This window comes from Microcebus murinus, chromosome 28 (genome assembly GCF_040939455.1).
Source record: "Microcebus murinus isolate Inina chromosome 28, M.murinus_Inina_mat1.0, whole genome shotgun sequence".
Lineage (NCBI taxonomy): Eukaryota > Metazoa > Chordata > Mammalia > Primates > Cheirogaleidae > Microcebus > Microcebus murinus.
Window position 1 is genome coordinate 935,805 of NC_134131.1, and position 136,376 is coordinate 1,072,180.

Genomic DNA, 136,376 nt, shown 5'->3' on the forward strand with positions numbered 1-136,376 from the left:
CTTAAATCCACTGCTGGGTAAAATTTTAACTATATATACACTAAAAGCAATGAGATGTTAGAGGAAGAGGCTGAGACAGGCAAAGATGTCCCTGGGGCTGTGGTCTTGGAGGGAGGAGTGGGAAGTTGGTGCGTTTGTAGGTTCCAAGGCAGAAGTTGAGGGTGTCCTCTTCTGACAGCTTCTGTCCCCTCAGGCTGGGGGAGGCAATAGGGTCAGAGGTCTAAGAAGCATGGGGATGGTTTGAAATAGCTGCTTTGGAGACGAAGAGATTGGGAAGACTAGAATGCTTTCTGGACAATACTGAGGACCCGGGTGAGATTGAGACCACGAACGAGTAGTGGGAGCAGTCAAAACAAGGTGGGCGGCTGTCACCACTCTCCCTCCCAGCAGCCAGTTTCTTTCTGAAAGCAGGTTACATGCAGCATCGAGAAACTATTAGTGCCCCCTTTTGTCCAAGATCAAAGCCCAGCTCCCCAGCCAGAAGTCGGGGCCTCAGCAGCGGGGCCCTTGCCAAACTTCACAGCCCGTTTTCCTCTGTTCCTCACTCACATGGTCTCGTTGGTTTGCCCGTGAATCTCCTGATCGTTCCCTAGACGCCGTGCGCTTTCCTGCCTGACGCTGTGCTGCTATTCAAGAGAAGTGGTTTAGATGTCTTTTCTCAAATTCCTCTGGTTACCAGCAAGGCAAGTGCCAGACGGTGTGGCTCTGCTCTCCCGAGACTCACGTAAGATTCTGATTGGGCCGGGCGCGGTGGCTCACGCCTGTAATCCCAGCACTCTGGGAGGCCGAGGCGGGTGGATCGCTTGAAGTCAGGAGTTCGAAACCAGCCTGAGCAAGAGCGAGACCCCGTCTCTACTATAAATAGAAAGAAATTAATTGGCCAACTAATATATATAGAAAAAATGAGCCGGGCATGGTGGCATATGCCTGTAGTCCCGGCTACTCGGGAGGCTGAGGCAGGAGGATCGCTTGAGCCCAGGAGTGTGAGGTTGCTGTGAGCCAGGCTGACGCCACGGCACTCACTCTAGCCTGGGCAACAGAGCGAGACTCTGTCTCCAAAAAAAAAAAACTGCCCTTGGAGTGCCGAGCCTTTTCCACGCTCCTCCTGCCCAGAGGAGAAGCGGAATGTTGTCCTTGTCAACATCCAGGCAGAACTCAGAGGCCAGCAGTGACAAGAAAGCATCCAGCCCCGGACTCCAGCCTCCTTCCCCTGAGGACCACCCGTAGTGTTCACCCCTCGGCGAGACGTTGCCAAGTATACCAACTTGCATTAAAACAGAAACACGCTTTGCTGCCACGCCATTCGTTCAGACACGCCTGCGTGGGGCAGGTGCTGTCGTAGCTGCTGGCCGGCCTCGCTTCTGACAGAAAGGAAGTAACCAGAGCGGCCCCACCCCACCCCTAACACGGCCACGGCTTAAAATGATTTCAGCCCAAAGACAATAAATAGAATTTTAATCTGATTCATAACGTTGGCTCTAACGTCTTGTATAAAATCAGAAACTCGGCCTGGGAACGGTGCACAGATTTCACTAGTTTCACACGCGTCCGTTTGTACCGTGTGTAGCTCTGTTGGTTTTGTCGCGTGTGCAGACGTGTGCAACCACGCCATGCTCACGACGCGGAACATTCCGTCACCACGAAGATCTTCCTCATGCTACCCCTTCACGGTCACCCCGCTCCCCCATTCCCAACCCCTGGCAACCACTAAGCTGTGCTCACTCTCTCTGATGTTGTCATTTCAAGAATGGTACGTGAATGGAGTCAGATGTAACCTTTGTGACTGGCTTTTTTTCACTCAGCATAATTTCCCTGCAATCCATCCAAGTTGTTTATCAATAGCTCGATTCTCTTTACTGCTGAGTATTCCATGGTCTGGGAATGCCACAATTTGTTTAACCATTCACCCATCAAAGGACATTTCTGTTGTTCCCATTTGGGGGCTATTACAAATAAAACAGCTATGAACATTCGTATATGTATTTTTTTTATTCTTTTTTTTTTTTTTTTTTTAGAGACAGAGTTTTGCTCTGTCACTCAGGCTGGAGTTCAGTGGGGTGATCCTCTGCTCACTGTAACCTCGAACCCCTGGGCTCAAGTCATCCTCCTGCCTCAGCCTCCCAAGTAGCTAGAACTACCGGCATGCACCACCACAACCAGATAATTTTTAAATTTTTTTGTAGAGACAGGTCTATGTTGTCCAGGCTGGTCTCAAACTCCTGGCCTCAGGTGATCCTCCCCCACCTTGGCCTCCGGGATTACAGGCATGAGCCACTACACCTGGCCTCCTTTTTCTCTTTTTCCCAAAGGTGCCACATCAGCAAATTGTGCACATCTTTTTGCGTGTAAATGTCTTTATTTTTCTGACATAAATGTCCAGGAGGGTATAAGTAATTGCTTAGTTTTAAAACAAACTGCCAAACTGTATTCCACAGTGGCTGTACCATTTTACATTCCCGCCAGCAATGAGAAATCCAGTTTCTCTACATTCTTGCCAGAATGTGATAGTCACTACTTTTTTTAGTTATTTTAATAGGTGTGTAATAATATCTCATTGTGGCTTAATTTGCATTTCCCTACTGGCTAAAGGTGTTAAACATCTTTTTGTAAGTACATGAAATATCCTCTTTGGTAAAATATATGTTCACCTTTTGGCTTTTGAGTTTTTATGTATCTGACATGAGTTCTTTTTTTTTCTTTTTGGGACAGAGTCTCACTTTGTTGTCCAGGCTAGAGTGAGTGCCATGGCGTCAGTCTAGCTCACAGCAACCTCAAACTCCTGGGCTCAAGCAATCCTCCTGCCTCAGCCTCCCAAGTAGCTGGGACTACAGGCATGCGCCACCATGCCCGGCTAATTTTTTGTATATATATTTTTAGTTGGTCAATTAATTTCTTTCTATTTATAGTAGAGACGGGGTCTCGCTCTTGCTCAGGCTGGTTTCGAACTCCTGACCTCGAGCAATCCTCCCGCCTCGGCCTCCCAGAGTGCTTAGGGTTACAGGCGTGAGCCATCGCGCCCGGCCACCTATTCTGATTGACATGACAAGTAGAGCTGCCTGTAAAGTAAAACAAGCTTTCCTCATCACACAGGGGCAAGACAGGCGTGTTGTCGATGCGCAGCACAGACCACCGTGCGGCTGTGAGCGCGAGGTGTCGTGGCCAGTGAGCGCCACACTCAAGTGGTTAACATTTTCTATGTTATACCTTTTTATGTTTTATGTTATACCAGTTTTATGTTTTACCTTTAGATCTGTGATCCATTTTGAGTTCATTTCTGTATAAATTGTAGGATTTAGTTTTTGAAAAGACTGCCCTTCACTGAATGTTCAAAAATCAGCTGGCTGGCTATGTGCGGTGGCTCACACCTCTAACCCTAGCACTTTGGGAGGTTGATGCAGGAGGATCGCTTAAGGCCAGAAATTCGAGACCAGCCTGAGCAAGGGCGAGACCTCATCTCTACAAAACCCAGGAAAGTTAGCCGGGCATGGTGGCACGCACCTGTAGTCCCAGCTACTTGGGAGGCAGAGGCAGGAGGAGCCCAGGAGTTTGTTTTTGGTTTTTTTTTGTTTGTTTGTTTTCTTTTTTGAGACAGAGTCTCACTCTGTTGCCCAGGCTAGAGTGAGTGCTGTGGCATCAGCCTAGCTCACAGCAACTTCCAACTCCTGGGCTCAAGCGATCCTCCTGCCTCAGCCTCTTGAGTACCTGGGACTACAGGCATTCGCCACCATGCCCGGCTAATTTTTTGTATATATATTTTTAGTTGGTCAATTAATTTCTTTCTATTTTTTAGTAGAGACGAGGTCTCGCTCAGGGTGGTTTTGAACTCCTGACCTCGAGCAATCCACCCGCCTCAGCCTCCCAGAGTGCTAGGATTACAGGCGTGAGCCACCGCGCCCGGCCGAGCCCAGGAGTTTGAAGTTGCACTGAGCTATGATGATGTGACTGCACTCTAGGGTGAGTGACAGAGTGAGACCCAGTCACAAAAAAAAAAAAAAAAAAAAAGTTAGCTATAATGCTTAGGTTTATTTGTGGGCTCTTTATTCTGTTCCATGGATCCATTTGTCCTTCCCTCTGCCAATATCCCACTGTCCCGACCAATGCAGCTATACAATAAATCTTAAAATATGGCACAGGGATTCTTCCCACTTTATTCTTGTTTTTCAAAATCGTTGTAGCACTCTAGTTCCTTTGCCTTTTCATATACCTTTTAGAATAAGCATGTCTGTACCTGAAAAAAAAAAAAAAACATCCTAGAATTTTGATAGGAATTGCATTAAATCTACAGATCAATTTGATAAGAAATGACATCTTTACTATGTTGAGAATCCCAATCCATGAACATGGTATGTTTCCATTTATTTAGGTCTGATTTCATCAGTGTTTTATAGTTTTCTTTTTTCTTTTTTTAGACAGAATCTCACTCTGTTGCCGGGGCTTGAGTGCCGTGGCGTCAGCCTAGCTCACAGCAACCTCAAACTCCTGGGCTCATGCAATCCTCCTGCCTCAGCCTCCCGAGTAGCTGGGACTACAGGCAGGAGCCACCATGCCCGGCTCATTTTTTCTATATATATTAGTTGTCCAATTAATTTCTTTCTATTTATAGTAGAGATGGGGTCTGGCTCTTGCTCAGGGTGGTTTCGAACTCCTGACCTCGAGCAATCTGCCCACCTCGGCCTCCCAGAGTGCTAGGATTACAGGCGTGAGCCACCGCACCCGGCTGGGATTTAATTTTTTAAGTACCCCAGAGTTTACATTTTACTTGTTCTTTCATGCTAATGAAAACAAAATACTGGAAAAATAGACAAAAATCCCCTCCCACACGGTGAAACCACGCGTCGAGTGTGGCTGGACATACGAGCTGCTACCAATGCCAACCGTGTCGAATCACACCTGACATCCGGGTGCAAAGTATAATGCTAGCTGTAAGGTTTTAGGTTCTAGGTAGTCCCTCTTTATCAAGTTAAGGACATTACCATCTATTCCTACTTTGCTGAGAGTTTTTATCATGGATGAATGTTGAATTTTTCTTTTTCTTTTTTTTTTTTGAGACAGAGTCTCACTCCGTTGCCCGGGCTACAGTGAGTGCCGTGGCATCAGCCTAGCTCACAGCAACCTCAATCTCCTGGGCTCCAGCGATCCTCCTGCCTCAGCCTCCCGAGTAGCTGGGACTACAGGCATGCGCCACCACGCCCGGCTCATTTTTTCTATTTATTTTTAGGTGGCCAATTAATTTATTTCTATTTTTATAGTAGAGACGGGGGTCTCGGTCTTGCTCAGGCTGGTTTCGAACTCCTGACCTTGAGTGATTCACCCGTCTCGGCCTCCCAAAGTGCTAGGATGACAGGCATGAGCCACTAGGCCCAGTCAAATGTTGAATTTTGACAAAAAAAAATTTGGGGCACTCCAGCCTGGGTTGACAGAGCAGACTCTATCTCGAAAAAAAACAAAAAAACAAGAAAACCACACAAAGTTGTGTGATGACAGAGGCCTTGTTTCCTCATGACAGGCCTAAGCTGCAAGAGAACTTACCTTAGAATTTAAATTACAGGAGACCCTGGGAGGCCGAAGTGGGCGGATTGCTCGAGGTCAGGAGTTCGAAACCAGCCTGAGCAAGAGTGAGACCCCGTCTCTACTATAAATAGAAAGAAATTAATTGGTCAACTAATATATATAGAAAAAATTAGGCGGGCATGGTGGCGCATGCCTGTAGTCCCAGCTACTCGGGAGGCTGAGGCAGGAGGATCTCTTGAGCCCAGGAGTTGGAGGTTGCTGTGAGTTAGGCTGACGCCACGGCACTCACTCTAGCCCGGGCAATGGAGTGAGACTCTGTCTCAAAAAAAAAAAAAATGGTTAGAGCTGGAATCCATACTACTAAGTGAAGTATCCCAAGAATGGAAAAACAAGCACCACATGTACTCACCAGCAAACTGGTATTAACTGAGCAGCACCTAAGTGGACACATAGGTACTACAGTAATAGGGTATTGGGCAGGGGGCGGGTATATACACACATAATGAGTGAGATGTGCACCATCTGGGGGATGGTCATGCTGGAAACTCAGACTTGGGGGGGAGGTGGGAAGGGCATTTATTGAAACCTTAAAATCTGTACCCCCATAATATGCCGAAATAAAATAAATAAATAAATTACAGGAGACCAGTAAGTGACTTTTCCTCAAACCAGTTAGATGAAATCCTGTGACTCGTTGACAGAATGCTGCCCACCTAATTCACGTGCACAGCAGATGGCCCAGAGTAGTCACCGAGCTGGCGTGGCCCCCCTGGCCCGCGTGAGGCCGGCTCCACGGCTCCCCCCGCGCTCCCCGCCCTCAGCTTCCCAGCAAAGAACACAGGCGGCCAGGGGCGGCTCGGGCGACACTTGGTATACGTCGTACATTTATTAGTGAATATCCCTCTGAAATCAGCAACAATATTAAAAAAAATAATGATTGCACTACTTGGTCAAGCAGAACTAGCAACTTTCATTTTAAAAAAAGTACAAATCTGTTAAAAATTTCAATCAGTATACACATATATATAATACAACATACTAGTTATGTTAAATGCTATAAACCAATGTGAATCCAATGGAATGGAAAAAAACCACACATTTAAGCTTTAAGAACCATTTTTTTTTCTCTATATATTAGCATTTTCTCAAATACATACATGGGAAAAATGAGGTAACTGTAAAATGTGCAAGGAACAGGGCCCCCCAAATTACATGTATTTATATATATATGTAATTATATATATATATATGTGTGTGTGTGTATATATATATATATAACCTTTCTAACACAGAATGCAGGCGCTGGGCCCAGCCAGGGCTGGGGGAAGATGCCCGCTGTCATGCCTAGGCCGGAAGGTGGTGAATAAAGAGTAAACGACGACAAGCCCCCACCACAGGAAATCATTGGTAACATGGCATCTACAGCAAGGTCGGCAAATCACAAACATCCTAAGTAATTGTTTTATAAACCTTTTTTTTTTTTTAAATGGTGTTTTCTCTTTTAACGTTGTATTCTCCCCCAACAGTTGCGTGCTGGGCTCACTGCTGCAGCCAGCACGCAGCCCGGGAGCCCGTGCCCGCCTGCCCAAGGGACCGCGAGGGGTTCAAGCCCTCTTGCTGGGGTCGGGGAGGGAGGGGGTCAGGGAGGGCGGTTCTCCGTGTAAAACACATGGGTTTTCAACACTGCTATAAATATAGAAACGTCACCTGGAGTTATATACAGTAAGACTTTGGGTTGTCCGCGGGGGCGGGACCAGCGGGGGCCGCGGCAGGCGGGGCGGGGAGGTGGGCCGGGCTGCGGGAGGAGAACGAGGGTGGTTGGAGCATCCCTGAGGCAGCAGGCGCGGGGCCTGCTAGGATGTGCCGCCCCACACGCGGTTCGTTCAGGGCAGCAAGCCCAGCTGGGGGTAGGAGAGGAAAAGAGCGGGGCCAGGGGAGGAGGGCGGGGAGCTCAGCCAGACCCCGCAGGGACCCCCTCCAGACCTCAGAGGGCAGGGACCAGACTGGAGGGGACCCCTGGACAGGGGCGTCCACGCCCTCCCTGGTCCTCATGCTCCTGGGACTTCCTTGGAGGAGACTCACCCAGGCAGGCGGGAGACGGGCCCTGGCCGGAGCGGGAGAAATGCCCTGAAAACGCGTGGTCCCGGTGGGCTCGAGGGAGGTGTGCAGTGCAGTGCATGGCAGTTATCAGCTGAGAACAGACCCCTCGACCCTGCCACGATGGCCAGCGCCCGGCGCGGCCCGGCCACGCACGGCATGCAGGCCAGGCGGCTGGTCTGCACCTCGCTCTGCCCCCCGGGCGCCCGGGCCTGGTTGGTCCCTACCCCTGACCCCATTAAACCAAAAGAAAAAAAAAATTGTCTTAAGTTTCCACATCCCCAAATCCTACACGCGATTTTAGGCCAAATGAATAAACAAAAACTGCTGCTCCTCACATTCATGCAAAACGACAGAGAGGGGAGAAAATCAAGCACGGGTCTGGCCCTCACTGGTGGAGGGGCGGCCACCAGGAACACGGAGGCTCGACTTTCCCTGGGCTCCCCCAGGATACGTGTGCCTCAGCTCGGGCTGGTCTCCATTGCCCAAGAGGCCGGCGTGGCGCCACCCTGCCTGGGGGAGGGTTCTCTAGAAGCCACGGCCCCTCACAGCAGCCTCGGCAGAGGGGCTGCCCGAGTCTGTCTGGTCAAGGCGGGAGGACTCGGCCCGGGGCTCAGGGAACGGCCTCACGACACTGTCCACGCACCTGGCAGTGCCACTCGAGCAGACGGCATGCCATGTCAGTGCAAGAGGCCAGGTGGCCCAGGATGGCGTCCCTCTGCCACGCTGGGGCAACGGACCCCTGGCTCACAGCGCCAGGAGGAAAGGGGAGAAGGACCTGAAGGCCAACAGGAGGGAGACCAAATTCGGGGGGCTCAGGCAGCTCCGTGGTGGGCAGACAGGCAGGCAGACCAGACCGGGCAAGGAGTCTTTGGAGCTTGGCAAATGCAGGGCTTATTGCAGGGGCTTCTCTCGGGGCTGACCCTGGCGCCAGCTCTGGAGATGCAGGTGGGAACGACGGGGCAGGCCGGGATCCCTCCCTCCCCGTCCTCCCTGCCCCCACCCCCGAGGGTCCAGAGCTTTGGGCAGGGTTCTCCTGGGCAGCCGTGGAGCCTCACTCGGCCTCTCTGGGCACCTCAGAGGCGTCGGCCCGGCAAATGGGACACGTCCGGTTAGCCTGGGGGGGCAGCGCACGTCAGGCTTCCCTCCCGCCTGTCCCCACCCCACTCCCGTCCCTCCAGCTGCCGGGTGGGACTCGGCCCCCGGGAGCCGACGACAGCAGGGATGAAGGAAACTCCGCCAGCCCGCGCACCCCCACCCGCCCGCCCGGGGAGAACCCGGAGGACACTGGGGAGCCGCCACAGGCCGGTTACCTTCAACCACTTGTCGACGCACTTGGCGTGGAACTCGTGGCTGCAGGGCAAGACTCGGAGCAGCTGCCGGGCCTCGAAGTCACTGAAGCAGATCACACACCTGGGGAGGGGACAGAGTGTCACCTGCACACGCGGAGACAGCGAGGAGGGAAGGTGCACGGCGGGGAGACCTCCCGGAAGGTGGGGGCGGGCGGCACTCACAGCGTCTGCTCCGACTGGCGGCTGTCGGGGTTGAAGCGGTACGAAGGGAGCTGCTCTATGTCTGCTTTGGTGAGGCCTCGGGGCTTGGCGTCTCCCAGCCGCTCGGCCAGGTTCAGGAGGGCCTGGGGAGGGCGGACCGGGCGGTCAGTGGCGCCCGGGGCCGCAGGTCTCCCACCCCACCCCCCGGCACGGAGCCCACGGGACCTCGTAGTTCTCCATCTCCACGTCGTCCACGTCCAGGTCCAGGCTGATGGTGGGCCCCATGGCCGTCGGCGACATTGGCAGCATCGAGCTGGGGAGGGAGGGAGAGAGAGGCGGCCGGGCCCGGGGTCAAGGTCAGCGGGGCCGGGGCACAGAGCTGCCTCCCTGGTTCTTCCACGCAAACAAAGCCCAGAGCTCTACACAGCTCACGCCGGGGACCCTGGTGGGTTTTTTTTTTTGAGACAGAGTCTCACTCTATTGCCCAGGCTAGGGTGAGTGCTGTGGCATCAGCCTAGCTCACAGCAACCTCAACCTCCTGGGTTCAAGCAATCCTCCTGCCTCAGCCTCCTGAGTAGCTGGGACTACAGGCATGCGCCTCCATGCCCGGCTGATTTTTTTTCTATATATATTAGTTGGCCAATTAATTTTTTTTTCTATTTATAGTAGAGACAGGGTCTCGCTCTTGCTCAGGCTGGTTTTGAGCAATTGCCTCGAGCACCTCCCTCGAGCCCACCGGGACCGCGCGTTTTCAGGGCATTTCTCCCGCTCTAGCCAGGGCCCGTGTCCCACCTGCCTGGGTGAGTCTCCTCCAAGGAAGTCCCAGGAGCATGAGGACCAGGGAGGGCGTGGACGCCCCTGTCCAGGGGTCCCCTCCAGGGTCTGGCTGAGCTCCCCGCCCTCCTCCCCTGGCCCCGCTCTTTTCCTCTCCTACCCCCAGCTGGGCTTGCTGCCCTGAACGAACCGCGTGTGGGGCGGCACATCCTAGCATTGCTCAGGTTGACACTGAGCAATCCGCCGCCTCGGCCTCCCAGAGAGCTAGGATGACAGGCGTGAGCCACCGCGCCCGGCCTGGGTTTTTATTTTAACAGTAGAAAAATCATAAAAATTTATCACAGGCACACGGGCAGGAGTCACACAAAACATAAACTCCGGGACCCTCGTGTTCGTTGCAGAACGCTGTAGAGGGGCAGGAGCCCGACTGGCGTGTGTGTACGCGCGCGTGTGCGTGAGTGTGTGCACACACGCCTGGCATGGCGGGGGTGCCACAAGGTTTGGGAGCTCAGAGGCCGTGTTTGGGACTTCCCCCTGGAGACAGGGAACAGGGCACCGCGCCGTGGTGCAGACGTGCCGGTACTTACAGGAAGTAGGGCAGGAAGCTGGGGTAGTAAGGCGGTGGGGGCGGCGGTGGGGGCGGCGGGGGCAGTGGCTGCTGCAGGCGGTATCTCTGGGTGCTCAGTCTCCGCGGCATCACGTGCGAATACGGCTGCATGAGGGGGCCGGGAGCAGGTCAGCCCGCCGGCCGCCTAGGCCACGGCCCTGCAGCCGGGTGGGCGCTGGGGCGGTACTCACCACACCGAAGGACAGCTCCTGGTGCAGCGGGTCGTGGGGCAGGTAGTGCAGGGGCACTGGCGGGGACAGGGCGGGGCCGGGGGCGGACGTGGAGTAGGTGAAGCCGCCCAGAGGGTGCTGGTCCGCCCGCAGGTCCACGTCATTGTCCAGCCGCTGCAGGGGCTGCAGGAGGCAGGGATGGGTGAGCCAGCCAGTGAGACCCGGACGGCCCCAGATGCCACCCCTCTCACGTGGGACCCACCCCCACACTCACCATGCGCGGGTGCTGGGTCTGCAGAGACACAAACTGCCCAAGAGGCGCCATGTGGGCGGGCTGGGGGGGCGGGGCCGGCGGCGGGGGGTGCAGGATGTAGTGGTCACTGGAGATGAGGTGGGGGAACGCCTGGTAGGGCACGGGGAGCTGCTGCATGGTGCACGCCTGGAGCAGCTGCCAAGAGAGAGACAAGGCGGGCGGGCGGTTGGGGGGACTAGAGAATGTTCTGGGCTCTGGGCTGGGCCTATGCTTGGGACGAGGCCGGCCGGGGGCCGTGGCATCCAGCAAAAGGCTCCACCGCACGACACACACCCACCAGCTCCAGGGCCTGCACAAGAAACCCTCTGGAAGCCCACTCCCTGCCCCAGGCCGCAGAGGCAGCCACTACGCTGGTAACCCCGAGCCTAAGCTCCGTGCCTGTGCCGAGAAGCCCGAAACACTCCACAGCCGTGTGTGGACGCACACGCATGATTTTCTGGGGGGAGTGTGGCCTGCAGGCCGGCAGTCCTGACAGCCAGCACGGGCACGCTCAGCTCGGCCCCGTCCAGGGTTGGCCTGCGCCCGGGGCTGGCACGGGGCAGAGCGGGAGGTGCCAACGCTCACTCACCGGGGGCGGGAGGCAGCAGAGGGGGTAGTGCTGCCCGCTGAACATCACGGAGCATGCTGGGAGCTGCTGGGCGCTGCAGCCAGGGATGTGCTGGCCTGTAGGCAAGGGGAAGCCTTGGGTCGTCACTGTGGTGACCGTGTAGGACAGAGGGACAGGCCCTTGGTGCACCTGTGGGTGGAGAGAGCCAGGGAAGTGTAGGCAGGAAGCCTGGCCATGCAAGCCGCTCTCGGGAGAGAAGCCCTCCCGGGGCCAGCTCCCTCCCCGGCCCTACCTAGGGACAGACCAGACTGCTCCTGCTGCAGGCCCCCAGGGCAGACAGAGGCCTCTGGGTATCCGAGAGGGGCTCAGCTCTGCCAGTCATCCAGTATGGCCACAGGGAAGGCCCTTCCCCTTCTCTGGGCCTCAGTTTACCTACCTATAAAATAGGGCTAACAAAGCCTCCCTAGGACATGGAACGAGCAAGGCGAAATGAGGCCTCTGCTTCGCAGACTGGCTTCCTGGGGAGTAGGGGCAATAGGGCTGGGGGGTGTTGTGCCTACCTGCTCGTGGAGATCGACCATGAACGGGCTCTGCTGGGCGGCTGGGTGCAGCATTCGGGGGCTCCCGCCGGCAGGAGCCACGGCTCGGTGCTGCTCTACGGGGAGGTGCGGCGCTCGCGGCAGTGGCTGCTGGGAGGGGAAGCGCTCATGCTGGGCAGGCAGGCTGGCCGGGGGGCCCTCGCGGCCGGGGCTGCGCCACAGAGAGGAGGCCCTGATAGGACTGAGGGGGGCCACTCATTCACAGAGCAAGGACGAAAGCTGGTCGCTACCCCCATTGAGGAGGGAGGCTCGCTCAGGGCCCTGTTTCTGCCTCCCAGCCCCTGTGCCCCAGCCAAGCTGGCAGCCCAGCAGCATCAGGACCGGGAGGCTCCTTCCTACCTGCCCCGCAGCTGGCCAGGAGCGCTGCCGGGTCCTGCAGAAAATCGCCGATGACCCACAGGGACACAGGGTGGCCACCTAGTCACCGCCAGAGCCCATGGTTGCATCAGGTGGGTTGAGGGGTAGCGGGCCTGGGCCGGGGCTCACAACCCTAGGAGGCAAGCAGACAAAGAAACTGAGGCACAGAGAAGGCCAGGTGCTTTTGGGGGGTTGGGGAGACAGAATGACATCCCTACGGTGCGATTCCAGGGACCAGTGATGCTCACCGTGCCCTGGGCTACATGTGCGCTCTGGCTCGGGCCTCCTCTGGGCACTGGGGTCCAGCGCTGACAGCCCAGGAACAGGCTCAGCCTGCCAGGAGCCTAGACCTCAGCGTCCTGCTCTGCGAAGTGGGACCAAGCCCCTCAGAGCCGCGGCAAGGCCAGAGCGGGCCAGCACGCTCCCAGACCGGCTGGCTCCGTGAAGCCCTCCCTGGGCAGGGCCGCCCGGGCACCTGTCTTGCCCCGGGCCTTGCGGGCAAGGGCCTTCCTCTGCCTTACGCCAGGGGCCCCAGCTTGGCCTCTCAGCAGCTGGGGGTTCCTGGGGAGACTCCAGCTTCCCCCCTTTCACCTGGCTGGCTCAGGAAGGATTCCAAACAGGCCTGAGACCCAGTCTTCCTCCCACTATTGCCAGGTAAGAGGGTCTAACCTGGTTCCCGCCCTCAAGGCTTCCAGTCCAAGGCAAGATCGTATTCTTTCTTTAACTTGTTCCGCAGGGCCTACTCTAGTGTGACTTCATCTGCTCTTCAGGGAAGGTGCTGTCACTCATTTTACACAGACAGCCGAGGCTCCGCAAAAGGTAGAGGCTTGCCCAAGGCCCCACAGCAAGTGTCAAAACCGCTGGGCCAACGGCAGCTTCTCTGTGTACCCTGCCGCCACCAGGGGGGGACCAGCCCAAGCTTCACAGGAGAAGATGAAGGAAGCGAGTCACTCTCAGGGAGACTGCAGTCTGGGGGCCCAATGCAGCCCCCAGAGTGGGAGGTGGGGCCTGCTGAGAAAAAAGGGGAAGCGAGAACCTGAGAGAGGAAGTTGAGGAGGAACGGGCTGGGGCAGGGTCACCCCCCTCAGGTTAGAGCTGAGGGGCCAGGCGGCGGAAGTTGGGGGTACCTGGCTGCACCCCAGGCCTCCATTCATGAACACCAGAGGTTGGGACGGGGGCTGGCAGGGAAAGCTCTGGAAGCTACCGGACCCTGAGAAGCTGAAGGGTACATCAAACAGAGCCAGCCCTTTGCTGTTCCTGCCACAGGGAGAGCCCCTCCGCCGAGGTCTCCACCTAACACAACTCCTCTGCATCTCCGGCACCCAGCTCTCCGTGCCACCTCCCTGCCGACACAGCCAGGAGCCAGTGTGACCCTCGGCTCAACGCCTCGTCCCTTCCTGCCAACGGCAGCAGCGACCGCTCCCCCTGTGCAGGGCTTGGGCCCTACCTCTCAAAAGGAGCCTGCGTGGGAGGATCCCCCCCCCAATTTTTAGGACGGCGCCAGGCCAAGACCACAGCGGTGTGAAGTGCAAGAGCTGGAATTCACAGTTCTCCCACGGAACTCCAGGGCCCAGTGACCAGCTTGTGTCTAGCACAGGGCAGCAGGCTGATGTGACAACTGCGGCCTGAAGAGAGCCGATCGTACAGGTCAAAGGCCACAGAGGCTGGCAGCTATGACATTACTTCCAATGATTAGAAAGATTACTGAAAAGACCCGGCCCCTTGTTGGAGGGGGAAAAAAACTGGAAAACCTGGTCCTGACGGGCTTTATTTCTGCTTGGCCCCCTCGCCCGGAGCAAGAGGTCTCTCTCCAGGTCTCCCCAGGTCCGATCTCTGCCCAAAGACCACAGGTGACTGAGTCTGTGCTCCCTGGCATGGGCCAAGCACACAGCCTACCCAAATCCTGCTGACGACCCAAGCCAGCAAGCAGGGCCAGGGAAGACTCGGAGGCAATCCCCAAATATCTGAAACAACGCACTCCTAGCTCATCCCAGACCTTCTGGGCCAGAAGCTTTGGAGGACCGGGGAACAAGGGCACTTAGGTTGTTATCAAATTCCCCAAAAGTGTCTGTAGCACAGCTAGGTTTGGGAACCTCTGCTCAGCTAACCTCAGAGATGCTGGGAATCCACAGTTCTGCTGCTGATGGACACTAACAGTGGTAACTAAGCTACTTCCCAGGTGCCAGCTTGCCAGTCTTCCTAGCAACCCTCCGAGGGAAGAACACGGAGGCACAGAGGTGAGGTCCAAGGCCAGTCAGCTGGAACTGAGTGCGCTGGGCCATGACCCAGGCAGTGTGACCATAAAGCACCCATGATTAATCACCAAGCCAGTGGCCTCCACTGCTCCTTTTGTGCCAGGTGGTCTCGCTGGTGGCGAGGCAGTGCCAAGGCTCGAAGGATTCCCACAGAGGCCCAGGCCATGAGAGTCTGCTCTGCGGCCAGCTCCCTACACCCATTCCTCCAGGAAGGGAAGACAGTAAGGAGCTGAGAAACCAAACCAACAGAAAGAAGGGCCTCTGGCCGTGGGTGACGGTGCCAACCCTCCCTCTCTCACATGGCACCCCTGACTTCTGCAGTCTTGGCTGAAGACCTTGCACTCATGGTTTCCCCTCTCTGATCTTCAACTTCCCCATCTGTAAAATGGGAACAGCCCAATAACTAGCGATTGATAAAGTCTGAACTCAGCTTGGGTGTAAATGCTCATTACCCCACTTCAAGCTCTGCAGGGGACAACAGGGAAATACAAGGAAATACGCTGCCTGCCGCAGGGGAATACCACAGTTGAGAAGGGAGTGGCTCTTGGTTCTTTAAGTTCTACCAGGAACAGAGGGAGCACAGAGGAAGCACACCCACTTCGCAGTTGAGAAAACTGAGGGCCAGACTAAGGAAGTAACTTGCTCTAGGCCACAAATTCAGAGAGGAACAGAATTGGACCCAGCTGGCCCTAGGCCCAGACTCCCCCAATCCCCAACTCATTGGCACTAGTAGAGTGAGGAAAGCACCTAATCCCAAATCTGTATTCAAAGCCATAAAGGAGGTAGGGACAGCATTTGCTTTCAGACACCCGTGATTAGCTCTGCTGTGTAAAGAGGCAATTGAGGCCCACAGTAGACGCTGGCAACTGGCTCAAGGTCAAGCAGCAAGGACAGCCAGGTGCCCACCCGGACCGCTCTGCCTCTCCATACCTCCTCTGTGCTGTGCTGTTGGCGAGGTGGGCGCAAAGGGGTCTTGAGAGTCCCCTCTGTAAGTCTAAGCTTGCCTGGAGGCAGGCACCGTGCTGTGCAGTCCCCCATCCCTAGCCAACTTCTTAAATCCAGTGCCCCAAGCAGCTGCCTGATCCTGGTCTAGGGAGCCCCTCGCAGGTCAGGTCCTTTGGGCTTGTGGTCTGTTTGCGGGAAGAAGCACTTCCCTTTTGGAGAAGAGCAAAGTCAAGCCTCTGGGAGCGTGAGTAGTTTCAGGCAGGAAAAGAAGTCCTTCTCCTCTGCCCCTCCCATCCCAAGAGAGTCAGGCCCAGCCACAAGCGGTCTCCAACGTGGGGTGCCTGCAGGCCACTGAGGACTAGACCATCACAGGGGGCGCGGGGAGTCCTCGGCCAGCCCAGACCCCCTGGGTGACCTTGGTCAAGGAAATCCCTTCACTTCTACGAGCCTCAGTTGCCACAGCTGTAAAATGGGGGTGGAAGTGTCCCCTTCCCAGAGCGCCCAAATAGGACCAGAAGAGACAAAAAAAGAAAGCATCACATTAGTGGGGGGGGGGAGGAAGCCACTGTCCCTGCCCAAAGCGGGCCGGGAGGAGCAGACTCGCGGTGGGGGCACAGGACGCTTCCTCAGGCCCCCTCCCCGGGGCGGGCTGGCGGGGCCGAGGCGCGCACGCCCTGGGCCGGAGCGGCCTCCCGAGCCCCTCCCGACCCCTTGTGCCGCGCGCGGAGGGCGCTGGGGCGGGCGGCCAGGCCGCGCGGCCGGGGCGCTGTGACTTTAAGAGCCGCGGGTCCCGGACCATGTGCTCGGCGTGAGACAAAAGCAACAACAAAGGAAGCGGCGGCCGCAGGGGGAGGGGCGGCCCTTCCTCGCCAACCGCAGCGCCCGGCGCCGCAGGGGGAGCCCGGCCCGGCCCGGGGCCTCGGGGAGGGGGCCCGGCCCCGGGGGCCTCGCCAGCCCCGGCCCAGGAGGCCGCCCGGGGTTAACCCCTGCGGGGCCGGCCAGGTCCCAGGCCCCCACCCCCGGGGAGGGGAAGCGGAGTTTCGGGGTGCGGGGATGGGGAGTGGGGGGACCCCCCGGCCCCGACTCACCTCCGGCCGCCCGGCCACGCGCGGACTCCTTTGTTCCCGCCCTAGGGCCGCCCAGCGGGGCAGGGGGCGGGGGGCGCCCGGACCCTTTAAGAGCCCCCGCCCTGCGGAACGACGCGCTCCCCTCCCCACCCCCCGGTCCGCGGGCAGCCCGGCTCCTTCCGGGGCCCTCTCTTTGTTGTCCGCCCGACGGCGCCCGCCTCTCGCGGGGCCCCCCGCGCGCTCAGCGTCTCTCCGCCCCGGGCCTCCGGCAGCGGGAGGCGGCCGTCGGGACGCGGCTGGGTTTGCGCGGCCGGCGGCGGCGGCGGGCCCTTTAAGAACTGTCCGCGGCGGCGGCGGAATGTAACAAACCCCACATTTGATTCACAACATTCGAATCGGCGGAGTCGCGCGCCGGGAGGGAGGGGGGGACCCGCGGGGGCGCGCCCGGAGGCTCCAGGAAACAGTAGCCGTCTGCAACCCCGCGGCGGCCCCGCCCCGCGCCGGGAGCTCCGCCCCGCGGAGGCTCCGACAGCCAATCACTCGCCTCTGCCAGGCACGTGACTAGCGGACCGCCATCTTGAGACAGGTTTTTTTTTTTTTTTTTAAAAACCTCCTCTTCCCTCCCACCTTCGCACTTAAAGCGACCGCAGCGGTAGTCAAGGCGAGGGGCGGGGCAACACGGCCCGACCTAAAGATGAGGAGACCCCGAGGTGGGCACGACCGACCGGCTGCAACTAGAACGTGCTAATGCAAACTTGCGAACTGCGCGCGCACGCTGGGGCTCAGTTTCCCTGCCGGGGAAATGGGTCTCGCCGGGAGAGCCGCAGCGCGGACTTACTGTGTCATAGTCCCCTCCGCGGGGACCGGGCGCCGCCTGGGACGCCGAAGTGCAATAGGGCCGACCTTCGACGGCGCGGGAGCGGCCTCTCAAGTCGGCCCAAGTGGTCAGGACGACCCCAACAGCCCCGGGCCGGCAACTTTCCCAGAGGTGACGTCACCCGCGGGGCTGCAGCGCCGCGATGACATCATGGCCTGGCCGCCCCACATCTCTTTGTTTATACTACCCGGCGTCTTTAAGAAGCTGGGACGGCCCGGGCTGCCCAACAGACCAATGGCGGGCGGCCCATGCAAATGAGCTGACGCCCGCCGGGCAGGAGGATTGGCCCGGCGCGCGCTGACGTCACAGAGGCGTTTAACCGCCCCGCCCCCTGCGTGGCCGGGGGAAAGGGGTGGGGCCCAGCCTGGAGTCTAAGGCCGAACTGCGGACGCGGGGCGCTCTCGGTGCCCCAGGCTGGGCCTGGGGGGGCTGGGCGTCCTCGCTGAGAGCTCCCTTCCCGGGAGAACTGAACCCAATGAGGCCTCTGTATGTCAGTTTTCTACTCCTCCCAGCAGCCTCGAGACGCAGGGATAACCACAGCCAGTCTATTTCACAGATGGGGAAACTGAGGCCCTCCGCGCACCCCAGGTCACACGGCTAGCAAGTGTGGCGGGGCAGGAACTTGAACCCAAGCCAAAGCCTTGTTCTCCTGCGCCTCGGTGCCTCCCTAGGCAGACATTATACAGAATGGAGTATTGCCCAGTGAACTGAGTATTATATAAGCAAAAAAAAAAAAAGAAAAAAATCAGTAATACCTTGAATATCCAAGAGCTAGGTATAGGCCTAATAAAGAATGGTGGGTGGATCCATGGAAGTGATAACTGGACTCCTGTGCAGCTACCACAGAGAGGCAGGTGGAGGTGACATGGGGCTACCCCCGAGACAGCCATAACAAAAACGTCACCAATGCATAACGTTAACATCTGTTAAACCTGTATGGTGGGCTACTAGGGCAGGGGTGAGGGGTTCATTTCCTATGCTTCTTTGACATATTTCATCATCCCAAATTTAAAAACTAAAATTGAAACCAAGATGCTGAGCAGGTGTAACAGTATGTATCAGGTTTTTGTTTGCTTGTTTTAATTGGGCATATACATTTGCATATAATATTTCTAGAAGGATATACAGGAAACTGATTAACAGTTTTCTTCAGGGAGCACTGGAAAGGAGAACTCAGTCAGAAGGATAGACTATGTACATTTTCTTTTTTTTCTTTTCTTTTTGAGACAGAGTCTTGTTCTGTCACCTGGGCTAGAGTGCAGTGGTGTCAGCCTAGCTCACAGCAACTTCAAATTCCAGGGCTCAAGTGATCCTCCTGCTTCAGCCTCCCAAGTAGCTGGGACTACAGACACGCACCACCACACCCAGCTAATTTTTTCCATTTTTAGTAGTGACGGGTCTCTCTCTTGCTCAGGCTGGTCTCAAACTCCTGAGCTCAAGGGATCCTCCTGCCTCAGCCTCCCAGAGTGCAGGGATTACAGGTGTGAGCCACTGCACCCAGCCCATTTGCTTTTTTAAAAGTCCTATGCGGTATATAACCTACTGAAAATTTTAAAGAAAACTATTATCAAAGAGTAGATTTTACATCTTTTAAGCCATAAAAACTTTTGTTCCCTTACAGTCAGAAATTCCCTTTCAGGAAAGGTATCCAGTGGAAATCACCCAGAAGGAAGTTTGGGGAAAAGACATGCTTATGGCAATGTTTAGACCCAAAACAACCAGTATCACTGTGGATGTGCAGCCAGCAACACAATGACTGAGGATGGTGCCCAATGGGCTGCCTGCAGATCTCTAAGCAACACAAGATCAGGTTCACGATGCAGTGCTACAGATGTTAGCTGGAATGCCAAACTCTATCCATCACAGTTAAAACTATGTATGTATGAGAAAAATTGTGAATACACAAAGGGATGCTTCTTCAATCGGTTCATCATCAAGTCTTCCTTCACCTCCTATGGCTTTCAACCTTTTATTTTCCCTGCCACGTAAAAGCAATTATAAAACCCCACATTTGAAGGTACCTACATGTGTAAGATTATCCCTGCCTCCTTTATAGGGTTAGAGCTTACGGTGGCTCCCTGCCAAATGCATGTAGGCCTGGCCTTGGGGGCTGCACTTAACAAGCTCTGCCTGCCCAAATCTTTAGGGCTCACCTCTCCCTATTCCCTCTCCCACAATCATGGTGGTGCTCCCCCTTGGTGTTCCCATCAGCCATCTTCCTACCTTTGCTCAGGCTGGACTCTCTGCCTGGATGCCCTGTGTCTTCCTTTCTACCAACCCATTCCTCTTTTCTGCTGTTTGAGGCTCTCCTCGCATCCCACCTCTTACAGGAAGCTGTTTGTGATGTCTCCAGCTTGTACTGAATTTCTCTGAACACAGAGCTATATGCACCCTGACCTTCACCTCATGCCATTTAACGTATACACAGCTCTGTCGCATTCACTGTATGTCTCACTCAATAAACCCCTCCTGGCTCAGGGGATTCAACGTTTGTGAGTGCACCGACGACCAGGCTTCACTGGCAGTTAGACGTCATGGGGGTAATCCAGCCTCACTTTATAGATGAGTGTCTGAGGCTCCAAGAAGAGAAGTGACTTGCCCAAGGCCACATGGTGAGAATACCTTTACCACTCCCACCCTTGGAAAGCAACCCTCTAGTCACAATCTAGTTATGTACCTTCAAGCCACCAAGCCTCTGAGTGTGCCATTCTCTCTGCCTAATATGTTCTCAACATCCCTGACTCACCTCTGGCAAAAATCCTGCTCAAATTTTGAGGCTAACTCAAAAACCACCCACTTTGAGCCTTCCCCCTTCCCTGACCTGTCAGCTTGCTCTGGCTTCCTCAGTGCGGTTATTGTCACACTGCACCGTGACAGCAGCAGGAAATCTCCGTGGGACTGCTACCCCTGCTCCCAGCTTCAGGGCCTGGAGTATCCTGGATGGCAGATACCCAAGGAAGGGCCCCTGGGTTTGCCCCTGATCCTACAGGGCTAGGGAGTCCCTGCCCTATCTTGTCTCAGGCATGACCCTCTTACTCATGTCCCCAGGCCTGGGCCTGGCCCCAGGAGGCCCCCAGTAAATCCCCACAGTCCCCTTGAGTTTCCCCCAGGCCAGAGGCCAATAACAACCTCTCCCCCTCACCCGAAAGGCCTCTGTGGGCACATGCACAAACACTCTGGAGCAAGCAAAAAGGGGGACACAATTTCCCCAGATTTTCCAATTTTTCAAGAGAAGCCAGAAGTCTGAATGTTTGTTTGAATCTCCTCTCAGGTCCGAGGTAAGTCTCCCACTTTGGCCGCCCCGGGTGGGGATACAGCCGGCATGCCTACTGCATGCATTCGCACCCCACAAAGGCACGTGCTGTTTACGTTCATCGTACAGACAGGAAAGCAGTTCCGAGTCAGAAGTGGCTCCCCTCGCCACGGAACCTGGAAGTGTGGCCCTGTGGGCTCCAGATGTCACAAGTGGGGTGGCCCACTGGCCCACCTCTACCCTGCCATCTGTTGTGATTGACGTTCTGTGCAGAAAGGGGGGTCCCTAGGGTCTCCTGTAGTCTGGGCAAGTCCCACCCCGATCATCCTCTCACGAGGACCTAAGAGCTAGATCCCAGTGCTGGCACGTTTTGTGGATGAGGTGAGGGGTGATGAAGTCCCCCAGTGTCACAGCCATCGAAGGGCAAACCCGGGGTCACGTTTGGTTCTAACCCCACATTGTTTGGTCTGTGCAGTGCAAAGGACGACACAGGCTCCCATAACGAAGTCAATAATCAGAAGCACAGAGGTCCCCAGGGCAAGAGGACACCGCAGAGGCTCAGGACTAGTAGGTGGCTCCAGATGACACAGAGTGGGTGACAACCAGAGAGGGATTCTAAGCACTTGATGCCACATTCCAGCTTCCTCCTCCAGGCCTCCTCTGCAGAGGGGAGGGACTTGGGCAGCTGAGGGGGAAGAGGAGGGTGTGGTCATCGTTTCCTGCTGGGGCCTGGCCGGCCAGGCTTCCCTCCTACCCAACAGCCTGGACACCCTGCTGCTCCCTCTCTCAGAATCAGAAAAGTACCCCACTCCTTTCTTCCAAAGCCCCTCGAGCCCTCCTCCAAAGAGGCAGGGTCCTGTAACCTCCCAGGATGGAGCTGGGGGAACACAGAGACCGAGGTGCGCCCCCCGCCGCCACAGCCCAGCCTGGTAGAGCCAGCTCAGGACTCAGACCTCCCAGACCCCAGCCCAGAGCCTCGCACACCTGGGTGGAGACAGCCCCCTGCCAAGTCCTGTCCACCCAAAGCAGGCTTCAACACACCTGAGCCCCCGAACCCCAGCTTAAGTGGCAGATGAGCGTGAGGACAGGCTGTCTGTAGGGGTGTCCTGGTCTGGGGCTCCGGCTCCAGCTCTGAGGCCGTGGGGAAGTTATTTGGCCTCTCTTCTCCTCGGTCTCCCTCTGTAAAATGAGGCCACCGACATGAACTAGTGACGGATGACATTCACTGAGCTCTTCGTGCGTGCCTCCTGCAGGCTACCCAGGGGCCAGGACTCCACTGACGGCTAAGCACAGAGCCTCCAAAGTCAGCCTGCTCTGCCCCTTGGCGGCTCCGCGACCTTGAGGAAGCCACTAACCTCTGCGAGGCTGTGTGTCCAGGTGTAACGCGGGGCTGAGAGCGCCCGCCCACCTCGGGGTCACCTGCGGGTCTCGCCGTGCGCGCCTCGCGGGCTGCCCCCGCTCCACTTCCGGGGTCTGGGTCTGCACCTGCACGCGCGAGCTTTGTGGGTGTGGCCTGGAGGAGGTCCCTCGCCGACCCCCGCCCCGCGCCCGCAGCTCTCCCCACGGGAACCCCGGGCGCGCAAAGCGAGCGCGGACCGCCAACGTAGAGTCCGAGGAAGAAGACGGGCGGCCGCGGGGGTGCGGTGCCCGGCACGCCCAGGGAGACGAGCCCCACCGGATTCCCATTTTCCTTCCATGTTAAGCATCCTCCCCTGCGCGCAAATTCCCGCGCGCGCTCCCCGCCCCCGCACCAGCTCCGCGCCAGGCCCGCGGCTCCCAGGCAGCGGAAGCTGCGTGACCTTGGGCAAGACACGGACCCTCCCTGGACCCCTCGGCGCTCCGACACGCAGAACGCAGTAACGACGCGCCGGGGTGCGGGGGCTGCTCCCTGGACCCGCAGCCGCTCCGGGGCAGGGCCGGGCCCGCTGGCTCCCCAGCGGCGGGCAGAGCGCGGCGGTGCAAGGTTTGGGACGGACGTGACGAGGCTAAAGAACCGCGGCGCAGCTCCGGCTCTCGGTCCCCGACGCCTGGGTCCCAGCTAAGCCGCGACCCGCCGAGGCTCGGGGCGCAGCGTGCGCGGGGCACGCTGGAACTTGTAGTTCCCGGGCGCACGCACTGGGGCGCTCGGACCCGCGACCGGCAGAGCAGCGGGACTCGGGCGAGCTCCGGCCCCCGACCCGGGACGGCGAGCTCCGGCCGTGCGGGCGCGGGAGTCCCGGCGCTCCTCCGCCGGCCGGGGACGGTCTGGGCGCTCGGCGCAGGGGCCGGGCCGGGCGTTACCTGGGGCCGCGGCGGGGCTCCACCCGCGCCCGGCGGCCGGCGCGGCGCTCCAGCTGCAGCCCGGGTCCGGTCCGCTGCGGCCCGCGCGCCGCCTGCCGCGGCCCCCCGGCCCTGCGGAGTGGAGCCGTCCGCGGACCTCCCCACCTGGCGCGCGGGCCTGCGCCGCTGCGCAGCTCCGGCCCCCACCGGCTCGGCGCGGTGGCACCGCCCGGACCGCACCAAGCTCCCGCGTGGGGGTGGCGGGCGGGACGGGGTGGGGCGTCTTTCGGCAACGCCCACCTGGCGCCGCGCCGCGCAGGGCGCGCAAGGGCGGAACGCGCGGGTCCCCGCGGCCCCGCCGCCCACTTACAGCGCCCGCGACCTTGGGTGAGCGGCTGCCTCAGTTTCCTCGTCTGTGAAATGAGCGAAGTAATACGACTCCGCGGTGGATGGAAGACCCTTTGGTTCCCGGAGAGTTTGTTCTCCTCCCCCAGCCTCGGACGGATGCGCCAAGAACCGGCTCTGGGCTCCGCAGCCCTTGGTTCCCCGCTTTGGGCCATTCTCCGAGCCTCAGTTTTCTCGTCTGCGAAATGGAAGCGATGATGCCTTCTTCAGGGGGAGGTTGGGCGACTCCAGCGAGAAGAAGCGAGGCGGCCGGCCGAGACTTGGGGGGGGGATCCCTGCGCACCCGGCGTGCCCTCGCTTGAGCCAGCCTGGACCGGAGCGGGTCCCAGCGGGGCGCCCCGCCGCCCCCAGCCCCGGGCGTCTGAGGCTGCGAGGGCTGCAACGTCAGCGCGCCCTGGGGTCCGCGCCTCCCGGAGGCCGCCCCACGAGGCCCCCTTCTCAGCCCGGGATTAGCTGCTCCGCGGAGGGCTCATGAGACAGTTGAACAGCTGCCTCGAGACCGCCTCGGCTTTGAAAGCCTCCGTGTGTTGGCAGGACAGCCACAGGGAAGGGGCGCGCTGCAGGGAACCTGGGCCCTGGAGGGGGCCTCGGGAGGGAATGAGGAGAATTGGGGTTCGTGGGTCCCCAAGTTCTTTCTAGGGCTGTGAGTCTGCGACATGGAATGGTGTTCCCAGGCCGGTCCTTTGTAAGACAACGACGAAGAGACTGCACCCTGCAAAGTGCAATGCGGAGGGGTGACTGGGAGGTCGTGGAGGGGTTGAATGCATAGTCACCAAAGATGCACCCTCAGCCCAGACTCTCGCCCTCACTCCCGGCGGCCTCTGGGCTGTACGCTAGGGTGGGGGGCTGTACGCTAGGGTGGGGGCTTGGGCGTCTCCCCGTTGCAGATGAAGAAGTGGTCACTCAGAGGGAAGGAGCGGCTTGCCCAATGTCATATAGCTAGTCTGGGGCCAGCTAGCACTTGATTTCGATTTCAGTTTCTTAGCACATAGTGGGTGCGTATAGCAAAGACAGGCAATGAGAAGTTCTTATGATCAAATTTTTTAAAAGCCCACACTTGGCGGGGTGCTGTGGCTCACACCTGTAATCCCAGCGCGTTTGGAGGCCAAGGCTGGAGGATCCCTTGAACCTAGGAGTTTGAGGCTACAGTTGAGCTAAGATTGCACCGCTGCACTCCAGCCTGGGCAACAGAACAAGACCCTGTCTCTAAAACAAACAAACAAACAAACAACAACACACACTTAAGACTGGCTATGAAGGAATGCTGACGTGTATCTATAAGTTGCTACCTCGTTTTTACTTGCCCTGTGCTGAGTGCATCATATCATTAATCCTTATAACAGACCTATGAATTGGAGTCTGCAGTATGCCCATTTTACAGATGAGGGCATTGAGGCTCAGGAGGATGAAGTGCCTTGCCCAAGTTCCCCAGCTGGTGAGTGGTGGGGAGGGGATTAGGTCATCCGAGTTCTATTACTGAGCTCTTAGCTGTACTTCCTGCCTAGCTCCCTGCCACTCCCTGAAGGTGACCTTGTACCTGGACCTGTTACTCAGACCTGTATTATCACAGCCCAGAGCACAGTGAGCCTCCCAGGCTGTCTTGTGGACAGGCACCCCTTGAGATGGGCAGGGGCCCACACCTGCCTCATGCAAATGCTGTCCAAAGTCTGGGTAGGCCAGGACACACCTTCGGGCACCTGGAGCAGTGACTTAGAGCTGTTGGCCTCAACCTCAAGAGCATGGAGGGAGGGCAGGGGCTTAGGTCTGGGGTACGCCACCTCTGGGACAGGGCAGAGAAACCAGGCTGAGTCCCTTGGTCTGAGGCAGACCGAGAGCCTGGAGCCTTGGGTGGGGTTCCTGACTCTCCTTCCGGTCCGGCCTCACCAGCAACGATTACTGGCTGCTTCCTTCAGAGCGTAATCCGGCAGCCACAGCAGGAGGGTCAGCGGCAGGAACGGTCGCCCAGATGATGTATTAGTATCCAGCTTCTGCCACTACTGACAGCCCGGTCTTCGGTGGTGCTCTGCCCTGCCCAGGTATCTGTTTCCCATCTGTAATAGAGGGGTAATCACCCCCAGACTCACTGGGAGGATTAAACGAGATGATATTAGTAATAGTAACACCAACACAGCAGGAACATAGCATTCACTGAGACCTTCCTCTGCGTTAGGCACCATGCTTAGGACTTTTTTTTAATAAATATTTTAATTCTTATTTTTCTTTTTCTTTCTTTTTTTTTTTTTTTTTTGAGACAGAGTCTCGCTTTCTTGCCTAGGCTAGAGTGAGTGCCGTGGCGTCAGCCTAGCTCACAGCAACCTCAAACTCCTGGGCTCAAGCGATCCTACTGCCTCAGCCTCCCAAGTAGCTGGGACTACAGGCATGCACCACCATGCCTGGCTGATTTTTATATTATATATATTAGTTGGCCAATTAATTTCTTTCTATTTTTTTATGGTAGAGATGGGGTCTCGCTCAGGCTGGTTTTGAACTCCTGACCTTGAGCAATCCGCCCACCTCGGCCTCCCAGAGTGCTAGGATTACAGGCGTGAGCCACCGCGCCCGGCCCCTATTTTTCTTTTTTATATATTTTTTTCACTTGGGGGAAAAATACTTCTAGACATACTTAGGACTTTATTTTTTTATTTCATTTATTTATTTTTGAGACAGAGTCTCACTTTGTTGCCCAGGCTAGAGTGAGTGCCGTGGAGTCATCCTGGCTCACAGCAACCTCAAACTCCTGGACTCAAGTGATCCTTTTGCCTCAGCCTACCGAGTAGCTGGGACTACAGGCATGTGCCACCATGCCCGGCTATTTTTTCTATATATATATTAGTTGGCCAATTAATTTCTTTTTTTTTTTTTTTTTTTTTTGAGACAGAGTCTCGCTTTGTTGCCCAGGCTAGAGTGAGTGCCGTGGCGTCAGCCTAGCTCACAGCAACCTCAAACTCCTGGGCTCAAGCGATCCTTCTGTCTCAGCCTCCCAAGTAGCTGGGACTACAGGCATGTGCCACCATGCCCGGCTAATTTTTTCTATATATATTAGTTGGCCAATTAGTTTCTTTCTATTTATAGTAGAGACGGGGGTCTCGCTCTTGCTCAGGCTGGTTTCGAACTCCTGACCTCGAGCAATCCGCCCGCCTCGGCCTCCCAGAGAGCTAGGATTACAGGCGTGAGCCACCGCGCCCGGCCAATTTCTTTCTATTTATAGTAGAGACGGGGTCTCGCTCTTGCTCAGGCTGGTTTTGAACTCCTGACCTTGAGCAATCCGCCCGCCTCGGCCTCCCAGAGTGCTGGGATGACAGGCGTGAGCCACCGCGCCCGGCACCATTGTTACTGGCTCAGCATTGTCACCCGCCCAAACCCAATCCAGCCGCTGGGCCCAGGGGATGCTGCCATCTGACCATCAGGCCTCGGCGTGTGCCCACCCCGGCGTGGGGGAGGCCGGGCGTGCAGGCCCCCGGAGGAAGAGGAGGGGTTGCTACTGGGAGAAGGGGCAGGGCTGCAGGGCAACTGGAGCATCAGGGGCCGCTGCCTGGGGACAGGACGGGGAGTGAGGGAGAGGAGTGTGGATGAAGGTGCCCCGCCCCCACCAGGGGCGAGGGGAGGACTGGGCGTTGCTCGCCTGCCCTGCCCGCGTCACAGGGCCCTTTGGCCAGGGCTGGCTCCCGGCTCAGCCACCCGCTCTCCGGGGCACGTGGGCACACCCGCTGCTCCTCTCTGAGCCCCGGGTCTTCCACTGCAGCGTGGGCGTGACGTCACCAGTGCCCGCCTCTCGGGGTGACGCCAGGCCTCAGTGAGAGCATGACGTCCGGCACGCTTGAGAGTGCTTGATGCTCGCCTTGGCCCACGTCCCACCCTGGCCCGGAGGTGCCCATGCCCGGTCCAGCAGGGCTGGGTGGCCCCTACTTGTGCCCCTAGAGGGGCCGCAGAGGCGCTCAATAAATGTTGGGTCCCACTCCTCCCGGGGGGGACGCTGAGGACATCCCAGGGTGACTCCCCGTGCGTCTCAGGATTTGCATCTCGTGGTCTCTCGGGGGGTCTGGGGCTCACGGGCCCCACGGCAGGTGGGCGAGGGAGGCGCTGGCACCCGGGCTGGAGTGCACCTGTCCCTGCCCAGTGGATGACAGGGCAGCGGCGAGCACCCCAAGGAGCCTGTGCCCAGGGCCCCTTCTGCGTCGGCGCTGGGTGGGTGGCCCTGAGGGTGAACAGGAGGGAGTCAGGGCTCAGTCCCTGCTGGGGGGCCACCATGGGGCAGCGTCTAAAGCCAGCCTGGGCTGGGGGAAGCCCCTGGCAGAGGGTGGACGCCCTCCATGGTCTGAGTGGAGGGACACAGGGCCACAGAGCTCCAGAGCGCGTGGTCCAAGCTTGGGCCGCACCTGCGCCTCCCGGGGGCTCGTCCTGGAGTCTCTGTGTTCGCTTGTCACACTCCTTTACCTGTCCCCTCTCCTGACCTGACCCACTCCACCTTGTCCCTGGGCTCCCTGTGCCTGAAGAAACTTGTAGTGGGGAGGGGACAGAGGGCTCGAACACAGCCCTCCACTGGTCCCCTTCCCTCCCGCCTCTGGCTGGCTGCAGAGAACCGCCTTGTTCCCGGGTCCTCGGGCTCAGCTTGCGCCAGGCCCTTCTCCTGCACCTGGTCCCTCCTCCCCGCCCAGCCCAGGTGTGGCAAGGCAAGTGCCTCAGGAGGAGCCGAGGAGCCAGCTCATCCCAGTCCCAGGGGGTGCGGCCTCGGCAGGTTAATGATTGCTCAGGGGAGGTGGCGATGGTACCAAAGTCTGCCTGCCGGTGCCTGCTGCGGGCCCCAGACGTCCCAGCTGCGTGCCGGTGTCCACCTGCTGCCTCCGCGGCCCCTTCTGGGGCACAGGTAGGGCTGCCCAGTGCAGCTGGGCCAGGCGTGGGTGTCTCCGGGCCAGGGGCATCACGCACCAGGAGTAGGGTGGGGTTTGGGGCCAAGGTGAGCTTTGGGGACTTTAAAGTCCCTCCTGCAGCTGGGTGGGCGCGCTGGGCAGATGGGTGACCACGCTGGGCTGGGGAGACCTGGGCTCGAGTCCAGCCACCATGCAGCCTCCACATCTTCCGCTACGTGGGGCCGGCGGCGCTGAGAGCTGCCCTGGGCTCCCGCCGCCTGCTGTCTCCAGCCCAGCTCCATGGCTTTGGGTGGGCTGTTAATTCTTCTGGGCCTCAGTTTCCTTATCTATAGAATGGGGGTGATAATAGTGCCAGAAGGAACCTGAAGAACCCCTGAGGCAGAGTTGGGCCCGGGGCCAAAGGTCAAGTGCAGTGCCACCTCCGCCAGCCCTAGGAAGTGTCAGGCAGGGACCACCCCAGCTGGCCCCTTCCTGGCCCTGAGACATCTCCTTCCCTGGGACACGGTAGAGACCCAGGTGAGAGCCAGGGCCAGGCCTCGCCACTGAGGCAGGCCTTGCTGGGTGGGGCCGCGGCACAAGGCCGGGCTCAGTGAGTGCTGAGACCCCCACCGACCCAAGAGGCCATGCCAGGCATGTGGGGAAACCGAGGCCCAGGCAGGGAGCAGGGCTTCCCGGAGCGGCGCTGCGAAGACAGGAAACGCTGGATGCCCAGCCCAGGGCCATCTGCCTCCATGTCTGTGTGCAGGACACGGCAGCCTGGGGGAGGGGCGCGGGGCGTGGCAGGGAGCTGGGACCCGTGGGTCCCCTGGCCTTGCTCCGGGACTGGGCTGGGCTGGCGTCTGCCCTGGGGGTGCAGGCAGGGCCGGTGCTCTCCGGCCGGTCCCAGGCCCAGGCTTGCCGGGGACCCCTGGATGTGGAGGCCGTCTGGGCCCCGCCCTCTGCTCCTTGTTCCTGGGCGTCCCTCTCTGAGCTTCTCTGCACCTTGCTTTCCTCCTAGCGATGTGACGAGGTGACGTGAGCGCTAATTCCTGCCTGGGGACAGGACGAGAGGAGATGAGGAAGCGGAAGTGAAAGCGGGCGGTAGTGGCCGAGGAGGTCGGCCCTGGGCAGGCCCTGTGTCCTCACTCCCAGTGGCTTCAAATTCTAGAAAGCCTTGGAGGCGTGGGCTGCTGCCCGCTGAGGGTGAGGAGCCAGCACTTCCTGGGCCAGGCAGGCAGGGCCAGGGAGGACTCCCAGGGGTCTGCACATGTCACTGGGCGAGGGTCCAAAGCCACCCAGTGCTCCTCCGTGTCCTTTCTGACCCTCACCAGGCACTTTTTTTTTTGAAACAGAGTCTCGCTTTGTTGTCCAGGCTAGAGTGAGTGCTGTGGCGTCGCTCACAGCAACCTCAAACTCCTGGGCTCAAGCGATTCTCCTGCCTCAGCCTCCCGAGTAGCTGGGACTACAGGCATGTGCCACCATGCCCGGCTAATTTTTTTCTATATATATTAGTTGGCCAATTAGTTTCTTTCTAGTTATAGTAGAGACAGTGGTCTTGCTCTTGCTCAGGCTGGCTTCGAACTCCTGACCTCGAGCAATCCACCTGCCTGGGCCTCCCAGAGTGCTAGGATCACAGGCCTGAGCCACCGCGCCCAGCTGCACGTTCTTCTTAAGTGACCCAAGCCTGAGGAGGGGGCCCTGGACTATAGAATTCGGCTTTGTGATGATCACACGAGTGTTTGTGGGCCTCTGTGACAAAGAGAAGGCAAGACTGCGTGAGCCCAGGGCCGCCTGGTGGTGCAGGAGGGAAGGAGGAGGGCTGTCTCGGGAAGAGCACTGCAGGGGGAGTGAGACGGGGCACCTCAGCCCTGCCTCCGACAGGCCTTGGGGTGCAGGGCGGGGGCCTTGGCCGCTCTGAGGCCCGGGGTTCTTGTCGGTCAGGGGCTGCTGAGCCATCCCGTCCTTCCAGGGGCTGGTGAGGCCCAGGTGCGGGGGAGGGACTTCGTGGGCGCCTTACGCAGAGGAGGAGGGGCCCCGTTGTCGCTCTGTGTAAGGGTCAGCAGGCTTCTCGAGGCCCCATGAGAATGGAGTGGGGGGCTTGGGAGAAACTCCACAAGGGTGGGTGTGGCCGGGTATAGGAAGGGGCTCTGCGGGGCCTCCAGGGCCCAGGGGACTGAAGGTCCTGGCTCAGGCGGTTCCCCCAACTCCACTTGCCCGTGGGGAAATCTGGCAGATCAAGGAGAAAAAGCCAGGCCAGGCACCGCGGCGGCGGCGGTGCACACCTGTAGTCCTTGCACTGGGGGAGGCCCAGGAGGGAGGATTGCCTGAGCCCAGGAGCTGAGGCTGCTGTGAGCCAAGCTGACGCCATGGCACTCTAGCCCAGGCGACAGAGCAAGACTCTGTCTCAAAAATAATAATAATAGGCCGGGCGCGGTGCCTCACGCCTGTAATCCAAGCACTCTGGGAGGCCGAGGCGGGCGGATTGCTCGAGGTCAGGAGTTCGAAACCAGCCTGAGCAAGAGCGAGACCCCGTCTCTACTATAAATAGAAAGAAATTAATTGGCCAACTAATATATATAGAAAAAATTAGCCGGGCATGGTGGCGCATGCCTGTAGTCCCAGCTACTCGGGAGGCTGAGACAGAAGGATCGCTTGAGCCCAGGAGTTGGAGGTTGCTGTGAGCTAGGCTGACGCCACGGCACTCACTAAGGCCTGGGCAACAAAGTGAGACTCTGTCTCAAAAAAAAAAAAAATAATAATAATAAAAATAAAATAAAATGAAGAAAAAACCAGAAGCCTAGAAAAGAGAGAGCGCACAGACTACGTGGCTGTGGATTCTGATCCCATTACGGACTGGGCCACACGCCCCTTTCCCCCTTTGGACCTTGCTTTGCTGATGACTAAATGGTGTGCAAAGTGCCGGCCACGCACCGGGCCCTGCCTGGCCAGCTCCCTGTCCCCTCGGGGAGTGGGCGGAGGAGCCCGAGGGCCGCTGTCTGGCGGCCGCGCTAATGGCGATGAGCATGCCCGGCGTGCCTGCCCGCTGCGCACCTGGTGACTCACTGCACGGTGACACCTGACTCACTTCCGAAGGATGGGGAGACGGGCGAGCAGAACTGGGGAGAGGGGTCAGGTCCCAGGTCACAGTCCCAAAGGGACGCCAGGGCTAGACGTGTCCAGCTCCCGGGAAAGCGTCCCTGGGGTTCCCTCACGCAGGGATGCCTGGCCCGCCTGCCGCTCCACCGCCATCGTCACAAACCGGCCCTTGTCACCGCCATGACCACCAGCACTGCTGCACCCACAGCCTCGTCCCCGGCCCCTGAGCACTGCGGCTGGGCTCCCAGGTGGTTCCCAGCACACCTGAGGGCTTGGAGCTCCTCTGCACGCGGCCTGGAGCCGGCCCTGCTGGTCACTGGGGAGGGATGCAGGCAGTTTCTATGGCGACCGCAGTGGAAGGAGCAGGCGCAAGGTGGAGATGGCCCCACAAGGCGCAGGGGGAAGGGCTTTGCTCTGGCCGAACACCTGCCGTGTGTGCCACCCGCGCCCCGTTGCCCACCCGCCTGCTCTTGGACTGTCCCTGCTAGCTGGGACCACCCTACGACGACAGTGCTCACGTGATCAAAGCAGCATAGATATTTCATTTAAAAATACACCAAGTAGTTCTACAAGGTCAATCGCAGAACCAGCCCCTCCCCCACCCTCCACATGCATAGCCCACTCTAGAAACACCTGCGGCCACCCCCTCCCACCACCGCCCCAGCCCCACCCTGTTTCTGTGTCACAGGCTTACACTGTCTCTTAGTTTTTCATTTGAGACATTTTCTGTTGGTTAATTTCTTTCTTACTCGTACACACTCATCGGGTATAAGCGAGATTTTGCTACTTTTTTTTTTTAAGAGACAGGATCTCACTCCATCACCCAGGCTGGAGTGCAGTGACGTCGTTAGAGCTCACTGCAGCCCCCTTTTTTTTTTTGAGACAGAGTCTCACTTTGTTGCCCAGGCTAGAGTGAGTGCCGTGGTGTCAGCCTAGCTCACAGCAACCTCAAACTCCTGGGCTCAAGCGATCCTCCTGCCTCAGCCTCCCGAGTAGCTGGGACTACAGGCATGCGCCACCATGCCCAGCTAATTTTTTCTATATATTTTTAGTTGGCCAAATAATTTCTTTATATTTTTAGTAGAGACGGGGGTCTCGCTCTTGCTCAGGCTGGTTTAGAACTCCTGACCTTGAGCGAGCAATCTGCCCGCCTCGGCCTCCCAGAGTGCTGGGATTACAGGCGTGAGCCACCGCGCCCGGCCTTTTTTTTTTTTTTTTTTTTTTAATTCTTCAGCTGAAACAACAGAAGGCGATTTATTGTGTGCTTGTCACAGCGGCCACAGCTGAGAACAGAGCTAGTCCAGAATGTCAGGGGCAGGGCAAAGGACCAGTGGGGACTGTTCTGGTGTGAGCAAGATGGGTCTCTCAGAGGCGGCCTTGGTGATCGGACGGCGATGACTTTCTAGATCCACTGAGAGGCAGGTTCTAGACAGCAGCATGCAGCCCGGCAACTTATCCCCGCGTCCCCAGATTCTGGCCTTCCATGTCTCTGCTCTTGTGGCCTTCACGTGCACACAAGCAAGCGGTGTACTTGGACCTCGGCCTCCTCTTTCTTTTTTTGTGCTTCATTCTGTGCATTCGCTTCTTCTTCCACTTGGCTCTCACGGCGCGGAGGTTTCTAGAAAGGCGGCGCTAAGGCTGAGAGCTCACTGCAGCCTTGAACTCCTAGGCTCAGGCGATCCTCCTGCCCACTCAGTCTCCTGAGTGGCTGGGACTACAGGCACGTGCCACCATGCCCCCGGCCGATTTTTAATTTTTTGTACAGATAAGATCTCGCTATGTTGGTCAGGCTGGTCTCAAGCTTCTAAGCCTCAAGCAACCCTCCTGCCTCGGCCTCCCAAAGCGCTGGGATGCAGGCTGAGCCGCTGCGCCGGGCCTGCACTGACGTGTTGCTCTGCGGTGAGGTCAGGGCCTCGGGGCGCCAGTCACTGGAGCAGCACACACTGCTGGACCACAGAACACAGCAACAGTGACATTCTGGGACTTCAGAAGAAGCCTGGCAGCTTACACCTGCTGGGCCTCCTGAGACACTTGCTCTTGGAGCCACCAAACCACCTCCCACCGTCCACCCCACTTCTGTTGATTTCTTAAAGGGAAGGACGAGGGTTTTATTCTCGTACACCCCAACACGCTTCTTCGCCTGTGCTTGCGGACTATGGGAAGCGGCCACGGCGGGGCCACGCGGTGTGTGCTGTCCGAGGGCCTTGTCCAGAGCAGCTCTGCCCCGCCCCGCTTGGCTCCATTCCGCTTGCTTCGTTTCCTACGTCATGTCACAAGTTCGTCTTTGCACTATAGTGGGAGGTGTAACTCTCCCCCCGAAATGTTCAAACCATCGGCCGCGCCTGCATTTTCACAGAGACGGCCCTCTGGAGCTCACTGACTCTTCTGCCCGTGGGGACACCTGTCGTCTCGGTGCCCCTTTCCCCTTCTGCGCCCGGCCCTCTGTTTCCTGATTTCCCTTCCGTCACCCTGGCTCACTCCGGCGACATAACGCGTCGTGTTCTGTGGCACCTTCCCGAGGAAAGAGGTGAAATGTTTGGCTTTGCACGGAAATAATTTGTCTTCAGCACCTTGGGGGCATGCTGCTCCGGTTATTTACTGCTGCTCAACAAGAGTGCCCCAAAACTTAGTGGCTTAAGCAACGATTTGCCATTATTATATTTCATGAGTTTGTAGGATGGGAATTTGAACAGGGCATGGCAGGAATTGCTCAGCTTTCTCCTGGGGGCCTTGACTGGGACCGAGAAATGCCGGGGGCCGGCACGGAGGGCTGGCCGGGCGTCTTGCTCTCTCTCTACGCAGGCGCCTCAGCATGGCTGGCTTGGGCTCCCTCACAGCATGGCGGCCTCGGGGTGGTGGGATTTCTTTCAAGGCATCTCCGAGTTCCAAGAGCAAGTGTCTCAGGAGGCCCAGCAGGTGTAAGCTGCCAGGCTTCTTCTGAAGTCCCAGAATGTCACTGTTGCTGTGTTCTGTGGTCCAGCAGCCACTGAGGCCAGCTCAGATTCAAGAAGAGAGAGAGAGGCCGGGCGCGGTGGCTCACGCTTGTAATCCTAGCACTCTGGGAGGCCGAGGCGGGCGGATTGCTCAAGGTCAGGAGTTCAAAACCAGCCTGAGCGAGACCCCGTCTCTACTATAAAAAAATAGAAAGAAATTAATTGGCCAACTAATATATATATATATATATATATAATTAGCCGGGCATGGTGGCTCGTGCCTGTAGTCCCAGCTACTCGGGAGGCTGAGGCAGTAGGATTGCTTAAGCCCAGGAGTTTGAGGTTGCTGTGAGCTAGGCTGACGCCACGGCACTCACTCTAGCCTAGGCAAGAAAGCGAGACTCTGTCTCAAAAAAAAAAAAAAAAAAAGAAGAAGAGAGAGAGTTAGATGTCACCTTCTCAGTGGAGGAATGTCAAAGAGTCTGCACCATCAACAGCGTGCCACGCACTGCTGCAGTAACTCCGGGGCTGTTGACAAAGCGTCCCACGCCTTCCGGTTCTGGTCCTTTGCATCTGGCTTGTTTTTCTCTCCAGAGGGTCTCAGGTCTTCTCTTTATCCCTAGTGTTCTGAGAACGCTTTGATGTGGTTTTTTTTTGCCCTACCTTTTCCTTTTTTTCATTTGTGCTGGAGACCCTTTCAGTCTGAGCTTTATGTTACTCATTTATAGGAAATCTATTGTTTGTACTTCTTTGATAGTTTCCTCTGTCTGTGGTCCTTTTCTGATTCTCTTTCTGGAGTCTCTGTTTTTAGAGATAAGATCGCACCCTGTCACCCATGTTGGAGTGCAGAGGGACTGTCTTAGCTCACCGCAGCCTCGAACGCCTGAGCTAGAGTGCTCCTCCCGCTTCAGCCTCCCGGGTAGCCGAGACTACAGGCACACAGCATGATGCCTGGCTAATTTTTAAAACTTTTTGTGGAGATGGGGTCTTTTTTTTTTGAGAGAGAGTCTCGCTTTGTTGCCCAGGCTAGAGTGAGTGCCGTGGCGTTAGTGTAGCTCACAGCAACCTCAAACTCCTGGGCTCAAGCAATCCTCCTGCCTCAGCCTCCCGAGTAGCTGGGACTACAGGCATGTGCCGCCATGTCCAGCTAATTTTTTGTGTATGTATTTTTTAGTTGGTCAAATTAGTTTCTTTCTATTTTTAGTAGAGACAGGGGTCTCACTCTCGCTCAGGCTGGTTTCAAACTCCTGACCTCGAGCGATCCACCCACCTCGGCCTCCCAGAGTGCTAGGATTACAGATGTGAGCCACCGCGCCCGGCCGAGATGGGGTCTTGCTATGTTGCCCAGGCTGGTTTTGAACTCCTGGGGTCAAGTGATCCTCCCACCATAGCCTCCCAGAGTGCTGGGATTACAGGTGTGAGCCACCGCGCCCAGCCACAATTATTAAATGTATCGGCAATGGAGATGATGGACCCTGCCCACCCGCAGAGTCTCTGGATGGTCCTGTGTGAATCCCAGTTCCCCTGCAAGCCCTGGAGTTTGAAGGGTGCCATGAGCTTGGACGCTGCGAACAGGCAGGTGTAGGGTAGTGGTTGAGGGATTGATTTATGGACTGCAAAGGCCTGTGCTCAAACATGGCCTTGTGGCCGGGCGCGGTGGCTCACGCCTGTCATCCTAGCACTCTGGGAGGCCGAGGTGGGTGGATTGCTCGAGGTCAGGAGTTTGAAACCAGCCTGAGCAAGAGCGAGACCCCGTCTCTACTATAAATAGAAAGAAATTAATTGGCCAACTAATATATATATAGAAAAAAAATTAGCCGGGCATGGTGGTGCATGCCTGTAGTCCCAGCTACTCGGGAGGCTGAGGCAGGAGGATCGCTTGAGCCCAGGAGTTGGAGGATGCTGTGAGCAAGGCTGATGCCAGGGCACTCACTCTAGCATGGGCAACAAAGCGAGACTCTGTCTCAAAAGCAAACAAACAAACAAAAAAACATGGCCTTGTCATTGATTCTCCATGTGGTCTCAGGCCGGCTCCTTCATCTCTCAGCCTCAGTTTCCCAACAGCCACCTCTTCCTCGTAGGAATTATGAGATTGCACATTTACTGCCTGGAGCAGAGCCTGGCACACAGTGGGTCCCGAATTCTGGGATCAAGTTCAGGTTCAGCTGTCTTGCCCAGCCCACCTAGTTTCCCCCTTGGTCGACCCCACCCTGGGGCATCTGGAAAAAGGACAGAGGGTGACAGAGGCCCTAGGAGAGACCTACTGAGTGGTGGTGGTAGGTGGGCTCGGGTCGGACCCAGGCAGTGGGGGTCTGCCAAAAGGATGGGGGCCCGGGTGCAGGCACCCTCTTCCCGAAACCTCTTCCCCTAGGTCCCTCCGGACGTGATGGCCCAGCCCTGGCTGTCCTGCCTTCTGCTTCCTGCCCTCGTGGTGTCTGGTGGGTGCTTCCCTTCCCCTCCACTCCAGCACAAAACTGGGGACCCTCAGCGGGACCCTCCAGAAGGGAGAGGCCACCCCTCATCGGCAAACACCCATTATCCCCCCGGCCCTGTGCGCGGCTGCCCTGGGGCGGGCTGGGTGGGCTCCCAGGGGAGCGGGCGGGAGTCCGGTTTTGCAGGGATGTCCAGATGTTCCCACACTCTGTGTCCCTGCAGTGGCAGCCAACGTGGCCCCCAAGTTCCTGCCCAACATGACGGTAGTGATCCTGCCTGAGGACCTCCCCCTGGGTGAGTGACAGGCCCTGTGCCCCACCGTGCCCAGCCCTCACCCTCAAGGGAGTCCGGGCGCAGGTGGCATGGAGGGGGCTTGCTCAGTTCCAGACGTTGGTTTCCTCCTTGTTGGCTTTTGGGGGGAAAGCAGCAGCGTCCCCGGGGTGAGATGTCACCCTCATGCAGCGCCGTGCGGTCATGGTCGCCGTCTCCCCTCGTTTTCAGTCTTTCTGATTTCCAAAGGGGGAGGCATCTGCGGGGACCCCTCTCTCTGCCCCGCCCCGCTCGCTGACCCCCTGCACACCCCCCTGCCCGTTTGGATGTGGTTGCTGGGACGGCAAAGTCTCTTAAGGGTTATATTAGTAAAGGTTTAGAGCCCAGGCTGAGGGAGGAGATAGTTTCACTCTGAGATGGCACAATGTCCCCTGGAGGACTGGCTGAGGTCAAATGAAATGTTATCTATGAATAGTCTTTGCAGAACAGAGAAGTATTGTATATATGTTAATGATATTTACATATATTTTCACAGCTGTTTCCTCCTAGATAAAAATAAACACATATAGGCCGGGCGCGGTGGCTCACACCTGTAATCCTAGCACTCTGGAAGGCTGAGGCAGGAGGATTGCTTGAGGTCAGGAGTTCGAGACCAGCCTGAGCAAGAGCGAGACCCCGTCTCTCTACTAAAAGTAGAAAAATGAGCTGGGCGCGGTGGCTCACGCCTGTAATCCTAGTACTCTGGGAGGCCGAGGCGGGCAGATTGCTCGAGGTCAGGAGTTCAAAACCAGCCTGAGCAGGAGTGAGACCCCGTCTCTACTAAAAATAGAAAGAAAATTAATTGGCCAACTAATATATATAGAGAAAAAACTAGCCGGGCATGGTGGTGCATGCCTGTAGTCCCAGCTGCTCAGGAGGCTGAGGCAGGAGGATCGCTTGAGTCCAGGAGTTTGAGGTTGCTGTGAGCTACGATGACACCACTCTACTCTATCAGAGGCGACAGAATGAGACTCTGTCTCAAAAAAAAAAAAAAACACAGGAAAATAAAAATAAGTAAACACGCTCACATCTCCAAACAAATGTCACAAATGCATGTAACCCAAATGCACTCACAACCTCCATCATCCTGGGCCACCGTTCAATAACTAAATGCAACTTCTTGAGTCCCCTTCCTGGTTTCAGAGACTCCTCCTGTGCGTGTGGTTTTGGGGTTTCCTTCTCCTGCCGCCCCTCTTACAGCTTCTCCCCCCTGCCAAGGCTGCTGCTTCTCCCCACTTCCTCTTGCTCCAAGCTTGCACTGGGCTGCGTCTTCTGTTGCACGTCACAGCGTGCACTGAAGGTTTGGGGATAGGAGAAGAGGTCACAGCACGCGGCAGGAACCCTCACCGCTGCTGCTCTTGCCCACCGGCCATGCCAGCCTCGAGGGTGCTGCCGAGGGCCAGGCCTGCCCACTCGGGCCCGAGGCTTCCCTGGCCCGTGCCCCGGGGCCCTGCACACTCCTCCCTCTCCAGCCTCCCTGGGACGTGGAAATCTAGCAATCGCGATGTGCACGCTGAGGTCTCGGCCGAACACCGGGCCAGTGGCCTTCCCGGGGGAGGGGCCATGCCAGGGAGGGATTGGGACCAAACCTTCCGAGCTAGAGCTGTTGTCAGTCTGCTCTTACCAAAGCTCAGAGCTGCGTCTGCAGGGAGGGCAACGCCCCCAAAGGAGACCAGGCCGCTGCTATCAAAAGGCCTCTAGGAGGCTGCTGAGTGACAGCGTCCTGACCTGGGGGGGGGGAGCCCTGAGGACTGGGGAGCTTCTAGATTTCAGGTCTAGCTGAGTGCAGAGAAGCCAGGCGCCTGGCCCAGGCCTCATGGGCAGCTCGGCCCTGAGAGAGGTGGCTGTGGACCCTGTTCTACCCCCAGATGCCGAGGCCTTCTGGTTGGTAGCCGAAGACCAGGACAATGACCCTCTCAGGTATGGGATTAGCGGCTCCAATGCCCACTTCTTCAATGTCACCGCAAACACTGGGCAAGTGAGGCTGGCCAGCCCTCTGGACTTCGAGGTAAAGGGAAGGGACGGGGAGCCGGCCTGGGAGTGGGGGAGGGGCCCCTGGCCTGTGCTCCCGGCCGGCAGGGTGTCACCTTGGGCCCCTTCTCTCCGCCCGCTGCAGACACTCAACACATTCAGCATCACCATCTCCGTGACAGATGGCTACAACCTAGTGAGTCCGAACGTGGGGGGCGGAGGGTGGCCCCCGCCTCGAGCAAGCAGAGAGCACCCCAGTTGACAGACAATGAATCCGATGTCTACTTATCTCAAAATTAGACTTGTCTATTTTGTGTCATACAGTATCACCAATACTTTAGTATTTATTACTAATTTATTTCAATTATATCAACATATTGTATCGCATTAAAGCTTTTCTGTTCATATCATATTATATATTATATATCATATATATAATATATATTATATATAATTACATTATATATTATATATAATGTATTATTTAAATTATAAACGCACAATTAAACATACTATTAATTTATAGTAATGTAAATGTTAATTAGAAAACCATTTCGAATACCTCCTCACCCTAGCACCTCCAAGGCGGTCACTTTCAACCCCTTCGGCTGAATGTGTTGCCATCTACCCTCTAATTCTTAAGTGACTTGCTTATGCCACCATGTCTTGTATCAGGGCGAGTTGAGGGTTTTGTCCCTAAAATATTCCCTAAGCTCCATCCATTTAAAAAAAAAATTGTTTTAGTCACTTGAGTATTCATGAATACATTCTCTTTGTAAACATTTTCAAAAATCACAGATGAAGCTAAAGTCGTTTTCGACAACCCTTCCCAGCCACTCCACTGCAGTGACCATGCGGCTGTCCTTTTGTAGCTTTCACTAAGCGTTCAGGGACATCTCTGCCTTCGTGGAAGAAAGGCCATAGCTGGTCCTCTTTGACGGACACTTAGGTTGCTCACACCTTTCTACCTTGGCGAATGAGCTAACATGCACATTCCCGTAATAAGACAGGCACTTTTTAGATTTTGAAAGATTAACGGATGGTGTGTGCGGCTGACTTTCAAAGGGCCCAGAAAACATGGGGGGAGAGAGAGAGAGAGGAACCAAAGGACGGGCTGATCTGGAGGAAGGCAACAGCAGTTCTCTGTGCTATCCTTTTCAACTTTTCTGGCATTTCGAGTCGCAGTTTCTGGGCTCACCTGGGCTTTCTCACCTGCAGGTGCCGAGGACAATGAACGTGATCGTGGAAGACAGAAATGACAACACACCCGTTTTCCAGAACACTGAGTTCTCCGCCAGCCTTGATGAGGTGACCTCTGCCTTAGCTCAGTGGGGGCGAGGGGCGTCCCAAAACGTTTCTCAGAGCGGGAAGGGCCAGAGGCAGCTGGTGGGACACCCAGCACCGGGAATAGACTTTCCTAGAAGGGGCAGCCGCAGGGACCAAATCCAGGGGCCTCACCTGCCCGGTAGTCACAGCAACATTCTGCACTCAGCTTGGACTGGAGTGCTTTCAGTTATGAAAGCAAAAAAACCCAAAAAGAGTAATTAATTTTCTCATGTATCTGGAAAATTGAGAGGCTCTTCTAACTTCGGGCACGGCTGGATCCAGGTACTCAGACCTGGTCGTCAGGAAGATGTCTCTCTCCACCCTTAGCTCTCTTTCTCCTGTTGCCCCCGCCCTGGGGCTGGGGAAAGTCCTCCCACGTGGGGGTCAGAGCGTCACCCGCAGCTTGGGGCTCGCTCTCGCCCCGCCAGCTTTGCAGCTTCAGCAGGAAGACTGTCTCTTTCTCAGGGGTTCCAGCCCAAACGCCAGGGCTGACTTTCACGGCTCATTTTGGGTCCCGTGCCCATCCATCCTTGGAACCAACTTCGGGGTATAAAGGACTCCGGCTTGGTCTGCGACTTGGGCCTTCCCCTCAGCAAGGGGGTCCCACCGGGACTAACGGGTGGGGAGGAGGCGGCCCCAGGGTCCTGGGACCTCATTCCCACAGGAACTTCGAGCTGGGGCCAGGTGTGTGTGAGGCCCGGACAGTGGGGACAGGCTCTGACCAAGCTCCTGCGTGCCAGGCACTGTCCTGGGTGCTGAGCTTACCTGGCTGCCACTCTGCTTAGTCACACCCAGCGAAGAGCTCAGCCAGGGACTGGTGAGAGTCATTTCAAGCAGTGCTGGGCCCCTGAAGGGCACGGAGCAGGGCGAGGTGCAGAAAGTGAAGGCAGAGTGCCTGCTCTAGGTTGAGTGGTCAGGACAAGTAGGCGACATCTGAAAAGAGACCTGAATGGCAGGAAGGAGCCGCTGTAGGAAGCCCCGGGCAGAGGGCATTCCAGGCAGGGCGAGGCCCTCAGGTGGGCATGAGGGTGGGCCAGCGTGGCCGGGGGCAGAGGGTGAGGAGAAGCCGGGCGAGGGCAGCGGCCCGACCTCGGAGGGCAACGGAAGCCATCTGCACCACGTTCTGGCCAGAACGGGGGAAGCTCAGAGGGCTTTAAGCACAAGAGTGATGCGATCTGATCCGTGATTTTAAAAGATGGCTTTGGCTGCTGTTAGGAAGTGCTGAGGCTGCGAATGGGACTCCAGGAGCAAGGGCCTCCCAGAGAAGCTTCCGGCTCTCCAGGGCTGGGTTTGAAATCCCCGGCTGGAGGTTGGGGGGAGCCAGAGGGGACACTCGAGCAGGGCAGTGGCGCAGTGAGACTGGGTTCCAGAATGATCTTCGTTCTGGTCCTGAGGGGCTCTGCAAATCAGAAGGTGCCCAGTGGTGGTTCGGCCACACCGGGCAGGGGAGACCCTGCCCTGCCCCACCCCCAGCTGCCTCCCACAGGCGCAGCCCAGGTGGGAAGGAAGGGGGACCTTCCCGGCGGTACAGGTGGGGCACTTGCGGCCGGGAGGGCGGTGACCGGCCAGCGAGAGAAGCGCTGGCCTTGAGCCCCGCTGACCAGTTCTCCTTGCAGACGCTGCCGGTGGGCAGCGTGGTGTTCTCCGTGCTGGCCGAGGACAAGGACTCTGGCTCTGCGGGCGCCGTGGTGTACTCCATAGAGAAGGTACGGGGAGCGCGCCCTGGCTGCCCCGCGCGGCCACCAGGCGGCAGCATGTCCACGGGCACCCGGGTCCCCAGGCCAACCCGGGGCCCAGCCGAAGCCCCTTGCCGGGTCGCCTGAGGAGGGGCGAGGGCAGTGAGCCCAGTCCCCGTGCAGACCCGCTGGCCGGGACAGCCCCACGTTGCAAGCGCGCAGGCGGGCCCGGCCCTCGGATGCCACAACCTGCCATGCTCCAGGCCCTGGCATAAAACGGCCCTGTCTTTGCAAATAGCCTGCGCATGCCGCGCGCGTTACTGCACCTCTAGACCCCTCATGGCGCGGATTCGGTGTAGACGGCTGTCTCGGCTGTCTCGCCTAACGGGACAGTCTGCACACGCTCAGCACACACGCGGCGTCGCAGGCTCGGACCCGGGCTGCATCTCCCTGGCTCCTCCTCCAGCCCCAGGGCGGGATGGAGGCTCAGGGAGGCTCATGACTGGGGAGGGTCCTGGGGCTGTGCTGTCCCGAGGAGTCTGGCCCGAGTGTGCCCTGCCGCAGGTCATCCCTGACACTGGGGACAGCAAGCATCTCTTCCGGATGCTGGCCAACGGCTCCATCGTGCTCAACGGCAGCCTCAACTACAACAGCAAGAGCGCCTTCTACCAGCTGCAGCTGCGGGCCTGCGTGAGTGGCACGAGGGGCGCGGGGGTCGCGGGGGGCGTGAGGGGCAAGGGGGGCCGGGGAGCGCGGGGGGGCTGCATGGGGCGCGAGGGGTGCATGGGGCGCGGGGGGGCGTGGAGGGCCGCGGGGGTTGCGAGTGGCACAGCGAGCACAGAGGGCTTCGGGAAGCCGGAGGGCGCGGGGGGCGAGAGGGGCGCGAGGGGCGCATGGGGCACCGGGGGCGCGGAGGGCCGCGGGGCCGCAGAGGACCACAGGGAGCCCGGGGACACGTGGGGCGCAGGGGCGTGTGGGGGGGTGCAGGGGGCGCGAGGGGTGGGGGGCTTGGGGGTCGCGGGTGTCACGGGGGGCGTGGGTGTGGAGGGGCGGGGAGGCGCAGGGGGGGGCTGGGGGCCGGCCCTGGCTCACGGAGGCGCCTCCCCCAGGACTCGGGCGGCGAGTACCAAGGCAGCATCGTCACCCAGTGCTCCGCGCCTGTCTTCCTGTCCATCTCCGTGGTCGACCAGCCTGACCTGGACCCCCAGTTTGTCAGGGAGTTTTACTCGGCCACCGTGTCCGAGGACGCGGCCAAGGTGCGCGGAGCCCCGAGGGCCTGGCGGGGCGATGGGCAGGGGGAGGGGTGGGCCAGCCCTGAGCAGCCTCCTTGCAGGGGACCTCAGTGCTGAAGGTGGAGGCTGTGGACGGCGACAAAGGCATCAACGACGCCATGACCTACAGCATCACCAGTGAGAATGGGTGTCCCCAGGCTGGGGCCGGGGCCGGGCGGGCGTGCGGCTGTGGCAGAGCCACTGGCTGCAGCTGCCCGGTCGCCCCCGCCCCAGACTCCACGAGGCCCGGCTGGTTCGGCGTGGGGGCGGACGGGGTCATCAGAGTCGAAGCCCCCCTGGACCGCGAGCAGCTGCTGGCCGAGGACGAGCAGGTGCAGCTGCAGGTCACGGTGAGCCGGGGCGCCGCCGCCCTCCCACGCCCGCTCTGCCCTTTGACCTCTGATCGCTGGCTCTCCGAGCACCGGTTCTCTGACCTCTGCCCTCTGGCGTCCGCTCTGCACCTCAGGCCAGCGAGGTGCACCTCGACATCCACGGGCAGGAGGCCAACGTGAGCACCTGGGTCACGCTGACGGTGGCGGACGTCAACGACCACAAACCCGAGTTTTACAACTGCAGCCTGCCCTGCGCCTTCACCGCCAGAGAGGCCTGCGACAGCTTCTCCGGCTACGTGGACGAGCACGCCTCGCCCCGCATCCCGGTGGACGGCCTCACCATGGCGGCCTATGACCCAGACAAGGCAGGCGGGGCGGCGGGCGGGGAGGGCGGATGGCGGGCGGTGCTGAGTGGAGGGGTGAGGGGCGGCCAGCGATGTGGGTGATCGCGGGTGTTGGGGTGCTGGGCAGGGGGGTACAGTGTGGTCTCAGTGTAAGGCTGGGGACACTCATTCATTCATTCATTCATTCATTCATTCATTCATTCATTTTGAGACAGAGTCTCGCTCTGTTGCCCAGGCTAGAGTGAGTGCCGTGGCGTCAGCCTAGCTCACAGCAACCTCAAACTCCTGAGCTCAAGCAATCCTCCTGCCTCAGCCTCCCGAGTAGCTGGGACTACAGGCATGCGCCACCATGCCCGGCTAATTTTTTTTCTATATATATTAGTTGGCCAATTAATTTCTTTCTATTTATAGTAGGGACGGGGGTCTCGCTCTTGCTCAGGCTGGTTTCGAACTCCTGACCTCCAGCGATCCACCCGCCTTGGCCTCCCAGAGTGCTAGGATTACAGGCGTGAGCTACCGGGCCCGGCTGGGGACACCCTTTTAAATGGAGGCCGGCGTTGGGGGTCGGCATGGGTGGCGTTGGAACGTGAATAGCTGTGGGTGGTGTCAGGTGGTGTCAGGTGGTGTCAGGTGGTGTTGGGTGTGCTGAAGCAGCGTGGAATTCACGTGGAGGATGGCGTAGGGGACATCAGGCTGGTGGGTGTGTCGGGCTGGTGGCAGCGTTTGCTGAGGGCTGGCACTGGCCTCTGGGGTGACGCGGTGTGGACAGTGGTGGGAGGGCGCCGTGGGGCGGGGAGCGTGTGCCCAGGCTGGGTCTCGCTGGCGCCAGGACGCCCTCTCCTGGCGGGCACACAGCTGCGGGACCAGGGACCAGCCCGTCCTCGGGACTCAGTCTTTGGGAGCCCTCCTGGGGCCTCCTTGGGGGGGCTTCCTGCGGGGCCAGAGCCGGGAGGAAGGCGGCGGCAGGCGGGCGCGCTGCGGGCGGCCTGTCACATGGCCCCACTCCACAGGGCAGCAACGGCACCTTCCTGCTGTCCCTGGGCGGCCCGGATGCAGAAGCCTTCAGCGTGTCCCCTGCAAGGGCGGCGGGCTCGGCCGACCTGCAGCTGCTGGTGAGGGTGTCGGCGCTGGTGGACTATGAGCGGCAGACGGAGATGGTGGTGCAGGTGAGGGCTGCTCTGGGCAGGTGAGGGCTGTTCTGGGCAGGTGAGGGCTGTTCTGGGCAGGTGAGGGCTGCTCTGGGCAGGTGAGGGCTGCCCTGGACGGGTGAGGGCTGCCCTGGGGAGGTGAGGGCTGTTCTGGGCAGGTGAGGGCTGTTCTGGGCGGGTGAGGGCTGCTCTGGGCAGGTGAGGGCTGCTCTGGGCAGGTGAGGGCTGCCCTGGACGGGTGAGGGCTGCCCCGGGCGGGTGAGGGCTGCCCCGGGCGGGTGAGGGCTGCCCCAGGCGGGTGAGGGCTGCCCCGGGGAGGCGAGGGCTGTTCTGGGCAGGTGAGGGCTGCCCCGGGCGGGTGAGGGCTGCTCCGGGCACCGGCGGGCCGAGGCCAGCCACTTGGGCCAGTGCCGAAGCCCCTTCCTCTGTCCTCAGGTGGTGGCCACAGACTCAGTCAGCCAGAACACCTCCATCGCCACAGTGACCATCCACCTTAGAGACGTCAACGACCACAGGCCCACATTCCCCCAGAGCTTGTATGTCCTCACGGTGCCGGAGCACAGTGCTGCTGGCTTTGTGGTCACCAGCAGCATCCATGTGAGTGGCGTGGACACCGCTGGGCCCGGCCGGGAGGGACACACGGAGGGTACGGACCTGGGGACGGTGGCCCCGCCCGGGTGTCTGTGGCATGCGTGGCAGCCCCGTCTGCAGGAGCCGCGTGGGCGGCGGTGAGCGCATCTCCTCCATGCCATCTCTCTGCCTCCCAGGCCACGGACCCAGACACGGGGGAGTGGGGCCGCATCACCTACAGCCTGCTCCCAGGGAACGGGTAAGGGCTCGGGGAGGGCCAGGGGCGGCCGGCGTGCGGGGCCGGGCCCACCGCCCCGCCTGATGGCCGGCTTAGGGGAGCTGGAGAGGACTCCGGGCGTTCGGTTTCATTTCAGTCTCAGAGAAACAGTGACCCATTTTCTTAGAATAAGTACGTTTAGGCCGGGCGCGGTGGCTCACGCCTGTCATCCTACCACTCTGGGAGGCCGAGGTGGGCGGATTGCTCGAGGTTGGGAGTTCGAAACCAACCTGAGCAAGAGCCCGTCTCTACTAAAAATAGTAAGAAATTAATTGACCAACTAAAAATATATATACAAAAAATTGGCCAGGCATGGTGGCACATGCCTGTAGTCCCAGCTACTCGGGAGGCCGAGGCAGGAGGATTGCTTGAGCCCAGGAGTTTGAGGTTGCTATGAGCTAGGCTGAGGCCACGGCACTCACTCTAGCCTGGGCAACAAAGCGAGACTCTGTCTCAGATAAATAAATAAATAAATAAATAAATAAATAAGTATGTTGCAAGCACCGCAGCAAGCACCTGTCCCCGTGTATCTGAGATTCGCATGTTAGTGGGCGCCTTGTGTTCTCGCTGGCTGACTCCGGACACCCTGAGCAGGGAAGACCTCTTTGAGGTGGACCCGGTCTCGGGCACGGTGACGGTGAGGAACGGCGAGCTGCTGGACCGGGAGGTGCAGGCCGTGTACTACCTGACGCTGCAGGCAACCGACGGCGGGAACCAGTCCGCCTCCACCACGCTGCAGGTGCACCTGCTGGACATCAACGACAACGCGCCGGTGGTCAGCGGCTCCTACAACGTCTTCGTCCAGGAGGAAGAAGGCAACGTGTCCGTCACCATCCAGGTGCGAGCCCTACCTGGACCTGGTGGGCAGGGCAGGGAGAGGGGACCAAGCCAGGCTCTGTGGTCCCGCTGGCCTTGGCCTTGTGGCTCTGGGAAAGTCACTCAGTGTCTCTGGGCTTCTGTTTCCTCTTCGGAAGATGAAAACGTTGTAGCCTCATTCACAGCTCACCGGGGAAGAAGGAGATGGCACGTAAAGGGGTCAGCACAGACTCTGGTTAATAGAAACAGGGTCTCACTTCGTCATCCAGACTGGAACTCCTGGGCTCCAGCGATCCTCCTGCCTCAGCTTCCAGATCAGCTGGGACTACAGGTGCACGCCACCACGCCTGGCTCATTTTTATTTTTTTGAGGCAGAGTCTCACTCTGTTGCCCAGGCTAGAGTGAGTGCCGTGGCATCAGCCTGGCTCACAGCAACCTCAATCTCCTGGGCTCAAGCGATCCTCCTGCCTCAGCCTCTCGAGTAGCTGGGACTACAGGCATGCGCCACCATGCCCAGCTAATTTTTTCTATATATATATTTTTTTAGTTGGTCAATTAATTTCTTTCTATTTATAGTAGAGACGGGGTCTCGCTCAGGCTGGTTTTGAACTCCTGACCTTGAGCAATCCGCCCGCCTTGGCCTCCCAGAGTGCTAGGATCACAAGCGTGAGCCACCACACCTGGCCCTGGCTCATTTTTAAATTGTTTGTAGAGACGGGGTCTCACTATGTTGTCCAGGCTGGTCTCAAACTCCTGGCCTTATGTGATTGTCTTGACTTGGCTGTTCTTTTTATTTACACCCTTGCCAGCCTCATTCCAAAAGTGACTGAGGTAGCTTACGTAAAAAGTACAATAAAAAGATGAGGGAGGCTAGGTGCGGTGGCTCATGCCCGTAATCCTAGCACTCTGGGAGACCAATGAAGGCAGATGACTCAAGGTCAGGAGTTCGAGACCAGCCCGAGCAAGAGCAAGAACCCCGTCTGTACTATAAATAGAAAGAAATTAATTGGCCAACTAAAAATTTATAGAAAAAAAAATGAGCCGGGCATGGTGGTGCATGCCTGTAGTCCCAGCTACTCGGGAGGCTGAGGCAGGAGGATCGCTTGAGCCCAGGAGTGTGAGGTTGCTGTGAGCTAGGCTGATGCCACGGCACTCACTCTAGCCTGGGCAACAGAGTGAGACTCTGTCTCAAAAATAAATAAATCATAAATAAGACGAGGGAAATAAGAAAAAGGAGAAAATAAAGACGACACTGCTGAAGGGCGCAGAGGTGGCGCTGGCACCGGGGCCGGGTGCATCTAGGAGTGGCCTCGAGCTCTGTGCCGAGCCGCGGCCACAGCGGAAGGGGCAGCGAGGCCAGTGGCCGGTCTGCAGAGAAACACGCTGGAGAAGCTCCTGTGCTGGCCCTGAGGAGTTCGGAAACTTTGGCCCGAGACATCGGAACGGGGTCTTGTGAGGAGCAGGAAGCCAGGTCCCCAGCGTGATGATCTGGTGGCCACAGCGTGCTCCCGTCTCCCTGGGGCCCTGCGGTTTCCAGAGCGTGTCCCCGTCCCTGCAGAGCAGGCGGCCAACGGTCCCCGCCGCGCAGGCAGAGACAGGCTCAGAAAGGTTGAGTGACCTTCCTGTGGCTGCACAGCCAGTAATTGGTGGTGCCGGGCTGCAGCCCAGACCTCCCTGGCCCGGGGCCTGGGCCCGTCCCTCCTGCCTGGTACCCGTGAGCAGCAGGGGGTGAGCAGACAGGACCAGCCTTTAGGAAACACCATCTCCGGCTGCTGGCACAGGATGCGTTTAACAAACAAGGTCCCAGGCCGGGCGTGGTGGCTCACGCCTGTCATCCCAGCACTCTGGGAGGCCGAGGCGGGCAGATTGCTCCAGGTCAGGAGTTCAAAGCCAGCCTGAGCCAGATCGAGACCCCGTCTCTACTATAAATAGAAAGAAATTAATTGGCCAACTAATATATATAGAAAAAATTAGCCGGGCATGGTGGCGCATGCCTGCCATCCCAGCTACTCGGGAGGCTGAGGCAGGAGGATCGCTTGAGCCCAGGAGTTTGAGGTTGCTGTGAGCTAGGCTGACGCCACGGCACTCACTCTAGCCCGGGCAACAGAGTGAGACTCTGTCTCAAAAATAAATAAATAAATAAATAAATAAATAAATAAATAAATAAATAAATAAATAACAAGATCCCGGCAGAACTGGAATGAAAGAGATGGACCGGGAGGGGCAAGGAGGAAGGGGAAAGCACTGGATCTGGGTCAGAGTAGCACAGGTGATGCCACTGGGTTCCAATCCACATTTGCTGAGGACCCACCATGGACCTGGTCCTTTGCTGGGACCTGGGTCCTCAGAGATGAATCCACCATAATTCCTGTCCCCAAGTGACTCTCAGTTAGCGGGAGGTGCCAGACAGGTACCTAGTAGTGTCACCTGTGCCATGTTGAAGGTAGCCCAGGGGAGGCACCTGTCTGGCCTGGAGCTGAGCAGAGAAGGTGGAGAGGGCATTCGAGTGAGGGAACGGCATGTGCAAAGGCCCAGTGGCATGGAAGAACTTGCAGTGTTATTCATGCTGGGTCACCCCAAAGGCAGACCAAGTGCCTGCTGAGGGCCCTTGCAGGACAGGAACATTCTCTCTCTCTCTCTCACACACACACTCACACAGAAATTGGGTGAGGAAGCAGCTATTTAAAAGATACAGTACCCCAGCCTGGGCAACATAGTGAGACCCCCCTCTCTATAAAAATTAGCCGGGGGTGGCAGCACACCTATAGTCTCAGCTATTAGGGAGGCTGAGGCAGGTGGGTCCCTTGAGCCCAGGAGTTCAGGGTTGCAGTGAGCTATGATCACGTCACTGTACTCCAGCCTGGGTGACACAGAGAGACCCTATCTCAAAAAAAAAAAAAAGGTAAAATAAAATTAAAATATAGCTCTGGGCCGGGCGAGGTAGCTCACGCCTATAATCCTAGCACTGTGGGAGGCCAAGGCAGGTGGATTGCTTGAGGTCAGGAGTTCGAAACCAGCCTGAGCAAGAGTGAGACCCCGTCTCTACTATAAATAGAAAGAAATTAATTGGCCAACTAATATATATAGAAAAAATTAGCTGGGCATGGTGGCGCATGCCTGTAGTCCCAGCTACTCGGGAGGCTGAGGCAGCAGGATCGCTTGAGCCCAGGAGTTTGAGGTTGCTGTGAGCTAGGCTGACGCCACGGCACTCACTCTAGCCTGGGCAACAAAGCCAGACTCTGTCTCAAAAAAAAAAAAAAAATGAAAAATGTAGCTCTGAAGTGGTCATCATGGGAAAATCAGAATCTTGTTGGCCTTCACGCTGACTGTATGTGTTAATATTTAAAAACAATTCTCGAATGTCTGCGATATATTTCTCCCATAATCCCCTTCCCACGAGAACGTCGGTGCCGCGGGGTAGGGAACCGTCTCGGTGGCAGCTCTGTCGCCAGTACCCAGAGCAGGCCGGGCTCGCTGCAGGAGCAGAGCAAACCCCTGCCAGATGGGAGGACAGCCTCCCTGCTCAAGGCCGCAGGAGCTGCCGATCTGAGCCTCCGAGACGGGAAACCGAGGCTGGAGACTGGCCCGCGTGCCGCTGGCTCCAGGCCCGGCCACTGCCCACGTGGGTCGGTGCGGGGTTAGGCCAAGGGGAAGTGGCCGAGGACGCCTGACGGCCAGCGGCAACCCCCCCACTGCGTGTGTGCGCACAGGCCCACGACAACGACGAGCCCGGCACCAACAACAGCCGCCTGCTCTTCAGCCTGCTGCCCGGGCCCTACAGCCGCAACTTCTCCCTGGACCCTGACACGGGGCTCCTCACAAACCTGGGGCCCCTGGACCGAGAGGCCATCGACCCCGCCCTGGGCGGCCGCCTCCTGCTGACCGTGCTTGTGTCTGACTGTGGCGTGCCTGTCCTCAGCACCGAAGTCAACGTCACCATCACGGTGGAGGTAGGGCCCGGCTCAGCCACGGGGTAGGGTGCCGGGGCAGGGCAGGGGGCTGAGCACCTGCCGGCCCTGGGCTGGCGGCTCCCGGGCAGATGGCCAGGCCCCCACCGGCTCGGGTCGTGCCTCTGCCCTACGCAGCGTGGAGGGTCGTAACTCAGCTGCCTGGGTTATGAGCCTGGCGCACCGGCTGCATGGTCCTGGGCAATCACTCCACTCCTCTGGGCCCTCAGGTTCCTCATCTGTAAAATGGGCATGGAGACAGCATAAAAATTGTGAGTTAATTGACAGAAAGAGCGCTTCAAAAGAGTGCCTGAACCAGAGGAAGTGTCAGTAAATATTAGCTCTAATTGTCAGTCACAAAGTCCTACCAGCACAATTCGAAGGCAAAGGTATGGGGTCAAAGTCAGCATTGCTAGTGGCTACTGCACACCTGGCCCTGCAAGGTGGAGACAGTTATTACCATTTTATTGGTCAAGAAACTGAGGCACAGGCCGGGCATGGTGGCTCACACCTGTAATCCTAGCAGCACTCTGGGAGGCCGAGGCGGGCAGATTGCTCGAGGTCAGGAGTTTGAAACCAGCCTGAGCAAGAGCGAGACCCCACCTCTACTATAAATAGAAAGAAATTAATTGGCCAACTAATATATATAGAAAAAATTAGCCGGGCATGGTGGCGCATGCCTGTAGTCCCAGCTACGTGGGAGGCTGAGGCAGGAGGATTGCTTGAGCCCAGGAGTTTGAGGTTGCTGTGAGCTAGGCTGACGCCACGGCACTCACTCTAGCCTGGGCAACAAAGCGAGACTCTGTCTCAAAAAAAACCACAGAAACTGAGGCACAGAGAGGTTCAGTACCTTGCCTAGGGTTGCAGAATGAATGGGGTTTTGAACCCGGTCAGTCTGGTTCTAGGGCAGCCAGCCGCCAGCCCACAGTCAGCTTCCTGTGGAAAAGTGTATCGATAAGCATCCGCACCGTGCCCACCATGTAGACCACACCCCTCGGCTTGTGCAGTGCACGGCCTGCACCACCACACACAGCAGCCTGCGTCCCACTGGGTAGTGACCCACCACTTTCCTGTAAGGATCAGAGAGTGAGACCTCAGGGAAGATGGAGAAAAGGAGGCGGAATTAGGACTTGTTGGCTGTCCCTAGGGCAGGGTGGGCTGCAAAGAAAGAGTCAAGCAGAACTGCATTTTCTTTCTTTTTTCTTTTTCTTTTTTTTTTGAGACAGAGTCTCGCTTTGTTGCCCAGGCTAGAGTGAGTGCCGTGGCGTCAGCCTCGCTCACAGCAACCTCAAAGTCCTGGGCTCAAGCGATCCTCCTGCCTCAGCCTCCCAAGTAGCTGGGATTACAGGCATGCGCCACCATGCCCGGCTCATTTTTTCTATATATATTAGTTGGCCAATTAATTTCTTTTTTAATTTATAGTAGAGACGAGGGTCTCACTCTTGCTCAGGCTGGTTTTGAACTCCTGACCTCGAGCAATCCGCCCGCCTCGGCCTCCCAGAGTGGTAGGATGACAGGTGTGAGCCACCGCGCCCGGCCAGAATTGCATTTTCTGAGTGAGCAGGTCCCTTCGCCCCTGTGAGCAGACCTCACGGCTGCCCTGCGAGTGGGGACTGCTGCCCCACTTTCCAGATGGGGACACTGAGGCCAGAGGGGGCAAGGCCACACAGGAGGCAGAGGAGGAGCGGGGTTTGACTCAGAGCCGCACTGTTAGCCACACCTGGGAGTTAGGATGCCGGCGCGTGCAGCTGGCAGGTGTGTGCGGGCCGGGCCGGCCGCCCCCTGGGAAGCTGCCACCAGAAAGGACACCTAGACAAGCAGGGGGGAGAGAGCACTGTCTCCCACGATGTCCTTTCCAGGGCAATTCAGAAGAACAGGTGCTTGTGATGTCCACACCTGAGTGGCCAGAGCGCCTGGTGTCCTGCAAGCGCAGGCCAGTGCTGGGGACAGTGGCAGGCAGAGCCGCCTCCAGGCCATGACAGCAGTTTCAAGGGCTCCAGCTGTGCCGGCCAGCGCTGGGGGGGGGCGGGGGAGGAAGGCGAAAGAGAAAACAGCTGGCGCCCACAAAGAGCAAGACCAGGCCCGGGCTGGCGCGGGGTCCCGGAGCCCGGCTCTGCTGGGCTTGGAGCTGGTGCTGCGGGGTCAGCGGGGTGCGGGAGGGATGGCCGGAAGGAGGGGACGAGGGCCAGCGCGGGCACGGGCCCTGTGTAGACACACGACGGTCTCAGTGCCAACACAGCAAACCCAAGTGGTGGGGAGTCAGGCGGGATGGACACGGGCCCCAAGCCGGAAAGCAGGGTCTAGAGTGTCCCGAGCTGTGTGGGAGGGCCGGGCCTCAGTGGGGCTTCCCAGCAGTGCGGGAGAAACTGCAGGGGTCCCTCCACCCGCCTCCAGGCCCCTGTGTGTGTGCACCCTACGTGGGCAAGTTCCGTCCTCGCAAAGCCCGTGTCCTCGTGGGGTAGGGGCGGCGTGGCCTGAGGGCACAGGGTGGAGTCCGAGCCGCTGGCAGAGGCGACGCTGGTCTCTCAGAGTGGCTCCCGGGACCGGGAACCTCAGGGCGGGAGGGACCCGGGCTCAGGCCTGCCTGTCCCGCAGGACATCAACGACAACCTGCCGGTCTTCAACCAGTCCAGCTACCTCTTCCAGGTGCCCGAGCAGCGCCCAGGTACGTCCTCCCCCGGCCGGCGGAAGGGCCAAGAGGTGAGGGCGGAGGAGAGCCCCCGCGCCGGCCGGGTCCCTCTGAGCTCCGCGCTCCGCAGGGGCGCTGGTGGGCGTGGTGGCGGCCCAGGTCCCTCTGAGCTCCCCGCTTCCGCAGGGGCGCTGGTGGGCGTGGTGGCGGCCCAGGTCCCTCTGAGCTCCCCGCTTCCGCAGGGGCGCTGGTGGGCGTGGTGGCGGCCAGGGTCCCTCTGAGCTCCCCGCTTCCGCAGGGGCGCTGGTGGGCGTGGTGGCGGCCAGGGTCCCTCTGAGCTCCCCGCTTCCGCAGGGGCGCTGGTGGGCGTGGTGGCGGCCAGGGTCCCGCTGAGCTCCCCGCTCCGCAGGGGCGCTGGTGGGCGTGGTGGCGGCCAGGGTCCCTCTGAGCTCCCCGCTTCCGCAGGGGCGCTGGTGGGCGTGGTGGCGGCCAGGGTCCCTCTGAGCTCCCCGCTTCCGCAGGGGCGCTGGTGGGCGTGGTGGCGGCCGGGTCCCTCTGAGCTCCACGCTCCGCAGGGGCGCTGGTGGGCGTGGTGGCGGCCAGGGTCCCTCTGAGCTCCCCGCTCCGCAGGGGCGCTGGTGGGCGTGGTGGCGGCCAGGGTCCCTCTGAGCTCCACGCTCCACTGGGGCGCTGGTGGGCGTGGTGGCGGCCAGGGTCCCTCTGAGCTCCGCGCTCAGCTGGGGCGCTGGTGGGCGTGGTGGCGGCCGGGTCCCTCTGAGCTCAGCGCTCCGCAGGGGCGCTGGTGGGCGTGGTGGCGGCCGGGTCCCTCTGAGCTCAGCGCTCTGCAGGGGCGCTGGTGGGCGTGGTGGCGGCCGAGTCCCTCTGAGCTCAGCGCTCCGCAGGGGTGCTGGTGGGCGTGGTGGCGGCCGGGTCTCTCTGAGCTCCGCGCTCCGCAGGGGCGCTGGTGGGCGTGGTGGCGGCCAAGTCCCTCTGAGCTCAGCGCTCCGCAGGGGTGCTGGTGGGCGTGGTGGCGGCTGGGTCTCTCTGAGCTCCCCGCTCCGCAGGGGCGCTGGTGGGCGTGGTGGCGGCCCAGGACGCAGACCAGACGGAGGCCAACAACCGAATCAGCTTCAGCCTGGCGGGCAGCGGCGCCAACAGCTTCGTGATCCGAGGCTCGGTGCTGGGGGCCGGGCGGGCCGAGGGCCGGATCCAGCTGCCCCCGGACCTGAGCCTGGACTACGAGACACAGCGGTCCTTCAGCCTGACGGTCAGCGCGGAGAACCCAGACCCTCAGGGCGGCGAGGCCACGGTAGAGGTCCTGGTGGCCGTGGAGGACGTGAACGACGAGCCCCCCACCCTGGACCCGGACTCGCTCCGGGGCGTCCTCTTGGCGGAGAACGGCTCGCGGCACGGCCAGGTGGCGACGGTGGTCGCCAGGGACGTGGACACCAAGGCCCGGCTGGAGATACAGCTCATGGACACCGTCTGCACCAAAGGCGGGGCGGACGTGGGCGGCCTGTGCCGCGGCTGGTTCTCCCTGGAGGCCAACGGCTCTGTGTACGTCAGCCGGAGCGAGGCCATCGACTACGAGGCCTGTGACCTGGTCACGCTGGTCGTGCGGGCCTGGGACCGCGCCACGGAGCCCGGCTTCCAGGCCTACAGCAGCAACGGTGAGGCCTGGCAAGGCGGGGCGTGGGGGCCGAGCACCACCGGGTCTGGGTCCCCGTCCCGGCACCAGCCCTTCCCAGCTGCAGCAGCGGCAAACCCCAGCCCCTCTCTGAGCCTCGGTCTCCCCATCCGTCCCGTAGAGTTGGGTAGTAACCAGGAAGATTAAACGGGCAAAGCGCTCTGGGCAATGGCTGGCGCATGGCAGCTCCTGCCGACGCCACAGCTCTTCGGGGCGGGGTGGAGGGGCCACCGTTCTCACGTGCTCACGCCCCACCCCTGCCACTGCCCGGCAGTGCCAGCACCAGCAGCTCGCACACGCCAGTCCTTCCCTCGGCCAGGAGCTGAGGTGCCCTGTGAGCACTTCCTCACTTTACTTGCACACACCCCCCGAGGCAGGTGGTCCCAGTCCAGTTTTATAGGTGGGGAAACTGAGGCAGAGAGTGGGTGTTTGAAGAACCAGCTTACGCAGCTAGAAAGTGCTGGGATGATGTCGTGCCAAAGGCGGGAGGCGCCTAGGCCGGGCCCACGCTTGCCGTGCGGCTTTGACAAGCCGCTTGTGCTGGCTGAGGTCTGGGGTCACACTCGCGCCCAAGGAAGGCCCAAGGAAGACCCGGCAGCGCCATGGGGTCAGGAGCGGGCAGGCGCCGGGCAGGGGCCGCGCGTGGGGGGCTGGGAGCATGCGGGCCGGCCCCTGCCCAGAGCCAGAGCCGGGATCTTCTTCCCCAGGAAGCCTCCTCATCACCATCGAGGACGTGAACGACAACGCACCCTATTTCCTGCCTGAGAATAAGACCTTCGGTGAGCAGCAGCCCCGGCCACACACACACCCTGCTCCACGGGGACTGCCCTCCAGCAGTCACCTCCTCAGGCCCCGGGGGTCCCTTAGAAAGGCAGGAAGGCCTCTGATCTTGCCTCTCCCAAGGTTTGCAACAGGAAGGGGCAGCTAAGGTTTCATTCCAGCTCTGTGCCACTTGAGGCCAGGCCCTCCCTCTCTGGGCCTCAGTTTTCCTATCTGTACAATGGGAGGTGGGTGGCTTGCTAACTACTGGCCCCCTGGCAACTGTAACGAGGGTCTCTTGGTGGACCGGCTGTGGGCAGGTTTGGGGGATGAGCCCTGAGCTGGGCTTATGGCCAGCTGTGGTCCATGGAGGCCCTTCCCTGACCCCACTGACACCCTTCCTGTCCACACGTGTAGTGATCATCCCAGAACTTGTGATGCCTGACCAGCAGGTGGCCTCTGTCCAGGTAAGCCTCTGGCTCTAGCCTTCTTTTGGTCAGATAAGCCATGGAGGACATAGGGCTAAGGCTTTCAGGCCTTTCAGCTGCTCCCCCAAATTTTTTTTTTTTTTTTTTTTTTTTTTTTTTGAGACAGAGTCTCACTTTTGTTGCCCAGGCTAGAGTGAGTGCCGTGGCGTCAGCCTAGCTCACGGCAACCTCAAACTCCTGGGCTCAAGCGATCCTTCTGCCTCAGCCTCCTGAGTAGCTGGGACTACAGGCACGAGCCACCATGCCCGGCTAATTTTTTGTATATATACTTTTAGTTGGTCAATTAATTTCTTTCTATTTTTAGTAGAGACGGGGTCTCACTCTTGCTCAGGCTGGTTTCGATCTCCCGACCTTGAGCAGTCCACCCACCTCGGCCTCCCAGAGTGCTAGGATTATAGGCGTGAGCCACCGCGCCCGGCCCCCCAAAATGTTTTAACACTAGAAAGAAAATGTTTGGGTTCCAACGTTTGAAAAAGAAAACCACAGAAAGGAAACAATCACCTACCTAATCAACATAATCAAACTTTACTAATTTTTCAATTTAGTCTTTATAAAAATTTCATGACCATAAAAACCACTTGCAGCTGGGCTAGAGTGCCGTGGCGTCAGCCTCACTCACAGCAACCTCAAACTCCTGGGCTCAAGCGATCCTCCTGCCTCAGCCTCCCGAGTAGCTGGGACTACAGGCATGCGCCACCATGCCCGGCTCATTTTTTCTATATATATTAGTTGGCCAATTAATTTATTTCTATTTTTAGTAGAGATGGGGGTCTCTTGCTCAGGGTGGTCTCCAATTACTGACCTTGAGCTATCCTACTGCCTCAGCCTCCCAGAGTGCTAGGATGACAGGCCTGAGCCACCGCGCCCGGCCGAATTCTTTAGTATTACAGAGAACTCACAGTCATTTGTAAATTAAACAAATTCTAGGCACAGTGGCTTATGCTTGTAATCCCAGCACTTTAGGAAGCCAGGAGTTCTAAACCAGCCTGGGCAATGTAGTGAGACCCCATCTCTGCTGGAAAACAAAACAAACAAACAAAAAATTAAACAAGGTCCTTAGAGTTAATTTCCAGAGCCAAATTATAAAAATGCTTTTGACTTTTTATGGTGTTGGGTGTGTATGTTTAGTAGGGGTTGTGGCTATACCATGCGGGGTGAGGCCTCCTACACAATCCCGGGGCCAGGCCTGGCCAGGCTTCTCTGGGCCTCAGTTTCCCTCTGTGACAAGAAGCTGGCAGATCCTGGCAGGTGGCATCTGGGCGCCACTCCCTATGCTGTTGAAAGGACATGTGTATAGGAGATGGACAGAACTGGCCTCCCCACTTGGAGCTGAGGATGCCGTTAGAACGTGGTCTCTCTCTGTCTCTCTGTCTCTCTGTCTCTGTCTCTCTGTCTCTGTCTCTCTGTCTCTGTTTCTGTCTGTCTCTGTCTCTGTCTGTCTCTGTCTCTCTCTGTCTCTGTCTCTCTGTCTCTCTGCCTCTGTCTCTCTCTGTCTCTCTGTCTCTGTCTCTCTGTCTCTCTCTGTCTCTGTCTCTCTGTCTCTGTCTGTCTCAGTTTCCTCCTATAAAACGGGGGTAGTATTTCTTCATCCCTAGGTTTTTTCAAGCCTTCAAACAGTTTCCCATTCTACAGCCAATTGCAGTCCAATGTCATGAGTGTAGCCACAGCTTTGAACAATGTTCTTTATTTATTTTTTTTATTTTTATTTTTTTTTGAGACAGAGTCTCACTTTGTTGCCCAGGCTAGAGTGAGTGCTCTGGCATCATCCTGGCTCACAGCAACCTCAATCTCCTGGGCTCAAGTGATCCTCCTGCCTCAGCCTCCCGAGTAGCTGGGACTACAGGCATGCGCCACCATGCCCAGCTAATATTTCTTATTTTGTATATATATTTTTAGTTGGTCCATTAATTTCTTTCTATTTTTAGTAGAGACGGGGTCTCGCTCTTGCTCAGGCTGGTTTCGAACTCCTGACCTGGAGCAATCCGCCCGCCTCGGCCTCCCAGAGTGCTAGGATTACAGGCGGGAGCCACCACGCCCGGCCAACAATGTTCTTTAGATAGACATCTCTTCGAAATGTAAACCCCAGCGCTGGCCTCACCCGAACAGTGATGCCGGGGCCCCCTGGCTCTGAGTGTCGGCCATGTTGTCCTCTAACGGGCACTAAGAGGGGTGAGACCGTTTGTGCCGCTGCAGCCCTGGTCTCACGGCCCACTGGGGGGACTGGTGCTCACGTTGCTAAACACGGGCATGAGGGTCCCGGGTGAGGCTCCTGGCGCACAGTGGGTGCCCAGGCGGTCTGAGCATCTCTGCGTGTGGGTGTGCATGGCAGTGGCAGTGGAGGTAGGGGGACAGGGCAGGAGCTCCGTGTGGGAGGGACCTGGGGTAGGGATCTGTCCGGCTGCGGGGAAGGAGCAGAGACTTGTGCAAACCTGCATCTGCAGAGCAGATCTGCAAGCACCCCCGTGTTTCCAGAGGCTTGGTTTATTTGGGGCACCCTGGGGCAGGCTGACAGAGACGGTGGGGACCAGCCTCCAAGGCCACTCTTTCCTCTGATCCCTGCTGGCGCACAGGGGTGACTGGCGTGGGCTGGTCCCCAGATGTTGTCCGCTCTTGCTCCCAGGCCAGAGACGCTGACTCGGGGGACAATGGGGCCATCCTGTTCTCCATCCTCCAAGTGGATTTCGTCTCTAAGGAGGGGACCACGGTCCCTTTCCAGGGCTTCTTCCGGATCTCCACCTCCTCGGAGGGCGACGTGTTCACGGGCAACCTCGAGTAACCGTGGGCAGCCCCTGGATGGAGGCGGGGGAGGGGACCAAAGGGGGGCTTTAAGGCAGTGAGTCTCCCATCCTGGGAGGCATACAAGTGGGTTCCAGAGGACTCCAGCTTGGATTCCAGGACTGAATTGTGCCCTCCCACCTTGCACAGGCTGGTGACCAGCCTTGATTCCACTCTCCAAGGCACCTACCAAGTGACGGTCCAGGCCCAAGATAGACCTTCTGTGGGTTCTCCCCAGGGAGCCAAGATCACCCTGAATGTGAGTGCCAGTCCGGCCCCAGCCCCTCGTGCCCACTGCCGGCTGCCAGGTCCCAAGTGCCTCATCTTCCCCACGCGCTCTCCCCCCAGCTCTTCACTGTGGACCAGAGCTACCGCGTGCGGCTGCAGTTCTCCACGCCAAGGGAGGAGGTGGGCTCCAACACGGTGGAGATTAAGCAGTAGGTCTGGGGAGCCCGGGAGCGGGCTGTGGGGAGAACGCGGCATGGGAGCCTGGATGGGGGGCCTCTCAACCCTGCCCCTGACCGACACTTGACCTTGTCCCTTTCTGCATGTTCCCAGAAGCCCATGCCCAGCCAAGGGCAGAGGGAGGCCTAAACAGGGCTGCCATGTACCACTGTGGAGACTGTGCACTGCACCACGGCACTCTGCTTGCTAAACCATAGCCCCAGCCCCAGAAGAAGGAATTTCCTTTTCTAGTTGTCACAGAGGTGCTACCTGCTTAGCCAATAGTGCTGTCCAGAGGAGGACCCCCTTCTTATTCACACGATTCCCAATGCCACTGGCAGAGCCCCGGCCACAGGCCTCTGTGACACTGCCCTTCTCTCTGCAGGGCCCTCGCCCAGGCCACCAGGACCACTGTCTACGTTGTGAATATTCAGGACATCAGCTCCGTGGCTCGGTGAGTGCCCACAGGCCGGGGTTGGGTGAGGAGGGGAAGCAGCAGGAGGGGCCTGCTGGGTGGTCCGGGCTGCTGACTCTGCAACCGTGCCCCCTTCCAGCACCCGAGCCCACTCCTACCTTGACGCCTACTTTGTCTTCTCCAACGGGTCGGCCCTGACGCTTAATGAGCTGAGCGTGTGAGTGGGGCTGCCCTGGGGGTGGGCCGCGTGGGAAGCCTGGGGCACGCCAGAGTCCTTGGGCCTGAGTGGGCTTCTGTGGCCAGGATGATCCGGAACGACCAGGATGCGCTGACGCAGCTGCTGCAGCTGGGGCTGGTGGTGCTGGTGAGCACGGGCAGGGCTGGGGGCCGGGCAGGGCCGGGGGCCGGGCAGGGCCGGGGGCTGGGCCCGCGGCCTCCCGCACACACACGCCTCCTCCCCCAGGGCTCCCAGGAGAGCCAGGAGTCCGACCTGCCCAATGTGCTCACCAGCGTCATCATAGCACTGGGGGTGGCTTTGGTGCTGGCCCTTGTGATCATGACCGTGGCCCTCATGTGTGTGCGGAAGAGGTACTGCCCCCGCTGCCCCGTGTCTGCAGCCCTCACCCTTTCCCATCACCCAAAACCTTGGGGCGGGCACGTTAGGAAGCTTGGGTTTAAGTATCATGTGTATGTGTATTCAATGCCCCGTGACCCGTTGTGAGATCTTGGGCAAGTCACCTCCCCTCCCCGAGCCTGTTTCCTCATCTGCAGAATGGGCATGACACTAGAGTCCTCAATGCACTCAGGGAAGCCACATGCATCTCACACACAGCGAGACACCTGGTACACGCGACGCATGTAATAGATGCTTTTTCCAACATGTGTAGCGTCAGCAGCCGTAGCTGGGCTTGGTTTCAAGCCTTGCCACTGGCCGTCTGTGCAGCCCTCTGCAGATCTCCTGCCTTCTCTGGCTCTTCTACCCTCTGTAAAAGGAAGCTTACTCTCTCACCTGCCAGCATCATGGTGAAGCCACACTCTTAGGGCCTCCACTGGGCACAGGGTGGGTGTGCAGTGAAAGCGTGACCCCCTACCCTGTTCCCCACAGCTACCACCGGAAGCTTCGGGCTACAAAGGCTGCCAAGGAAGCCAGGAAGACAGCAGCGGGGGTGGTGCCCTCAGGCCCTGCCATCCCAGGGACTAACATATATAACACTGAGCGGTGAGCAAGGGTCAAGGGGTGGATAAGAGACCTTATAGGGTGGCTGAGGGCCATGGCACTTGACCAGGCTTTCTCTCCAGGGCCAACCCCATGCTGGACCTCCCCACCAAAGACCTGGGCTTGGAGTACTTCTCCACTGGCAACTTGGATGACATCAGGTGAGTAGTGCCCTTCCCAGCCAGGTTAGCAGGTGGGGGTGGGGGCAGTGATGGTGGTGGTGGTGGTGGTGATGGTGACAGTGGAGATGGTGGTGGTGGTGATAATGGTAGTGGAGGTGGTGGTGATGTTGACAGTGGAGATGGTGGCGGTGGTGATGGTGGTGGTGGTGGTGGTGGTGGTGATGGTGGTGGTGGTGATGGTGATGGTGGTGGTGGTGGTGGTGGTGGCGATGGTGGTGGTGGTGATGGTGATGGTGGTGGTGGTGGTGGTGGTAGTGATGGTGGTGGTGATGGTGGTGGTGGTGATGGTGGTGGTGGTGATGGTGGTGGTGGTGATAATGGTAGTGGAGGTGGTGGTGATGTTGACAGTGGAGATGGTGGCGGTGGTGATGGTGGTGGTGGTGGTGGTGGTGGTGATGGTGGTGGTGATGGTGGTGGTGGTGGTGGTGATGGTGGTGGTGATGGTGGTGGTGGTGATGGTGGTGGTGATGGTGGTGGTGGTGGTGGTGATGGTGGTGGTGATGGTGGTGGTGGTGGTGGTGGTGGTGATGGTGGTGGTGATGGTGGTGGTGGTGGTGGTGATGGTGGTGGTGATGGTGGTGGTGGTGATAGTGGAGGTGGTGATAATGGTAGTGGAGGTGGTGGTGATGTTGACAGTGGAGATGGTGGCGGTGGTGATGGTGGTGGTGGTGGTGGTGGTGATGGTGGTGGTGATGGTGATGGTGGTGGTGGTGGTGGTGATGGTGGTGGTGGTGATGGTGGTGGTGGTGATGGTGGTGGTGGTGATGGTGATGGTGGTGGTGGTGGTGGTGATGGTGGTGGTGGTGGTGGTGGTGGTGATGGTGGTGATGGTGATGGTGGTGGTGGTGATGGTGGTGGTGGTGGTGGTGGTGATGATGGTGGTGATGGTGGTGGTGGTGATGGTGGTGGTGGTGATGGTGGTGGTGGTGATGGTGGTGGTGATGGTGGTGGTGGTGATGGTGGTGATGATGGTGGTGATGGTGGTGGTGGTGATGATGGTGGTGGTGGTGGTGATGGTGGTGGTGGTGGTGGTGATGGTGATGGTGGTGGTGGTGATGGTGGTGGTGATGGTGGTGGTGGTGATGGTGGTGGTGATGGTGGTGGTGGTGGTGGTGATGATGGTGGTGGTGGTGGTGATGGTGGTGGTGGTGGTGGTGATGGTGGTGGTGGTGGTGATGGTGGTGGTGGTGGTGATGGTGGTGGTGGTGGTGGTGATGGTGGTGGTGGTGGTGGTGGTGGTGATGGCGGTGATGGTGGTGGTGGCTGTGGCAGCGGTAGTTCTCAGCCACAGACAGGGAAGACTGGGCCTGCCAACAACCTGAACTCCATCACCTCTCCCACAGCCTCAACTCCCTAGATGACAACTCTGTGGACCTAGACAAGAAACATCAGGAAATGAAGGCAAGACGTGGGATGAGTTGGTACCCGGGGCTTCTGACTTGGGGTCCTTCCCTGAAGGGGTGAGGGGCAGAGCTGGAGGGACCTGCTACTGACACTGGCAGCCTGGCTTCTCAGCATCAAGCCCCAGGAAGCCCTGTGGCTTTAGGATGGGGTCCAATTCCTGCTCCTCCACTGGTTCACTGTGTCACCCTGGGTGGGTGACTTCTGGATTCTGGTTCTGAGCTTTCTCATCTATAAATGGGGGTCAGAACATCAACCATGCAGGGCCACTGTGAGGATTAAATAAAGCAGGCATAAAAACCACCCAGCACAAACAAGTCCTCGACGATCGGGTTCCGCCCTTCATGACCTTTATATAAAAGCTGGTAGGGCTGGGGAAGACATCTGGAGATGAAGGAACATCTAGCACAGAAAAGAAGGTGGGTGCAAATAAACAACAGCACTGCCATTTGTTGAATGGTTTAGTTGGTTAGATTAGACCAAGAGTTCATGGCCTGGCCTGCTACTTAGAAGCACCTGAGGAGTTCTTTATTTTTTTATTTTTATTTTTATTTTATTTTATTTTTGAGACAGAGTCTCACTCTGTTGCCCAGGCTAGAGTGAGTGCCGTGGCGTCAGCCTAGCCCACAGCAACCTCAATCTCCTGAATTCAAGCGATCCTCCTGCCTCAGCCTCCCGAGTAGCTGGGACTACGGGCATGCACCACCATGCCCGGCTAATTTTTTCTATATATATTAGTTGGCCAAGTAATTTCTTTCTATTTATGGTAGAGACAGGGTTCTCGCTCTTGCTCAGGCTGGTTTCGAACTCCTGACCTCGAGCAATCCGCCCGCCTCGGCCTCCCAGAGTGCTGGGATTACAGGCGCGAGCCACCGCGCCCGGCCTGAGGCGTTCTTTAGAAATACCTATGTCCAGATCCCACCCAGAGATTCTGATTCCAATGGCTCAGGTGGAGCCTGGGATATGCTCTGAAAGCTGCCCAGGGGCCTCTACCGTGCAGGCGGGGCCGAGAACCACGGGGGCAGGTCAGTGCGCTGAGTGGGGGTGTCTCTGGAAACAGAGGAACTACCCTCTCTCCTTCCCACTTTGAAAACCACCACCAGAGCAGAAGTTCTCTGAGGCCCATTTGAGCTGTAATGGTCTGAGTGTGTGTGAGTGTGTGCACGTGCATGCACTAGAGGGTGGCAGCTACCCCTCCACCTGCAGTCTGCACCCTGGGCTTGGCCCAGTTTCTGTCTGCCGGCCAGGGGCCCCCAGCCTGACCTCAGGGTTCATATTTATTTTCCCTTGAGGACTCCTTACTTGGAAAGGTTTGGTTAACCAAAGGCTCTCTTGGGCTTTAAAACACCAGAACATTGCACAGGGCCCCGGCGTTACCTGGCGCAGGGAATCTGGCATAGAGCCCTCTCCGTGGGGCTGCGGGGATTAATCCAGGCGGCCAGGCAGTGCTGGCGGCCTCTGAGTGGACAGAGGTCTCCCCTGCTTCTCTGTCGCAAGACGGTTTAAGGCAAAAGCTCCAATGGGCATGTCTCGGGGAACTGACAAAAGGGAATAGTCCTGCCTGCTGGGGCTGCGGCCCCCGGCAGGAGATGATGCTGTTCCCAGGAGGAGTGGTGCCAGCGTCCCCTGCAGTGGGGCTGGACCTTGGGCTGGGGCTGGGCAGGGAGCCCTGAGAAGAAGGGTATGGAGAGAGGGGGAGGGAGGACAGAGAGTCTTCAAGGCCAGGACAGAGCTCAGACCTCGTCCTGGAAGGCAGGGCTTGCTGTATTTCCAAGAAGCTGCCAAGGCTCCACCCGCTCTCCCGCAGCAGTGAGTGGGCTTTGGGGGCCGCTGGGCAGGGGAGACCACGGGGCCTTCTTGGGGGCTGCCTGCCCCTCCTCTCCCTTGGCTAGTTGGGGGACAGGGGTGTGCCCTCTTCCCGGGAATCCCTTGGTGCCGTGACTTGTCCAAGAGCTTCATAAATGTTTGTGCGGAAGGTACGAGTGACTGGAGGGCTCAACCCCTCCAGCCTTTCCAAGTAGCCAACAGGCAAACTGACATGAGAGAGAGTGTGGGTGGGGCAAAGGCCAGAAAAGACCCCCCAGGCCCACCCCTTGGGCTGATCCGCCCACTGCCGGCCATGGCCACCTCCGGGACACAGCCAGGAGCTGAGGCCCAGGGAGGAGCACGGTGGGACCCCAGCCAAGTGAGCCGCCTGGTCGTGGGTGTGAAGGTCCACCCATGCCCCCTGCCTGGGGAGACGCCCCTCCTGCCCCAAGCGTCACATGTTGTTCCCTCTCCCCACAGGAGGAGCCCTGCGATCAGCAGGGGCCAGCTCCGGAGCCCCTGAGCGTGATCCTGTCAGGAAGGCCGGAGGGGATACGGGAACAGCAGGAGCTGTCCTTCACCAATGCCGGCCTGGACACCACCGACATATGAGGCCCCGCTCTTCCAGACCCCCCTCCCCACCCCCCGGGGCGAGCAGGCCCCGTCACCCCCTGACTAGAGATTATAATATATCCTGTTGCTCAGCCTGCTTTGCTTTTGGCCAATCGCAGCAGACAGGGGTTGGGGAAAGATTTTATTACCAATGTATACTGTGACACTTTGTAGCCAAAAACTGTGGCTGCAGGGGCAGGGACACTGAGTGGTCACAAGGGACTTCTGGGGCTCACAGCACAGGAGGGGCTGGGGAGGGTGGCCTTTAAGGACAACTGTGATTGTGGAATGAGCTCGCTGTCCTGTCCCCAGTACCCAAGACCAGCTGTCCTCTAGGCTGCCAGGGCCCCAAGACCCTCCGCAAGGCTGGCTGTGACCGCCAGGCCTGTCTGAGACTCTCTGGCCTTTCCCTGTCTCAGCTGAGCCCCCAGGGCCCGTCCTGCAGCTGCCTTAGGCCTCTCTGGGAATTGTGAACCGGGTGACCCAGTGGGACGGGGGATGGGCTGGGGAATGGGGCCACGTAGCTGGGGGACAGGAGTTGGGGAAGGACCACCAACAGCATGCAAGAGACGCCCCGGCAATGGGGCCCGCCACTGCGTGGAAACACACTCACACGCTCCATCCTACCGCCATGCTGCCCGGGGCCCACATGCAGAGCCCGGCACGCTCGGGCCTAGCACTGACCATGACAACTTGGAGCACTCACCACTAGGTCTGCATGCAGTCGCTCCCGCTGGGGCACCTGGCCCCACTGGAGACCTCAACGCACCAGTCTGGACAGCTCAAGAGCCTGGCTCGGCTCTCGGGGGTGGGGGGTGGGGTGCTGAGCAGGACCCTGAGCAGGTCCTTCCCAGAGGGAGTCGAGCTGAGGGCTGTGAGGGGCAACAGGGCATCGGGGCTGGCCGGGTTCGTGGGCTCACGGACGCGACGGAGCTTGGTAGAGGGGTTCGTGTGTGTTGGGGAGGGGCGCGGCCGGAGAGATGGGGAATGATGAGAGGGCTCTAGAGACCGTCCACCCTCAGGCCTGCTGCGCGCAGAGGGAATCCCTCCTAGGGGCCCGGGGCCAGGAAGGGAGCCTGAGAAGTTTGGAAACCTGCGCGTGGAAAAGGGGCAGGTCACTCGGCCGTGGGTCCCGCCCGCGAGCAGCACCGCGGCCGGCGCACGCTCTGCAGCAGCGCGCGGAAGAGGCCAGGCGGGCGCTTGTTGGCGCCGTCGGGGGGCGCGGCGCGCACCGAGCCCACGCGCCCTGGGCCCGCTCGGGCGGCGGGCGGCGGCGCGGGCGCCCCTTGGCGGCCGTGCTCCTCGATCTGTCGCTCCAGATGCTTCTGGATGGCCATGCCCAGCACCTCCACTTCCATGGAGGCGCCGTACACCTCCCACGTCATGCCCTTCTCGTCCCAGCTCACGTCGCGCACGGGCTCGGCTGCCTCCGGGGGTGCCACGGCGGCCGCGAGCGCCGAGCCGGGCCGCACCCGCACCTCGGGGAAGGCGGGCGGCGCGGCGGCCTGCGGCGTCATGGGCCCGGTGGCCACGGAGCGCGTCTCGGCGGCGCCCAGCGACACCTGCAGGCCCGCGTCGCGGCGCGAGGGCGGCCCGGGCGCCGGGCTGGGCGCACGGGGCGCCGCCTGGAAACTGAAAGCCGGGGCCCCCGCGTCGTCCTGCGGAGACATGGGGCTCACGGCCACCGAGACGCAGGGCTGCGCGCCCGCCTGAGTGCCCGCGTCCTCGCGCGGAGGGGGCGGGGCGCTCGCTTCCCACGACGGCGCCTTGGTGAAGTTGTCCCGAGTCCGCTGCCCGGGCGCGGCCTCTGGGCGGGGCGTTTGCTCGGCCCCAGTGACTGCCAGGTCCTTCTGGCCCAGGGTGGAGGCCTTGGCGGCGGCGCTGGGTGCGGGCTCCGGCTCTGGCTCCACGTGGTCCTTGCTGCTCCCCGCACCCTCGGGAGACAGGGCTGAACCGCAGGGTTTGCCATCGGACTGCCTGGAGGAGGGGATGGACCTGGCCAGACTCAGGGGGGCCACCCTGCCCAAGGACTGGGGCTCTGTTTTTCTGGGAGATGCAGAGTCAGCCTGCCCCGGGGAGCCTGGCTCTCCCTTCCCAGGGGCACCGGTGTCTGCTCTGCTTGAGGATCCAGGATCCACCTTCTCTGCAGCTTGAGGCAGCTCCTTTTGCAGAGACACAGCCTCTGCTCCTCTGGACGCTGCAGCCTCTTGCGCAGGGAGCTTCCTTTCTGCTGCGGCCCCAGACCTGGGCTCTGCCGCCCCGGAGGCCCGGGGATCTCCTGTGGGGCTCGCAGGGTTCTCCTCCTCCAGCGGCAGAGCAGCCCCCTTCCCCCCTGGGCTGGCTCCTGCTGTCCCCGAGGACACTGGATCCGCCTTCCCCGAGGACACCAGGACTGCTTTTCCTGGAGCAGCGGAGACGACTGTACCTGCAGACATGGAGGAGTCCAGGTCCCCAGAGGGGACAGCGTCTGCCTTTCCCCTGCCCACAGGGTCCGGCTTGCCCGCCGAGGCCAGGCCACCAGCCTTCCCCGAGGCTGTGGGGCCCACCTTCCTGGAGGCCACAGGACCTGCCTTCCCCCACAGCGGGTCTCCTTTCCCGCCCGTCCCTGCCGCCGCTGGCACTGCCGACGGGGGCGCTGCCGCCCCCAGGGACTTGGGGCTCCCCGGGGCTGCGGGCACAGGCTCTGTCTTTCCTGAAGAGCCAGGATTCTCTTTCTCAGACGGAAATGTTTTTACGTTTCCCACAGACGTGGGATCCTCCCTTCTGGAGGACACCAGGTCCTCTTTGCCTGAGGACACCGACATCTCTGTCTTTCTGACAGAGACACATTCCGCCTGCCCAGGGGGCGAGGGCTCCGGCTTCCCCGGGGACCTGGGATCCGGCTTCCCCAAGCAGGCCGGACCCACCTCGTCCGAAGACAGGCGGTCCACGTTTTTCGAAGGTGCGGGGTGTGTCTTTCTTGACGTGGCATCTGCGTGTCCAGCAGACCCGGGTTTTGTCGTTCCCGTAGACACGGGGCCCCGCTCGGCTGAGGAGTCGGGCTCTGGCGTTCCTAGGAACCCAGCGTCCTCTTTTGTGGAGGATGCAGCAGTCTCCACGTTTCCCACAGACGCCGGTCCTGCCGTCCCCAAGCCTGCGGGGACCTCCCTTCCCGAGGCCCCAGGCGCCGTTGCTCCGGGGCGTTCAGGCTCGGCATTGCCCGGCGGCCCGCGAGCCAGCTGCCCCGGCCGCCCAGGCCCTGCCTCTACCGTGCCCGCAGAGTCCGTGTCTCCCAAGGACGTCGGATCCCACTGTCCTGAAGGCTCAGGATCTCTCTTTCCCAAGGACAGGAGATCTGGTTTGCCCACAGATGCAGGGCCCGGCTTTTCTGCGGACACGGGAGGTTCTTTTCTGGAATGCCTGGGCTCCTCCTTTCTTGGGAACTCAGAAGCCGCTTTGCCTGAGGACACAGGATCCTCCTTCCTTGGGGACATTGTATCCACCTTGCACACAGGATCTGTTGTCCCCAAGGATCCAAGATCTTCCTTTCCTGGGGTCACAGGGTCCGGCTTCCCGGGAGCCCCAGGACCCCCTTTGCCCCAGACCGCAGACTCTGCCTTCCCCGAGGACCCCGTGTCTGCCTTTCCCACGGATGTGGACGCCGCCTGCTCCGAGGACTTGGAATCCGTCTTCTCCAAGAACACAGGATTTCTGTCCTCTGAGGATGTGGGATGAGTTTTCACGGAGGACACAGGCTCTGGCTTCCCAGACAAGGTGGTTTCTAGTGTCCCTGTGACGGGGGCTCCATGTGCCCCCAATGTCTCCTTGGAGGCTGCCCCCTGGGGAGAGATACAGGTTGGGGAGGGGCAGGCCAAGCTCCCGCCAGGGCCCTCAGGGTAGGAGGCCCCTTCCCCAGCTCCACCGGGACTTCTGTGTCTGGAGTCCATGCCTGGGCTTTGGTCAGGGGTGTGCCTGGGGGGTGCAGGGCTGGCCTTTTGCGGGGAGGGGCAGCAGTCCTTCATGGCCGGGCCCCCATCCCCCAGGCTCCCATCCTGTGGGCAGCAGAGGGCTGTGGGCCAGGGTCCCGGGGCACTGGAGTCCTTTCGAAGCAGCTGGAGCCAGGCTGGGTCTTCAGCACTGCCCATCTGCCCGCATGACCACGCTCGAGTCCAGGGTTACTGTCTGGTTCTGGAACAGAGAGAGAATAGACTCAGACTCAGGGAGACTACACCTGGCCTTGTTCTCCGCCCTCCTCCTGGCAGCCAGGCCTTCTGACCAGGTGCTCTGCCCCTGTCTGGTCCCCTTCTGGAAACACGAACCCAACCGTGCCACTCCCCTGCTTCATTGCTCCTAGTGGCCCTTCTTAAAACAATAAAGACTTTTTTTTTTTTTTTTTTTTTGAGACAGAGTCTCGCTTCGTTGCCCAGGATAGAGTGAGTGCCGTGGTGTCAGCCTAGCTCACAGCAACCTCAAACTCCTGGGCTCAAGCGATCCTCCTGCCTCAGCCTCCCGAGTAGCTGGGACTACAGGCATGTGCCACCATGCCCGGCTAATTTTTTCTATATATATTAGTTGGCCAATTAGTTTCTTTCTATTTATGGTAGAGACGGGGTCTCGCTCTTGCTCAGGCTGGTCTCGAACTCTTGACCTCGCGCAATCCACCCGCCTCGGCCTCCCAGAGTGCTAGGATTACAGGCGTGAGCCACCGCGCCCGGCCTGATAAAGACTTCTTAAAATGACATTCAAGGCCCTTCACAACTTGGCTACAGCACAACTTTAACTTTACCCCCCATCGCCCCCTTCAGCCCCACCCCACGCAGCACACTCTCCGAAGTCACACTTGTGTCCTCCAGGCCAGCGGTTCCCACCCAACCTTTTTGGCACCAAAGACCGGTTTGATGGGAGACAATTTTTCCATGGATTGGTGGCCAGGTGGGGGGGGGGGGGCGGAGCTCAGGCAGTGACCAGAGCGATGGGGAGTGGCTGTAAATGCAGATGAGGCTTCACTGGCTGGCCTGTGGCTCCTCTCCTGCCATGTGCCCCCCCCCTCGACCCCACCCCCACCAAGTTTCACAAAAGACAGTTTTTGTCCACGGACAGGGCAGGCTGGGGGCAGAGCTCGGCGGCGGCCCAGTCCCTAACAGGCCACACAGACCAATATTGGTCTGTGGCCTCGGGCTTGGGGACTGCAGCTCTACCCCAGGGCTCAGGCGAGTCATTTAATCTATGGGCCGAGTGCTGCTCTGGAGAAATGCCACCTGGCAGTACCAGCTCTTCTAGGTTTTCAGGACAATTAGGAAATCCAGACTTCAATGTAGAATATGCTAATTAATTTAAGATTTCATACACACCTACACTATGTGGGCCAAACAAAGCATGTCTATAGGCCACCACGTTAAGTCTGTCTAGGCCCCGGGAGATGCGAATGGTGTATAGTCAAGGAAGGGCCATGGCCAGATGTGTGCATCTTTAAGGGTTCCTCTGGGATGGTCTGGAGGCTGGGCTGAAGGGGAAGGGTTGGCTGAAACCTATCAGGAGGCTGGTAAATCATTTATTTAATCCTTCATTCATTCACCTAGCTCCTTCTCTACAATAGTCTAGACCAGAGGCGGCACAGCAGGCCCTGGGGTTGGAAGTGAAAGGCAGAACTGAGCGATCCGAAGGAACTGACAGGTACCCACTGGCTGTAGTGGTCAGAGGAGGAGTGGCCCGCAGGGGACTGGCTAGGTTGCTGGGCAGGAAATCTGGGGAAAGAGGGTCCGGCAGGCAGCTGGACCCAAGAGCAACCCCGTGCCGCCATGCATGCAGCCGCCAGAGCGAGCAGAGCCCCGACTCCCTCCAAATCTGCTCGGAAACCGTCTCCGCAGTGCTCAGGGCAAAATCCCGAGAGTCACCCTTGAGTCTCACATTGCATGTCTCATCCATCGGCGAGACATAACGGGTCTACCTTCAAAATATATCCGAAATCTGGCCACTACTCTGGACTAAACCCCCAGCACCTCTCACCTAGATTATCTCTGCTTTTTCCTTCACCCCATAGTTTACTCTCAATCTAGCAGCCAGAGGGGGTCTTAGTGAAACCCAAGGCAGATCGAGTCCGCCCTCTGCTCAGAGCCGTGCGGTGTCTCCCCACCCTGTGCAAAGTAAAAGCAAACTCCTGATGACAGCTCACAAGACCCTGCACCATCCAGCCCGTCACCCCTTCTGGCCTTTCTCCTGCTCCTCTCCCTCTCTATTACACTCTTCGCCACACCCCCTGCCTCAAGGAGGCCTTTGCGCTGGCTGTTTTCTTCTGCCTGGAAAGCGAGCCCTCCAGGTTTCCGCATGGTGCACTCCCTGCGGCTCTCCCAGCCCCTGCACGAGACAGCCTCCTCCTGACCCTGCTGGCAGGTGCTGTCCACCGCCTTGTTCGGCTCCGGGTTTCTCCACAGTCCCCATCATCATCCGACAAGCACGTGTGTTTGTTTGTTTGTTTTTTTGAGACAGAGTCTCGCTTTGTTGCCCAGGCTAGAGTGAGTGCTGTGGCGTCAGCCTCGCTCACAGCAACCTCAATCTCCTGGGCTCAAGCGATCCTCCTGCCTCAGCCTCCCGAGTAGTAGCTGGGACTACAGGCATGCACCACCATGCCCGGCTAATTTTTTCTATATATATGTTAGTTGGCCAATTAATTTCTTTCTATTTATAGTAGAGACAGGGTCTCGCTCTTACTCAGGCTGGTTTCGAACTCCTGACCTTGAGCAATCCGCCCGCCTCGGCCTCCCAGAGTGCTAGGATTACAGGCGTGAGCCACCGCGCCCGGCCACTTTTTTTTTTTAAATGGGGGAAAAACTCAAACACTGTAATGACTCCTTGTTACCTTTAGGGTCAAGTCTACCTCATTTATGTGCTTCTAAGCCCCCATGAACATACTTACCTGCTGAGATTTGTCGCTCACTACCCACTCCCACCCCTGAAGCATGTACACAGCGCATGTACACAGCACAAGCATGTACACAGCACATGCATGTGTACACAGCACATGCATGTGCACACAGAAGCGCGACCTCTTTGGGGTCGTCCGTGGGCTTCGTGTTTGCCCCATTGCAGCCGCTACACACCCTCTGCGGGAGGACCCTTCCCTCCCGCGTGCCTGGCTGTCCTGTCCCACCTCCGGGCCTCGGTGGGAGCGCCTCCCCCTCTCGTGAGCCTTCTCTGACCAGCAGCTTCCCGGGGGCTCCCATGGCGTCCTGCCCTGAGGCTGGGCCTCCCCTAACCAGACTCGGTTGCTGTGCATGTCGCCGTGCACACCTCTGGGTCCCTGACCAGGCCTCAGGTCCCTGGATGGGGACTCACTTGACACTGCTCACCACTGAGGCTCTCGTGCTTTAAGATTATGGGGCCTGGAGGGTAAGAGCCGGCACTAGGAGGGAGACACAGGAGGAGGAGCAGCTCTGCAGAGGACCTCAGGCCACAGGTGGGAAGCCGAACTGGACTGCCCGTAGGACTCACACAGGGACATCCAGGAGCAGGGGGGAGACAGGTCGGGGGCACAGGAGAGGTCTGGCTGGAATTCTTTGGATTTGGTTTTCATCAGCATAAATATGAGGGGTTGGACCAAGGTCACCAGCCTGCAGGGCTCAGGCAGGCATCAGATTTGTGTGGTGTGGACTGGGTCCATCTTCATCTTTTTGCCTTTTGGTAGTGACACGGGCACAGATAAACATTTTTTTTCTCCCACGAGGAAAACAGTAGATGGAGGGAGATGATTAAAGACTCCTAACACCTGAGCTGGGCTCGGTGGCTCACACCTGTAGCTACCGGGAGGCTGAGGCAAGAGGATCGCTTGAGGCCAGGAGTTCAGGACCAGCCTTGGCAACATAGCAAGACCCAGTCTCTAAAAGAAAATGAGAGAAATTAGCCAGGCGTGGTGGTGCACACCTGTAGTCCCAGCTACTCCAGACACTGAGGCGGGAGGATTGCTTGAGCCCAGGAGTTCGAGGCTGCAGTGACCTATGACTGCACCATTGCACTCCAGCCTGAGACTCCTGGCGTCCTAGAGTGAGGAGACAATAGGGAGAGGGATGGGGGACGGTTCATCCTGAGGGTGCTGGGAATCCCTGGAAGTGTTTCAAGCAGGGCAGTGAACACGGCCCCTGTGTGGCCAGGCCTCCTAATTTTAGAGCAAAGTCACATAAATCTGGATATGTGTATTTTAAATATTGGCTTATTTAAAAAATATCACCCAGGCCAAATGAAAGCTTCTGTGAGCCAACTTTGACATCTAGGTCACCTGCTTGCAACCCCTTAGGTTCTTGGACTATAGAGAAAAGGATGTCATAAGCCGGAGTAACTGGGGAGACAGGCAAAAGAAAGGGCCAGGATCTGCCTGCCTCAGTTTCCTCCTCTGGAAAACAGGAATTCAACAGCTGCTTAGCAGGTGTCCGGGGAGTTTAGGCTGGGACTGGAAGGAGTCAGCCTTCCAGTTAGGAGCGGTGCTCTGGGTCTTGCCCCCCGCTCATTTCAGCCCTGCCCAGCCCTGGCCCCACACACCAAGGCACCTCCCCCGGGTGAGGCCCAGGCAGAAAGTCAGGACAGCTGACCACTTACCAGCTCGGAGACCTCCAGCAAGGCCATTCTCCTCCCTGGGGACCCTGGAGAACCAACCCCCTGCTCGCCCAGGGCTGCGGTGAGAATTAAAGAAAATGAGGGGTGTGCCGGGCTCAGCTCACTTTGGGGCCGGGCTGTGTACATGGAAGGCCTGTTTTTATCTACTCAGCCTGTCGGAGCCCAGCTGCGCTCCCGGGAGGGGGCAGGGGAGAGAAGGGCTGCAGCAGAGACACGAACCAGCTAAATCTGGCCCCCAAACATGCCTGTTTGACCCAGAGAGCTAAACAAATTTTTAGCAAATCAAATGAATGGACGAACATTTAAAGAATCTGAAGATTTCCTATGAGAATCAGATTTCCAGCTTCTCTTGGAAAAATCAAAATTTGGCAATCTGGGCATGCATCTTGCATGGCAACAGTCAAGTGGGACGGCGCAGGGCCTGCCTCCTGAGCCGGGCCATCCTCTCGCTAGCCACAGTCCCCACCCTTCCCTACGGCGTCCCGCACGCTGAGGCTGACCACTGTCCTCGATCGCTGAATTTACGCTGCCACTTTTCTTATAGCCAGCTCCCCCCACGTGTCACCTTCCTGGCCTTCAGCCACCTGGGTTTTGATCCTTGACTAGATACCCAGAAAGGCGGGGGTGACATCACACAGGTGCAGCCCTGACCGTGTGCAGGCCCCGCACACCTTCCAGGCAGGTGTTGTGGTCCTGTTTCCAAGAGGCAGAAACTGAGGTTCTGAGAGGACAAGCGTGGTCCAGCTGGCAACATGTCCCTTTTCAAAGTCCCCCTGGGAGAGGCCAGCGATCCGTTCCCATCTTGCTGTTCTCAGCCTCCGAAATGGGATAAGGTCTGGGGCAGGGACAGAGAGCCTGGTTAGGGAGGCAGAAAGATGTGGGGTCACACCCCAGCTTAGCCATTGTCTTGTTCCATGACTTTGGGTGAGTTTTTCTACTCTGTGGGCCTCAGTTTCCTAATCTGTGAAATGGGGATACAGTTATCTAGAGGATGTAGCCCAGCCCTGGGTTTAAGATCTGCCCCCAAGACCTTCTCCTCCTCACAGTTCCACCTGGCTCATAAGGCGGCCTCAGTATCCTTTAGCCACTTCTCCAAGAGGCAGCCTAGGCCTGGGGCCTCCCCCTCTCCCTTTCCACTCTCCCACTGGAACCCAGATCCCTCTGCTGGGCCCAACACTCTCAGGCTGGACCCCACAATAATCTCATGAGGGTATCATCACCCCATTTCACAGATAAGACCACTGAGGGAGAAGAGACTTGACCAAAGGCACAAAGTTAGGGGGAAGGGGAGGCTGTGGTCCCAAGCCAGCTGTGTCTAAGCCCGAAGTCTGGGTTCTTCCCATTCGTATCATCTAAGGTCTTGGACGCTGACATTTGGCTCATAAAAAACCCTTTCTGCTCTTTGGGGTCAGGCCAAGATTCCTCCCGATCGATCCCGTGGGCCTCACAGGCAACAGTACCGGGGGGCGGGGCACACGGCAGAAGCAGCAAGTGCGTCTCTGCACGCGAACACCCACCTGCGGGAACGTGCTCACTGTGGGCAGACGAGCCTGCACGATTGGGCACAGGCGTGTGAGTGCGGCTCGACGGACACAGAGGTAGTAATGACTGCCCAGGTGTGTGGGGTGGCTCACCCGGAGTGCCAGGGAGTGAGCAGACTGCTTGCGGACGTCTGTACCAGCTTGGGCCCCTGTGGGGCCGGGGCCTGGCTCCTGTGTTCGTGCTGGAAGGCAGGTGAGCTTATGCACACCTGTATGTGCAGAATGGCTTGTGTGTTTGTGCCTCATGGGGACCACTTGGACCTGCAGGTATGCACATGTGTGGCCACATGGCTTCACAGTCTCACTTGGGTGTGTGCCCAGGTGCTGTGTCCTGCTCTTGGGCAGAGCAGCCCCTGTGAATGCCCATTCAGGCCACGGAGACCTCACAGCCCATGCCTTTCCATCTAGGGTTTCTTCTCAGAGCGGCGCCACCCCACACACCCAACTGGGGCCAGGGCTGCCGGCACCTGCAAACACCTCCTCCCATGGTGACAAGATCGACAAAGGCTTGTGGAGCTTTGGCAGGCATGTGTACCTGTGAGTGTGTCTCAGAATCCCAGTGTGCTGCCCCTTGTCACCTCTTCTTCTAGTGCTCTCAGAGCAGCAAAGCCTCCTGCCTGGGGCGGTAGGAGAAGGAATCTAGCAAGGGTGACAGCAGACCTTACCCAGACACTGCCTCCCCCCCAGACCATCTACACAGTCCACAGAAGGCGAGAATGGACCTTCAGGGCCGTGCAGACGGGGTTGGGAGCGGGCAGCAAGCTAACGGTACACGAGGGAGTGTGTGCACAAGTGTGACAGCCTACTACTCCCGGGTCCAGGGTACAAGGACGCCCCGCCTGAACAGCAGCTGCTAACAGACACAAGCAGGCCAGAGCAGGGTGGCTGCCTCGTGTTGCGGAGGGTACTGCTGAGTTGACGCCGCCGCGATCCTGGGTGGCCCTGGGTGGCCGGTGTGCGTGCGTAGCAGCGCTGGGCGTGTACGCGAGGTTCCCACCCGCGAGTCTGATGGAATGACCGACAGCCATTGTGCGCGGGGTGGACCTGTGGCCTCTCCCGGGGAAACGAGGCGCCCGTGCTTGAACGCAGTGTGATCGCGTCCCCGTGCGTGCCACACCGGGTGTGTGACGGCGAGTGTGCTCAGTGGTGCGAGTGGAGCCACCGAGCGCTGCGCTCGCCCCAGGGAGGCGATGAATCAACGCGGGAGGACGCCCTCCCCCACGCCCGTGGCGGGAAGCACCCCCTCCCTCACGGCCGTGCCGAACAAAGCCGCAGGCGACGGCGGCGAGCGGGAGTGAGCCGGTCCCACACACAGGGCGGCCTGGCCCTCAGGGCCCCTCGGGTGTTCCGCCGGGTGCTGCGGGACCCGCCCCCACCCCGCCCCGGCCCGGCCCGGCGCGGGGACCCGGCACCGCCGCCCCCAGCGCGCGCGCACACGCCCGGCGCACACACGGCGCGCCGTGTCCGAGCCCCGCCGCCCAGGGGCTTCGAGGACCGTGGACAGACGCGGCAGCGAGCGGAGCGAGGGGCTGCGCCGCCCGCCGGGAGGGGACAGGTGTGGGCGCGGCTCTTACCCCGCGGTGCCGCCGCTCCCGCTCCTCCGCGCGCTGCGCTCCGGCTCCCACCGCCGCCCGAGCGGCCTCGGCTGCCTCCGGCCGGGCTGGCCCGCCGACCCGCAGACTCCGCGCCGCCGTCCCCCGCGCCGGCTCCGCGCTCCCGCCCGCGCCCCGCCCCGGGCATGCGCGCTGGCCCGCTGGCGGCCTCGGAATGCGGGAGGGGGCGGTGCCCGCGGGAGCCGGCCCGGAGGAGGGGAGCGCGCCCCGCGCCCGCCGCCCGTCCCCGCTGCCCGGGCTCCGGGCCTCCCCGCCGTCCTCGGCCGGGTTCCCATTTCGCAGACGCGGAGACTGAGCGGCAGAGAGCCAGCTGCCCGTCCGTCCGCGGCGCGCTGCCGCGCGCGGGGCGCGGTGTCCGAGTCACCAGCCCAGCCCCGCGAGTGCCCTCTCCGTTTCACAAACGAGGGAGTCGGGATCCAGAGCCCCTGCGGTGGGGACCCAGGTCGGCGCGACCCCTGAGCTCCGCCTGCGAGGACATTTCCCGCTTCCCCCTCGGCCGTGCTTCCGGCCTTCTCCCGCCGCCTGCCCGCCCCGCCCTGGCCCTTTGTCTCGCCGCCCACGCTCCGCAGGCGGCGCGGTCGCCCGTGGGGCTGGCGCGGGAGAGGAGCCTCCGTTCCCGCTGGGGCCTCCCCAGCCAGGGGGCCGTGCTCCTGTCCGCGTAAACGCCATTTCCCTCCCCCTGGGCGCGCTGGGGCATTTCACCCCCTGAGCCTCAGTTTCCTGATCTGTAAAATGGGACGAACATTGATCACTTTGTGGACAGATGCCTCAAAAGGATAAAGGAGCCTGAAGTAGGTTTTCAGGGGCTTCCAGTTAAATCCGAATTGCCAAGGACAGGAGCACTTGCTGCCCACTCTCCCCCACATTTCCTGGCAGAGAACTGGTCCTCTCCCCTTCAGCTTCTCAGAGGAGATAAAAATAATTCTGTAATTGTCCTAGAGGTGACAAACCCTCTCGCGCCTATTCTATGAAACCGGTTACTAAAAACAGTAGCAACGTTAACGAAACGCTTGTGTAGGGACAGACACCGTGCTAAGGTTTTGTTTATAGGTTTCCCTTAATTTCAATTTCCAGTAGCTTTGGAGCAAGTTAATATTAATGTATTATATCCCCATTTTTCAGATTAGAAAACAGATGCAGATAAGTGATTTGTCTGTGGTCCCTCGGCTGGTTGGTTGTTAGTGGAGCTGGGGTTACAAACCTATGCAGTCTACCTCCTGAAACCTCACGCTTCACTCTTACGATTTATTCCTTGTTCTTATTTGGTGACCCACAAGTCACCATGATATATTTTTAAAAAGATTTAAAAAAAAAAAAAAAGAAAAAGCTAGACGGAAAATGGAGAAAACCCATGGGACCAGCGTCTTCACCGGGGAAGGAGAAAACCTCAGCGTGTGGGACCAGTTTCAGCACCGCGGACAGCTCCCGCCAGTCCTGAAATTTGCTCATTCGCTGCCCACGAGGGCATTTCGCTTCAGAGTTTGCAAAGCCTGTTCCCCTTTCTTCATTTAATTTTACTTTCCCTACAGCCCCTCAAGGTAAACATTATTGGCTCCGTGATACAGAGGAAGAAATCCAGGCTGGGGAGATTCACAAGATGTAAAAAGTGATGAAAACCAACCTGTGATTTAAAAAGTCCCCCCCCCCCCCCGGGGCAGGACGAGGGTGGACAGGAGCAGGGGCGAGGCACGAAGGGGAGGCTGTGGCAGCTGTTCAGGTGAGGCCGATGTTGCCTGAGCTGTGGAGGAGGGTGGACTTGGATCCCTGCCTGGGGCAACATCAGTAGGCCTTGGGAGAGAGGTGGAGTGGGCACGAGGGGACAAGGGGTTCTGCTGCCTCTCTGGGGTTTTGCCTGGAGGAGCCAGGTGAATGGAGGACAGACAGCCGGTGAGCCCTGGGGAAAGGAGGGGCTCGTAGCATGTCCACACTGACACATTTGAGTCCAGAGCTGAGCTCCAGAGTGGGCAAGGGTGGGCCCAGACTAGGGAGCCCTCACCTGAGAGCTGGTGATGGGGGGTGTGCAGGGGGCGTTGGCACATGGGAAGAGAGTAGACGCCAGAGAGGGAGACAGCAGCAGGGCCCTAAGAAAACCCGCAGGACTACCAACAATAAGGGACCAGCCAGGAGAAGAAGGCCGCAGGGGAAAATGGGAAACTGCGGTTTGAGAAGCCAGAAGAAACCTCGGAGAGTGTGACATCTCAGAAGCCAAGGGGGAGAATGTTCCAGAAGGGCAGCAGTGCCAACTGCATCAGGAAGGCAAGAGATGGCCTGACAGTGTCTTCTGGACTTGAGAAGAAGGCAATTGGAAACTTGATGACAGCACAGTCAGTGGAGGGGTGGGGAGGAAGGCAGAGGTTGTCATGGGGGGTCGATGAGAAAATGGGAGTGAGGAAGTGGAGTGAGCAAGTAGGCAACTGCCTCAAAACATCTGGGCTTTGAGAGAGAAAAGAGAATGGCAGTCTCTACAGGGGAATAGGAGGTTAAGAATGAGGAGATTGAAGGCATTCAAATTCTGATGGGAGGGCCCAGTGCAGAGTGAGGGGAAGATGCCAGCAAGAGAGAGCCCAAGAGCTGGCCCAGAGGCTCAGGTGGAAGGAGGGGGTGGCAGCCAGGGCCCAGGGCAGCTCTCAGCCCCTGAGGTGTGTGGTTAATTTGTGAGGTGCAAGGACACCAGCAGGGGAGTGGGAAGGGGGCCGAGGAAGGGAAGGCAGCCGGTACAAGGTCACCTACCACCGTGGGCGAGTGAAGCTTAACCCTGCAGCGGAGCCTTGGGCAACTGGCAAATGCACACTTCAGAACTCCCCTGGCTCAGGGTAGGGAGCGGGGCATTTATACCCCAACGCCTGGCAGACCTCGGCCAAGGCCCTCCCTGGGCGAGTTGCACGGCGCTGCGCGTTCATTCCCAGGCAAAGTGGGCCCCACCAGCCTGAGAGATGCCTGACCAAGGTGCAGGTGGGTGCTGGCTGTCCTGCTGTGGGCACAGAAATGGCAAGGCCATCTGAGGGGTGTGGGGGGAGCTCTGGCAGTGTCTGCCCTGTGGGCATGGGGAGACCTCCTTTCATCTGTGTCCTCTGCCACACTTTGTGACCACCCTTATTCCATAAGGGCTTCTTGATTAAAAAAACATTAAAAAAAAAAAGAATCTCAAGACAACAAAATAAAGCACTTGCTGAAGTAGAGGAGGAGCTTAAAGCAGGCACAGAGACGGCCAGTGTGGGTTTGGGCCTGGCTTGGCCAGTTACTGGTTCCGTGGCCTTGGCTGAGGTCTCTGTGAGCCCCAACTTCCTCAGGTGCAATGCTCGGCCGCCAGCGCTATAAGGAGGTTGAAGGGAGAAAAACTACAGCAGGAACCTGGCACTATGCAGGCCCTGGCAGTGGATGCCAGTGTCAGGGCCAGCCCGGGACTGGGCACCCTGTTGTGACCATAGCACTTCGATTTTCCTTGGGGGGCCACCTCCCCACCCCAGTCCCTGTGGTGGGGTGGGAGGGACTCCACTGCCAGAGGGGTGAGCGGTGACCCAGGCCCGGCCGGTCGCCGTCAGTGATTCGTTTGGAGGGTAAGAGCATGGAACCAAAACCAGGACAACTGGTCCTCAGAGTTTCTTGGAACTTCGGAGGCTGCTAAATTGGTGGTGCATTCACGGACCTGGGATTGCCAGGGGTCATCTTTGTCCCCGCGTGGAGACTGTTTGGCCCTGGGTCATGGCTCATCCCGGGGTTCAGGCTTACCCTGGGACAACCAGACCGTTCACCCACACCCGTGTGGGCGCGTGCGTGCTGCTATCTCAGGCCGGCCTGCCGCTGGGGAGCCACACACACACACACACACACACACACACACACGCGCGCGCGTACACACCACAAGATAAACAAGTGCCTGCAGCTCCTTGGCTGGCGCCCAGGCCGGGGGTGGAATAAACAATCCCAGTGACTTTCTGAAAAGCAAGCATGTGTGGCAACAGGCGCCATGGAGACAAGCAGACTGTACCGAGCAGAACAGCAGCCACCCCCCAATGCCACCCCTCTGTGCACGGGCGTGCACACACACACGTATCTTGTCCTCTCTCACGTCCATATCACATGCATATCTCCCCAGTAAAACACAATCTCCCTTTCACACCCAGGCACCCCCCCTTTGGAGTCTCGCCAGCTACCCCACTTCCAGCTTTGCGTGAGGCTAAAGGCTTTCAAGAAGGTCTGCGATTCCCCATACAACAGCATCCATGGTTCCTGACCCCTCGCCCGGACACTGGTCCCATTCTCGGACTAATTTCAGCAAATTACAGACTGTAGGGAAGGCATGTGGTCTGCGAGTGTGGGTGGCTGGGGGGTATAGTATGGCAGGCAGTGCCATGTAAACCCAACTTTTTGTAAAGTTCTTGTGTTTGCTTTAAGGATGCACATACAACATACGTTCACACGCCCCTCCGGGAAACACGCGCCCAGACGCCACGCTCCCTGAGCCTTGCACAGATGTATCTTTGCATACAGATGCTGTTGCTGACCGCCTAAGTGTTTCATAGTCACTATTGCATTCTATTTAATTCCTAAGGACGATCGTCTGAGGCGACCCCATGATTATTCCCATTTCATAGGAGAGGAAACTGGAGTTCAGGGAGGTTCAGTGTAACAACTTGCCATACAAGGCCATACAACTAGAAAGTAACAAAGCTGGGAGTCAAACTCCAGCCACACTGTTAGCCCTGCTTAGATATACGCGCAACGCCCCATGCATGTGCACGCCCCATACACACACACACACACACACACACACACACACACACAGCCTCCTCTGTCAGCTGGATAACTGATGCCCCTGGGGTCACCTTCTGCACCTGACCTCCCCGCATGCACCGCCCCAGGCCCTCAGGGTGCTGCCCTGATGTTCCCGAGAGCCCCTGGCCTGGGTGCAGATGAGCACAGCCTGCCCCCGCCGCACAAGGCCCCTCTCTCCTCCTCGCAAGCCCCTCACCCCCAGCAGCTGCAGGCCTGGCCCGGCTGGGGGCGGCCCCAGGATCTGGGTGGGTGACTCAGGCTGAGTCATGGCCCAGCTGGTTCTGGACAGCCCCCTCCGCCTTTCCTCCTATTTGGAAGGCAGAGTCGGGCCTTGGGGTGGGGCAGAGAGTTGGGGGCGGGCAGTAGGGAATGGGGCTCTTAAGAAGGAGTAATCAGGCCCAAGAGGGTCTCTGTGACCCCCTCCACTCCCTGGCACTGTGCAGGTGCTCTCAGGCGGTCCCCCCATGCCCCTTGTTCTGCCTGGACACTGGCCAGGGGCTCCCTCTCTAATCCCCCACCGCTTGGCCCTAATAATAACAACATTTTTTTTTTTCCTTTTTAGAGACAGTGTGGCTGTCTGTCGCCCAGGCTAGAGTGCAGTGGTGTGGTTGATCATAGCTCACTGCAGCCTTGAACTCCAGGGCTGATGTGATCCTCTCACCTCAGCCCCCTGAGTAGCTGGGAATATAGGCATGCACTACCAGGCCTGGCTAATTTTTAAATTTTTTACATACGGGGGGGGGGGGTCTCACTATGTTGCCCAGGCTGGTCTTGAACTCCTGACTTCAAGTGATCCTCCTGCCTAGGCCTCCCAAAGTGCTGGGATTACAGGTGTAAGCCACCACACCTGGCCAACAACAGTATTCTAGTTAATCACTCACATTTGACAGTACTCTAGTTGACGGAGTCTATGCTTTCTCAGCAGTATTGCATTTAATTCTCCCACTAGTCCTAGGGGCCTGCCGGGCTCAGCTTCGAGAAGCACCCGGGGACAGGCGGGCACAGAGGTGGGCTCCTCTCCCACCTGCAGCAGCCCTCCCGCAATCCTCCCGCGAGACCCTCTGCTAAGAGAAATAGCAGAAATACTGTGGAGCGGAGGGAACCTAGGCTCCGAGAGGCGGTGTGAACTGTCCAGTGCCCACAGCTGGTGACGTGGCAGAGCCAGGAGGCAAGCTCAGGCCTCCTGGTGCAATCTGCGGAATTACTTAGTGCAGCTGCAGGCGGACACAGTGGGAACAGCTGGGAGGCCTGTGGGGGCCGCGGCGGGGCCACAGTGGTGGGCGTGGCTGGGGTGTGGTGGCCATGGCAGGTGCACCGAGGGAGCACGGCACAGGGCATGGTGGAGGCGACTAGTGGCTTGGTATGTGGCAGGACGGTCACAAAATTTTTCTCTTTCCTCTTCTGCAATGAATAGATTGTGGAATTGTTTATGCTTTCAAGTCTTTGCAGTGTTTCAGGCCAATATCCCAAGGCTAACAAATCCAGAGCATTTGTTCTGCGGAGAAGGCTTTGGTTGTGGGACATTTGCTTCCCGAGGCCTCGGTTTCCTCATCTGAAAAAATGGACCCAGGCCTTGGGCAAGGCAGGCTTTGGAGAGTCGCCCGTGAAATCGGGCGCTCGCCGTGCCCTTTAGAAGCCGCGAAGGACTTCGCAAAGCCTGCCGCTTGTCACATTTTGTTTTCTCTTTGAGGAAGCCCCGTGGGAGCGGGGCAGAGGGAGGGATGGGCTTCTGGGAGCCCAGGGGTGGTGCTGAGGGGGGCGTGGGTGACAGCTCTCCTTTTCCCCTGCCTGGGCTCGGCCTGGCTCTCCCCCACCCTCAGCCCGGAGCCGGTCTCTAAGCAACGGGATGGATGCAGGGATGGTTCGGAGGGAGAGAGCTATAAATAGGGAAGGGAGAAAACAAAAATAAAGTGCCAGAGAAAGCCGCAGAGCCGAGTTACTGGGGAGGGGGCGAGACCGGGGCGGACGGGCGGATGGGGGAGACCCGGGGACAGCACCCAGCCTTCCTCATGGGGAGAGGGCCAATCCCCAGTTAGGCACTAGCAAGGGCCCCCAGGGTGCCACCAGGGGTGGGATGTCGGTGATGAGGAGAAAGTCCCTGCTGGTCGGAAGACCAGGGAAAGCCTCGAAGAGGGACGATTTCAACAGGCTGAGTTGAGGGCAGCCGTCCAGACGCAGGAACAAATGCAGGCAAAGGAAGAGAAAGTGTGGCCTGGCGGGCTCAGCTTCGACAAGCACCCGGGGACAGGCGGACACAGAGGTGGGCTCCTCTCCCACCTGCAGCAGCCCTCCCGAAATCCTCCCGCGCGACCCTCTGCTAATTCAGCCTTCAGCCCCAGCCCCACCTCCCGAGACCCCCGACCTGGCCACCCTATTTGAACGTTGCCCGCCACCGCCCCCCCCCCGCCCTTGTCACAGTCTATCCCATCACTGTTTCACATTCTTCATGAAACTCGAGGTCATCTTGTCACCTCGTATGCTGATCATTCTGCTCTGCTGGAGCAGTGACCTGCAGGGCTGTCCCCTGCAAGCCCTCGCTTCTAAGAACAGACCAGGTGTGCAGCGCACTGTCGGATGGCTGAACGAACACACACAACACACGTGGACATCCGTGGACATGCGTGAACAGACACAGCATGCACGAGTGCCCACCCCACACGTGTAAGTGTGCGCACACAGCTCAGCCCCTGCCGCACACTGACTCGCTCCCAGTCTCCGCGACATCACACCACAGCGTCTGTACGCTCCTTGCCCCTGCTTCCACATTTTCCAGTTGTTGAGGTCTTCTGTCTGTCTCCCCCCGCAGCCGGGGCAAGCCCCTTCTGGAAAGTCCAAAGGAGTTGGGCTTTGGAGTCAGGCTTGGGGCTGAATGTGGCCTTTGCCACTTCCCAGTAACGTGACCAGGGACAGGTGACTGCCTCTCCGGCCTTCATTCCCTCATCTGTAAGTTGAGGCTAACAACAAGGAAGCCACGAGGGGGGTTTCAAGTGAAATTACTGGAGGTGAGTGTTGTGTGCTTGGGACATACTGGGCACTTGGGACACGGCTCGGTCCCTGTCACAAGCGAGGGGCTCTCGAGCTGTGTGGGCACACAGCTCACCCGGGCAGGGCTGCCTGCCGGCAGACACAGGGCTGGCATCTTCTGCGGACATTCCTGGGCCAGTGCCTGGAGTGCATTTGAAGTGACCCTGGCAGATGAGGACACCGATCTCTGGACAGAACCATTCTCAGTGGGGCCAGGCGTGGGGGTCTGGCGCCTGGGAAGGAAGAATCAGTCTCCCCAAGGCCACACGGCATTTAAAAATGGGGTTCAGCTGCTGGTGGCTGGGTAGGAGGTTGCAATACTCAGTGTTTAGAGGCCAGGCAGGTCATGAAAAAGAGTGAAGTGAGGCCGGCCGAGGCGGGCGGATTGCTCAAGGTCAGGAGTTCGAAACCAGCCTGAGCAAGAGCGAGACCCCGTCTCTACTATAAATAGAAAGAAATTAATTGGCCAACTAAAAATATATAGAAAAAAATCAGCCGGGCGTGGTGGCGCATGCCTGTAGTCCCAGCTACTCGGGAGACTGAGGCAGGAGGATCGCTTGAGCCCAGGAGTTTGAGGTTGCTGTGAGCGAGGCTGACGCCAGGGCACTCACTCTAGCCTGGGCAACAAAGCAAGACTGTATTTCAAAAAAAAAAAAAAAAAAAAGAGTGAAGTGGATGGGTGTAATACCAAAGTGAGGGAAAGGGCCTTGGCCAGCTGGGAAGGGTTTGTCCAACTCAAAAGTATTCAGATTTTGAAAACCTAAAAACATGTGCTAGCAAATTAAACGCATCTACAGGCCAATTTCAGCCTGAGTTCGCAATCCCTGCAGATCGTGAGCTGGGCTCTGTTTCAGGCAAAGGGGCGTGGAGCTCCTGGCACCCTCCTGCAAGTGAGTCGGACCAAGCCCGCCGTGTGCCCTCCGCAGGCCGGTCCGCCAGGCCCTCCCACTCCCGGAGACAGAGGCCTCCGCACCGCAGGCCCGGGCGACCCGGCCGAAAGCTCTCCTGCAGCCGTCGCGGGCCGGGCGCCACCCCTCGCCCCAGCAGCTCAGGGAAGGAGCCGGTGCCAACCTGGGGCGAGGCGAACAGAGCGAGCTGCTCGCAGCTTCGGGGCTGGAGGGTGATGAAGGGCTCCGCGCGCACCACGCGCAGGCGCCAGCGGGGTCTTGCCCAGGCCAGGCGGGGCCGCCGCTGCAAGCCAGGCCAGCTCCTGCGGGGGCGGGGCTCTCCGGGGGCGGAGCTTGCGGGGCGGGGTTCCTGCTGGAGCGGGCTCGCAGGGGGCGGAGCTCTCCGGGGCGGGGCTCCTGCCGGGACGGGGCTCTCCGGGGGCGGAGCTTGCGGGGCGGGGTTCCTGCTGGAGCGGGCTCGCAGGGGGCGGAGCTCTCCGGGGCGGGGCTCCTGCCGGGACGGGGCTCTCCGGGGCGGGGCTCGCAGGGGGCGGAGCTTGCGGGGGCGGGGCTCCTGCCGGGGCCTGAGCTCGCCGGGGGGCGGAGCTCTCTGGGGCGGGGCTCCTGCCGGGGGGCGGGGCTCCTGCCGGGGGGCGGAGCTCTCCGGGGCGGGGTTCCTGCTGGAGCGGGCTCGCAGGGGGCGGAGCTCTCCGGGGCGGGGCTCCTGCCGGGGGGCGGGGCTCTCCGGGGCGGGGCTCTCCGGGGCGGGGCTCTCCGGGGCGGGGCTCCTGCCGGGGGGCGGGGCTCTCTGGGGCGGAGCTCTCTGGGGCGGGGCTCCTGCCGGGGGGCGGGGCTCTCCGGGGCGGGGCTCTCCGGGGCGGGGCTCTCTGGGGCGGGGCTCGCAGAGGGCAGAGCTTGCGGGGCGGGGCTCCTGCTGGAGCGGGCTCGCAGGGGGCGGAGCTCTCCGGGGCGGGGCTCCTGCCGGGACGGGGCTCTCCGGGGCGGGGCTCGCAGGGGGCGGGGCTTGCGGGGGCGGGGCTCCTGCCGGGGCCTGAGCTCGCCGGGGGGCGGAGCTCTCTGGGGCGGGGCTCCTGCCGGGGGGCGGGGCTCCTGCCGGGGGGCGGGGCTCCTGCCGGGGGGCGGGGCTCCTGCCGGGGGGCGGAGCTCTCCGGGGCGGGGCTCGCAGGGGGCGGAGCTTGCGGGGGCGGGGCTCCTGCCGGGGCCTGAGCTCGCCGGGGCGGGCTCGCAGGGGGCGGAGCTCTCCGGGGCGGGGCTCCTGCCGGGGCTCTCTGGAGGCGGGGCTATCCGGGGGCGGGGCTCCTGCAGGGGGCGGGGCTCGCAGTGGCCTCCGCGCCGAGGCGGCGTTGCGGGCCCTAGTGCGGGTCGCGATGAGCTCCGGGCCCCGGGCCAGCCTCCCCGGCTTCCGCAGAGCAAGGCCTCAAGCTTTCGGCCGCCTGCGCAGGGGCAGCCCCAGAGGCGGGGGCGACGGCCCGCCTCCGCTCCCTCGGGCGGGCTCCGGAGGCCATCTCCGTTGCGCGCGTGTCCGCGTGCGCGTGCGCGGCCGGCCGGGTTCGGGCTGCGGGTCTGCGCGCGGGCGTCCTGCGCTCCCGGCCCAGCAGGTGGCACCCGAGGCCGCCTTCCCTGTCGCAGCCCGGGGCTCCCTCTGCGGTCCCGGGGCTCCCTCTGCGGTCCCGGGGCTCCCTCTGCGGTCCCGGGGCTCCCTCTGCGGTCCGGGGGCTCCCTCTGCGATCCCGGGGCTCCCTCTGCGGTCCCGGGGCTCCCTCTGCGATCCCGGGGCTCCCTCTGCGGTCTGGGGGCTCCCTCTGCGATCCCGGGGCTCCCTCTGCGGTCCGGGGGCTCCCTCTGCGATCCCGGGGCTCCCTCTGCGGTCCGGGGGCTCCCTCTGCGGTCCCGGGGCTCCCTCTGCGGTCCGGGGGCTCCCTCTGCGGTCCGGGGGCTCCCTCTGCGGTCCCGGGGCTCCCTCTGCGGTCCGGGGGCTCCCTCTGCGGTCCCGGGGCTCCCTCTGCGGTCCGGGGGCTCCCTCTGCGGTCCGGGGGCCCCCTCTGCGGTCCCGGGGCTCCCTCTGCGGTTCGGGGGCGGGCGGAGGGGGAGGGAGACGGGCCCGCCGCGCCGCGGCCCCCGCACGGCCCAGCCCAGCCCGCGCGCGCCGGCTACAGACAGATTGGCTTTATTCACGGACACGCGGGCGGCCGGGCCCGCCCGCCGGGACACGCTCACACGGGGCGGTGGGGGCTCTCCATGCCAAGTGACAACACAGGACGCCCGCGCTCGGACCCGGCCGGCTGAGGGAGGGGGCATGGCACGGCCTGGCTCCTGGTTTTGGTTAAAAAAAAAAAGCTCTTGGGGTCAACGTGGGAGTGGGGTGCGGGGCTCCGGGAGAGCCTCTGTCGAGGGGACGGTGGGGGGGGGAGCCGGCGCTTTCGGATCTTCTTTGAAAAACACGTAGAACATGCGACATCCACGCAGACACTGGGCAGGAGGGGCCGAGCCGCAGCCCCGGCCCTGTCCACGCCCCAGGGTTGCACGCGGGCGGGTGGGACAGACAGACGGACGGACACCAACACAGGCTCCGAGGGCGCCTCAGAGCGGAAGGAAGATCTCGTGTTTGGGGAGAAGGGGTAGAAGGGCAGCCCTGGCTCTGGGGGACGGGCAGGGGAGGATTGTGCTGCTGGTGGGGCCGTCCTGGGTCCTTACGCCTCTGGCTCGTACTCCTGATACTCCTCCTGCAGCAGGGGGGCGGGTGCGGTAGAGAAGAGCGACAGGGAGGAGGGGTTGGAGACTGCGGCCAAGCCTGAGCCTGAGACCCCTCCCCTCAAGAAAGAATAGTGCATGCTCCTCCCCCTGGGCAGCGGGGAAGCTGGAAGCTGGGGACAATGTAGCTATTCCTGGGCAGGGGCGCCAGCACTAGGCTCCATCTGTCACCCCTCCCTGTTCCCACCTCCTGGGCCCTGGGTTCTGGAATAGGGGCCTGAAGCTCCCTGGCCCAACCCTGTCATGCCAGGGACCCTCCCCATTCCTCGCAGACACCCAAAGCCCGACCCTGCCGCCCGGCTGCCCCCTCCTCACCTGGGGTGGTTCCTCATAGCTTTCCCCTTCTGGCTCCATCAGGGGCTCAATCAGCGGCTCCTCAGCAGCTTCCTGGGCCACTTCCTCTGGCTGTGGGCAGAGAAGGGGAAGGCTGGTGAGGGCAGCCAGGATGCCCCCCAGATTCCTACGCTGGGAAGCTTTTGGCTGGCTGGAAGAGTGGGGAAGGCTAGGGGAGGGTTGGCAGTGCAAGGAGAATTTTTAATTAAATTGTTTATTTGGAGTGTCTTGGAAGTAGGATGGAGGTGCGAAGGGTGAAGCCCCCCCACAATCAGTCGAGGGTGTGGAGGGAGAGCTGGCCCCTCGTACCCCTCCCCTTAGCACCTAGCAGCCTCCTGCACTCCCAGCATTTGGCATGATGGGACGGGCAGGAGAGATGGCACACTCAGCCACCCATTTATCCCCGCTCCCTTGTGTCAGTCTCCGTGCTGGGAATGGGGACCCCAGAGATAGCTCTGCGGGCTCCCCCGGGGCTGGAGGGAAACGGAGGCCCAGGGACAGGGCTGGGCGGGGGCGCTGAGCCATCCCCTGCCACCTTCCACCCATCCCTCCCCCAGGGCCCTCGGTGGCCTGGTTTCTTCAGCTGTTGCTATTTTAAGATAAGCTGGAAGCAACAGCTCATGGCGTTGCTTGGATGTGTGAGCTAAGACTCTCCCCGCCCCCCTGCATCTGCTGCCCAGACCAGTGGGCATGCATGTGGGGCTGCTGCCAGACACATGGCCGGCCACCTGCAGGCGAGCACATGTATGTGCACGGTCACGGGACCGAGCTAGCTGCACACAAGGTAGCCTGGGGTACATGCCCGGCTGTGTACAGAGCTCTGCATGCACAGAGCCTCATGGGGGGCGGCACACACCTGGGATCCTGGAGGGCTGGCGCTGGGAAGGCCTGTGCCGACCACATCTGCCCTCCGGGTGCCCCACCCCCACCCGGGCAGCTCCAGCTCCTTCACGTTACCTGTCTAGGTGGGCCCTGTGGGCACATGAGTTTGAAGCTCCTGGTCTGGCTTATTTCCCCCATTGCACAGATGGATATGCCAAGGCCCAGGAGGTAGGGAAATGTTAATTTGTCCCTAAGTCACCCAGCTATGACCAGAACCCAGGGAGGAGACATAGTGTTAAAAAGCCCAGCAAAATCCTCAGCTTGAGCACATTGTTCAGAAGCAACCCAGATGTCCAGCAGCGGCCGAATGGATGTGGACATTGCGGGGTAACCACACAATAGAAGGCGACACAGGAACGAAGAACGACAACACCGCACAAGAGCACAACTTCCCGAGAATGAAAAGAGGCGGATACAGAAGAGCACGTGCTTTATAACAACATGACGTGCAGCGAAAACACCCAACTGGCCAGTGGTGACAGGAGTCGGGACGGGCTCCCTTGAGCTCCTTTGCTCTCTAAGAGCAAGGCGCTTAGGGGCAAATGTTAGGGAGGCACTTGCTCTGGGGGCCATGAAAGTGAGACCCCACAGTGAGTCCCTGACACCCCCCTGTCTCACCCTGGTCCTGGCCCAGGGGGTAGGAGGTTCTATTTTGAGCTGGCCGCTGGTTCTGTGGGGCAGTTCCCTTTGGGAAAGTGTCATGGGGCTGCAGCTTTTCTGCTTGTGTGTTGTACTTCAGTAAAACATTCACGTAAAAAGCCCAGCCTTGCTACTCACTAGCTGGGAGGACGAGGAGGGACCCATGACGGTGGGGGAAGCAAGCTGGAGGGCAGAGACTCTCAGAAATGCGGACCCTGGGCTTGCATGGGCTGCCTGCATCCCGGGGCCCAAAGGGCTGCTGTTTGGATTATAACTCTATGATCTCGGGCTCCCTGGGGAGGGCAGCCTTGAGGTGTCAACAGGCACTGGAGGTGGCAGGTGCCCGAGAGAAATGGTTCCGTGCAAAGGCCCAGCGCACACGGCCTCGAGGCTGAGACGTCAGGCCAGACCTGCCTCTGTCTGCACAGGGCCTGGCCCTGTGTCGGCACCAGGGGACTCCAGGGACGTGGACTTGAGCTTATCCTCCAACCACCTAATAAGGGAGGCAGGCGGGAACGGGGATCTTGGATAAGTCACTTCACCTCTCTGAGCCTCAGTTTCATCTGTAAAATGGGCTGTTCCAGTGCTCATAGGGACGTTGTGAACAGTCAGTGAGTTGCTCCACGTAAAATGTCTAGGACAGCGCCTACCCATGCAAGAGAGCAAGGCATGGGGACGATTACTGGGAACATGATTATAAGAAATGGGAGCCGGGCGTGGTAGCTCACGCCTGTAATCCTAGCACTCTGGGAGGCTGAGGTGGGCGGATTGCTCGAGGTCAGGAGTTCAAAACCAGCCTGAGCAAGACCCTGTCTCTCCTAAATACAGAAAGTAATTAATTGACCAACTAAAAATATATATCCAAAAAATTAGCCGGGCATGGTGGTGCATGCCTGTGGTCCCAGCTACTCGGGAGGCTGAGGCAGGAGGATCACTTGAGCCCAGGAGTTTGAGGTTGCTGTGAGCTAGGCTGACGCCACGGCACCCACTCTAGCCTGGGCAACAAAGCGAGACTCTGTCTCAAAAAACAAAACAAAAGAAATGGGAAGTCACACAGATGGTAAAATGCAGAGGCAGGGCTTGAACCAGAACTTCTGAGTCAAGACCCAGACTTCTGACAGTAGAAAGAGCCACGTATACAACATGTCTGGGGGAGAGGGTGGTGTGGGGTCTCCCACGGCCTGGTGGACACACTCGTGCTGATCACCCAGACCAAACGGTGATGGTCCCTGCTCCCGGGGAGGCGGAGTCTGCCCGTGTCGGTGGAGGAGGTGTCTGTGCACACATGCATAGGTCCACAGGCACACCGTCATGGCGGCACACTTGCACACGCTACCGGGGCCACACGAGTCCCTAGGGGCAGATTCGGACTGCACGCACGATCACGTGGCCACGATCTCTCCTGGGCGCTCGCTGCCTGCAGTCTCTGTATGTGAGCATGCTCCCTGGAACTGCAGCGTTAGCGTCACCTGCGACTTGTTAGAAAGGCAGATTCTCGGGCCCCACCTCAGACCTCCCGAATCAGAAATGCTAGGGATGGGGCCCACAGTCTGTATTGTAACCTGCCTTGTGGTGATTCTGATCAACACTCAAGTTTTGAGAACCTCTAATCTGTATTATCTCCGATCTGCATGAGAATCCCATCGTGTCCATCTTGCACTTTACAAGCAAATAACCAGACCCAAAGGCATGACAGGACTGCCCAGGGGGCACGCAGCCAGCAAGTGGCAGAGTTGGGACTGAAACCCAGCTCTGGGGGCTCCAGAGCTCACAGCTCTGACCCTAAGGGGGTCCTCATGGGGGCCTCACAAACATTCAGTATACAGACCGCCCCCACCCCTCATGGCTCACACCTGCTCGCACCTTCCTCAGGGCCTTTGCACTTGCCTTTCCTACTGCCTGAAACACGCTTCCCGAACATCATATCTCTCGCCTGCGTCTCTCCCCTCCCTTGAGTGTCAGCCCAAATGGCACCTCGTTGGAGAAGCCTCCGCAGTGGAAGTAGCCCCCTCCCCCCTTGGCTCTAGCCCATCACCCCCGCTGCCTCTTCCCCCAGTGCTCATTCCTGTCTGAAACCGTCCTGCTCACTGGCTTGCTTTTACTGCCTGTCTGCTCCCACTACCATGTCAGCTGTGGCAACCTCTAGAGCAATCCCTCTCCAGCACGGACATTTGCTGAATGAAGAGAAATGAACGAACAACCAGCGACACATGCAGACACGGCCAGCAGTAGTCTGGGTCACGTGGGCAAGCAGGATACACAAAGACGGCCAGGTGTGGGTCCCTGTCACAGGGAGTATCACTCCCATGCACGCCTTCCTTCCAGCTCATTCTGAGCTGTGCCTGGCACAGCTTGGCAGGACGTGAGGCAAGGTGGCTTGTAGCACAGGCTGGTGGCGGTGGGGCTGGGGGCACAGGGGAGGGTGGCTGCAGGTCTCTGTGTGCCCAGCGTGTGTGCCCGTGTGGTGGGGCGACCACTCACCTTTAGATCGCTGGGGAACTCCTCCTTCTTCACCAGGCCCGTAGCCGCTGCAATGTTCCCGGCCCCGGAGAACACGGCTCCTCCCAGATGTGAGGCTTGCTCCTTGGTTTTCTCAGCCACTGCGGCAAGGAGGGGGTGGGGAGGGGGTTTGGGGCCCAGGGTGCAGTATCCCGGGGCTGTCCTCCCCATGGTGCATCCCCCATAAAGCCTTGGGAGACCCCCACCCCGCCCCTCCCCTCAGGCTCCCGGCCAGACCACAGGCTGGGTGAGGGAGGGGGTTGCGCCAGGTCTGGGCTGGTACCTGAAGCCACACCTTGCACCACCCCTTCTCGGGTCTTGCTTCCTGTGGGAGAGAAAGAGCGCGTTTAAGGGCTCTGAGCAGAGGAACGGGGACTCCAGCATAGCACAGTGGCGAGAGTGGGCCGAGGGACCCTGGTGGCAGTGGGCATCCTGGCCCGATCACTGCCCCCTTGGATGCCCTGGTGGCAGTGGGCATCCTGGCCCAATCACTGCCCCCTTGGATGCCCTGGTGGCAGTGGGCATCCTGGCCCGATCACTGCCCCCTCGGATGCCCTGGTGGCAGTGGGCATCCTGGCCCGATCACTGCCCCCTCGGATGCCCTGGTGGCAGTGGGCATCCTGGCCCGATCACTGCCCCCTCGGATGCCCTGGTGGCAGTGGGCATCCTGGCCCGATCACTGCCCCCTCGGATGCCCTGGTGGCAGTGGGCATCCTGGCCCGATCACTGCCCCCTCGGATGCCCTGGTGGCAGTGGGCATCCTGGCCCGATCACTGCCCCCTCGGATGCCCTGGTGGCAGTGGGCATCCTGGCCCGATCACTGCCCCCTTGGATGCCACCATCCCACAACCCTGCCCTCACGCTAGCTCCCTCTTCTCATTGCCGGCGCTCCCCTGTCCCTTGGGATGCCTGCTCCCCAAATGTGGGTGCTGGCTGCACCCCAGCACCAGGCAGAGCGCTGCACTGGCCCTTCAGCTCATCTTTCCCCGGCCCCGGGAGGTGGCTGCTGTCATTGTCCTTGTTCACGGACGGAAAACAGAAGCTCAGGAAGGGGCCCACCTCGAGGAAGGCTGGACTGGCATTCAAGCTCAGGTCTTTCTGAGCCCAAAACTTCTGCTACCAGCCACTCTGGGAGTACACAGCCCAGGACAGGAGGACGCAGGAGGGGTGGGAGTGGGGGCGGAGCTGCAGGGCGACAAAGCCCTGCACTTTCAAAGGTTGCCCCTGCAGCCCAGGTCTCCCTGCGTGCCACTCCATCTGCTCTGCAGACTCCATCCAACAGAGGGGCAGAGCCTCCTTCTGGCCAAAGTGTGAGGGGTCTTAGGTGCAGGGTGGAATTATGACTGATGGTGGGGTCCTTCCCAGGAGGGTACCAACGGGGTCACATCAAAATGGGGGGCTGCTGGGAAAGGTGGGGGAGCCTGATCTGGGCTGGAGGGCCCTCCGAGGAGTAGGGGCCTCCTGCCTGACAACATGGGACCCCAGACAACTGCTGAAGGAGCCCGAACGGGTGTTTGGGCAGGCTGAGGCCGGCGCGGGAGTGGGAAGACAGGGTCCTCAGGGTGACGCCGGCCAGAGCCCGGCGCCAGGAGGGCACGGCTGCATGCATGCCCCCGTTCGTTGCTCCCACAAACCTTTGTTTGCGAGTGCCCACTCCCTGGGTCTCAAGTCGTGGGGAGAGGACTTGCAGACTTCGGGGCCTGTGTGGGTGAGGAGGGGACTCCCGGGCCTCCAGCAAGGGGGAGCAGGTGGCTACCAGAGAGGAGACTGGAGAGGGCCGCGGGGGCTCAGGGCCCCCCGCAGGCAAGGCACGGAGAGCTGTGCTTCCCAGGCCATCCGTGTGCCATGGCCGTGGGCATGGTGAGACCCACAGACGGAGGCAGGCCCGTGAGGGCACTCAGTGCCGGGTGTGCGGTCCGTGTAGGAACTAGAGCCCATGGGGGCTGCCGGGCAGGGGGAGGGGGAGGTGGTACCAATCCCAGGGGAGGGAAGCAGGGCTCAGAGGGGCCGAGTCTACAGTGGAGACGGTGTCAGGGTGCCAGTGGCTGACAGGAGTGAAAGGCATTGGGGAGGAGGAAGAGGGGAGGCCAGAGCTGGGCTCAGGCAGATGTGGGCTCAATCCTTCTCCCGGTCTCTGTCCTACTGCCCTTGCCCCAGCAGCCCTTACCTGGGGGCTACACTTCCTCCCAGGGGGCCTCCCTGCAAGTTGCTCTGTGCCCAGAGGCCTGAGAGACCTCTCTAAACTGAAGTCAGATCGTGGCAGTCCCTTGCTTACCATCTCTCATGGCAGTTACAACAGTGCTTTGCCTGGGCCGGCAAGGGTCCCTGGTGACCTGGCTCCCACCCACCTCTCTGATATCTCCCCCCCCCAGGCTGCTTCCTTCCCTCCATTCTCCAGCCTACCTCAGGGCCTTTGCACTTGCCTTTTCTGCATCCCCCAGCTCCCCACCTGGCTCTTTGCCATCTCCTCAGAAGCTCCCTCTTTTCACCCTACCTGCATGTGGTCCCCACCCACCAACGTTATGCAAAGGTGATGCATAGCCACCAAATATTTTTCAAATGACCACAATCCAAACCTGCCACAGCCCTGGGCAAGTGATTCAGCCCTCTTGAGCCTGCAATGGGGATAATTATATCTGCTTCTCATAAGCAAGCCCCGAATCACTATATGGAACCAGCAAATGCCAGTTTCCAGCCTTTTTTCCATTTAATGCAAATGACCCCACAGGCTCAGTCTCCTTTCACACTTAGGGTGAGAGATTTTAACCACCTGGCCCTTCTCCTGGTACCTGCTGGCAACTGCAAGGAGGGTGGAGCTGGAGGAGAGATGGTAAAGTAGGGACCACAGGCACGGGAGGCAGTGAGGCCTGGAGAGCACCTGAGCCTTGCAGGTAGCCGGGGAGGAGGCCTGGAGGGAGGGCCCACAAGGGGAGGGAGAGGGCTTCGGAGTCTGTAAAGCTGGGTTCAAACTCCAGCTTCAGGTTCTGCCCTGTGTGACCTTGGGCAAGGTATTTAGACCTCTGGGAACCCCAGTTTCCCTGGTCTGTAGAATGGGCTGGGAGCATTAAATGAGGTAATGGATGTTACATAGGCTTTTTACATAGTGCTTGGCCTGGAATAAGGGTTCCATGCCAGGTAACTATTAATAACGATAAGAAAAAGGAAGCTCTCTGCTTTGATGGCTGCATTGGTCCCTGGCCTCTCAGCTGAACCCCAACATCCCCGACTCCTACCCTGCCCCCCTTTCTGACACCAACCCAGGGTTCCATCTGCTGGCTATGTCCCCAGTGACCCCTGCTGACCCGGCCCCATCTGCTGACTCATATTGTCCTGCCCAGGTCCCCCACTCCCGGGAGGGCCCGGCCCCTCACCCTCAGAGGACACCCGAGCCCCCACGCCCCAGAAGCCCCGCGCCCGGCGCACCGACGTAGAGGACGCCCTCCTTGGTCTTCTCTGCCGCCTCTGTGACCCCCTGCTTGGTTTTCTCCGCGGCAGCCACAACGCCCTCCTTGGCCATGGACAGGCCCTTCATGAACACGTCCATCCTGACGGCCTGGGGAGGGCGAACACACGGCACCGCTCGCTGGCCCCGCACCCTCCAGCCCAGCCCTTCCCGGGGGACGCGGTGCCCCTCCCCGCCCTCCCCGAGACCGCGGCGCCCTTCGCAGCCCGCCTCGGCCCCCACTCCCCAGGGAGAGGCCTTTGGGCCCCAGCGAGTCCTAGCGTCCTTGAAACCCGGGGACGCGGGAGGGGCCAGCGCCTCGGTTATCCGGGGCCCCGCAACCTGCAGCCCCGCGAAACCGGAGCGCCGGGCTCGGCTGGAAGACCCGGGGCTGCCTGCGCACACATGACAGAGTCGCACGGTCACGCACACAGACATACACCGCCGACACGCTCACGCGCACATACAGGACACGCAGACGCTCAAACGCGCACGGACACCCCGGCACACACGGGCGCGGACGCACGTCCGCACGGCCACCCGGACAGCTGCGGACACGCGTGCCCCGGGCTGCGCACTGACGCGCGCCCCCGGCCCCCGCTCCCTACCCCGTCCCTTCCTCCCGTCATCCGGTCCCCTCTGCGCCCCCAGCCCTCCGCGCTTCCCCGGCGCGCGCCGCCCCACCTGGATGCGGGCCCGGGCAGGGATGCAGCGGCGGCCGCGGCGGGCGCGGGGTCGGCTCGGCGGCGCTGGGGCGCACTCGGGCCGGTCGGGGTCGGGCCGTGGCCAGGCGCTCGGGCGCGGGCCCAGGGCAGGGGCGCAGCAGTGCCGGGTCCGGGCTGCGTCGCCAGCCGCCGCTCGCTCGCTCGCTCGCTCCTCGCGCCCAGCCGGCTCGCGCGCTCGGTCCCCGCGCCGGCGCTGCGGCAGCTCTGAGCTCAGCGCCCCCCCTGGCGGCCGCCCGCCCCTCGGCCTGACTGACAGGCGCGGGGAGGGGGCCGCGCGCCGCCGCCGCCGAGCCTCCCGGGCGGCCCGCGCGCCGCTGGGGACCCAGGGGCGCGAGACCCGCGTGGCCTGCGGGGAGATGGCGCGAGAGGGACCGGGCGGCGCGCCAGGGGTAGGGGAGCAATGAGGCCGGCGCCGGGGTTCACGCGGGCTCGCCCTCGGCTTTGCTTTTTAGGGACTGCGGGACTTGGGCCACTCAGCTCTGGTCTCCTTTCCCGTGGATCACGAGGGGCTCATCCAAGGAATGTCTACTGAGCGCTGAGACAGGCGGTGCAGGTTCGAGGCTGCAGGCAGGGGAAAGGAAGAACAAGGTCACTGTTGGGGGGGGGGCTTGCCGTGGGAAGGGTGTACGTGCAGAGATGAGAGGAGGATAGAAAATAAATGTATGGACAGCTCAGTGCGGAGCGGCATGAAGACGATAAGACGGTGCCGCAACACAGGGACTGGAGGGGCGGTGCGGGAGCTGAGGGAACAGAGAGGCACCAAGGCCAAGACCCGGATCCACAGAGCGGGAACTGCCAGTGCAAAGGCCCTGAGGCAGGACTGTGCTTAGGAGCAGCAGAAGGCAGTACCTATGGAAGGAGGAAGAGGAGATGACCACGTTTTTTTGTGTGGTTATGGCGGAGATTGTCAAAATGGTCATACCATGCCAGGTACACAGTAGTCCCTCAGCTGGTGCCATGAAAGTACTATGCCCAAGCAGCTGCAGGATCCCAAAGGAAAGGGGCACTGGCAGCTTGCAGGAGTCAGGGAAGGCCAGGAAAAGGAGGTGACATCTGAGCTGGGGGCTGGCAGGACCAGTACGATTTCATTATGCAGACCAGGGGGGAAGGGGGCATTTGGGCGGTGGTATAGCATGGGCAAAGCACTGTGGCCAGAAACACAGGGTGTGCAAGTGACAGGCAGTCAGGCGAGGGGCAGCCTGCAGCCAGACTTTCCAGGGCCCAGGGGAAAAAAAATGTTCACAGGCCGCTGGTAGGGCTGCAAATGGACGCAGGCTTTTTGGAAGGCACTTTGGCAATGTTTACTAAAAGCATAAACTCATGCTGCTTTGAGCCAACAGCTCCCCTTCCAGGAACTGACCCGAGGATCTCTACACACACACACACACACACACACACACACACACATGTGCACAGACGTTTGTGCAGGATGTTCACTGCAGCACGGCTTGTTGTAGTGAAACAGGAAAAATGATCTAAACGACTATCTGTGCAGAGGACTGGCCGGTTGATTGTGGCATATCCCCCCAGCGCAATGCTGGGCTCTGGTTAGAGAGGATGAGCCCAGAGCGGCTGCTGTGGCCGCACGTCAAGATACAGTGTTAAGTGGGAGAAGCCAGGCGCCAAACTGGAATGTGTGGCATGGGCCAATTGTGATGCATAGAAAATTGTAATTTCCTACGCATCAAAATACAGATTATGCATTATTAGCATGGGCATACTTATCACCCACTACATACATTACACACAAACTCCTTGTATGCAAATATATACATACTCATTTATTGGCAGATATAACAAAGAGCACATCTGCGAGGACTTCCAAAACACTGCTGACAGTAGCTGACCCTGGGAAATGGGACCGAGAGGGCTCAGGGAGGGGAGTATTGCATTTCGTCACCTTTTCTCTTTCTGTTGTTTGATTATTTTGTTTGGATAGTATTTTGCTTGTATAATTTTAAAAAGTAACATGAGGGTTATGTTTGGCCCCTCTGGCATTGGAATTGCCCCTTTTCCACATCTGCCCCCTGATGAGGCAGAGCCCGTCTCCCCCTCTAGGAGGTGACGCTGCCGGACACTCGCGCCCCCTGTGTTCCTTGCAGCCAGGGACATGGGACTGACAGGTGCAGCCTCAGACTCCCCAGCCTCACACTCGGATCCTGAAGCTGGTGCCAGGCAGCAGCTGGCAAGCGGGGAGTCTGGTATGGTTGTGGGGGTGGCAACGGTGACACTCACCCTAGAAGTGTCCAGCGCCCACGGGACAAGCCGCACCGTCCATGCTCAGCCATAGGGTGGAGGAAATCCCCATGGGTGTGCCTGGCGGTGGGACTGGGGGCACCACCACAGGCTGTGTGGTCTCCACGGGGATCCGCCGGCCATCCTGGAGACTCTTCGAGCTGCCCAGTATTTGTTAACGAACTCCTCAACTGCTTAAATCGGCTGGGGGTGATTTCTGTGGCTTGAGATTAAGAACCCCTGAGTGTCGGAGAGTGTGATGGAAGATGAAGGACGAAGGGCTGACCCGGAGGGAGGAGAGAGGAGGGAGAGAGAAAGAAGACCAGAGATGGCGTGTACAGAAAAGGGTGTCTGTATGTGTCATAGTATGGGAAACGGGAAGTCAGCACAGGAGCAACCTAACGAGATTTGCATTTCGTGGGGCCAAATGGAGGCAGGTCCGGGGAGCACCAGGCTGGCATGGAAAGATCAGTGGGAAGCTAGGGCAGAGTCCGCAGGAGGGATGAGGAATTCTGAAGCAGGGAAGCCACCACGGGGAGGCTGGAACAGGGCTGCAGGGAGAGATCTGGATGACACTGAGGGGGTGACTTATCAGGCGTTGGGCAGGAGAGACAGGGACGAGTCTAGGGAGACTCCCAGGTCTCTGGCTTGGACAGTGGGGTGAGCAACAATGCTGCAAAATGAAAGGGCACTGAGGGGGTGGGGCAGCGTGCTGGGGGAGGGGGTGTCCGGCAGACAGTATGTTATCCCAGCCCAGAGCTCAAGGGCGCACTGCAGGCCGGCTTCAGGCGTAGACTGGAGCCTGGTGTACCGGGGAGTCCTGGGCAAAAGGCACCAGCGGCTCTCCAAAGTCGGGGTGGGGGAGGGGCCGGGGTGGGGGAGGGGCCGGGGTGGGGAGGAACACCTGTATTTGTAGAGTTTGCCAGTATCTGTGGTAATAAATACTCCCACCACAGTTGGTTTCCACCCATCGGTTTGATGTCACTGAACAAGGAACTGGTTCAACTATATAGTACTTTCATGATACAGATCATGTAGATGAAAATAATCTTAAGAACATAGATAATAGTTAAATAATTAGAAATTTATTAATTTTGAATATTTATCACCTTTATATTTGTTTGTCTGTTTTATTTTATTTTATTTTATTTTTTTTGAGACAGGGTTTCACTCAGTTTCCCAGGCTGGAGTGAGTGCAGTGGGGCAATCCTAGCTCACTGCAACCTGTAACTCCAGGGCTCAAGCGATCCTCCTACCTCAGCCTCCCGAGTAGCTGGGGCTACAGGTGTACACCATGGCGCCTGGCTAGTTTCTAAATTTTTTTCTGGAGAGAGACACGGTCTCACCATGTTTCTCATGCTGGTCTTGTATTCCTGGCCTCAAGCGATCCTCTCACCTTAGCCCCCCAAATTGCTGGGATTACAACTATGAGCCACTGTGCCTGGCTTATCAGCTTTGTTTTTAACATAATTTATTTAATTGTAAATTTTTATGATTTAAATGTTTTTTTTTTTGAGATAGGGTCTCACTCTGTCACCCAGAGTAGAGAGCAGTGGCACCATCATAGCTCACTGTAACCTCCAACTGCTGGGCTGAAGCGATCCTCCTGCCTCAGCCTCCCAAGTAGCTGAGACTACAGGCACATGCCACCATGCCTGGCTAATGTTTTAAAAATTTTGAAGAGACGGGGTCTCAGTATATTGCCCAGTCTGATTTTGAACTCCTAGCCTCAAGCGATCCTCCCTCTTCGGCCTCCCAAAGTGCTGAGATTACAGGCATGAACCACTCACTATGCCCAGCCAGATTTAATTTTTAATAATGGCCATAACGACTGGTTTGCACAATTCCTGAACCTTTAACAATTGTTCTCATGAGTCGGGCCAAGCCAGATGGGTACACTACTGGGTTTGGAGTCATTAGCAGAGAGACGGGGATGGAGCCATGGGGATGACTCCATCGTCCGGGGGAACGTGGAGAGGGAAAAGAAGAGAGGGCCGAGAACAGAGTCCTGAGACGCTGCAACCTTCATGGGTGGCCAGAGGCCGAGGAGCCTGGGGACAGGCTGAGAAGGTGCAGCAGAGAGTGAGGAGGAGGCCAGAGGGGGGGCCAGTGGCAGGAAGGCGGCTGCTGGGAGCTTAACAGCAGTGAGCCCGAAGAGGAAAGGGGCCTCAAACGGAAGCCTCCAGGAGAAAGTGACATTTAAGCCGAGTTTTGAAAGATGAGAACGACCTTACAAGTGGTGGTCAGCATTCCCACCACAGGTTGTGGCAGGTGGAAAAGTCCAGAGTTTATTCTTGCACTTGGAGAAGTCCAGTGCTAAGCAGTCTCCAGTTGGTGTGGTGACTGCACAGCTGTCAGGAACCCAGACTCCTACTTTCTTTTTTTTCTTTTTTGAGACAGAGTCTTGCTTTGTTGCCCAGGCTAGCGTGAGTGCCCTGGCATCAGCCTAGCTCACAGCAACCTCAAACTCCTGGGCTCAAGCGATCCTCCTGCCTCAGCCTCCCGAGTAGCTAGGACGACAGGCAGGAGCCACCATGCCCGACTAATTATATATATATATATATATATATATCAGTTGGCCAATTAATTTCTTTCCATTTATAGTAGAGACGGGGTCTTGCTCTTGCTCAGGCTGGTTTCAAACTCCTGACCTGGAGCAATCCGCCCGCCTCAGCCTCCCAGAGTGCTAGGATGACAGGCGTGAGCCACCACGCCCAGCCCAGACTCCTACTTTCTGATGCACCATCCTTAGTACAGGGATTTCATCCTCAAGGTGACCTCATGGCCCAAGATGGCTACTGCAGCTGCAGTCATCACATCTATGCAGACAGACAGCAGGAGAAGGGGAAGGAAATAGGGTAAACAGAGCACCTGCCCGTTGTCTGTCTCTTTCTTAAGGAGTCTTCCCAGAAGCCAACAACTTGAGTTTCTCTCTCCTTGGCTACCTCTAGCTTCGGTTAGGCTAGAAAAGTATGGTCATTTAGCTGGGCATATGACTTCCCAGAATAAAACTGGGAGAAAGGGAGAAAGGTTACTGAGTGAGCCACTAGCATCTCTGTCTCTACTTCTTCTTTTTTTATTTTTATTTTGGAGACAGAGTCTCGCTTTGTTGCCCAGGCTAGAGTGAGTGCCATGGCATCAGCCTAGCTCACAGCAACCTCAAACTCCTGGGCTCAGGCGATCCTCCTGCCTCAGCCTCCTACGTAGCTGGGACTACAGGCATGTGCCACCATGCCCGCCTAATTTTTTCTATATATATTAGTTGGCCAATTAATTTCTTTCTATTTTTTTATAGTAGAGCCGGGGTCTCGCTCTTGCTCAGGCTGGTTTTTAACTCCTGACCTCGAGCAATCCGCCCGCCTCGGCCTCCCAGAGTGCTAGGATGACAGGCGTGAGCCACCGCGCCAGGCCTTTTCTGTAACTTTTTTATTTTGAAAAATTTCAAACTCAGAGAAAAGGTGCAAGAATAGTACCTACAGAACCTGCAGAAAAGTTGCAATATCAGTGACAATGAACACCTGAACATCCTTGACCTAGGTTCACTGAGTGTTAGCCAATTGCGGGGGTGGGGATACCCCTATCTTTCTTCCTCTCTCTGCATATGTGCTATCCCCAGAAAGGGGCATGGGTCTGGGGCTGTCACTTTCCAGCAGGATGGATTCTCTCCCCCGCCCTTTAGAGCATAGGGTGGCAAAGCTCAGGCTCCCGTGTCCCTGCTGGGCAGGCCCTAGACCTGCGAGTCTCAGGACCGCCCGTTGTTTCGGCGCCCCCTCCCCAGACCAGGGACCTTTCTGTTCTGCCCTTCCCTTTCCTCCTCCTAAGAATGTACTGAGGAGGGCGGGCGCGGAGGCTCACGCCTGTAACCCTAGCACTCTGGGAGGCCGAGGCGGGTGGATTGTTCGAGGTCAGGAGTTCGAAACCAGCCTGAGCAAGAGCAAGACCCCATCTCTACTATAAATAGAAAGAAAGTAATTGGACAGCTAATATATATAGAAAAAAAATTAGCCAGGTATGGTGGCGCATGCCTGTAGTCCCAGCTACTCGGGAGGCTGAGGCAGGAGGATCGCTTGAGCCCAGGAATTTGAGGTTGCTGTGAGCAAGGCTGATGCCAGGGCACTCACTCTAGCCTGGGCAACAAATCAAGACGCTGTCTCAAAAAATAAAAAAAAAAAATAGAAAGAAATTAATTGGGCAACTAGTATATATAGAAAAAATTAGTCGGGCATGGTGGTGCATGCCTGTAGTCCCAGCTACTCAGGAGGCCGAGGCAGGAGGATCACTTGAGCCCAGGAGTTTGAGGCTGCTGTGAGCTAGGATGGTGCCATGGCACTCCAGCCCAGGGAACAGAGCAAGACTCTGTCTCCAAAAGAAAAAAAACGTACGGAGGAGAGTGGCCAGGCAGCTCCAGGGGAGGGACAGGGCAGACTGCGGGAGGGTGGAGGGAATGCCGGGTGGAGCAGCTGAGCAAAGGGCTCTCTTAGGCGGATCTGGGGGTCCCAGCCCTGCCGGGTTCCACAACAATCCAGACATTCCTTCACCATGCCGTGTTGATTAGCCGTTCAGCAACGTCCCTGCTGTCCAGAGGCCTCTGGGTGGGCAGGCTCCGTGCAGGGCAGGCAGGATGGGAGCTGAGGACAGGGAGGGGACGGGTGGCATCTACTGCATACCCTCTGTGTGCCAGGCACTCGTCCATGATTTCTTCAAGTCCTCAAAGCAATCCTTCCAAGCAGGCATGTTCATTCCCGTCTACAAAAAGAGGAAGCTGACACCCAGAGAGGGGAAGTCCCTGGCATTTGTTCTTTTATTTATTTATTTATTTTTGAGACAGAGTCTCACTTTGTTGCCCAGGCTAGAGTGAGTGCCGTGGCGTCAGCCTAGCTCATAGCAACCTCAGACTCCTGGGCTCAAGCGATTCTCCTGCCTCAGCCTCCCGAGTAGCTGGGACCACAGGCATGCGCCACCATGCCCGGCTAATTTTTTCTATATATATTAGTTGGCCAATTAATTTCCTTCTATTTATAGTAGAGACGGGGTCTCGTTCTTGCTCAGGCTGGTTTCGAACTCCTGACGGAGAGCGATCTGCCCGCCTCGGCCTCCCAGAGTGCTAGGATGACAGGCGTGAGCCACCTCGCCCGGCCCGTTCCTTCTTTTCAGTCAGTTTTTCCCGGGTGGCAGCTACCATGCCAGGTGCAGGAGATGCAGCAGGAAACAAGGCTGGCAACGCCCTTTCTCTTCTGGGACTTAACATTCCAGCAGGACGGGACAGACAGTTAACGAGTGTGCTGGGCACCGCGTAAGATGCTTCGGACTGTGCTGCTCTTGTCAAAGTGGTCAGTGACACTCACCTTGCTAAATAGCCCGGCCAGTTCTCCCTCCTCGTCCTGGCTTCTGAGAAGCTCCTGGGAGCCAGGAGCTGCTGTAGGCATTGGGGACACAGCCGGGAACGAAAGAGGCCTCAGGGACATCGTATTCTGGTAGAGGAAGGCAGACAGTAAGTGAACTAGATTAGTAAGAAATACGGTGTGTCAGGAGGTGACAAATGTTTGGGGGAAGGAAGGGGAGGAAGACACAGGGAATTGCTGGGGTGGGGCTGAGCGTGCACAGTTAAGTAGGACACAAGGAGGCCGCCCCCGAGCCAGGCCAGGAAGCCAGGGACACCTGGCGGGCAGTCCTGGGGCAGGAGTTGGAACACCCGGGTGACTGACAGCCACTGTGGCTGCAGCAGGGGAGGGAGAGGAAGGCCAGAGGGATGACGGGGCCTCGTGGACCCTGGCACTGGGCACAGAGGAGCGACGTGATCCAACTTTCATTTTACCGGCTGCTATGTAGGGAGGAGACCAATTTTTGGGCAAGGGTGAAACCTGGAGAAGACCAGTTCAGGCAAGGTGACCGTCACTTGGGCTGGGGAGGTGGCAATGGAGATGAAGGGAAGTGGTGGGGTGCTGGGCATGTTTCGAAGGTGGAACTGAAGATAGCATGTGCTGATGGGTTAGAAAGACGGGAGTCCGGGACCATTCCAGAGTTTTTGGCTGAGCAATGAGAAGGATGGAGAAGACCATGGGAAGAGCAAGCCTGGGGCTGAGGGGTGGGGGTGAGGTGTCAGGGACTCAGCATCGGGTGTGATGACTCTGAGGTGCACGTTAGGCAGTTGGATATGCTCTTCTGGACGTAGGGGGCAGACGTCACTGTATTAGTGACACCCAATGCCCACGACTGGGTGAGAGCACCAAGCAGCAAGTGTTAACAGGGCAGAGAGGAGGTCCCAGGGCTTATTCCTGGGACCTTCTGAAGCAAAGAGGAAGAACCATCAGTTGTGTTGGCAGCCGTGCCCCCCCCCCAGAGCCTAAACCCATGCCTGGCACACAGCGACTGGTGGGTCAGCATTTGTTGAATGAATAGCCGACTGAATCAAGCAACGAGTAGTGCTAAGCGCTAAGAAGGAAACAGACCAGAGTGATGAGTTAGTCTATGAGGGGAAGCTGCCTTCTTTCTTTCTTTCTTTCTTTATTTATTTTGAGACAGAGTCTCGCTTTGTTGCCCAGGCTAGAGTGAGTGCCGTGGCGTCAGCCTAGCTCACAGCAACCTCAAACTCCTGGGCTCAGGTGATCCTCCTGCCTCAGTAGTAGTAGCTGGGACGACAGGCATGCGCCACCATGCCCGGCTAATTTTTTCTCTATATATATTAGTTGGCCAATTAATTTCTTTCTATTTATAGTAGAGGCGGGGGGGGGGGTGTGTCTCGCTCTTGCTCAGGCTGGTTTTGAACTCCTGACCTCGAGCGATCCGCCCACCTCGGCCTCCCAGAGTGCTGGGATGACAGGCGTGAGCCACGGCGCCCGGCCTGGAAAAGTCGTCTTCTTCAGACAGTGTGGTCAGGGACGACCCCTGAGAAGGTGACATTCGAGCCAAGTCCTGAAGGACAAGAAGTCAGCCACGTACAGGGGTGCAGAGGGGATGGCAGGTGAAAGGCTCTGAGGCAGGAATGAAGCTGGCCTCCGGAGGGCCCATGTGCAGGGTGCTGTGAGCCTGGACCGCCCAGGAAGTGGCAAGCTCAGAGCCTGGACTTCGGGTCACACTGCGGGGGTCCTGTAGGGTGTTAAACAGCGGAGGTAAGTGATCGGGTACATGTTTTATTAATATATGCTCCATCTGAGGTGTGTGGGGAACGTCCTGTAGGGGGCAGAGTGCAGGCAAGGGGCATGTTAGCAAAGACTCATGCAGTGGCCAAGGCCACAGCCGCTTGCCTGGGGTGTGGGGAGAGTAGGGAGGGAGAGGGATGGGCAGATTCAAGATATTTTAGGAACAGAATGGCAGGGGCGGGATTCAGGAGCCCCTGCTCATTCAGTCCCACAGGCAGACTTGGGGGCCTCAGGTAGGGGCCAGAACCCCAGTAGGGCCGCCAGGGGGTTTGCTTTTAGGGTCTCTCCTAGTCACCCCAATCCCAGACTCCAGGGCTGCCCCAGGCTGCAGGATGTGGAAGGTGGCGGGAAGGGGTACTGTGGCCGCCGGGAGGGTCGTTCCGTGCCGCGCTCTGGACGGGGCAGCTAAGGCAGCAGAGGCCATGCCCAGGACTAGGGGGCAGTCCTTCCTCCCTTCTTCTCCATCCAGTCTAGATGCAGGGTCTCTCCGCAAGCCCGATCATCCCGCCAGCGCTCCCTCTGTTCAAAATTCTTTGGCGGTCCTCCCATGGAGAAGCGGGATCATGTGCCCTGTTTGGGATCCGGGCCTGTGACTCTCGCAGAATGCAGTGGGCCTGGCGCTGTGCCAGGCTTCAGGCCCAGGCCACAGGAAACCGGCAGCTTCTGCTCCCCATCTCCTCTTGCAGGAGCCCGGGCCACCGTGCGGGGAGGAAGCCAGGCACCCCGTGAGGAGGCCGCTCCCCCAGCTGCGGCTCAGCTCACAGCCGGCATCAGCTGCCCCACCTGTGAGCGACCAGGGCCTCCAGCCCCAACCCGTCAGCCGCCCCGGCTGATCTTGCTTTGGAGGGGAGACGGGCTGTCCCTACTGAGCACTGCCCGAATTGCAGATTTGTGAGCAAGACACTCGGTTATTACAGGTTTAGGCCACTGGGTTTGAGGTGATTCGTTGCACTGCGATAGATAACTAGAGCACCGTGCGTCACTTCCCCACGGCTCACCTGCCACCAAATACCGTGGGGTTTCCTCCTCTCCAATCCAGGATCTTCTCTGCCACCCCATCTGTCCCCTAGACAACTACATTAGCGTCCTAATTGATGTCCTTCCACACACTCTTGCAGCTGGCAGGGTTGTTTCCTACACAGCAGTCCGGAGAACTTGCTGGAAAGCAGATCTGATTACCTCCTGGGCCAGTCTGTGCCCACTTGCAGCGCTCAGTGCTCACTGCTGCCCCTGGGACCACTTTCCCCTCTGGGCTTCGGCCACACTGGTCTGTCTCCTCTTCCCCCGGCACCTGCGTGCTCTGTGCCTCAGGGCCTTTGCACATCCGGTCCCTCTCACTGAGACGCCCTCCCCCACCTACCTAGCTATTTCTCGCTTATGCCTTAGGTCTCAGCTCAGGTATCACCTTTTCAGTGAACTGCTTCTAACACATGGGTTCTGAAAATGGGGTCCCTGACCAGCACCACCTGGGAACTTGTTAGAAATGCAAATAGCCTCAGGCCCAAGCCCAGAGTGAGGAGTCGGGATTCCGGGACAGGGCCCAGCACTCTGTGATTAACAAGCCCTGCAGGTGATTCTGATCCGGGCCCTTGAGGAGGCTGCTCTGAAGCCCAGGTGAGGTCGTGGACTTTGTCTTCTTTGTCTTCTCCCACCCCTGAGTCCACAGGTGTGTGTTTGTGAGGACACAGGTCTCCGTGAGACTGACGAGCATCGGCTGCCCACCTGCCCAGGTGCAAGGCCGCTCATCACTGCACCCCAGCACCCAGCCTGGGCCCTGCACGCCCCAGCCGCTTAAGGGTGCGGGTGGCTCAGACTTGACTGTCAGCCTCCGGATGGCCCGGGGAGCCCCAGGTATGGGGAGGAGCAGGTCCTTTTACAGGGTCTGGGACCCTAATAGTGGCGGGGGGGGGGCGAATGCAAAACTTGAAAGAATTCTGGGGGGCTTCAGCACCTGCAGAGAAGGGGCGGATCGGAAGGCTGGGAAGGGGTGTCCAGGGCTCCCCCCCTCTCTTCCCCTTCCCTGTCCTTCCCCACCCTGGGGAGCCCCCAGGTGGCTTCTCTTGAGCACCCAGGTGGGCCTTGTTGTATGGGCTTTATGTGTTTTACAGCATTGAATACTTACAAGCTTATGAGTTGCACATGATTGATACTCCTATTTCACAGAAGGGGAAACTGAGGCTCACTGAGGCTCAGTAAGTTGGCTGAGGTCAGGGTAGGCTAGGATTTGCACCAGGGCTGTGGCACTGTGGCACTGCCCACTGCCATGGATGCCGGGGAGAGGACACTCAGATGGGGTCAGAGGTGACGCGGGGGCCGTGTGGAGCCCCATGCGCCCGCAGGCGACTGTGCAGCGGGAAGCAGGGCCCAGTGGTGCCAGACCTCAAGAGAAACCGAAAATATGGAATTTAATGTAAAACTCCCTGTGTCCAAATGTAGCAAATGACTAAAATTTTTGAAAACTCAGATTCTTCCAGAGCCCGGGCGAATGCCCACCTTCTGCCCTCTGCGGGGCAACCCGTCTAATTCAGGGGCTCCCCCGTGGGATGCGGAGCCCAGGTGTCCACTCCTGCTGCTGGGCCCCACTGGGCGGGGCTGGGTTTGCCTGGCCACAGCTGTGTCCCCAGCCCCCCCCCCCCCCGGGGCCTGCATGCGGAAGGCGCTCACCAAATGCTTGCTGATGGCAAGAACCTGGTAGCCTCTCCACTTCTGAGCTCCTCCCCTCACCTGCCCTACGCAGCGGTGGGGGTGCCGGCCGGTGGGTTAAAAGCTGGCAGCTGGGGGCTTTCACGTCCTCCATGGAGCCTGAGCCTGAGCCCGGCATGGCCACCGCCAGCCCTGTGAGTCCACCTGGGGACAGCCGGGGCCAGGCTCACAGCCCACCCTGACGCCTTTCTTTGGTCAGGTGAGTGAAGCTGAGGGTGGAATCCAAAAGTGGGACGAGGAGAAGGAGGAAGAGGAGGAAGAGGAGGAGGAGACCGCAGTGGGGGCTGCAGGAGGCGAGGCTCTGAGCTCTCCCAGGACGCCTCTTGTGGGCGAGCCCGGGGCAGACGGCTGTGCAGGGGCCACGCCCGAGCTGCACCTGCTGCAGAACAGGTAGGCGCGCGGAACACAGCGCAACACAGACCCCTGCTCTCGGGCGGTGCGGCGTTGGGCAACCCTTCTTCTCTCGGGCGCTAGGTCCTCACCACGAGAGGCCAGAGCTGGCCTGAGCCTTGGGTCCTGTTGGCCCCTCGGGGCTGACACCACCACTCCGCCATAACTGAGATGCCTGGGAGGGGTCTGTGCCCAGTCCCGTCTCCCAGGTTGCCCCTGCTAGGGAGGGGTGCTGCGGGGGTGGGCATGGGCGGCGCTCTGCTTCCCGGCCCCTCCCGCCCTCTAGGTGGGCCCTGTGGTTCTTAAAGAACAGCCGCAGCCGGGCCTGGCGGGACAACCTGCAGCTGGTCACCAAGGTCCACACCGTGGAGGACTTCTGGGCGTAAGTGTCTGCCCCAGGAGGGCGGGGGGCGAAGCCTGACTCCTCCTGGGGGGTTGATTCCTACCCAGCCTTGCCCGCCTTGCCTAGGGCCCCTCCACGCTGGGCGAGGGCTGGGGCTGGTGGGTGCTGCCCAGAGGGCACGGGGGAGGGGCACACCGCCACTTTCCAGGGCGTAGGGGAGAGCCCAGCAAGGGGAGGCTGGGGAGGTTGGCTCCGACCCTGCCACTGCACGGCTTTGTGATGGGGGTCAGGCTCCTTCCCCTCTCTGAGCCTGCCTCGGAGGCTGTCGGGTGCCCCAGGCAGGGCTAGGGAAAGGGCTGCACAGCCCCTGGGCAGCATGAGAGAGCCCCGGGGGCTCAGGCTTCACCGTGGGGGATCCAGGGAGAAGGGGTCTGGAGGGCTCGGGCAATGGCAGGCCAAGGCTCAGTGGTGGGAAGCTGGGGCCCGGTGAGGAGTGGGGCGGCTGAGCCAGCTGGAACCAGGCCTTAAAACGCCTTGACTTTCAGCGTGGGGGGTGGGCTCTCCAGGTTGTACAGTCACAGCAAGCTGGCCAGCAAGCTCTCTCCCGGCTGCGACTACGCCCTGTTCAAGGCAAGCTCTGCTCTCCCCTCCTCCCACGCGGACAGGGGCTGATCCTGGCGACTCGGCTGCGTTAATCCCTCGGAGGGCATGGGGTGCCACCCACAGCCTCTCTGAGCACAGATGTGACTGCGGTCAGAGTCGGAGGAAGGCCGCACAGGAGCCCGGACGGAGCACGCCAGGCCTGAGCTGGCTGCACCTCCAAGGCCATTCGGGTGGGGGAGGGGAAGCGGGAAGAGGCTGAGGATGGAGCCCGGTTTCCGGCCTGGCTCCTTCTCCAGGACGCTCCTCCATGTCCACACCCAGTTTCAGAGGCGCTGACCTTGGTTTTAAAGATTTCCCAGGTGGCTTCTGCCCAGCAACATATGGGGACCACGCAGCCAAGCCCGGGAGGTCTACCCTCGCCCACCTTGGGGTCCGGGCTACCCCCCACTTGAACTTTTGTCCCAAGGAACTCGGGGCAGTAAAGGACACACACACACACACACACACACACTCACACGGCTATGACAGGTGGCCAGTACTGAGGCTCAGGCCCTGTGGGAGTGCAGACGAGCACCTGTGTGTGGCTGGGTGGTGGGACCTGCTTGTGCAGAGGGAGGAAGGTGAGAAGAGGGCCTGGCCTGTTTAGAACGGGAAGGTAGCTGGGTCTCCACTTCTCTTCCAACAAAGGGTGGCAGTTGACTGGCCACCTACCTCACAGGATGGCATCGAGCCCACGTGGGAAGACGGCAGGAACAGGCAGGGTGGCCGCTGGCTGGTCAGCCTGGCCAAGAAGCAGCGCCACAGTAAGCTGGACCAACTGTGGCGGGACACGGTGAGGGGGCAGGGGAAGGAACCGGGGCAGGCCCCGTGGTGGCAGTGCTATCGAGGACAGGGGCAGTCTCTGTGCCCCAGGTCTCACCAGCCCACCCCCGCCCCTCGGCCCAGCTGCTGTGTCTGATAGGGGAGAGCTTCGAGGAACACGGCGGCGAGGTGTGTGGGGCCGTGGTCAGCATCCGCACCAACGGGGACAAGATTGCCGTGTGGACCGGGGAGGCGGAAAACCAGGAGGCCGTCCTGCACATCGGGTGAGGGGCTCTCTGGCACTGGGTGGGGCTGAGCTCTTCTGGGGGAGGTGGCTTGGCTTGAAGGGAGACCTCTGCACGCCCTCTCCGCCTTCTCCATTACTCATCTGTGTAAAAGGGGTTTGGAACCTAGACTTCCAGCTATTCCTAGCAGTAGAACTCTCCTTTGTGTTAGTCCTATTTTGGGTTTCTATATGGGTAAGATACAAAACAAACGAGAGTGGCTGGGGCTGGAATGCAGGCAGGAGTTTGGGCAAAGGACACCCTCTGCTGACCACTCCTCTCCTGTCCCCCGTGTGCCCCCACCCAGGCGTGTCTACAAAGAGTACTTGGGCCTCTCCGCAAAGACCGTCATCGGGTACCAGGCCCATGCAGACACGGCCGCCAAGAGCAACTCCCTAGCCAGGAACAAGCTGGTGGTGTGAGGGGGGGCCTTGGCACCCCTCCTGTTTCGTGGGACAGCTTCTTACTGCTGTGTTGGGGAGCAAGACTTGGGCGTAGACAGCCTGGCTCTTACGGGTCAAGGGAACAGGAATATGTATGTTTCAACAGCAGCGGGGGCCCAGGCTTAGGGGTGCCGTGGTGGCAGCAGCCCGAGGGCTTGGCTTGTCCAGGAGCCACGCACTGGGCAGGGTGGAGGGGGCACCTGGGCTTGCTTGTTTCATCTGGGTGTGGGTGAGAGACGGGGGAAGAAGGGGACCAGCACTTACTCTGTGCCTGCTTGGGAAGGGGACTAAGTGGCTTGCAGGCCAGGCTCTTCCATTGAAGGGGAGGGGGCTCAAGGCCACTGACACTCCAAGGGGTGGAGTTCCAAGACAAGGGGGGGGCTTCTCTGTGACTCCTCTGCCTAAACAGCTTTCAGGGTTGCCTCTCCTCAGACCTGTAGCTTTGGCGGCCACCCTGGATCCTGTTCAGGCTTGCCCTGTGACAACCAAAATGCTCACCCCTCCCGTGCGCGTGCGGCTGGGCCCTGGCCTGGGCCGGAGGGTTTGAGGGAGAGCCGCATCCGCACAGAGGGCTGCGTGGGGAGCCCTGCGTGGCTTCTCGCCTTGTCCTCTGGGGCCAGGGGTGTCTGTGCCTTGCTTGGCTCAGGGCCAGGCTGACAACGGAAGGGGGTGGGTAGCCCTGGGACCTCCTCTCTGCTCTGTTAGCGCTTGCTGTTTCGTGCTCTCACCCAGTCGTGGGCGTTGGGTGCCACTAAATACTTCTGAACTGTAAGGCTGGTGGCCGGCCCTGCCCTGCCCGGCCCGGCCCTGCCCTGCCCTGCCCAGCTTAAAAAGACTGCCTGGGGTAGTCGGTTGTTTCCTTCCTAATAAAGACGGATCGTTGTTCGGCCCCACTTTTTCTGTTTCTTTCTCCGCGGGAAAACTTTACATGAACAAAACTGGAATTGTTTTTAAGGAGTGCGCCCCTAAACCTCCATCTGCCCCCGTCCTGCCTTGAAGGGGCTCCTAGAGCTTCCTGGGGACTAAGGGGCCCGATCGGAGCCCAGGCTGGTAGAGGGGAGAAGGGTACGGCGGGGGACTGCAACCACCGCGCGGGCTGGGGCAGGGGCAGGGGCAGGGGCAGGGGCAGGGGCAGGGGCAGGGGCAGGGGCAGGGGCAGGGGCAGGGGCAGGGGCAGGGGCAGGGGCAGGGGCAGGGGCAGGGGCAGGGGCTGGGGCAGGTGCCCTAGCGGGGCTGCAGGGCAGGGCGCGGCGGGCGCGGCGCTCGCAGACCCGGATCCCGGGCGGTACGGGAGGAGCGTGCAAAGCGCCTCGGGCTCGCCTCCCGGTAAGAGGAGGCCCCGCAAGCGCGGTCAGCCCCGCCCCGCCCGCCCTCCGTTCGCCGGCAGCCCCTCTCCCCGGACGGGCTCCCACGGCGGCCGGCGCGGAGCCCCGCGGGGCTGGCGGACGTGGGGCTTCTCCGGGCCGCGGTCCCGCGCGCCAGCAGCGGCGTCTCCCGCGGGCTGGGAAGGGCGCCAGCGAGCTGCCGGCCGAGGCCCGGCCCAGGCGCGGCCCGAGGGAACGAGGGCAGGCTGGCGCGGAGCCCGGCGGGAGCGGGCGGAGCCGCGGAAGACCAGGCCGGAGGAGCTCCGGCGCCCGCCGCGGGGCCTGAAAGGGAAAGAAGCGGCGCAGCGGCCCGGGGGCGGGGCTCTGCGGGCGTAAATGCGGCTGCGGGGCGGAGCCAGGTCCGGGGGCGGAGCCAGGTCCGGGGGCGGAGCCAGGTCCGAGGGCGGGGCTCTGCGGCTGTAAACGGAGCCGGGTCTGGGGGCAGGGCTCTGCGGACGTAAATCCGGCTGCGGGGGCGGAGCCAGGTCCGGGGGGGCGGGGCTTTGTGCCTATAAATCCGGCTGCGGGGGGCGGAGCCAGGTCCGTGGGCGGGGCTCTGCAGGCATAAATCTGGCTGTGGGGGCGGAGCCAGGTCCGAGGACGGGGCTCTGCGGGCGTAAATCCGGCTGCGGGGGCGGAGTCAGGTGAAGGCGGAGCTGGGTCCGGGGGCGGGGCACTGCAGGCATAAATTCGGCTGTGGGGGCGGAGCCAGGCGAAGGTGGAGCCAGGTGTGTGGGGGGTGGGGCACTACGGGCATAAATCCGGCTGCGGGCGCGGGGGCTGTGGCGGAGGCGGAGCCAGGTCCAGGGGGCGGGGCACTGTGGGCATAAATCCGGCCATGGGGGGCGGAGTCAGGTGAAGGCGGAGCCAGGTCCGGGGGCGGGGCACTGCGGACATCAATCCAGCTCCGAGGGCATAAATCGGGCTGCGGGGGCGGAGCCAGGTCCAGGGGCGGGGCTCTGCGGGCATAAATCCGGCTGCGGCGGGGGCGGGGCGGGGGCGGAGCCAGGTCCAGGGGCGGGGCTCTGCGGGCGTAAATTCGGCTCCGCGGGCATAAATCCGGCTGCGGGGGCGGAGCCAGGTCCGGGGGCGGGGCTCTGCAGGCATAAATCCGGCTGCGGGGGCGGGGCCAGGTCAGGGGGCGGGGCTCCGCGGGCATAAATCCGGCTGCGGCGGGGGCGGGGCGGGGGCGGAGCCAGGTCCAGGGGCGGGGCTCTGCGGGCGTAAATTCGGCTCCGCGGGCATAAATCCGGCTGCGGGGGCGGGGCCAGGTCCGGGGGCGGGGCTCTGCAGGCATAAATCCGGCTGCGGCGGGGCGGAGCCAGGTCCGGGGGCGGGGCTCTGCAGGCATAAATCCGGCTGCGGGGGCGGAGCCAGGTCCGGGGGCGGGGCTCTGCAGGCATAAATCCGGCTGCGGGGGCGGGGCCAGGTCCGGGGGCGGGGCTCTGCAGGCATAAATCCGGCTGCGGGGCGGGGCCAGGTCCGGGGGCGGGGCTCCGCGGGGACGTAGCAGGGCTCCGGGCTAGGCGGTCCCGACGCGGAGGGCGGTCCCTGCGAGGCGGGCGGCCCCGACCGGCGCTCTGTGTGGCCGCGGCCATGAAGCCCCGGCCGCCCGGCTAGGTCCCGGGCGGCTCTAGCCAGGGCGGCCCGCGGGGGGCTGGGCCCGGGCCGCGGCTCCGCTTCCCTGGCCGTGGGCGGCCGCTCACCATGCCCGGCAAGCACCAGCACTTCCAGGAACCCGAGGTCGGCTGTTGCGGGAAATACTTCCTGTTTGGCTTCAACATTGTCTTCTGGGTGAGCGCTGGGGTCTGCGCTGGGCCCTGTGCTTGGGGTGGCGGGAGAGGGAGGGCCAGTCCCCTACTGGGGGGCCGCTCCCTGCCTCGAGAGCTCGGGGCTTGGACTGCCCCCCGCTCCTTCTCCCACCCCTGCTGCGGCTCTCTGGGCTTCCCAAGGGAGCTGTGGAGAGGCCCGGATTGCTGGGGGGCGGGTCCCCACTTACTGCGCGGGTGTCCCCGTGTAATTCCGAGGCCCGGTGGAGAAAGGGGAGGTGTTTCCTTGAGGACCCCAGGGGCATGCTAGGTGCGGGTCGCCCCTTCTCTCGCCTGGCCCCCTTGCTACCCTGGGAGGTAGGATGTGCGCCAAGCCCCACGGCAGGTTTATTTGGTATGGAGGAGATTCTGGCTGGAAGGGAAGGGCCAGGCCCACTCCTCGGCCTGCTTGCTCCTCTAGCACCTGGTTTCGGCAAAGCCAGGTGGGTCCCAGCCCTCCCCTTGCCCCATTCCGGTACTGGGAGGCTGGCTGGCAGGGAGGGGGATGCCCCCAGTTGAGAGCCTCAGAGCTGGCCCTGGGGAACAGAATTCAACATTCCACAGCTGTCAGAACCGAGGCTCCAGGGCAGGGCCGTCGCTGCCCAGAGAAGGGAGCTGCTGGTGCCCCTCCCAGGGTGGCATCTGGGCCCTGCCAAGTCATCTTTCCCATCTTGCCAAAGCTGCGGCCTCTGCAGTCTCTGCTCCCAAGGCCTCGGGTCTAAATGCCAGGGGCCCTTCCACCTGTGTCCAGCAGGACTCATGGCGCCGCCCTGTCCCCACGTGCCACCACCGGGCTTACTGTGTGGTGGGTGTCCTCCCACGAGCAGTGCTCAGCTCTGGGAGTTGCTGGGAGTACTGGGGAGGAAGCCAGGAGGCCTGGGTGCAGCAGACCTAGCTGTGAGACCTTGGGCAAGTCACCTCTCCCTGGGCCTCAGCTTTCTTGCTTGCGGGGCACAGGGATGATGAAGTCTGCCGCTCAGGGCTGCTAAGCAGATTAAGTGAGTTCTGATTTGTTGTATTCTCACACTGCCTTATTATTGTCTACAGTTTTACAGATGGGGAAACTGAAGGAATAGGCACAGAGAGGTCGAGTCATTTACCTAGGGTTACCCAGCTAGAAAGTACAGAGCCTAGGTGACAGCCCAATGGGCATCGGGTAGAGATGAGGCAGAGCAGTGAGCTGAGGTAACCTTGAGTGCCATGGGGGAGCAGGCTTGGAGCCCAGGTTTGTTCCAGGGCTCCAAGTGGGGGAGTAGGGGTAGGAAGCTAGAGCTAGAAGGCCAGGGGCCTGGGGCCGAGCATTTGGGTTTTACAGTTAGGCAGCGTGGAGCAGTGAGGGCTTTAGAGTAATGGGGCTGATCTGGCTCTTGTACTGGAGGGGGCACTGTCTGACTGCCATGGGGAGGGTGGGTGAGGGGCAGGGCCTAGAGCTTGGGGGGCGGAGGAGGGCTTTGGCAAAGCTGGGATGGTGGGGGTGGGGACAGTAAGGAAGAGTCCTGAGGCCGAGTTGACTGGGCTGGCCTGCGTTGGGGAGGTGGGGGAAGGTTCCAGGTTTGGGTCAAGGTGGCCTAAGGAAGGTGCCTGTGAAACAGGCCCACAGATGTTTTTGTTTTAATGTCAAGCAAACCCTGGTGCAGCTCCACTCAGAACCTGCTGGTGGTTTCTCACAGCTTCTAGAATACTGTGCAGACTCCTCCCCACGGCTTCCGTCCTGTGGGGTCTGGCCCTGCCGCCCTTCAGTTTACTCTCGCACCACCAGATGTGGTCCTGCTACCTCAAGGCCTGCCTCTGCTGGCCCCTCTGCCTGGAATGCTCTGCTCCCTCCTGCTCCCTTTCATCGTTCAAACCTCAGCTAAAATGCCTCTACCCTCCCTGCTGCCCTTTCTAAAGCACACCCAGCTGGGCATGGTGGCTCACGCCTGTAATCCTAGCACTCTGGGAGGCCGAGGTGGGCGGATTGCTCGAGGTCTGGAGTTTGAAACCAGCCTGAGCAAGAGCGAGACCCCGTCTCTACTATAAATAGAAAGAAATTAATTGGACAACTAATATATATATAGAAAAAAATGAGCCGGGCATGGTGGCACATGCCTGTAGTCCCAGCTGCTCGGGAGGCTGAGGCAGGAGGATCGCTTGAGCCCAGGAGTCTGAGGTTGCTGTGAGCTAGGCTGACGCCACGGCACTCACTCTAGCCTGAGCAACAGAGCGAGACTCTGTCTCAAAACAAATAAAAAATTAAAAATAAAAAAATAAAGCACACCCGCAAACCCTAGTCTCTTCCATGTTGTGTCACCCTGTTTGATTTTCTTTGGTGTCTGAAATTGCCCTGTTTGCCCGCTCACGGTCCGTCCCCGTGAGGGTGGAGAGCCTGTCTGTCCCATTCGCCACAGTCCTCCAGCGCACAGAACAGTGCTGGGAACATCGGTGTGTGTGCAGCAGGCAGGTGGCCATAGCGGTCTGGAACTAGTGCAAGGTTTGGGTGGAGATCCCGAGACAGCCGGTGTCTTGATGGCTGGCAGCGAATGAGCCTGAGGAGGAAGGGCAGGAGGAGGCCGAGGTTGGCCCCCGGGCAGTGCCCTGCAGGGAGCCGCAGGGGAAGGCAACATCCTGGGGGAGGGGATGGGGGTGAGTTAACCAGGGAGGTGCTCAAGAAGGAGAAAGTGACGGCCATTGCCCTGTCTAAAGGTCTGGGACAGGTCAAGTGGCATGAGGCAGGAGAAGTGATGTTTGGTTTCACATCAGCAGACCCAGCATGCGGGAGGAAGGGGAAGACTTTCCCCAGAAAGCATCGCAGTGGGAGGAGCCCAGGGTCGGGGAAGGGAAGGCTTTTTAAGGGCCTTGGCCTGGCTGCGAGGGGACGGAGCCTATAGAGAAGGCAGGTAGATGGGGGTGGCCAGAGGAGTGGGGGTCATGGCCCTGGGCTTGGGTGGGAGGGGCTTTCCACCCCTGAGACTGGGCACACAGGGACCTGCCCAGGGTCAGGCATGAGGGGTGGCCGTCTTGACATCTAGGGCTCTTCCCAGTAAGGAACTGAGGCAGGATGCTGGGAATGATGAGGACAGTGGAGGGGCATTCGGGCTGCCCTGGTGGGGAGTCGGTAGCTGGTGTTTAGGAGGTCCAGGCAGAGCTGTGGTCACATGTCGTCTAGGGCAAAGCCACTGGCCCAGGTGGGGGCCCTCAGCCGGACTCTGCTCTGCACCGGGAGTGCTTATCATGCAGGGTGCTTGGTTGTGAGCCACAAAGCTGACTCTGGCAGACGGAGGGCAAGGTGGTGGAATGGGGCAGAGAGGGGCATTGAGGGGCATATGGTGACAGACATAGGGCTACAGGGCAGCAGGATGGCCAGACTTGGGGAGGGCAGAGAGGAGGCCAGGGCCCTGGGACCCCAGTGCAGGTGGGGGCAAGAGCAGAGGCTCAGGATGCTGCCGCCACTTGGCAGGGGTGTCTTGGCCACTGTCTGTTCTAGTTTTGGGTCCCAGGAAGGCCCCTGACGTCCACCCCAAGGCTGGGGGAAGGTCAGTCCTCCAGGCTGTGTCCCGGGAGAAGGAAGCACTGATATGTATTCTTGGGAAGGTGGAACGCACCCTGGATCTTGCTCACAGCCCTGGTGCCTCTTGCACTCTCTGCGGCTTCTTGAAGGCCCGAGCACTGGGAGGGCTGAGCGAGGGTCCCGGTGCTGCCGCCCAGCCCTGAGCTCTTCCCTGCTGCCCTTGCAGGTGCTGGGAGCCCTGTTCCTGGCCATCGGCCTCTGGGCCTGGGGCGAGAAGGTAAGGTAGCAGGTGCAGCCTGAGGCTGCTGTGGGGCCAGGTGGTGGGAAGGCCGGTCCCCCACACCTGCCTCTGCCCCCACCGGGACAGGGCGTTCTCTCCAACATCTCGGCGCTGACGGACCTGGGAGGCCTTGACCCTGTGTGGCTGTTTGTGGTAGTCGGAGGTGTCATGTCAGTGCTGGGCTTCGCCGGCTGCATCGGGGCCCTCCGGGAGAACACCTTCCTGCTCAAGTTTGTGAGTGCCCCCTGCCCTCCGAGATCCCCTGGGACCCCAGCTACCTTCCACCCACCGACTGAGCACTGACTAGTTCTTGTGAGATATATATATCTCACATATATATATATGCTTAGTAATGGGGACCTTTATTGTTGTGTAGTAACAACAGTGATTATTATTATTAGATTTGTGCTGTCTGTATTTATTAGGATCTTTTCCGTGGCATGGTAAATGGCTGAAACCCAGTGGTTTAAGCCTAAAAGGGTATTTATTGGCTCACACAAGAAAAGCCCAGGGTTGTGCTGGCCGCAGGTGCATTTTGACCTAGGGGCCACCGTAGAGTCATTCAGCCTGGTCCCTCTGTTTCTCAGCTCTGTGCCCCTGGGTGGATTCCATCCCCAAGGCCTGGCAGGAGGCTCGGGGAGCAGGGCTGGCCTCCCTGCCTGCCAGGAGTGCTGCTGCAGGAGACGTGCTCTGCTCCCTTCTGGTCCTCGCTGGCTAATCGTGTCCCCTTAGCTCTGATTGGCTGTCTCCGGACCAATCCCTGTGGGCGGAGGGGGAGGCAGTGCTCTGATTGGTGGGCTTGTGGCACACCCCCCCTCTGGGAGTCTGGGAGTGGGGAGAGGTGGAGCTAAAAGTTTGCAAAGAAAGCAGGGTGTGATTGCCAGACCAAGGGGGCGGATGGATAGGCAGGATGGGTAGGCAAGAACAGTTCTGCCTTTTACCACCATAGAACGATACCGAGGTAAGAGAAGGTGGGGACTCTGGGCTCCCTTGTCTTGGTGGAGTGGAGGTGCGGGTGGAGCTCTCCCCTGTGGCACCCCCAGGCCCGGGGGGGGGGGTTGCCAGAACCCTGCCGTTCCAACTCCCGGCATCTGTGTGCCCCAACCCTAGTTTTCTGTGTTCCTTGGCCTCATCTTCTTCCTGGAGCTGGCAGCAGGGATCCTGGCCTTTGTCTTCAAGGACTGGATTCGAGACCAGCTCAACCTCTTCATCAACAACAACGTCAAGGCCTACCGGGACGACATTGACCTCCAGAACCTCATCGACTTTGCTCAGGAATACGTGAGTCCAGCGTCCAGCACGGGCCACACGTGGGAGGCACCTGCTGGCCAGACGAATGAGGGAGCAAGTGGTTCCCTGTGTGCTGGGACCATCTCCCAGGCCAACAGGCCCCGGAGAGGAGACCCAGGAGTGTCCCTGTCCGAGGAGAGCCAGGCCCTGGTGGTCCCCACGGGTCCCCATTGTCCTAGCCCTACGGTCACACAGCTTGGGAAACAGAGGCCAGACGGTCCAAACAGGCAGCTCCCAGGCTGGGCCTTACCACAACCTAAGTGGAGGAAATTTGACATAAAAATATACATTTCCCCTTCTATTAAGTCCTGGGCCCACAATATCAGCCAGGCTAGTACAGGGGACTCTCTGCTGTCCTCAGCACTGTGTTTTTTTTTTTTGTTTGTTTGTTTTTTGAGACAGAGTCTCACTTTGTTGCCCAGGCTAGAGTGAGTGCCATGGCGTCAGCCTCGCTCACAGCAACCTCAATCTCCTGGGCTCAGCGATCCTCCTGCCTCAGCCTCCCGAGTAGCTGGGACTACAGGCATGCGCCACCATGCCCGGCTGATTTTTTGTATATATATTTTTAGTTGGTCAATTAATTTATTTCTATTTTTGGTAGAGATGGGGTCTCGCTCAGGCTGGTTTCGAACTCCTGACCTTGAGCGATCCGCCCGCCTCGGCCTCAGCACTGTGTGTTTTATTCCACATCAGCCCTCTTCTCTCTTTTATATGATGTGTCTGGCCTCTGTACACATTAGCATTTGAGGTTCCTGACTGGCGCTCTGCCCTCGAGCTTGCGAATCTAACCCCTGTGAGGAAGCAGCCAGACGACCGCTCACGAAACCAAAACACAAAATGCCTTCCGCCTGCACATCCTGCCCATTCACACCCGGCCCTGCCCGCACATGGCCGCGCACACTCACAGAGTCATGCCTGATCACACCCCCACACGGTCACACCTGATCACACCCACACACAGCCACACCTGATCACACCCACACACGGTCACACCAGATCACACCCACACACGGCCACACCTGATCACACCCACACACGGCCACACCTGATCACACCCACACACGGTCACACCTGATCACACCCACACACGGTCACACCTGATCACACCCACACACGGTCACACCAGATTACAAAACACACGGCCACACCTGATCACACCCACACACGGTCACACCTGATCACACCCACACACGGTCACACCTGATCACACCCACACACGGCCACACCTGATCACACCCACACACGGCCACACCTGATCACACCCACACACGGTCACACCTGATCACACCCACACACGGTCACACCTGATCACACCCACACACGGTCACACCAGATTACAAAACACACGGCCACACCTGATCACACCCACACACGGTCACACCTGATCACACCCACACACGGCCACACCTGATCACACCCACACACGGTCACACCTGATCACACCCACACACGGTCACACCTGATCACACCCACACACGGCCACACCTGATCACACCCACACACGGTCACACCTGATCACACCCACACACGGTCACACCTGATCACACCCACACACGGCCACACCTGATCACACCCACACACGGTCACACCTGATCACACCCACACACGGCCACACCTGATCACACCCACACACGGCCACACCTGATCACACCCACACACGGTCACACCAGATTACAAAACACACGGCCACACCTGATCACACCCACACACGGTCACACCTGATCACACCCACACACGGTCACACCAGATTACAAAACACACGGCCACACCTGATCACACCCACACACGGTCACACCTGATCACACCCACACACGGTCACACCTGATCACACCCACACACGGTCACACCAGATTACAAAACACACGGCCACACCTGATCACACCCACACACGGTCACACCTGATCACACCCACACACGGTCACACCTGGTCACACCCACACACGGTCACACCTGATCACACCCACACACGGTCACACCTGATCACACCCACACACGGTCACACCAGATCACACCCACACACGGTCACACCTGATCACACCCACACACGGTCACACCTGATCACACCCACACACAGTCACACCTGATCACACCCACACACGGTCACACCTGATCACACCCACACACGGTCACACCTGATCACAAAACACACAGCCACACCTGATCACACCCACACACGGGGTCACACCTGATCACACCCACACACGGAGTCACGCCTGATCACACCCACACACGGTCACACCAGATCACAAAACACACAGCCACACCTGATCACACCCACACACGGAGTCACGCCTGATCACATCCACACACGGCCACACCTAATCACACCCACACACAGTCACACCTGATCACACCCACACATGGTCACACCTGATCACACCCACACACGGTCACACCTGATCACACCCACACACGGGGTCACACCTGATCACACCCACACACGGTCACACCTGATCACACCCACACACGGCCACACCTGATCACACCCACACACGGGGTCACACCTGATCACACCCACACACGGGGTCACGCCTGATCACACCCACACACGGCCACGCCTGATCACACCCACACACGGCCACGCCTGATCGCACCCACACACGGCCACGCCTGATCGCACCCACACACGGTCACGCCTGATCGCACCCACACACGGCCACACCTGATCGCACCCACACACGGCCACACCTGATCGCACCCACACACGGCCACACCTGATCGCACCCACACACGGCCACACCTGATCACACCCACACACGGGGTCACACCTGATCACACCCACACGGGGTCACACCTGATCACACCCACACATGGTCACACCTGATCACACCCACACACGGTCACACCTGATCACACCCACACATGGTCACACCTGATCACACCCACACACAGTTACACCTGATCACACCCACACACGGCCACACCTGATCACACCCACACACGGTCACGCCTGATCACACCCACACACACCTGATCACACCCACACACGGTCACACCTGATCACACCCACACACACACCTGATCACACCCACACGCGGTCACACCTGATCACACCCACACATGGTCACACCTGATCACACCCACACATGGTCACACCTGATCACACCCACACACACACCTGATCACACCCACACGCGGTCACACCTGATCACACCCACACACACACCTGATCACACCCACACGCGGTCACACCTGATCACACCCACACATGGTCACACCTGATCACACCCACACACACACCTGATCACACCCACACGCGGTCACACCTGATCACACCCACACACACACCTGATCACACCCACACGCGGTCACACCTGATCACACCCACACATGGTCATACCTGATCACACCCACACATGGTCACACCTGATCACAAAACACACGGTCACTCCTGATCACACCCACACGAGGCCACAGGCCTTTGGTGCCATTCATCACCAAGAGTCAGCTCTGGGGTCCAGAAGTGAGCCAGAGCTGGTGCCTGGTTCGAAGCTCTCTCAACCCAGACGTGTGGCCAGGGGTTACGATGTGATTCATTCATCCGTTCAGCACAGGGCTGTCATGGGCCAGCCATGTGCTGGGGATTCAGTGGTGAAAGAACGGGACCTGTCCTCACGGGCATGGCAGTTGGGAAAGAGACATAAATGAGCAAACAGACAAACGTGCGTGTGCACACTTGTAAAACTGTCAGTTGTGGTAAGGTGAGGGCCGAGGTGGAGGGTGGAGAGAGAGGCCTCGGAGTGGTGACCTTGAGGCCAAAGGAGGAAGAGGAGCAGGGGCCGAAGGGGGCGGGGAGCGTTCTGCAGTGGGAGCAGCTGGGCCGAGCAGGGGCAGGAGGCAGGTGTACACCAAGCCGTGCTCCGCCCGGCTCACGGCCCTGGCCGCCCCGTGTGCCTCAGTAGGCCGTGAGCTCCCTGGTCATCGCCACGGCCCCTGAGCAGCACGGGACATCCTGGGTAGGGTGATGGGGCTAGACTGATGCCAGCAGGCACATAGGAAGTGGATGGGCTGGCCGAGAGGTGGCAGGGAGGGGCGGGCAGGAGTCCCCTCCTGTCCCTGCACTGAGCACGAGAGGTCTTTGTGAGGTCTCTGAGCAAGTGTGGGGACCCCGGAGCAGACACAGGGCTCAGTGGCGTCTGACCCCGCAGGGCTGGGCCCAGCACCCAGTCCTCAGGGAGCGCCGGAGGAAGACACAGTCCCCCCCACCAGTATCCTCTGCCCCTTCCTTCCCATTTTCCAGCTTCTCCCGTCGGGGGCAATCCCAGGGCCCCTTCCCAGTACCCCTTGACCTCTGTCAGCCAGAGGTTGGGCCCAGGCCCAGCCTGTCTGCTGTGGCGGGGGAGGTGCCCACTCTCTGGCTGTCTCTAGGCCCCGTGCCAGACAGCCCTGCCTCCCCGCGGCTGGGGCTGGTCTCCAGGGAGGGCAAGGCGCCTGGGGCAGGCCTGGCTCACCCAGGGCTCTCCCCTGCCCCCAGTGGTCCTGCTGCGGAGCCCGAGGACCCAACGACTGGAACCTCAATATCTATTTCAACTGCACTGACTTGAACCCCAGCCGGGAGCGCTGCGGGGTGCCCTTCTCCTGCTGCGTCAGGGACCCTGCGGTGAGTGGGGCCGGGGAAGAGGGGTCGAGGTGCCGCCATGTGCAGACCCTGTCTGGGGCCCGTCTCCCCCACCCCCCCAAGGGCCCTGCTCAGCTCTGCTCTCGGGGTGTGGGTGTTGGGGGTGGCCCTTTTACACGGAGGCTCTGAGGCCCGTCGGGGCTGGCGCCGCCCTCCCTGATCAGCGAGACCTGTCTCTTTGATAGTGGCGATTTGGAAACGGCAGGACCCGGGGGGTGGGGACTGGCCCAGAGGCCTCCGTGCACCCTGTGTTCCCAGCGAAACGTCTGCTCCTGGCCAGCTGGAAGGGTGGCCAGGGGCTGGTGTCCCTCTCATTCATGGGTGTATGTGGCAGGGGTTGCCTGGGCCACCACCAGTCACCACCCCACCGTGCCACCATGCTGGGGTGGCAGGGGGTGGGGGGAGCTGACCCTTCTGGGCCGAGGGCCAGGTTTCTCCCCCTTTCTTGTTTTGTTTTGTTTTGTTTTGTTTTGTTTTGTTTTGTTTTTGAGACAGAGTCTCGCTTTGTTGCCCAGGCTAGAGTGCTGTGGCGTCAGCCTAGCTCACAGCAACCTCAAACTCCTGGGCTCAAGCAATCCTCCTGCCTCAGCCTCCTGAGCAGCTGGGACTACAGGCATGCGCCACCATGCCCAGCTAATTTTTTTCTATATATACATTAGTTGGCCAATTAACTTCTTTCTATTTATAGTAGAGACGGGGTCTCACTCTTGCTCAGGCTGGTTTCAAACTCCTGACCTCGAGCAATCTGCCCGCCTCGGCCTCCCAGAGTGCTAGGATTACAGGCGTGAGCCACCACGCCCGGCCTCCCCCTTTCTAATAAAAGCCCAGCAGGCAGGATTCCTAGACAGGAGGCAGGTGCACCCTGGCGTCTGCAGCCACGTGCCTTGGTGATGGGGCCACACGGGCCTCTGGGAGCCGTGTTTCAGAGCGGCGGGCGCACAGAGCCCGTGCGTGGGTCCACCTGTGTCCTCCGGGGAAGAAGAGCCGTCGCGGTGCCTGGGCACCAGGGACCCCCGTGGGACACCCCCATGGGACACCCCCGTGGGACACCCCCATGGGACACCCCCGTGCCACGTCGCTGACTGGCCTGTTTCCCCTCAGGAGGATGTCGTCAACACCCAGTGTGGCTACGACGTCCGGCTCAAACTGGTAAGAGGGTGGCGACAGGGCTGGGGCAGCTGGGGCAGGACGGGAGGGCTCAGGCACTCCGGGGAGAGGGGCCCGAGAGCCCGCCGGACGCCCCGGCTGGTGTGTCGCTGTGGCCCGGGCACCGGCGGGGGCGCCCGTTCCCACTCTGCTCGGGGCCGCCAGGTGCCCAGCACTGCGGGAGGCCCCGGGGGTCCAGCCCGAGATACGCAGAGTCTCTGCTCCCCCCGAGAGTGGAGGCAGAAAGACCGTAGCTCACAGGTGAAGAGGTGTGGACAGTCAGGTGACCACTTCAGCTGAGAGCTTGGCAGACAATAAGGGAGGTGATGGGAGAGGGGCTGGGTGGCCAGGGACGGCCTCTCAGAGGAGGGGCGTCCGTGCTGAGACCCCAGGAGCCGGCCCTGGGAGGCCCATGGCAGCGCTCCGGGGCGTGGGCCTGCAGCCGGGGCCCCGGGTGAGGCAAGCGGGGAGGGCAGGTGGCCGAGCCTGGTGCCTGCACGTGCCTAGGAGCTGGAGCAGCAGGGCTTCATCCACACCAAAGGCTGCGTGGGCCAGTTCGAGAAGTGGCTGCAGGACAACCTGATCGTCGTGGCCGGGGTCTTCGTGGGCATCGCCCTCCTCCAGGTACTGCCCTGGCTCCGACGCCCCTGCCCTTGCCCGGGGCCTGCCTTTGCCCTCACTTGCCCTCTGTCTTACAGATCTTTGGCATCTGCCTGGCCCAGAACCTTGTGAGTGACATCAAGGCAGTGAAGGCCAACTGGTGAGGCTGCCCCAGCCATGGCCACGTGCCTGGCCTACACAGGCCTCTCGGGGGCCCTGCCCGGGTCCGTCCTCCTGTGCTCCCGGTGGACGGGCAAGGCTGTGGGAGGCAATTCCTGCTTGAACCCGAGCCCCGAGGGGGGCCTGTCGTGCTCCTGCGCTGCCTGCCGACCGAGAAGCATCTGGGGCTCTGCCCAGGCTGCTTGTCCGGGAGCCGTGTACCTGGAGGGCGTGTACGTGTGTGTACGCATGTGTTCACTCATGCACACGCATGCACAGGAGCCACCGTCTCGGTAGTGTTGGGGTGGTGGGCTCTCGAGGGGACTAGGAAGGGCACCACTCGGGGGGTGCAGGCCGGGTGGGGCAGGAGGTGCTGCTAGGAGGGGCTGCCAGTGTCCCGCAGCCCCCCGGCCAGCGCTGGGACACATTTCCCCATGCGAGGCTGTGGGGCAGCTTGTGGGGACGGCTGTCGGCCGGGTCGCCGTCTCACGCGGCCCCCGGGGCTCTCTTTACTGGCCGTGACCTTGAGCCTGCCAGGAGCCGCCCTCAGCCTCAGTGTCCCCGGCTCTGAAATGGGCCCCAGGGTTTTCTCTCTCTTGCCTGCCTCTTAGGAGCAAACATGATGATGATGGCTAGAAACTGCTCAAATAAACAAAACTTTGCGAGCCACTGGCTCATGCCCGCCATCTGGGAGGTTCTGCCAGCTGTGGGGCCTCAGCAGAACTCTCCGTTGGAAGCCCTGGCCTGGCCCTGCCCTGCCCACGTGTTTTTTTTCCAGCCTGGGTCGCTTGCACATTGGAGCCAACCTTTAAAATCGGCGTATTTCACATAAAGGTCCACATCCACGGCTTCTCTTGGCCAACGGCCATCTGGCTGCACGGGCGCTTTGGTGGCAACGCTACCCAGGACTCAAGCTTCCCCGGTCGGTCGATGGGGGCCCCTGGAGGCTGGTGGAGTCGGGCCCCCCCACTTTGGGGGTTGTTCCCTGCACACAACAAGAGGCACAGGGACATGAAGGGTGGATGGGGAGGCTGAACCCCACCCTGAAGAGGGGGAAGCCTGGAATGGGTCCAGCCCTTCTGGGGACGGAGGTGGGTGCCAGGGCACCCAGGAGAATGGCCGGGGGGGGGGGTGGGCTGTGGGGGAGCCTGCGTGTGGTGGGGGCTGTGGACGGCCGACTCCTGGGACTCAAGCTCCAGAGATGCCCGCAGCCGCAGAGCCGCCCGGCGGCCACCAGAGGGCGCGCCCGGCCCTCCCGCCGCAGCCCGCCCTGCAGGGCCCTGCCCGCCCTGCGCACTGGCGCTGGGGTTGGGGATTGGGAAATTCCTCGAGAGCGACTTCAGCTCAGCCTCTTAACAGCTGCAGGAGGGGGTGTGTGTGCGGGGTGACCCGGCGCCCCTGGCTGGGCTGTGCAGAGGTCTGCAGCGCGGGTGCCCAGGCCCAGGTGTGCGCGTGGGGCAGGGGGCCTTGGAGTGGTGGCCGCTTGTCTGCCACCTTCCTGCTGTTGCTGGGGAGAGGAGCAGCGTCTGCACAAGCTGGCGGAGTATGGCCACTCGCCGTGAGAGCTGGGTGTGGGGGCAGCCAAGCACAGATCCCACCTGAAGGTGGCGGCTGCCGCGGTCCGTGGTAGCTCGTGGCTGTGAGGTTGGAACACAGGTCTGATGTCAGCAATCTGGAGAAGCCAGGAAGACAGATTTCCATGTGAAATATTCCGATTTTTAAGTTGTTGGCAACTGACTCTGTAAACCAAAGGGTGTAGGGTCTGGCTTTGGCCCCTGTGCCCCGATAGCCCCCTCTGGGACAGCCACCCGTGGCGGGGGCCCTGGCTGCTCTGCATTCAGGGTTCCAGGTGCTGTCCCCGCTGGGCAGGTGTGGGGCCTTTCTTTCCCTGTGCCCTGGCTCCCGGCATCGGCTGCACAGTGTCCTGGGGCCTCTGGCAGGCACTGGTTGCGGGTGGTTTACACGTGGCGACAATAAACTCAGCTCACAATGTTGTGCACGTGTCTTGCGTTTTCTGATTTTGAATGCCCGTTGCTTTCGTTTTCTCCCTAAGCCGCATGACACCCTTGTGAGGTGGGGTTTCTTTTCCTGGTGAGGAAACCGGCACTCGGAGCGGCACACAGGTGGCCCAGAGCGCACAGCTGGGGGGAGGCGCACCGTCTGCCCACCCCTTGCAGCTGTGCGCCACACCACCCCCTTCCTAGGCTGGGTGGGACCTCTGCTCTCAGAAGGGCAGGCACGGGGCAGTCGTTCCCCAATGGGAGCTAAGCGCCAGCTTGCGGGTGGAGAGGAAGAGGAGAGAGAAGGGCAAGGACGCCGCCACCGCCTTGTGTGGGGCACAGAAGACAGACAAGCATTTCGGTTAGTAATGTGAGCCTGCGAGGAGCCTGTGAGGAGCCTGGGAGGAGGGGAGGGCACCATCTCTGGGACACTTTGTGAGCACAGTGATCTAGATTTTGGTGCCAGCTTCCATAGAGGTCCTGAGGCCAGACTGGGCTCCGCATGACGTAACCTGGGGTGGCTGCTGAGGGGGCCGTGGGGGAGGGGCAGAGGGCACGGATACAGGGTAGTAGTGGAACCAGGAGATATTTGGAGACGAGATTGGCAAGACAGGCTGGGGTTGATGGGGAGGAGTGGTTGTGGCCTTGGCTGGGGACCCAGAGGTTGTGTTTTCCGGAGGTCAGTCCTGCTACAGGACATCCATCTGCCCATTCCTCCTCCATCCATCCATCCATCCATCCACCCACCCACCCACCCACCCACCCATCCATCTAGCCATTCCTGCTCCATCCATCCATCCATCCATCCATCCTCCACCCACCCACCCACCCATCCATCCATCTACCCATTCCTCCTCCCTCCATCCATCCTCCACTCACCCACCCATCCATCTACCCATTCCTCCATCCATCCACCCACCACCCATCTATCTACCCATTCCTCCTCCACCCATCCACCCACCACCCATCTATCTACCCATTCCTCCTCCACCCATCCATCCTCCACCCACCCACCCATCCATCTACCCATTCCTCCTCCATCCGTCCATCCTCCACCCTTCATCCACCCACCCATCCATCCATCTACCCATTCCTCCTCCATCCATCCACCCATCCACCCACCACCCATCTATCTACCCATTCCTCCTCCCTCCATCCATCCATCCTCCACCCACCCACCCACCCATCCATCCATCCATCTACCCATTCCTCCTCCATCCATCCTCCATCCATCCACCCATCTATCCTACATCTATCTGTCTACTATCATTCACCCAAGTAGGCTCTGGCCCAAGGCTGGAGTTACTGAGAAGACTCAGTCTTGCCCCTGCCCTCCCAGAGCCCAGTCTCTTGGTGGCAGCAGACAGGGAACGGTTGCTAGTGGTGCAGTGTGCTGTGGTGACGAGCACATGATCACTGCTAGGTGGGGTTTTGGCATGGTTAGAGCCAAATTTCCTGTCCCCAAAATAGAACCTGGAGCAGTTCTTTGCACCAAGGGGCCCTTACCCACCCACAGAGAATGCAGCCTCTTCAGATATGCAAGAAACACAAGGAAGCTTGTAAGGCTGCCCCCTGCCCATCCCTCTGGGCGGGTCCCTGGGCCGTGGGGACCAAGGCCACCCTCCTGCTCTGTTAGAGTGCACACTGGTAGTGGCAGGGGCAGTGAGTATCAGGCAGCCTGGGAGTCCCCAGGAGCCCTGGGCTGCCTCATCTACAAGTGGCTCCCCGATCAGCTTGGTGGGAGGCCATCCTGTGACACCAGGCTACCCCAGAGGGAGAAGGGGAGAGGGGGAGGAACCGGAAGGCCCAAGAGCCCAAGACGGTGGGCTCATGGATCTCTGGGGGAGGTGGTCAGCCGGATTGTAGAGGCCAGGCTGGGGTTCCCTCCGGGAAGATGCCCAGGGAGGCTAAGGCCACGTGCGCCTTGGAAGCAGCCACTCCCAGTGACCACCAGAGGGCGCCCAACTGCAGCGGGAGCACAGCAGGCTGAGCACCTGCAGGAGGAAGGGCTGTGGGAGTAGGTAGGGTCCTTGGGGGCAACCGCTAGGGCCACTTGCAAGGCCACGCCACCATTCCAGAGACCTGGGGCCACCCTGTTGGTGCCACTCCAGGCTTTACCCCAGGGACTGGAGCACTCGACACTGCCTGCCCCATGGGTACCTCTCCCCGTGCTCAGCGGGACCTGAGCTCACCTGGGCTCGGCAGGTGGTGCTGTCTGCCAGGAAGAGATGGGGAAGGGGTTGGCACGCGCGTCACTTTCTCTAGGAGGCAGAAGCAACATGCTCCCCCATATACTCCTTCAGCCAGATTTGCTGAGCACCTACTGTGTACAGGCATGTTGCAGGCCCTTGGGATACACATGGGAACAAAATAGAGCCGGCGGTCCAGACCAGGGGATGGCAGACTGTCCACAAAGGGCTGGACCGTAGGTGCATTAGGCTTCAGGGCCCCGCGATGGCCCCGCCTCACCTCCAGGGCAGAGGGTGGCTGCCCTGATGATGTGAGCAAACAGGCGTGGGTATGTCCCAACGACATTTCACTTAGGGACCCTAAAATTTGAACCTCATGTAATTTTCATGTGTCGTGAAATATCATCTCTCTTTTGATTTTGAACCATTAAAAAAACACAAAACCATCTTTAGCTCTCGAGCTATATAAAACCGGGCAGTGGGTGGGACTCTCCTCGCCGGCTGTAGTTTGGCGACCCGGGCCAGGCAGGCCGGGGTGGCGCGCATACCTGTCGGAGGGGCTGGCGCTGTGGGGCGAGCCAGGGGCGATGGGCGGGTGGGGGCGCTCAGGGTGGGCCTCCCGTTGAGAGTGCCAGATGGAGCAAAGACCTTGCATTTTAATTTTAAAATATTTTTTATAGCACAGGGAAAATAAGAACCCATTCTACTTAGAAGATGGACAGAACGAGGTCCCATTTCTGCCCTAGTCTGTGCCCCCCACGCCCTGCCGTGCCCTCGCAGCTGTGGACTGTGTCACATGTCTTTCTGCACGTTTCGTATCTTTAAAATCTGGCGCTTGTCTGCTGTCCCCGCAGAACGAGCTGCGTGTCACTGCCCTTGTGCCCTGGTGGCCGGGCAGTCCCCGTCTTGCTGCAGTGTGCATTTCCGCCTCCCCACGACGCGTGTGCAGCCCTAGCTGTGCCCACGCACCCCCGGCTGCCTCCGTCGTGACTGCGGGGCATCCCGCAGGGAGGAGCCGGGTTTTGCCCCTTCACCCGGTAGATGGGAGCTCGAGGGCTGTTCCGTGCTACAGCTCTGGTTCGAGGTACACGGCCAACCCCTCTCTCTCCTGGGGTCTGGCTGGAGTGGCCACTGCTTTGCTGGGCGGGAGGATGAGGGATACAGGAGAGGGTGGTCCCAAGTCAGGGCTGATGGCAGAGGTGGCCCCAGCAAGTCCCTACTTGGGCCCGGCGTCCTCATCTCTGCTCCTCAGCCCAGGCATTGGTTCGGAGGGCAGCACTGCCACAGAGCTGGGGACCCACCCCTCAGCCCATCGGAGGGTGCGAAAGCCACACAATGACCCCCGGGGCACTGCCAAGGCTGTTGCCATGGTAGTGTCTCCCCAGTCCCCGGAGGACATCAGCACCTGCATGCAGAGGGGGCTCTGCTGTGGCCCAGGCATCCAGCCCTTGATGGGGGCTGCCAGAGGTACCCGGAGGCATGGACGCACCTTCGCACCTGGGCCTTCTGGGATCGTCCCCTCTGGGAGGTGGTGCCCTGGGTCTGCCCCACCAGAGAGCTGCTTTCCTCTGGCCAGACCCTCCCCAGGCTGCTCCGGCGTGCTCACCCCACCAATCTGTGAGCATCTCCCCGGAATCACACCTGGGGTGGGGCCCCTGCAGAAGGGCCACACGGGATTCCAGCCGGCTGGCCCGTCAGCCGCCATTTGCCAAGTACCTCCGTGTGCCAGGTCATGCTGGGCTCGGACACATCCATCCCTGTCCTCAAGGGGCTCGCAGCCCGGGGGAGACGCGGACGGCTCGTCACCAGTCTTTAAAGGTGATGTATTTGTTCAAATAGGTGGCGCAGGCAGGTGTTAAAACTGCAAACTGCATGGGAAGATAAGTGCCAACCCCTTCTCACCCCTGTCCCCTGGTCCCCCCCCAACTCCCCGGGACAGCGGCTGTGGCCACGCCCTGTCTGTGCCCGCCCAGAGATGGCCTATGCATTAGAAAGCAGGTCTCCTTGAGAACAAAAACAAGTCAGGACGAAATCCACAGACCCGCACGCTGGCCAGAGCTCTGTGCACGCTCTGCTGTCCGTGCCTTTCACTGGCTGGCGTTTCTGGGAGATAAGTGCATACCGGTAGGGCATGTATAGATGCACCCCATTCTTTTCGACAACAGCACCCCGTTAATGACAGCAAGAATTTTTATACTTGCTGTGCGTCGCACACTCCTAGGAACGCTCGATTTATCTGAACCAATCTACTCCTTGTGGCAACTCCAGGCGGTGGCCGTCCTGGGAGCCGGGCCTGCTGTGTGGCCGGGTGGGGTTGACTCAGCCCCCCTGGGGGACAGGTAAGAAGTTTCCAGGCAGTGAACGCCCTTGTGTTTATATCTCTGGGCACTTGTATCCCCATAGGATGAATGTCGGAAGTGCACCGCGGGGTTAAAGGGCATGTGCATTTTTAACTGAGTAGCTGTAGCCAAACCGCCCTCTGCAGAGGTGGCGATTCCCGCGCCGGTGCGGGTAACAGGTAACGCAAGGCTGAGCCTTCCCCTCCCGCCGGAGCGGCTGCGATCTCTCCTCGTGGTTTTCCTCTGCATGGCTCTTTCTACGCCAGAGGGCGAGCACCTGTCCGCACAGGTCAGAACCGGCTAGCAGGGTGGGGTGGCAGACACACAGGCCCGGGCGGGGAGCCACAGAGGCCGGGGTGGCTTTCTGTCTGCGGAGAGGGAGCCGGTGGTCTAGGAGCCTCGGGGTCCTTGGGGTGCGGGGCAGAGACGCAGGCGGGGCACTCTGGACAGAGGGGCGGGAGCCGGGCAGGGACCGGGCCTCTCCCCGGCCAGGCGGTGTCCTCAGGTCGGTTCCAGGGGGGCGGGTCCCCCAGGGCCCCAGAGGCATGCCCGGCGGCCCGGCGCATGGCGAGGCAGCCGCCCCGCTCTCCGCCCCTCCCGCCGCCAAGCGCGCTACATCCTCATCTGCACGGTTCAGCGCCCCGCGCCGGAATCCGTCTCCCCGCGCCCCGCGGACCGCGGCTAATGGGGATGAATGGGGCGGCAGGGCCGGAGAGGGGCGATCGCCCGAGGCCCGCGCTGGGCAGGAGCTGGCGGTGCGCGGCGCAGGACAAGCGCACAGGTGCACAGCGACCCTGGGAGTCAGCTGACACCGGGCAGGGAGCAGGCCCTGGGGCGGGGGCTGGCCTGGGAGGTGGGACCAGAGTTCCGAGATGGCATCGACGAAGTTCGGGCAGTGGCCAGTGAGTCAGGCCACAGGTTTGGGGGGGAGGGAGACCCTGCACGGCCGGCCTGAGCAGCCAGGGCGGACAGGGCTCCGCTGTTCAGGGGTGCGGGGGACAGGCAGCACTCACCACAGGCAGACGCTGCGGGCACTGGTGCCCATGCAAGGAGACCAGGACAGCTAAGATCTTCCATGGGTAGGGGACATGGATGGTGACATGATGCAGGTGACAGAACTGAGGTGCTATTTATTTATTTTGAGACAGAGTCACGCTTTGTTGCCCAGGCTAGAGTGAGTGCCGTGGCGTCAGCCTCGCTCACAGCAACCTCAAACTCCTGGGCTCAAGCGATCCTCCTGCCTCAGCCTCCCGAATAGCTGGTACTACAGGCATGCACCACCATGCCCGGCTAATTTTTTCTATATATATTAGTTGGCCAATTAATTTCTTTTTATTTATAGTAGAGACGGGGTCTGGCTCTTGCTCAGGGTGGTTTGAACCCCTGACCTCGAGCAATCCGCCCACCTCAGCCTCCCAGAGTGCTAGGATTACAGGCTTGAGCCACTGCGCCTGGCCCTGAGGTGCTATTTAAAAAGCATTCTGGGGAGGTCTCTCCGAGGAGGTGACATGGAAGCTGAGGCCTGGCGGGTGAGAAAGAAGAGCATTCCAGCAAAGGGAACAGGCAGTGCGGAGGTCCTGAGGTAGGAATGAGTTTGGGGCGTCTGAGGAAAAAGAAGGGGCCATTGTGGCTGCAGGGTGGCCCACGAGGAAAACATGAACTGAGAAACTGGTGGCGGTAAAGCAAGGAGAGTCATGGTGGAGCCCAGAGCCCAGTTGCCAGGTCTGGGTGGTGCTGGCAGACAGGACTCCTGTCCTGAGGTGGTGTTGGCCACGCACAGAGGCAGAGAGCAAGGTCGTGCCTGGGTCAGCTGGGTCCAGGGACCCTTCCAAGCCAGACTTGGAAGACGCCCACCACTGCCTGGTCACTGTCCGTGCAAATGGGGCAGGGGAGGCCCCGGTGTCCCGGCCAGCCTCAGCCAGACCTAGAGGAGACACCGGGAGAGGCATCCAGTCCCTGCTGCAGGCATGGCACAGCGACCTCCTGTACTGTCTAACTTCTGGCTGACTTGAGAGAGCCCAACTCAGGTAATCTTCCTGGCAGCTAAGAAATCCGTTAATGGGTGTTAAAGTTATCCAGTGAAGCTCAGCATTGAAGCAGGATACAGTCAGCCAGGCAGGAAGCTGGAGCACTCTAGAATTCTTTCAGAGTTTTAGACATAAACCCCACGTATGTTTTTTATGGGCAATTTAAGCAATTTTTAAGGGTGATTGTGACTGTTCTTTCGATTGTTGCTGTATGTGCTGACCTCACCGTGGAATACCAGGAGTGGATGTTGCTGTCACGGCTCGTGGGGCTGAGGGTGCCCTGGACCCCTGTGGGCAGGTGCTCACAAACCAGGAGAGGGGCTCACGTGAGAGGACCACACCAGACCAGTCCCCTCTCGGAAGGCATGGTCACAACCCTGTACCCTTGCTTAGGGAGCCCCCCAGGATTCCCCCAACCCAAAATGCTATCCTCCGCTGACTCCTGGTCATTTCCCTACACACTTGGGGGACCTACTCAAATGTGTCTTCCTTCCCCAGCTGTCCCTGGTCCTTCTTGACCCCTCCTCTAAGCTTCTACCTCTACTAGGGAAAAGTATATTGTAGCTTTTGGGTTAGAGATCCCAGTACAATATAATCTGGAAAAAGCATTTGATAAATGTGAACATCAATTTATGATTTTAAAAAAATCACTCTTTCTTAGGAACCAGACACAAAAGGCAATTTTATTAACCTGATAAAGGGAATCTACCAGACACAAAGAATAAACATTATATTTAATGTTGACACATCAGCAGCACAAATAGGACAAGGGTGTTGACTCTTTGTAACAGAGTGCTAGCCAATGCAATAACACAAGAAAATAAACAAGAATATAAAAATTAGAAGGGAAGAGATGAGGGCAGGGACCATCTCTTTCCTCTTGTTTCCAGTTAAGCAGATACTTAATATATTTCATTAATAATAAATCGAAGGAGAATTCATTGTGTTCATATAGAAGCTTCTTGAAGGGGACGGGGACAGAACTGACCCTCTAATAGCTGGAGTCCGAAGAAATTCACTGGTGCTCAAGATGTTTCATTGATCACAGACCTGCTGAAAAGATGGACACACAATACTTCCCTAAGACCAGAATGGAATGAGCAGGCTCTTGGGATGCCAGGAAAATAGTTTTCACAGTAATTGGGGTTAACCCCGAAACAGGGACAAGATGTG

General features: G+C 59.7%; 6 protein-coding genes across 14 annotated transcripts; 3 read left to right on the plus strand and 3 right to left on the minus strand.

The window, feature by feature from the left end:
• Window positions 1-6,367: 6,367 nt before the first annotated feature.
• Window positions 6,368-23,319, minus strand: RNF44 (ring finger protein 44). Of its 5 annotated transcripts, XM_075998551.1 has the most exons (12): window positions 22,665-22,894; window positions 16,757-22,350; window positions 12,451-12,601; window positions 12,073-12,262; window positions 11,534-11,701; window positions 10,927-11,100; window positions 10,674-10,835; window positions 10,463-10,587; window positions 9,327-9,414; window positions 9,123-9,244; window positions 8,922-9,021; window positions 6,368-8,725 (listed from the first exon to the last, which is right to left on the minus strand). In XM_075998551.1, the coding sequence occupies exons 3-12, from the start codon at window positions 12,555-12,557 to the stop codon at window positions 8,663-8,665; spliced, it is 1,299 nt and encodes a 432-aa protein (XP_075854666.1). In that variant the 5' UTR covers window positions 12,558-12,601; window positions 16,757-22,350; window positions 22,665-22,894; the 3' UTR covers window positions 6,368-8,662. The 5 variants fall into 5 exon arrangements, with proteins under 5 accessions (XP_075854666.1, XP_075854665.1, XP_012636971.1 ...); XM_075998550.1 differs by lacking the exons at window positions 16,757-22,350; window positions 22,665-22,894 and adding an exon at window positions 23,146-23,319 and having other exon boundaries at window positions 12,073-12,292; XM_012781517.3 differs by lacking the exons at window positions 16,757-22,350; window positions 22,665-22,894 and adding an exon at window positions 13,138-16,328 and having other exon boundaries at window positions 12,073-12,292.
• Window positions 23,320-28,326: 5,007 nt separating this feature from the next.
• Window positions 28,327-65,331, plus strand: CDHR2 (cadherin related family member 2). Its single transcript, XM_075998442.1, has 33 exons — window positions 28,327-28,393; window positions 36,777-36,843; window positions 37,061-37,132; window positions 39,016-39,155; window positions 39,264-39,314; window positions 40,337-40,426; window positions 42,061-42,150; window positions 42,685-42,810; window positions 43,230-43,376; window positions 43,454-43,529; window positions 43,626-43,741; window positions 43,858-44,088; window positions 45,078-45,233; window positions 45,651-45,812; window positions 45,983-46,044; window positions 46,657-46,900; window positions 50,589-50,828; window positions 53,421-53,490; window positions 54,519-55,124; window positions 55,849-55,920; window positions 56,318-56,367; window positions 59,009-59,160; window positions 59,314-59,422; window positions 59,512-59,600; window positions 59,993-60,061; window positions 60,162-60,239; window positions 60,326-60,386; window positions 60,486-60,610; window positions 61,128-61,241; window positions 61,322-61,399; window positions 62,764-62,828; window positions 65,034-65,050; window positions 65,126-65,331. Exons 2-33 carry the CDS (start codon window positions 36,792-36,794, stop codon window positions 65,237-65,239), a joined length of 3,924 nt encoding a protein of 1,307 aa, XP_075854557.1. The 5' UTR covers window positions 28,327-28,393; window positions 36,777-36,791; the 3' UTR covers window positions 65,240-65,331.
• A 933-nt stretch (window positions 65,332-66,264) lies between these two features.
• Window positions 66,265-77,013, minus strand: GPRIN1 (G protein regulated inducer of neurite outgrowth 1). The gene is made up of 2 exons (XM_012781510.3): window positions 76,938-77,013; window positions 66,265-69,406 (listed from the first exon to the last, which is right to left on the minus strand). The coding sequence occupies exon 2, from the start codon at window positions 69,361-69,363 to the stop codon at window positions 66,355-66,357; it is 3,009 nt and encodes a 1,002-aa protein (XP_012636964.2). The 5' UTR covers window positions 69,364-69,406; window positions 76,938-77,013; the 3' UTR covers window positions 66,265-66,354.
• A 10,822-nt stretch (window positions 77,014-87,835) lies between these two features.
• On the minus strand, window positions 87,836-97,155 carry SNCB (synuclein beta). 4 transcript variants are annotated; one of them, XM_020284275.2, is made up of 6 exons: window positions 96,915-97,155; window positions 96,212-96,341; window positions 93,084-93,113; window positions 92,771-92,889; window positions 88,751-88,840; window positions 87,836-88,407 (listed from the first exon to the last, which is right to left on the minus strand). In XM_020284275.2, the coding sequence occupies exons 2-6, from the start codon at window positions 96,330-96,332 to the stop codon at window positions 88,375-88,377; spliced, it is 393 nt and encodes a 130-aa protein (XP_020139864.1). In that variant the 5' UTR covers window positions 96,333-96,341; window positions 96,915-97,155; the 3' UTR covers window positions 87,836-88,374. The 4 variants fall into 4 exon arrangements, with proteins under 4 accessions (XP_020139864.1, XP_020139862.1, XP_075854573.1 ...); XM_020284273.2 differs by having other exon boundaries at window positions 93,072-93,113; XM_075998458.1 differs by lacking the exon at window positions 96,915-97,155 and adding an exon at window positions 96,661-96,712 and having other exon boundaries at window positions 93,072-93,113.
• A 9,721-nt stretch (window positions 97,156-106,876) lies between these two features.
• EIF4E1B (eukaryotic translation initiation factor 4E family member 1B) lies at window positions 106,877-112,122 on the plus strand. The gene is made up of 10 exons (XM_075998419.1): window positions 106,877-106,937; window positions 107,016-107,114; window positions 107,892-107,943; window positions 107,996-108,180; window positions 109,143-109,422; window positions 109,709-109,804; window positions 110,332-110,395; window positions 111,087-111,200; window positions 111,314-111,453; window positions 111,761-112,122. Exons 1-10 carry the CDS (start codon window positions 106,877-106,879, stop codon window positions 111,873-111,875), a joined length of 1,206 nt encoding a protein of 401 aa, XP_075854534.1. The 3' UTR covers window positions 111,876-112,122.
• Window positions 112,123-114,777: 2,655 nt separating this feature from the next.
• On the plus strand, window positions 114,778-127,594 carry TSPAN17 (tetraspanin 17). Of its 2 annotated transcripts, XM_012781507.3 has the most exons (9): window positions 114,778-115,054; window positions 118,782-118,832; window positions 118,923-119,069; window positions 119,946-120,116; window positions 124,600-124,725; window positions 125,845-125,892; window positions 126,397-126,513; window positions 126,588-126,649; window positions 127,427-127,594. In XM_012781507.3, exons 1-9 carry the CDS (start codon window positions 114,968-114,970, stop codon window positions 127,458-127,460), a joined length of 843 nt encoding a protein of 280 aa, XP_012636961.1. In that variant the 5' UTR covers window positions 114,778-114,967; the 3' UTR covers window positions 127,461-127,594. The 2 variants fall into 2 exon arrangements, with proteins under 2 accessions (XP_012636961.1, XP_075854540.1); XM_075998425.1 differs by lacking the exon at window positions 127,427-127,594 and having other exon boundaries at window positions 114,779-115,054; window positions 126,588-127,315.
• Window positions 127,595-136,376: the final 8,782 nt, after the last annotated feature.

Coding starts and splice junctions, on each gene's coding strand:
- RNF44 (XM_075998550.1), bottom strand. CDS start 12,557: ATGCAACCATGGGCTCTGGCGGTGACTAGGTGGCCACCCTGTGTCCCT. Junction 10,836..10,926: donor AGACCCAGCACCCGCGCATG/GTGAGTGTGGGG, acceptor TGCCTCCTGCAG/CCCCTGCAGCGGCTGGACAA. Junction 9,245..9,326: donor TGGAGATGGAGAACTACGAG/GTCCCGTGGGCT, acceptor CGCCCTCCCCAG/GCCCTCCTGAACCTGGCCGA.
- CDHR2 (XM_075998442.1), top strand. CDS start 36,792: ATGGCCCAGCCCTGGCTGTCCTGCCTTCTGCTTCCTGCCCTCGTGGTG. Junction 45,234..45,650: donor AGACGGAGATGGTGGTGCAG/GTGAGGGCTGCT, acceptor CTCTGTCCTCAG/GTGGTGGCCACAGACTCAGT. Junction 60,062..60,161: donor GACATCAGCTCCGTGGCTCG/GTGAGTGCCCAC, acceptor GCCCCCTTCCAG/CACCCGAGCCCACTCCTACC.
- GPRIN1 (XM_012781510.3), bottom strand. CDS start 69,363: ATGGGCAGTGCTGAAGACCCAGCCTGGCTCCAGCTGCTTCGAAAGGAC.
- SNCB (XM_020284273.2), bottom strand. CDS start 96,332: ATGGACGTGTTCATGAAGGGCCTGTCCATGGCCAAGGAGGGCGTTGTG. Junction 93,114..96,211: donor GGAGGGCGTCCTCTACGTCG/GTGCGCCGGGCG, acceptor TCTCTCCCACAG/GAAGCAAGACCCGAGAAGGG. Junction 92,890..93,071: donor GGTGCAAGGTGTGGCTTCAG/GTACCAGCCCAG, acceptor TCCTTGCCGCAG/TGGCTGAGAAAACCAAGGAG.
- EIF4E1B (XM_075998419.1), top strand. CDS start 106,877: ATGGAGAAGCGGGATCATGTGCCCTGTTTGGGATCCGGGCCTGTGACT. Junction 111,201..111,313: donor ACCAACTGTGGCGGGACACG/GTGAGGGGGCAG, acceptor CCCTCGGCCCAG/CTGCTGTGTCTGATAGGGGA. Junction 111,454..111,760: donor GAGGCCGTCCTGCACATCGG/GTGAGGGGCTCT, acceptor GCCCCCACCCAG/GCGTGTCTACAAAGAGTACT.
- TSPAN17 (XM_012781507.3), top strand. CDS start 114,968: ATGCCCGGCAAGCACCAGCACTTCCAGGAACCCGAGGTCGGCTGTTGC. Junction 126,514..126,587: donor TGGGCATCGCCCTCCTCCAG/GTACTGCCCTGG, acceptor TCTGTCTTACAG/ATCTTTGGCATCTGCCTGGC. Junction 126,650..127,426: donor AAGGCAGTGAAGGCCAACTG/GTGAGGCTGCCC, acceptor TTTTTTTTCCAG/CCTGGGTCGCTTGCACATTG.